The 144179-nt window shown below is 38.5% G+C and overlaps 5 protein-coding genes across 8 annotated transcripts; 2 read left to right on the top strand and 3 right to left on the bottom strand.

Annotated features, from left to right (window-relative positions):
* Window positions 1–33260: 33260 nt before the first annotated feature.
* On the bottom strand, window positions 33261–39729 carry trdc (T-cell receptor delta constant). The gene is made up of 5 exons (XM_067606966.1): window positions 39569–39729; window positions 39251–39396; window positions 35140–35526; window positions 34892–34918; window positions 33261–34208 (listed from the first exon to the last, which is right to left on the bottom strand). Exons 3-5 carry the CDS (start codon window positions 35480–35482, stop codon window positions 34099–34101), a joined length of 480 nt encoding a protein of 159 aa, XP_067463067.1. The 5' UTR covers window positions 35483–35526; window positions 39251–39396; window positions 39569–39729; the 3' UTR covers window positions 33261–34098.
* Window positions 39730–47928: 8199 nt separating this feature from the next.
* smg7 (SMG7 nonsense mediated mRNA decay factor) lies at window positions 47929–72471 on the bottom strand. 3 transcript variants are annotated; one of them, XM_067606961.1, is made up of 23 exons: window positions 72341–72471; window positions 71409–71440; window positions 68032–68149; window positions 67788–67920; window positions 66138–66309; window positions 64701–64772; window positions 64415–64565; window positions 64110–64245; window positions 63860–64022; window positions 61808–61967; window positions 61643–61713; window positions 60405–60465; window positions 60164–60283; window positions 58600–59023; window positions 58275–58416; window positions 57728–58167; window positions 56872–57252; window positions 55342–55491; window positions 53730–53816; window positions 52742–52892; window positions 52485–52655; window positions 51560–51720; window positions 47929–50770 (listed from the first exon to the last, which is right to left on the bottom strand). In XM_067606961.1, the coding sequence occupies exons 1-23, from the start codon at window positions 72364–72366 to the stop codon at window positions 50657–50659; spliced, it is 3636 nt and encodes a 1211-aa protein (XP_067463062.1). In that variant the 5' UTR covers window positions 72367–72471; the 3' UTR covers window positions 47929–50656. The 3 variants fall into 3 exon arrangements, with proteins under 3 accessions (XP_067463062.1, XP_067463063.1, XP_067463064.1); XM_067606962.1 differs by having other exon boundaries at window positions 56872–57249; XM_067606963.1 differs by lacking the exon at window positions 55342–55491.
* A 2695-nt stretch (window positions 72472–75166) lies between these two features.
* Window positions 75167–94751, top strand: nmnat2 (nicotinamide nucleotide adenylyltransferase 2). Its single transcript, XM_067606960.1, has 11 exons — window positions 75167–75399; window positions 81915–82003; window positions 83946–84013; window positions 84167–84245; window positions 86584–86710; window positions 86888–86968; window positions 88411–88455; window positions 88615–88691; window positions 91194–91295; window positions 91398–91465; window positions 92290–94751. The coding sequence occupies exons 1-11, from the start codon at window positions 75315–75317 to the stop codon at window positions 92390–92392; spliced, it is 924 nt and encodes a 307-aa protein (XP_067463061.1). The 5' UTR covers window positions 75167–75314; the 3' UTR covers window positions 92393–94751.
* A 1969-nt stretch (window positions 94752–96720) lies between these two features.
* On the bottom strand, window positions 96721–114963 carry lamc2 (laminin, gamma 2). Its single transcript, XM_067606959.1, has 21 exons — window positions 114710–114963; window positions 109018–109188; window positions 108632–108713; window positions 107843–107964; window positions 107615–107746; window positions 107295–107487; window positions 106720–106832; window positions 106183–106572; window positions 104438–104671; window positions 103555–103691; window positions 103222–103378; window positions 102157–102362; window positions 101104–101183; window positions 100872–101009; window positions 100646–100790; window positions 100398–100547; window positions 100074–100188; window positions 99784–99980; window positions 99080–99238; window positions 98890–98989; window positions 96721–98107 (listed from the first exon to the last, which is right to left on the bottom strand). The coding sequence occupies exons 1-21, from the start codon at window positions 114792–114794 to the stop codon at window positions 97854–97856; spliced, it is 3360 nt and encodes a 1119-aa protein (XP_067463060.1). The 5' UTR covers window positions 114795–114963; the 3' UTR covers window positions 96721–97853.
* Window positions 114964–117659: 2696 nt separating this feature from the next.
* dhx9 (DEAH (Asp-Glu-Ala-His) box helicase 9) lies at window positions 117660–141851 on the top strand. 2 transcript variants are annotated; one of them, XM_067606957.1, is made up of 28 exons: window positions 117660–118018; window positions 119460–119626; window positions 119755–119895; window positions 120626–120752; window positions 121994–122142; window positions 122297–122445; window positions 125016–125062; window positions 126651–126787; window positions 126905–126994; window positions 128009–128170; window positions 129324–129401; window positions 129494–129685; window positions 130781–130922; window positions 132572–132654; window positions 132737–132893; window positions 133584–133681; window positions 133765–133978; window positions 134326–134420; window positions 134973–135046; window positions 135121–135273; window positions 136358–136518; window positions 137238–137349; window positions 137453–137614; window positions 138375–138502; window positions 138604–138833; window positions 139044–139159; window positions 139245–139445; window positions 141163–141851. In XM_067606957.1, exons 2-28 carry the CDS (start codon window positions 119516–119518, stop codon window positions 141485–141487), a joined length of 3834 nt encoding a protein of 1277 aa, XP_067463058.1. In that variant the 5' UTR covers window positions 117660–118018; window positions 119460–119515; the 3' UTR covers window positions 141488–141851. The 2 variants fall into 2 exon arrangements, with proteins under 2 accessions (XP_067463058.1, XP_067463059.1); XM_067606958.1 differs by lacking the exons at window positions 117660–118018; window positions 119460–119626; window positions 119755–119895; ... (1 more) ...; window positions 121994–122142; window positions 122297–122445 and adding an exon at window positions 124810–124920.
* The last annotated feature ends 2328 nt before the right edge of the window (window positions 141852–144179 follow it).

Below are 144179 nucleotides of genomic sequence, written 5' to 3'. Positions count from 1 at the left end.
AATATCTAAGTTTGATATAATTAATAACATTAGAGGAACATCTCATGTAATAAAACTTTTACCTGAACAATTACAAAATAGGACAAAAATAAATGTATGTTGTAAATATAAACTTAAATAAAAGGTAAATTCTGAACACTGTAAAGTTTGTTTTTAAAGATACTATATATAAATAACATTTATGATCTATATCAGAACTTACTGGGTTCAATGGTTAATCTGGTTCCACTTCCAAAGATGATTTTAAATCCACTTCCAGCATTCACACAACATGAAGCATCATAAACACAAACTGAACCAAACTACATTTAAAAAACACATTTTTATATTTGAGACTTTTGCCTCAACATTTAAATTTCAGTCACAAACAAAATGTAGATTTTGATATTTACTGTAGAATTACTGGACAAACTATTTTACCAATGATGCTATTGATTAATACGTTAATGCTTTGGCATATTGATTATGATCATGTTTAATATGACTGAGACAGTATTTTTACTATTTAGTTATAAACCTTCTTCAAATCTTTAATTAATTCCAAAACTACAGATTTTTTTGTTTCTTTCATAGCTTTTCCACCTGACAACAGTGTTATACTATATTATATATATTATATACTGGATTAGTTTCAAATGAATCAGCAGCTGTTTGCTCATCAATGAGTTCAGATGTCTACATGTTTTATATTTTTTTATCTGCTATTCTGCTTTTGTAAGTGTTCATGTTAAACAAATGAAATATAAATGTTGCTTTTGTGTATGATAAATATCAGAACTTACTGGGTTCAATGGTTAATCTAGTTCCACTTCCAAAGATGATCTTATATTGATTCCCAGTATTCACACAACATGAAGCATCATAACACAAACTCAGCAGTGATGAACTGAACCAAACTACATTTAAGAAACTGACAAACTAATTTTAAACAGAAACATCCAGATTTAAAGATTTAAAAGAGGAGTTCCTGTCATTTAATCATAATTTTTACATTTTAGACTTTTCCCTGTTTGATCACATTCACGTCATTATTTTTGTTCTAAATCAATTCACAATATAATTATATATAATAGATCAAAATGTAAGTTATGATATTTACTTTACAGTATAAATTATATAGGGACCATGTTAGTGATGGTGCTTTCGATTAAAACATTTATGATTCTTATTAGCACGGCTACTTAACAGTTGATGTATTTATGATTTTAAAATTCATATAATTGCTTTTAAAGATGCTCCAAATTAATAATGTTAATGATCTATTTTAGTACTCACTGGTTTCAATGGTTAATCTGGTTCCACTTCCAAAGATGATCTTATATTCACCTCCAGTATTCACACAACATGAAGCATCATAACACAAACTCAGCAGAGACGAACTGAACCAAACTACATTTAAGACAACATAAGTTTTTAAATTGAGACTATTATTATAAAATTTCAGTTATATTTAACAATAACATTTATATTTTGATATTTACTTTGCAGCAGAGATTATATGCAGATTATTTTAGTCATGATGCTGATTAATGTATTAATGATTCAGATTTTGCTGTTAAAGATAAAGTTTATGATCTATATCAGTACTCACTGGGTTCAATGGTTAATCTGGTTCCATTTCCAAAGAAGATCTTAAATCCTCCAGCATTCACACAACATGAAGCATCATAACACAAACTCAGCTCAACTAAATTTAAAACAACTACTGAGAGATTTAGAAATATCTACATGAATTCATGTACGCTTGAAATTATTTAGTTGTTTGAGATAGTAATTGTGAGTAGTCTATACTAAGAGTACGTCTAAAGTAAATGATTAAGTATTCTATACAGGTTTTTCTTTTAGTTACTTAAACTCAAGTGTAAGTATACTGGATAAGCATTAGTTAGTACAGCATACAACACCTGTTCCACTCAGTTTGCATGCTTTTTATAAATAAGGTTGACTAATTAGAATTTACAGTGTATTTCATTATTATAATATTCATGGTTAATGAGATGAAGACAATCTTTCACTCATTTTGTTTAATAAAACCTTCTTTAAATCTTTGAATAACAACAAAACTGCAGGTTTTATGAGCCTGAAGATTTCACTTAAATTTCCATCACTGCAGGCAGGTGTTATAACTGACTACAATTGACTATTTAATAGTTTTTAATCTTCTAGTCTGGGTTTGTATGTACTTCTGTAAAAACGTATATATGCTTTTGTATATGATCTATATCATTACTTACTGGGATCAATGGTTAATCTGATTCCACTTCCAAAGATGAGCTTAACTTGATTCCCAGTATACACACAACATGGATCTCCATTACACAAACTCAGCAGTGTCGATCTGAACCAAATTCTATTTAGAAAAACACGTAGTGAAGAATCACATTTACCCTTAAATATAATCACGCAATCACCATTTCAGCATTTGAGACTTTTTCCTGAATAATTAAATTTCAGTCATAAACTAAATGCTGAACCATAGAGATACTGAACAAACTAAACTTAAAACTGTTCGTCTGAATCATTTCTATCATCATCAGCAGTTGACAGTACTTTCAACTATTTTTATGGTTTTGTAGCTAAAACACAGGTAAAGTTTCATTTTAAAGATACTAAATAATATTTATGATCTATATCAGTACTTACTGGGTTCAATGTTTAATCTGGTTCCACTTCCAAAGAAGATCTTATATTGATTCCCAGAAGTCACACAATACGAAGCATCATAACACAAACTGAACCAAACTCCGTTCAGAAAAACGAGTCATTAATGTTTTACATTTTAGACTTTGGTTTCTATTTTCATTTAAAACACTGGCACATAATAAATCATATATCAAAAATAATATGTCAATTCTAATATCTACTGTTTTGTGTTTAACACAAGTGTTGCTCAATTATTTTCCACTCTGAGTTGATTTTATAAGTCCGCAACTAAATACATCACGACTACAACTTTCTTTTATATTAACTGTTCTGGTTTTTATGTATAACGCAGGTAAAGTTTGCTTTTAAAGATACTCCATATTAATAATGTTTATGATCTATATCAGTACTTACTGGGATCAATGGTTAATCTCGTTCCACTTCCAAAGATTAACTTAAATCCATCATTCACACAACATGAAGCATCATAACACAAACTCAGCAGAGACGAACTGAACCAAACTTTCAAAAGACACAAAATAATTCTCTATTTGATTTAAAGATAAATGTACATTATCAACATGAATTATATGTAAATGTAAATTTTGACAATTGCTGCACAGTACTAACTAAATAAACTGTTTTAGTTAAATACATTGATCATTCTGATTAGTTGGATACTTTTTCTTGATGTATTTAATATGATCAGGTTAGTCTTTCAACTATTTACACTCATAAAAAAACTTGAACTCTTTGCTTTAGCTGGATGGTGCTGCATTCCTGGTTTTATACAAACGTTGTTGTTGTTGTTGTGTCATACTTTATTATTTTCTACTTTGTGTTGATTTTTATGAACCTGAAGAGTTGAATGAATGTTGAATCTTTTCTAGTCTGGTTTTATATGTATAACAGAGGTAAAGTTTGCTTTTAAAGATGTTCCATAATAATAATAATAATGTTAATGATCTATATTAGTACTTACTGGGTTCAATGGTTAATCTGGTTCCACTTCCAAAGATGAGCTTATCTGCAGCTCCAGTATTCACACAACATGAATCATCATAACACAAACTCAGCTGAACTGAACCAAACTACATTTAGAAAAACTGTAGTAGTGAAATATTAACCTTCCAATTAAGTATCCAGATTTAATTTAAAAGATTAGTTCCTTTCATAATAATTCGAGATTTCTACACGAACGATTACATTCCAGTCACAAAAATAAGCAGCTGTTACATTATAGAAATACTGTGTATTATAATTAAAGTGTAAATGTTGATATTTACAGTACAATAGAGATACTGAACAAACTATTTCAGTGATGATTATTATTATTATGGTTTTGTAAAATACCATAAAGTTTGTTTTTAAAGATGCTACGTATAAATAATGTTTACGATCTGTTTCAGTATTCTGGTTTTATATGTTTAACAAAGTTTGCTCTTAAAGATACTAAATAATATTTATGATCTATATCAGTACTTACTGGGTTCAATGATTAATCTGGTTCCACTTCCAAAGGTGATCTTACTCCCAGTATTCACACAACATGAAGCATCATAACACAAACTGTTTACACTCCAGGTACATAAATAAGACACTGATTTGATGAAAAATAAATGTACATTATAATTACACTGATATTTACTGTACAAAATGGACTCTGAATAAACAGTTTTAGGGTTGATTAATAAATTAATGAATGTGAAATAAAATGTAATTATTATAATCATGACAATCTTTCAGCAATTTATCATAAAAAAATCTTTTATATCTTTGTTTTAGCTGGATTCTGATTCTGATTCTTCAGTTCGTTACCGATAATCACAACAAGTGTCATATTGAATTATTTTCTATTTTGTGTTTATTTTATGAGCCTAAAGAATCTAATGAGCAGCTGTTCACTTATCTATCAGTCCAGCTAACTACAGTTTTCTATATATTTTTACATATTTTTTTAAGTATATATATGTATTCTAATTTTGCATATATTTATGTCAAACACTGTACTGTTGTTTTTTACATTATATATATCAGGACTTACTGGCATCAATGGTTAACCTGGTTCCACTTCCAAAGATGATCTTATATGAACTTCCAGTATTCACACAACATGAAGCATCGTAACAAAAACTGAACCAAACTTCATTTATAAAAACATCATTTTTACATTTGAGACTTTTGCCTGAATGATTATATTTATATTCGTATTTACAGTGGAGATACTAAACAAACTGTTTTAGCAAAGATGTGATTGATTATTATATTTGATGCTTTTACTGATACATGCTAAGTCAACGTACTGATTATGATTATTTTCAATATAACTGAGACAAGCTTTTAACCATTTAGTGCCATAAAACCTTTAAATAATCTTTAAATAATCCCAAAACTGCAGCAACATCCAACTAAAGCAAACACTTTTCTTTTGCCTGAATAATTTTCGTCGAACTGAACCAAACTACATTTAAGAAAACATAATTTTTTAATTTGAGACTATTGTTATAAAATTTCAGTCATATTTAACAATAACATTTATATTTTGATATATTTAATTTGCAGCACAGATTATATGCAGATTGTTTTATTGCTTTTGATGCTGATTAATGTATTAATGATTCAGATTATTGCTGTGAAATATAAAGTTTATGATCTATATTTGTACTCACTGGTTTCAATGTTTAATCTGGTTCCACTTCCAAAGAAGATCTTATTTCCTCCACCTCCAGTATTCACACAACATGAAGTATCATAACACAAACTCAGCAGAGACGAACTGAACCAAACTACATTTAGAAAAACTGACAAACTAATTTTAATCACAAACGTTCAGATTTAAAGATTCAAAAGAGGAGTTCCTGTCATTTAATTATAATTTTTTACATTTTAGACTTTTCCCTGTTTGATCACATTCACGTCATTATTTTTGTTCTAAATCAATTCACAATATAATTATATATAATAAATAAAAAGTTATATTTACTTTACAGTATAAATTATATATGGACCATTTTAGTGATGGTGCTTTTGATTAATACGTTTATGATTCTTATTAGTGCAGCTACTTAACAGTTGATGTATTTATGATTTTATGATTTATATGATTAACACAGGTACAGTTTGCTTTTATAGATGTTCCATAATAATAATAATAATGTTAATGATCTATATTAGTACTCACTGGGTTCAATGGTTAATCTTGTTCCACTTCCAAAGAAGATCTTATTTCCTCCAGTATTCACACAACATGAATCATCATAACACAAACTCAGCAGAGACAAACTGAACCAAACTATATTTAGAAAAACTGTAGTAGTGAAATATTAACCTTCCAATTAAGTATCCAGATTTAATTTAAAAGATTAGTTCCTTTCATTATAATTTGAGATTTCTACACGAACGATTACATTCCAGTCACAAAAATAAGCAGCTGTTACATTATAGAAATACTGTGTATTATAATTAAAGTCTAAATGTTGATATTTACAGTACAATAGAGATACTGAACAAACTATTTCAGTGATTATTATTATCATTATTATTATGGTTTTGTAAAATACCATAAAGTTTGCTTTTAAAGATGCTCCGTATAAATAATGTTTATGATCTGTTTCAGTATTCTGGTTTTATATGTTTAACAAAAGTAAAGTTTGCTCTTAAAGATACTAAATAATATTTATGATCTATATCAGTACTCACTGGGTTCAATGATTAATCTGGTTCCACTTCCAAAGATGAACTTATTCCCAGTATTCACACAACATGAAGCATCATAACACAAACTGTTTACACTCCAGGTACATAAATAAGACACTGATTTGATGAAAAATAAATGTACATTATAATTACACTGATATTTACTGTACAAAATGGACTCTGAATAAACAGTTTTAGGGTTGATTAATAAATTAATGAATGTGAAATAAAATGTGATTATTATAATCATGACAATCTTTCAGCAATTTATCATAAAAAATCTTTTATATTTTTGTTTTAGCTGGATTCTGATTCTGATTCTTCAATTTTCTTCATTACCGATAATCACAACGAGTGTTATATTGAATTATTTTCTATTTTGTGTTTATTTTATGAGCCTAAAGAGTCTAATCAGTCCAGCTAACTACAGTTTTCTATATGTTTTTACATATTGTATATATATATATATGTATTCTAATTTTGCATATATTTATGTCAAACACTAAAGTTGTATTTTACAGTATATATATCAGGACTTACTGGGATCAATGGTTAACCTGGTTCCACTTCCAAAGATGATCTTAGATAAACTTCCAGTATTCACACAACATGAAGCATCGTAACAAAAACTGAACCAAACTTCATTTATAAAAATTTTTACATTTGAGACTTTTGCCTAAATAATTATATTTATATTCGTATTTACAGTGGAGATACTGAACAAACTGTTTTAGCAAAGATGTGATTGATTATTATATTTGATGCTTTTACTGATACATGCTAAGTCAACGTACTGATTATGATTATTTTCAATATAACTGAGACAACCTTTTAACCATTTAGTGCCATAAAACCTTTAAATAATCTTTAAATAATCCCAAAACTGCAGCAACTAAAGCAAAAACTTTTCTTTTTGTCTGAATAATTTTCATCAGCAGCAGCTGTTAATGTTTTTATCTATTTTCCTGTTTTTTATGTATAACACAAGTAAAGTTTGCTTTTAAAGATGCTCCATATTAATAATGTTTATGATCTTTATCAGGACTTACTGGGTTCAATGGTTAATCTGGTTCCACTTCCAAAAATGAGTTTAGTTGCAGCTCCAGTATTCACACAACATGAAGCATCATTACACAAACTCAGCAAAGACAAATTGAACCAAACTACATTTAGAAAACTGACAAACTAATTTTAAATATAAACATCCAGATTTAAAGATTTAAAAGAGGAGTTTCTGTCATTTAATCACAGTTTTTTTACATTTTAGACTTTTGCCTGTTTGATCACATTCACGTCATTATTTTTGTTTTAAATCAACTCACAATATAATTATATATAATAAATAAAATGTAAGTTATGATATTTACTTTACAGTATAAATTATATAGGGACCATGTTAGTGATTAAAACATTGATGATTCTTATTAGCGCGGCTACTTAACAGTTGACGTATTTATGATTTTATGATTTATATGATTAACACAGTTAAAGATTGATATCAGTACTCACTGGGTTCAATGGTTAATCTGGTTCCACTTCCAAAGAAGAGCTTATTACTTGCACCTCCAGCATTCACACAACATGAAGCATCATAACATAAACTCAGTGGAGACGAACTGAACCAAACTACATTAAGAAAAACTTCTTTTCTACATTTGAGACTTTTGTTATTAAATTTCAGTCATATTAAACAATAATGTTTATATATTTATATATTTAATTTGCAGCAGAGATTATATGCAGATTATTTTAGTGCTTTAGATGCTGATTAATGTATTAATGATTCAGATTATTGCTGTTCAATATGAAGTTTATCATCTATATTTGTACTCACTGGTTTCAATGGTTAATCTGGTTCCACTTCCAAAGACGAGCTTAGTTCCACCTCCAGTATTCACACAACATGAAGCATCATAACACAAACTGAACCAAACTACATTTAGAAAAACTTTAGAATAAGCTGCAATTTTAATCAAAATAAACGTTAGTTTTAAAGGAAGGTTTTAAGTGATGATGCTTTTTATAATTAGTCTTAATTGATGCATTTATTCTTGTGATTATGATTATGTTCTGGCTTTTTGTAGCTGTTGAACAGTTGAATGATCTGATGTTTTCTTCTGTAAATGAAGCTTTAATTCAGTCCGTCTGTCTGTCTGCTGCTTAAAGTTAAACAGTTTCACCACAGAATGAAATTAGTTCGACTTACTGGCAGTAACGAGCAGTTTGGTGCCACTTCTAAAGATAATTTTGTTTACACCAGAGCCGTATGTCACACAGCCTGAAGCCTCAGCACACAAACCTCACTGACTCTACTGAAAACTGCAGCAGCTAAAGCAAAAACTTTTCTTTTTGTCTGAATAATTTTCATCAGCAGCAGCTGTTAATGTTTTTATCTATTTTCCTGTTTTTTATGTATAACACAAGTAAAGTTTGCTTTTAAAGATGCTCCATATTAATAATGTTTATGATCTTTATCAGGACTTACTGGGTTCAATGGTTAATCTGGTTCCACTTCCAAAGATGATCTTATTATATGCACCTCCAGTATTCACACAACATGAAGCATCATTACACAAACTCAGCAGAGACAAACTGAACCAAACTACATTTAAGAAAAACTTCTTTTCTACATTTGAGACTTTTGTTATAAAACTAACTGTTATAAAATTTCAGTCATATTTAACATTAACATTTATGTTTTGATATGAAAGTACTCACTGGTTTCAATGGTTAATCTGGTTCCACTTGCAAAGATGATCTTATATCCTCCACTTCCATCATTCACACAACATGAAGCATCATAACACAAACTCAGCAGAGATGAATTGAACCAAACTACATTTAAAAAACTGACAAACTAATTTTAAACATAAACATCCATATTTAAAGATTTAAAAGAGGAGTTCCTGCCATTTAATCACAGTTTTTTTACATTTTAGACTTTTGCCTGTTTGATCACATTCATGTCATTATTTTTGTTCTAAATCAACTCACAATATAATTATATATAATAAATAAAATGTAAGTTATGATATTTACTTTACAGTATAAATTATATAGGGATCATGTTAGTGATTAAAACATTGATGATTCTTATTAGCGCGGCTACTTAACAGTTGACGTATTTATGATTTTATGATTTATATGATTAACACAGTTAAAGATTGATATCAGTACTCACTGGGTTCAATGGTTAATCTGGTTCCACTTCCAAAGAAGAGCTTATTACTTGCACCTCCAGTATTCACACAACATGAAGCATCATAACATAAACTCAGCAGAGACGAACTGAACCAAACTACATTAAGAAAAACTTCTTTTCTACATTTGAGACTTTTGTTATTAAATTTCAGTCATATTAAACAATAATGTTTATATATTTATATATTTAATTTGCAGCAGAGATTATATGCAGATTATTTTAGTGCTTTAGATGCTGATTAATGTATTAATGATTCAGATTATTGCTGTTCAATATGAAGTTTATGATCTATATTTGTACTCACTGGTTTCAATGGTTAATCTGGTTCCACTTCCAAAGACGAGCTTAATTCCACCTCCAGTATTCACACAACATGAAGCATCATAACACAAACTGAACCAAACTACATTTAGAAAAACTTTAGAATAAGCTGCAATTTTAATGAAAAATAAACGTTAGTTTTAAAGGAAGGTTTTAAGCGATGATGCTTTTTATAATTAGTCTTAATTGATGCATTTATTCTTGTGATTATGATTATGTTCTGGCTTTTTGTAGCTGTTGAACAGTTGAATGATCTGATGTTTTCTTCTGTAAATGAAGCTTTAATTCAGTCCGTCTGTCTGTCTGCTGCTTAAAGTTAAACAGTTTCACAACAGAATGAAATTAGTTCGACTTACTGGCAGTAACGAGCAGTTTGGTGCCACTTCCAAAGATAATTTTGTTTACACCAGAGCCGTATGTCACACAGCCTGAAGCCTCAGCACACAAACCTCACTGACTCTACTGAAAACTGCAACAGCTAAAACTAAATGTTCTACTTATTTTCTGACTTTAAGAGTCTGAAGAGTCAAATGAATCATTTTCATCACTGTCAACAGCATTCACTCATCAGTTAATACTCTCACTGACGACTTTTTACATCAGAAAAGATAAAATAGAAGATGAGACTTACTGGACTGAACCACTAACAGAGAACCAGAACCAAAGATGAGTTTCTCTCGTCCACCAACATTCACACAACACGAGAGCACCCAACAAAAACACTCAGCTTCACTCAGGCGTCAAACTACAGGACAACAAACTCAACCCGCTGCAAGCCAAACATGAAAAATGACCAAAAGTCAGAAGGTCAAAGGTCAGAGGTGACCGTAAGATGGAAGAAATATTACTGAGATGATCAAAGGTTGGAGAAATCAGAGGAAAAGATATAAAGAGACTCAAAAAAACGTATCTGGCTTTGCTCAGTTTGATTAAAATAGGATTAAATAAACCTGATTAATTAAACCTGTCAGGGCAGATCTGTCTGACTAAAGGTTTTTTACAATTTTACATTTGATAAACCTGAAATTCAACATTTCACATGTGAAATATTCACACAGACGCATGTTAATTTCAGATACTTCACATGTTATTAATACACACATGTACATATCTGATTTCTAGACATTTCAGGCGTGTTTTTTGTAAACTTGTCTGATGTTTGAGGCTCGTTAATATATAAATATAACATGAAATATTACAATAAGTATACTTTATTACATGAGCTCCTATATCAGCAGCCTCACAGTTTGTTTTAAAACTATATTTGGTGTCCAGCTGCTTTGTTAATATGATCAAAACTCACAGTGATGCTGTAAAATAATTCATCAGTTACTCACTGCTGCTAATAATCAGTTTGGTTCCTTCTCCAAAGAAAATCTTCCATCCGCCAGATGAAGTCACACAGTGTTTCTGTCCTCACGCAGAATCATCAGCTCAACCACACTGAGCTCAAAAATCTGCTCAAATTAAGTTTTTATTTCATTTTAACACGTTTTCTCTCAGCTTCCACATGAACGTTACTGTTTCTGATCCACTGACCTGCTTTTCAATCGTTGCTCTTTGTAAAGTTTTCTTAACTTTCTGTCACAACTGCTGGATTTCTGTTTTCATATTTGTTGTAATAATGTATTAACTGCTGGTATTTTATCAATTTTATATCATCTTATAAAACAGATCATCTGTTTTATTCCTTTTCTTAAAACTTTCTTCATATTTGATGTGTTTTATTTTGAATTAATTAATTTACAAGATAATTTTAATCTGGCTGAAACTTTCTTGCTTCAATAAAAGTTGTGTTTACAATATTCTGTATTATTTCAACATATTACTGAAGCAGTGGACTGATTGTACAGATATTTAAAGATCCTGTGTGATCTTAACAACCTATAACAAACTTACTGATCAAAAGTCAGTTTTTCTACTTTGAACACTCTGAAGACTGAGCTCAAAATCACTCGCTGTTTCTCTTTGGATGACTATACTATGATTAAATTTAAGAAATATTGATTAAAAAATGTGCTGAATTGATAGTAACAAATAGTTTCGATAACACAATGTGTTTGAAAATAAGTCAAACATTTTTTTTATGGTTTTGAACTTACTGGACTCGACGGTCAGTTTGCTTCCGGAGCCAAACAGGATTTTTTCGTAGCCTCCAGTTTTCACACAGTGTCGAGTCTCATCACATAAACCTCAAACTGCTCAAACTACAACAGCAGCCTCAACATCTCAACCAACTGCAGCAGGGTTTTAGTCAAAAACAAGAAGCCAGAAACTTAAAATCATCAACAATCTGACAAGAAAGTCGACTATAAATAATATTATTACAGTAATATTTTCTGACCCAAAGAAGAGAAACATGTCGGAGGGTTTAACCAGCTGAATTAAATCTTTTCTGTTCGTTTATGTCTTTAGATAAAAGTTCACAGAAAAGATGGAAACTGTCAATCTGCAACCAAAAACTTTCTTCACAATGATTTGGATGAGCCGGCACCCTCAGTATCACTGATCAGCTGTTTATTTATGTCTGAATTATTGATCAGTAGCCACAAAAATGAACCATTTGACTGAAAAGAGACAGAAAAGGCTTCTGAATGAGTCAACCAATCAGAACAATAAAACACAGTTATGTAGATTTAGAGTTGATTTTAACGTGAGACAAAGACAACTGGAGCTTTTGTGTTTCGGTAAAAAAACACATTTGTGAAGCTCGGAGTGTTTTTAATTTGATTGATAGGATGATAAAAGATGATAAGCAGACTTACGGGAGTCCACAGTCAGTTTAGTTCCAGCTCCAAACAGGATTTTATCGACACCAGATCCCTTCACACAGCAACACGACACGTGACAAAAACACAGAAACTCAACTGCAACACAACTCAGTCATTCACCCGTCAGACTGAAGTCATCAAATCATTAAAGAAACAATTAAAACACTAACGAGCAGCTCGATCCGACTAGTTAAACACGACTAACTTCTGTTCCTGAACATCACCGAGAAACCAAAGATCAGAATCCAATAATTCTTCTTTCTGGAGGCCTGAAACTGATCATTACTGACTTTAACGTCCTCTGCTACACATCTTGTCAATTAATCAATCAATCTCTTAGACTCTATAGACACCAATAATCTTGTATAAATGTATTTTTTGTTTTTTTCTGGAGGAATCAGACAGAAATCTCTTACTTGACTGGACAGTCAGTTGAGTTCCTCGAACAAACACCATCTTCTGTCCTGTTCCAGTGTTCACACAGCAGCAAACGCTTCAACAAAAACCCTCAAACTCCAAACTGCCACAAATACCGAAGATACAATAAAACTACAGAAACTGTCTTTACTTAAAAACAGTTAAAACGTCTTCCTTTGATTGGGAGTTTGTCTCTTATTTAAAAACTTTTAAGTGTGAATAATGTGCACAATAAAAGGGATATTCAGGGTTTGATGTGTAAAAGTTAAACTTATGTGATTCACATGTTTTAAATATTTAACGAGAACAAAACCTATGGAAGAAATGACTGATGATAATCATTAGTTAATTAGATATTCATGGTAAACTAAAATGATTAGATACAGAATTAATGAAAGTATTTCTTTATTTTTAAGCCATGTGACCGGATCATTTTTGTGCATTAATTTCAGTTTGTAGGATAGTTTTACTGTGATGAAACTTTTATTTATTTATTGTTATTTCTATTTTTTTTTTCCTGGCAGAAATCAACTTCCATACAATCGTATTGTTCTCTTTTTTTAAAAAGATCTTAAATTTGTCAGATCTTTACATGATTTCAGTCAACAGTCACCACCAATAACCCAAACTGTAACCTTTGACCTTTTTTTCTGTTCACAGTGTGACACAAAACCTGCTGAGATTAGATTTAAACACATTTCAGACCCTAAAAACTCTCAATTCTCCACCTTAAGTCTCTTCATAGAAATTATATAATATTTCCACTGAGTGAAATATAGAAATATGCGACATGACTGCTACATCTGCATTTGGTCTCTTTAGAAACTTTCTCCACTAGAGTCACCAGCAGCTGATTTCTGTAGTTTAATCCATAAAAACTACTTTTAAATTTTCATGTAACAAACAGTTAATGGAGAACTTTACATTTTTTTTCCCCCCTGAACTGTAAAAATATGAGTTTGGCTGTTTGTTTCAAACATAAGATAAACTTTCATGGTTTAAAAACGTAGTCCCTATTCAATAATAATATATATTTTTATGTTTCTCACCTGAGTCGACTATCAGCCGAGTTCCTCTCCCAAATATCATCTTCCCAACACCGCTCTGTGTCACACTGTGACTGACAGCTGACTGAAAACCTCCAGTCAAAGAGCTTCTGACTTCTAACTACAAACACTTTGAAATAAGTCGATTATTGTTTTTATTAAATTGAACAGATTGAAATATTCTCGCTGTGCTGGAGGATTATTTCACTTGTTAAAGGCTCAGTTATAGACAAACGTTATTTGATAAAGTAGATATTTTTTGCAGTGTTGGTTATTGTTAAACTTTTCTCCTTCTTCAAAAAAGTATTAAAAAGCTTTTCCTTCATACCTGAGTCGACTATCAGCCGAGTTCCTCTCCCAAATATCATCTTCCCAACACCGCCCTGCTTCACACTGTGACTGACAGCTGGCTGAAAACCTCCAGGCAGCTTTATTCAACTTTAAACTCGTCAGTTTAAATCAAGACTGAACAAACTAAACTTTAAGTCATTTAATCTGATTTGACTTTCTGTACAAAGTCAGTTGCAGCTGTGTTGCTCCACATGTTTAAACTGCAAGATGTTGATTTGTTTCAGCACAAACAGAGAAAACGAGTCTCAGCTCCGTCAAGTTTTTATGGTAATTTAGAGTTTTTAGGTCTTTTGATGTCAATGAAACTCAAATAATTTAACTGTTAAACTTGCTGCAGTAACTTTTAAAGCTGCATCAAATTAGATCAGTTTAGACAAAAATAACAGACTGAAGATATTTCAGTTTTTCCCTGAATTGATCAGCTTCTGTTTCCTGAATAAAAACAGTTTCATCAGGACGACTTTAAGATCATTTAGACAAAATAAGTTGAGATGTTTTATTTGTTTTACTGTTGAGTGTAAAAGCTTCTGCTGCCAGTTACACTTAAGTTAATGAAGCCTGATCTTTCTGTTGTTCTGCTGACAGTTTTTATTCGCTCAGTTTTCAGAAACACGAGACGAATATTAGATGAAAATCAGATGAGTTTTAATGGTTTTTGAGCTCTAGGAGAAGATTTGAGGTGACAGATTAATGGTCAGACGGCTGCAGTTTAAATAAAGTGATTAAAGTCGGTGAAGAGTTTTAGATGTTTGAGAGGAAACTTACGGCTCTGGACAATCAGCCTGCTGCCGGATCCAAACACCAGTTTACCGTAACCACCGCTCCCAGTATTCACACCGTGAGACACGACGTGACTAAAACTGCAGCTGCTTCCACATCTGCTGCTCAAACAGCTGAAAACTGCTTCTTATTTAAGCTCAGATTCAGGTTTTTCATGCAGCACAATTTAAAATTTGTACTAAAGCTGTTTTAAGTTTGATTTATTTTTCACAATCTGCTTTTTATGTCACATAAAAGTTTTCTTTGACTACAAAATTCAGCATTTTATAAGTTATTTTTGTCCATTATTGAGTCATATGTCTTTTTTTTTCTTTTTAAAGTAAATAAACAAATGAATGTTTCCAATATAAATCAACTCTATCTGTATTATAATGAAATGGTCTGACATTCAAAGATACTGACACTCAGTATTCAGTTGATTTCTGTTGGAAACAGGTTAAAATATGTAAACTGCAGTAAGAAGAAGACATTTAATCTCTTTAACAAGTAAAAAATTACTTTTACTAAGATACAAACAAGCCAGTGAAGATATTACTGCATCAGTGTTGGAGACAGTTTTAGACAGTTGTTTATGCATGTTGTGAATTATTCATAAAAATACAAGAATCATTTGTCATATTGAGAAGAGAGTTCGTCTCATACATATAAAGTGATTTCAGTGTTAAACTTACGGCTCTGGACGATCAGCCTGCTGCCTGATCCAAACACCAGTTTACCCAGTCCGCTCCCAGTATTCACACCATGAGACACAACATGACTAAAACTGCAGTTCAGCTGCTTCCACACAGCACAATTTAAAATCTCTACTAAAACTGTTTTATGTTTGTTTGTGTTCTCTCCACTTTTGATTATTTTTCATAAATCTGCCTTTTTATGTCACATATCTAAAGTCAAGTTATTTCTGTACATTATTCAGTTGATTTCTAATAGAAACAGGTTGAAATATGTAAACTGCAGTAAAAACAAGACATTCAGCGTCTTTGAATGTAAAAAACTTAAGATACAAACAAACCAGTGAAGATATTTCTTCTTAGTTTTTTTTTAAGCTTTAACATCACGTTGAGTTATTGATAATGTATTTGCAGTGACTCTATGAGAAAAGAGTTTGTCTCATACATATAAAATAATTTCAGTGTTAAACTTACGGCTCTGGACGATCAGCCTGCTGCCTGATCCAAACACCAGTTTACCAGTACTCCCAGTATTCACACCATGAGACACAACGTGACAAAAACTGCAGTTCAGCTGCTTCCACATCTGCTGCTCAAACAACTAAAAACTGCTTTTTATTTCCCACACAGCACAATTTAAAATCTCTATTAAAACTGTTTTATGTTTGTTTGTTTTTTTCTCCACTTTTGATTTTTTGGGAATTTGCTTTTTAAAAATCAATTTCTGTACATTATTGAGTCCTATAAGTTTTTTTTTTTTAAACAAGTAAAAAACTAATCAGTCTTTAACATATTTCCAAGATAATTAATCTTAGATTAAAGTGTCATTTATCTGACACTCATTTCTAGAAACATTATTCAGTTGATTTCTAATAGAAAAAGGTTGAAATATGTAAACTGCAGTAAAAACAAGACATTCAGGCTCTTTGAACGTAAAAAAACTTAAGATACAAACAAACCTGTGAAGATATTTCTTCTAATTTTTTTTTTTTTGATTTCGACATCACATTGAGTTTTTCATAATGTTTTGTGACTCTAAGAGAAGAGAGTTTATCTCATACAGACTCCTGACACGTCAGATTAAAGAAATTTAGTGTTAAACTTACGGCTCTGGACGATCAGCCTGCTGCCTGATCCAAACACCAGTTTACCAGCGATCCCAGTATTCACACCATGAGACACAACGTGACTAAAACTGCAGTTCAGCTGCTTCCACATCTGCTGCTCAAACAACTAAAAACTGCTTTTTATCTCCCACACAGCACAATTTAAAATCTCTACTAAAACTGTTTTATGTTTGTTTGTTTTCTCTCCACTTTTGATCATTTTTCAGAAATCTGCTTTTTTTATATCACATATCTAAAATCAAGTTATTTCTGTACATTATTCAGTTGATTTATAATAGAAACAGGTTGAAATATGTAAACTACAGTAAAAACATTTAAGGCTCTTTAAACATGAAAAACTTAAGATACAACCAAACTTGAGTTATTCTTGATGTTTTTGCAGTGACTCTATGAGAAGAGAGTTCGTCTCATACATATAAATTGATTTCAGTGTTAAACTTACGGCTCTGGACGATCAGCCTGCTGCCTGATCCAAACACCAGTTTACCAGCAGCACTCCCAGTATTCACACCATGAGACACAACGTGACAAAAACTGCAGTTCAGCTGCTTCCACATCTGCTGCTCAAACAACTAAAAACTATCTCAACTTCATCTTTCCAGCACAACTTCTCACTAAACCTGATGAAAGTTTGCATGAAGTAAATATTAAATATTTTTACGTCACAAGAAAAATTATAAAGTCAAGTGTTTTGAACTGAATCACATCATTTAACTGGTTTCGGTGTTAAACTTACGGCTCTGGACGATCAACCTGCTGCCGGATCCAAACACCAGTTTACCGTAAGATCCAGTATTCACACCATGAGACACAACATGACAAAAACCTCCTGACATCAACACTATCTGACCACCACGATGCTTTTTTTCTGATGAAGTTGTTCTAAATGCTGGTTTTGTCATCTTCAGAGCATCTTTCTTCTTCTCCATGAAGCTTCAGAAACTCAACTTAACTAGAATATAAATTACACAGAAAGCTGCAGCCGACGTTAAAATAAGAAAACAGACCTCACTGTCTCTAATTTTCAACAACAATTAAGTATCTTTAAAGGCAGTTTGAGGAGAGAATCTATAAACTACTGTACAGCTTCTAACTGTAATAATATTCACCACAAAGAAACATCTTAATTCTAATTTTACTTTTTGACATAAATGTGTTCAGCTATAAATTTCTTCTATTATTGAGTGGACAAAAAGTCCCTAGGAGATTGTTTTTGCATTGTTGGTTTAAAAATGTTGTTTAACATGATTCCTTCTTAAAACATTTTAAAATCTTTTCTATCTTACCTGAATCAACAATCAGCTGAGTCCCTTTTCCAAAAATCAATTTCTCTGTGCTTCCTCTCACACTGTGACAGACAGCTGACTAAAAACCTCAAAGAGTCTTAAACTGACAAACTTTATTGGTATATTATCTCCCTTTAATGAGTGTTTTTATATTATTATTATTATTATTATTTCAAAGCAGTAATAAAATCTCCCAGTATAACTTAATATAAACCAAACTGCTTCAAGTAATTTCTAGAATCAATCATCATTTTCTGTTTTTACAAAACTGTTGAAAGTTTCTTCCTCCTTCTACAAAATGTATATTTTAAAAATCTTACCTGCGTCAACAATCAGCTGAGTTCCTCTCCCAAAAATCAGTTTCTCTGAGTTTGTTCTCACACTGTGACACACAGCTGAATAAAAACCTCCAACAGCCTCAAACTGAGTTTCTTATCCAGTGTTTCACAAACCAGGATTCACTTTAAAACTAGATTAACTCGTCATAAATCACAGTTTCATTCTGCTGCACTAAAGTTTAAAACTTAAAGCGTCTTTTAGATCTTTTACTCGTCGGTTTAATTTTCAGAAAAGGCTGAATTTCATAAAATGAGACCAGTTTTACGCCTTCATTGTGATTCTTAAAACATTTAAACCTGGATCAAATAATCTGGATTTAAGAAATTTAGACCTCAAGTTTGTTTATGTATTTATTCAATAATAAAACTTCACTAATTTCATTCTAACTCGACCTGCACACTTCAAATCATGTCTCTCATTTCAACATTAATCTTAGATAAAACACATAATCCTCGATTTGTTCATCACAGAGCTGAAGATACTTTAAGATCAACAGAGATTTTGACTCTGTTTACATTAAACCTGATGTTGCGTCGACTAAATATCTGATATTCTGCTCTTAATCAAAGTTTATATACATAAAAACTGAGTCTAAACTGGACTTACTGGTTTGTACAGTCAGTTTAGTTCCACTGCCAAACAAAATCCTGTAGCCGCTCTGACCAGTCACACTGAGATACACAGCTCAACAAAAACCAGCAACCATACTGGGAGCAATTTAACTAAAAACACTGAGTGAAATATGTCATATTAAAGCTTTATCTTTACTTGTTTGTTAATGTGACAAAGCAGCAAACTGAATGTTAGATTCACAATAAAAAACAGGAGACAGAAATGATCCTGTTTGTTGTCACATCAGCTCAGTTTACAGGTTTTAAAATATAATCTGCTTTTAACATTTAGTTTATTTATTCACCGACCTGTAGACACTATGAGCTTCATGCCGTCACCGAAGATCAGTTTGTTTGCACCTCCATACGCACCTCAACACACACTCATACACAAACCTCAGATCAGTTACATGCATAATATCAATAACAAGTTAAAAGTGTTCCCTTTTGCAGATGATGCTGTGTTGTGTCCATTTATGTCGGGACAATTAATTCATTAATTAAATGTTAGGAAAGACAAAAGTTATGACTTTTTAATGAAAAACTTGTAGCATTCTCAAAGTTATGAGAATCACAGTCAAAAATGAGACACTAAATTTAAATTATGACTAAGAATATCACATTTTTTACGTAAGATTTATATTTAAAATAAAATTTGACTTTGCATGAGGGTTTTGACTCATCTTGTCAACAACATTTTGATGTTTAATATCTTCTGGTTTATTATGTGCATCTTTATTTACATCATTCCTAACATGTCACAGTTTTTTGTCTTTTCTTGGCGTTAATGGCGCTTCCATACATTTCCTATGATCGTTTTAATCTTTCTGTGGCCTATTTTGCTATTCTTAATTTGGATTTTGTTCCTTTCATTTCTTTTAACTTTTTATTCTTTCATTGTATTTATGTTAACGTTGGCATTTGAGATTTTTCAGCTCATGTTTCACGGATGTTTGTGAGTTTTGCAGTTTCACACTAACTTCTCTCTCTGCTGCTGTTGGTTTTGAAACAGTTTAAAGCAGTTTGATCCTTTTGTCTTTTAGTTTTTGACTTCTACAGAGATGAATTCATAAATACAAAATAACTGCTGTTCAGTCTGCATGAATCAAAATCTACAAAACTGTAATAAACTCAAATAAAATGACTAATGTAGGAAGTCTATTAAGACATCATGAATAATAATAATCTTACCAGTTTCAACAGTCAGTTTGGTTCCACCGCCGAAATAAAGTTTGGTTCCTGCCTGATTCTTCACACAGTAACTCACACTGTGACAAATACTGCTGCTCTCGTTTTTATCTCTTTTTCATTCATTTTTAATTTCACAGGTGTCTCTAAATTTATACTTTATCCACTTTTATGTTGTTTATCGATCTGTTTCTGTACACAACAGACAGTTTAGATGTCAGATGTCAAATTATATATAAAAGTCATACCGTGTTTTCTCTGATACTCTTGTTTTTTTTACAGTTTAAACCAGTTTGATCCTGTTTACTGTTTGTTTTTAGCTTTTAAATTCATCATTACTCATCAACATTTTATCACATTTTTTCCTGTTCGGTCTGCGTGTGTCCATGTCAGTATTTCATCAATCGAACGCTACAAAAATGGATTAAACTCAAATAAAATGACTGATAAAAGAAACCATTTTAAAGTGTGAAATCATGAAAAATAATAATCTTACCAGCTTCAACAGTCAGTTTGGTTCCACTGCCGAAATACATTCTGGTTACTCCCTGATTATTCACACTGTAACTCACACTGTGACAAATACTGCTGCTCTCACTCTGATGATCTTTTTTGTTCTTTTTTATCTCAGCTGTGACTTTTCTAAGGTTTATTGTTGCAGTGATGTTGTGTCTCAATTTATATTTTGATCCATATTAATGTTGTGTTTATTCGTCTGTATTTTTGCACATAGACTAACAGTACTTAGTTTAGATGTCATACTGTGTTCTCTCTGATACTGTTTTTACAGTTTAAACCAGTTTCATCCTGTTCCTTGTTTGTTTTTAACTTTTAAATTCATCATTACTCATCAACATTTTTATTCTATTTTATGTTTTTCCTGCTCAGTCTGCAGTCTGCGTGTGTCAAGATCAGTTTGCATCAATCAGACTCTATTAAATGGATTAAACTCAAATAAAAATGACTAGTAAAAGAAGCTCTATTAAAGCGTGAAACCATGAAAAATAATAATCTTACCAGATTCAACAGTCAGTTTGGTTCCACTGCCGAAATACACTTTTCTTCCCTGATTATTCACACTGTAACTCACACTGTGACAAATACTGCTGCTCTCACTGCGATGCAAGAAATCCTGCTTATGTCTTTGCTGTGATTCTTTACATTTATTTTTATGTTCGTCTTCTCTCAACATTTTTCTTTTGCATCTTTATTTGAATTTAAAAATTCACGTAACACGCTGTGAGATTTTTCTGATAAACTCATAAATACAGATTAACTGCTGTTCAGTCTGCATGCGTCCAGGTCAGTTTGTATCATTCAAACTCTATAAATAATGAAGTTTTATATCAACACATTTCAAATATGAAATCATAAAAAATAATAATCTTACCAGTTTCAACAGTCAGTTTGGTTCCACTGCCAAAATACATTCTCCCTGTCTGAGTATTCACACTGTAACTCACACTGTGACAAATACTGCTGTATGTCATGTTGTCTCTCTGTTTATATTTTATCCACTTTTATGTTGTGTTTGTTCATTAATCTATATTTTAATAGAAATGTTTTTGGTAATATTTGACATTGAGCTGTGTATTTGTGCAGCTGATGTTTTATTTTTTATTTTTTTTATAAGAGTTTTTCACTGGTTTCTCTTTGTTGCTTTTTGTTTTTTTTTACAGTTTAAACCAGTTTGATCCTGTTCCTTGTTTGTTTTTAACTTTCAAATTCATCATTACTCATCAACATTTTTATTCTATTTTATGTTTTTTCCTGCTCAGTCTGCAGTCCGCATGTGTCAATATCAGTTTGCATCAATCAAACTCTATAAAAATGGATTAAACTCAAATATAATAGCCAATAAAACAACTATATTGACACACTTTAAAGTATAAAACCTTGAAAAATAATAATCTTACCAGATTCAACAGTCAGTTTGGTTCCACTGCCGAAATACATTTTTCCTCCCTGATTATTCACACTGTAACTCACACTGTGACAAATACTGCTGCTCTCACTCTGATGATCATTTTTAATGTCAAATATCAGTTTTTATATTTATTTTTACTGTAATGCCTTAATTAATATGTGTATACACTTTTATTCATGTATTAATTAACCTGTCTTTTATTATAGACTGATTTAATACACATGTTTCCAGGTTAAATTCTCTCTGCTTTTAGCCTGCATGTGTCCGGGTCAGTTTAATATCATTCAAACTATAAAAAATGTAATAAACTGATATTAAATTATGAATGCAACAAGTTCTATCGACACATTTTAAAGTATAAAACCATGAAAAATAATAATCTTACCAGATTCAACAGTCAGTTTGGTTCCACTGCCGAAATACATTTTTCCTCCCTGATTATTCACACTGTAACTCACACTGTGACAAATACTGCTGCTCTCACTCTGATGATCATTTTTATCTCTGCTGTAACTTTATATATTTATTTTACAGTCATGTTGTCTAGATTTATGTTTTTATTCTCTGTTATATTGTTTATTCACAGATCTGCATTTTAATATAAAGGTGTTGATTGTGTATTTGTGCAGCTGTGTACAGATGTTTCTGAGTTTGATCTTCTTTCTGCAGCTGTTGGTTTTTATACATTTTAATCCAGTTTGATCCTGTTTACATTCATTGTTACTTTGAGGATTTGTATGTTTTTCCTGCTCAGTCTGCAGTCTGCATGTTTTCAGATCAGTTTGCATCAATCAAACTCTATAAAAATGGATTAAACTCAAATAAAATGGCCAATAAAACAACTCTATCGACACACTTTAAAGTATAAAACCATGAAAAATAATAATCTTACCAGATTCAACAGTCAGTTTGGTTCCACTGCCGAAATACATTTTGTTCAGTCCCTGATTATTCACACAGTAACTCACACTGTGACAAATACTGCTGCTCTCACTCTGATGATCATTTGTATTCTTTTTTATCTCAGCTATGACTTTTCTAAGGTTTATTATTACAGTAATGTTGTTTCTCAATTTATATTTTGATCCATATTAATGTTGTGTTTATTCGTCTGTATTTTTGCACATAGAAAGCAGTATTTAGTTTAGATGTCATACTGTGTTCTCTCTGATACTGTTTTTACAGTTTAAACCAGTTTGATCCTGTTCCTTGTTTGTTTTTAACTTTTAAATTCATCATTACTCATCAACATTTTTATTCTATTTTATGTTTTTCCTGCTCAGTCTGCAGTCTGCATGTGTCAAGATCAGTTTGCATCAATCAAACTCTATAAAAATGGATTAAACTCAAATAAAAATGACAAATAAAAGAAGGTCTATTAAGACATGAAACCATGAAAAATAATAATCTTACCAGATTCAACAGTCAGTTTGGTTCCACTGCCGAAATACATTTTTTCTCCCTGATTATTCACACTGTAACTCACACTGTGACAAATACTGCTGCTCTCACTCCGATGATCTTTTTTAATGTCAAATATCAGTTTTTATAATTATTTTTACTGTAATGCCTTAATTAATATGTTTTTACACTTTTATTCATGTATTAATTAACCTGTCTATTATTATAGACTGATTTAATACACATGTTTCCAGGTTAAATTCTCTCTGCTTTTAGCCTGCATGTGTCCGGGTCAGTTTAGTATCATTCAAACTCTAAAAAATGTAATAATGTAAAAATGTATTAAATTATGAATGCAACAAGTTCTATCGACACATTTTAAAGTATAAAACCATGAAAAATAATAATCTTACCAGATTCAACAGTCAGTTTGGTTCCACTGCCAAAATACATTCTGGTTCCTCCCTGATTATTCACACTGTAACTCACACTGTGACAAATACTGCTGCTCTCACTCTGATGATCTTTTTTATTCTTTTTTATCTCAGTTGTGACTTTTCTAAGGTTTATTATTACAGTGGTGTTGTTTCTCAATTTATATTTTGATCTATACTAATGTTGTGTTTATTCGTCTGTATTTTTGCACATAGAAAACAGTATTTAGTTTAGATGGCAAATTCTATACAGTCATACTGTGTTCTCTCTGATACTGTTTTTACAGTTTAAACCAGTTTGATTCTGTTCCTTGTTTGTTTTTAACTTGTTTTTAAATTCATCATTACAACATTTTTATTCTATTTCATTTTCCTGTTCAGTTTTAATGTGTCCAGGTTAGTTTAATATAAATTAAACTCTATAAAAATGGATTAAACTCAAACAAAATGACTAATGAAGGAAATTTATCAAAACATTTTTATGATATAAATTCATCTTACCGGCTTCAACAGTCAGTTTGGTTCCACTGCCGAAATAAAGTTTGTATCCTGTCTGAGTATTCACACAGTAACTCACACTGTGACAAATACTGCTGTATGTCATGTTGTCTCTCTGTTTATATTTTATCCACTTTTATGTTGTGTTTGTTCATTAATCTGTATATTAATAGAAATGTTTATGGTAATATTTGACACTCAGCTGTGTATTTGTGCAGTTGATGTTTTATAAATGTTTCAGAGTTTCTCACTGGTTTCTCTTTGCTGCTGTTTGTTTTTTTACAGTTTAAACCAGTTTGATCCTGTTCCTTGTTTGTTTTTAACTTTTAAATTCATCATTACTCATCAACATTTTTATTCTATTTTATGTTTTTCCTGCTCAGTCTGCAGTCTGCGTGTGTCAAGATCCGTTTGCATCAATCAAACTCTATAAAAATGGATTAAACTCAAATAAAAATGACAAATAAAAGAAGCTCTATTAAGACATTTTAAAGCGTGAAACCATGAAAAATAATAATCTTACCAGTTTCAACAGTCAGTTTGGTTCCACTGCCGAAATACATTTTTCTTCCCTGATTATTCACACTGTAACTCACACTGTGACAAATACTGCTGCTCTCACTCTGATGATCTTTTTTGTTCTTTTTTATCTCAGTTGTGACTTTTCTAAGGTTTATTGTTGCAGTGATGTTGTTTCTCAATCTATATTTTGATCCATATTAATGTTGTGTTTATTCGTCTGTATTTTTGCACATAGAAAACAGTATTTAGTTTAGATGTCATACTGTGTTCTCTCTGATACTGTTTTTACAGTTTGAACCAGTTTCATCCTGTTCCTTGTTTGTTTTTAACTTTTAAATTCATCATTACTCATCAACATTTTCCTGCTCAGTCTGCAGTCTGCGTGTGTCAAGATCAGTTTGCATCAATCAAACTCTATAAAAATGGATTAAACTCAGATAAAAATGACAAATAAAAGAAGGTCTATTAAGACATGAAACCATGAAAAATAATAATCTTACCAGATTCAACAGTCAGTTTGGTTCCACTGCCGAAATACATTCTGTTTCCTCCCTGATTCTTCACACTGTAACTCACATTGTGACAAATACTGCTGCTCTCACTCCGATGCAAGAAATCCTGATTATCCACTAAACTTCTCTCTTTTTAATATCCACTGTGACTTTTATCCTTTTATTTTACTCTCGTTTTTTGACTCAATCTCAATTTTGATTCAGGTTTTCCTTGTTTGTTCACTGATCTGTATTCGTTTTTTCAGGTGTTTTGTGATGGTTGTTTGAAACAGCTTCACATTCATAAATACCATTAATCATTATTACATCTTTACATAGAAACTAGCTTTCATCATCTAGCAAAAGCTAATAATTTAAATTAGATTTTCCATCTCAATTTTTAATAGAAGATGCAGTTTCCTCAGCAGAAAACATTTTCGCTCAAGTTTCATGCAGTTTGCTAAAAATCAAATACCAAAAAAAGTTATTTTTTAATCTTTGTTTTATGAGTTTAGACAGAAACTCACCAGCAGCTCTTCACACTGACTTCAGAGAATCCTTAGTGTCCGTTTCAGGTTTCAGTCCCTTCAAAATCCATCAGAACGAGTCCACAGAGACAGCCGTCCAGTCCAAAAAACTCTGAGAAATACATCTGCTTTCCTTAACTTTGGAAGAAACAACCAGCAAATCCTTTGGTCCTCATATCCCACAATACAATTCAGGCTGGTCACTTGTGTGTAGTGTCACAACTCAAGCTCCTCCTACTTTGGAGGGGCATGGCCTGAAAGCTAGCGAGAAACAGAAACGAGGGGTGCGTTCAGACGGTGTTCATAAACTGCAAAATATTCCACCAACTTGTTGTTACAGTCATTTACACACATAATGACACAGAAATAGATGTTATACAGAGATTAACCTGCGTTAACACCAACAGACGTCCATCATGTGTTGATGTGATTTATGGAGACTTCCTGCTGTAGCACGGTTAACACGCTGTCCACATCTCTGAACTGTTCACCGATTCAAATAAGTCTGGTGTTCAAGCTTTGTAGATGAGATTAAGAATGGGGTCATCTTAAATCAATGTATTATTTTTGATGAACGTGACAAACATTAACTGCTCCTAACAACCTCTACCACAGCTTCTGTGTCCACTTAAAATTATGTCAACGGGACGATATGTCAGTCACTGCTGATTGGTTCATGCAAAATAACCCTTCTCCAACATGAAGAAAAACTAAATGGTATTTCAGTCTGACTATCAGGCTATAAAACAGTATCATCTGCATAAAGGCAGATTTGAGAATAACACATGAAGGAGAGAATATCAAGAGAGCCTCAAATCGAACCCTGTGGAACACTGTTATGGTGTCAGACTGCTTTAGATGCCTGTCAGATCATTACAACATCGCCTGAAGCTCACGTTCTGATGATGGAATTGCATTCAACAGTTTTTTGTAACTTTTAGCGACAGACGATCACGCCATGTGACTGGTCAGGAGTGTGGAGGTGTGAAAGTAGGTGTGGTTTAAACTTCTCTCTCAAGCTCTCTTTTTCCATTCTTTACACTTCTGTCACTTTTCATGTGAAGAACTGAGTGAAACATCATGAATGTCTTTGGGGAGAGATGCCAATTTATACGATTAATTTCCTCTCCCTGCTCCTCCTTTATGACAGCATGCTTCCAGTGTAAACTGGACTTTAGTAACCTCCAAAATAAGTACTCTGTTAATGTTAAGGGACCTTGTTGTCATGGCTACAACAATAATAACCATGTGGTTAAGGTTAGGTTATGATAACAGTCAAGGTTTAATAAAAACAATGTTGATTGCAGGAATTGAACAGTGATCTCTTGAGTTAAAGTCTGATGTTTTGTTGACGATCTCCTCTCTTAGTGGACTTTGTTGCTGTATATTTACGTCACCTGATTTCCTCCTTTGCTCACATCTTCATTACTACAGCGGCTAGAGGGCGCTGTCACTGCATCGTAAACAGATGTTGTTTCGGGGCATCTAAAGAAACAACCGATTGTGTTGTTTTTCTTGGTAGGACAGTCTCTCCCTCGAAGACTTTCATGGTGTTGCAGTCGGTTGTTCACACGAAGAAGTTACAGAAGTTTTTGTGTGAAGAAGTTCAAGCCCCGCCTACTTTCACACCTCCATGCACCCGACCAATCACAGTGTAAAGTAGGCATAGTTGACAGATTGTCTGTTTTAAAAAGTTACAAAAATTGTAGGATGCAGCCTCCATAATTCCATCTGACTTCAGAAGCTGTCAGTCAGTTTGTCACAGAGTGTTTCTCCCGTGTCACAGTCGAGCAGTAGTACTGTAATCTCTCCTGGATCTCTGCTGCTGGTGCTGATCTGGTTCATGACTCCTCTTCAGCTTCTGCTCCTATGAGATAAAAACTCCTCCAGGAGTAAAATTATAGTTTCTGTAACCGGCAGGAAGGAAAGAGCAGAACTGATGTGACCTGGTTCTGAAACAAACCCCACCTGTGGCCTAAAAATCAGCCTGAGAGGAAACATCAGCTCTCTGTGTGTGCTTTTATTTTCCAACTCTTCATTCATTTGACAGACTCAGTTTGTTCAGATCTATGCAGATGATACTGATGTGTATTTAATAGAAATATTTCAGCCAGTCGTTGCGTTAGTTTCATTCTTCAGCTGGTTTAAAAACTCAATAAAAGGCTCAGTCTGGTGTTATTCTATATTTTCATTATTGTCAACAAACCAACAACATGAAAGTCCATCTCTGAATTCTTCCTTTCCTTCTCTGTCTGTGGCTCTCAGCTCTGAGCTCATTGGTTCCTACTGAAGACTTAAAACAGCTCACAAATATGTAGTTTTGTATCTAAAAAAGTAACAAGAGGAAATTAGAGCTGCGATGATAAAGTCATTCAACAAAAAACTAATCATCAGTTATTCTCTGGTTCCAGCTTCTCAAATGAGATGATGATGATGCTTTTCTCAGTTTTATATAATTGTAAACTGAATATCTTTGGGGGTTTTGGACTGTTGGTCAGACAAAGCATCTGAAGATGTTATCTTGTAATCTTGCAGCCCTGTAGGAAATAGTGCGTTGACGGATGAATCCTCTAGTGAGTATTTCTGGTAGAAGGACAGTGTGTGTGGGACTGAGTCAAAATAAACTACAGTGTGTATGTTCATGGTGAAGGAACATGTCACCCAGTGCAGCGGTGTGGTTGACTGGCATGTTTTTAATGGTTTTTAACAACAATGGAGGCCAGAGACAGAGGACCAGAACCAAGAGACATGATCACTTATTTCAGCCTCTTTACACCTGCTCCCACCTTTAGACTTGGTTTAAAGATCTCACTGATTACATTTAAGGCTCTTCATTCATCTCCCTGATATATTTCTATAACAAGTAGTTTGACATCCTCGAGTAGAGGATCAAGAGGTCTTTTCTCTGTTCCAGGGGCCTGAAAGAAAACTGGAGGAGACAGATTCTTCACAGTCAGGGCCCCGAGGAGGAAATCCGCTTGGCTGAGTCGGTGACTTCTTTTAAATCTGTTTTGAAAACACACTTTTATCAGAAAAGTCTTTCCTGACTTTATCTTCTCTGAACTGTTTTTGATTTCTGTTTTTATTTCTTCTAAATGTTCTCGATTTCATTTTTGCATATGTGAAGCACTGTGTAATGTGGGGTTTGAAAAGTGCTCTATAAATAAAGATTATTATTATTATAAAACAATACTTGTTAGTAGATCGATGCGTTGTTAGTTTTCATCCACACGTAATGAAATATATAGAAGATCACCAGATTTGTACTTTTATCAATGTAGCCAATTAAAAAATGGTTTAAAACTATTTTTGCCTGCTAGAAACGTGAATCAGACGCAGTTTGTTCAGTTGGTTGAGGGTCGGTGGTAGCCCCAGATTGTGTAGCAGGTTTTGTCATCACATCAAAGCTCAGAATCAGTTTTCTGGAAAATGAGTCTCTGACAATCTTTAAAAGATCACTGAGGATTTATTTTTCAGAAAAACAGACACTTAGCTTCAAAGTAGTTTTAATCCATGAGAGGCACAAACTGGAGCTAGCATATTAGCATTTCTTTACCCTTCAATTAAAGTCCATCTTCGTCTTGTGCTTTGGGAAACGCTGATCAACATTTTCACCATTTTCTGACATTTTATGGACCAAACAACTTATCGATTAATCGAGAAAATAATCAACAGATTAATCGATAATGAAAATAATCATTAGTTGCAGCCCTGCAGCGAAGGAGGAGATATGTTGTGTCCAGCAGGAAAACTTCAGAAATCAATAATATTCAAAGATTCACAGACTCTGATTTTTAGATAAAGGAGGAGATGATGGTTTAAGGATTTTAATGAGGTAATTTAACTTTTTTGTGGCAAAAGATACAAATTATTGTCAAAAGCAGATTATTTTTATACATCTCAACACATGTCTGGAAGGGATCTTTGAAGAACAGCATCCATGGACTGACTGGCCAGATGGTTTCATCAGAATTGTGAATAAAAAAGATTTTGACAGTGTGGGAAAGCAGAAGTGACAGAGCAGACTGCAGCAGGAAGAAGCAGCAGGAAATCTTAGCAACCCCATCTACAGAGAAGACTAAACTCAGAGCTGGATCTATTGATGAGACACCAAAACAATAACTGGTCACTTTTTCTTTTGTTTTATAAATTTACAACACTGGAAACATAAAAAAAATACCTTTACAGAATTCAATGAGACATTTACAACCTCTCTAGCAAGTTATTTAGTTTATTATTATTAGGTCAAAATTTTTCAAATCCTTTTTTTTCATATTTTCTTGATTGTAACGCAGCAATCAGCCTCATTATGTTTGTCTGTCTAGGACACAGACAAACATATCTAGAAATGTCATGACACACAAACACAAAATGTTTGTAGATCTTGTAACTGTTGATGTGAAAACACTTACAGAGTGATCATCTGATGTAACAGAGGCCTTCAGTTTAGATTCAGACTGACTCGCTCTCTCCTCCACCAGGTGGCAGCAGGTGAACCTCTGAGATGAAGCCTGAACTCAGAGCAGTTTTCATCTTTAGAAGCCGGAAGAAGTATTCAGATCCCTTACTACAGAAAAAGTACATAAGTATTATGAGCTTGATGTAGTTAAAGTATTGCAGTAAAAGTACATAAGTATTATGAGCTTGATGTAGTTAAAGTATTGCAGTAAAAGTATATAAGTATTATGAGCTTGATGTAGTTAAAGTATTGCAGTAAAAGTACATAAGTATTATGAGCTTGATGTAGTTAAAGTATTGCAGTAAAAGTAGTGGTTTGGTCCCTCTGACTGATATATTATTATATATGACATCATTAGATTATTAATAGTGAAGCATCAGTGTTAGAGCAGCATGTTACTGTTGTAGCTGCTGGAGGTGGAGCTAGTTTACACTACTTTATATACAGTTAGCTAGTTTAGTCCAGTGGTTCCCAACCTAGGGGTCGGACCCCTCCAAAGGGTCAGCAGATAAATCTGAGGGGTGGTGAGATGATTAATGGGAGAGGAAAGAAGAAAAAACAAAGTTCTGATACACAAATCTGTTTTCAGTTTTTTGGACTTTTTCTCTAATCTTTGATTTTTGCTGAAATATTGGATCATTTGAACATTTATTGAAATGAAAGCATGTGAGAAGTTTAGAGGGAAAAATCACTATTTGGTGGAGCTGTTAACAACTCATAGACATGTGAAATGTGACCCCGACTACACACTGCTTTTTGTAAGACGTCAAAAGCCAAAAAGGTTGGAAACCACTGGTTTCATCTTTAACAATGTGTTGTATTTTAAAAGCTTGTTATATTATCCATTGTGTCAAATCTTCATCTGAAAAGTAACTAAAGCTGTCAAATAAATGTAGTGGAGTAGAAAGTACAATATTTCCCTCTGAAATGTAGAAAGTAGCATCACATGGAAATACTCAAGTAAAGTACAAGTACCTCAACATTGTACTTAAGTCCAGTACTTACCAAACATCAAATAACTATTTTAGAGACTATTTTCCATATTTTAAAGATCTTGGCTGCAGATGCTGACAGCACATTTCTGGCATGTTTTGTTTTTCCTGCTTTATGATATAAATGTTGAAATATGACAGAAGTTCATCTGTTTCGTCACTGAAGAGAGATTTTCTCTCTTAATTATGACACTAAAACAGAATAATTGTCTCTGTTAAACATGTTTAGTCAGATAAAAACATGATGAAGTGTGATAATTTACAAATAGACGTGTGATTTTTGTACTTTATGACTTCACATGTGCTTTTTTTTTGTGAGAGCAGATTCATGAATATCAATAGATTCATCATAGAATGTGATTAAGTCTCATCAGGTAATAAGTGTTTTATATTTTCATTGTATTTAGTCTTATTTTTGTACATCATTTCAACTGCATTTTTATTTCTCATTGACCTCATTAGTTTTTGTGAGTTATGTGAAGTAGCTGCTGTGAAACTGTTCCTGTTAATTAATAAACACTTTCTATCCGTCTTGATATACAGATATATAGAATATGAAACAGTCATGTACAGATCCGTATCTCAGTGGAACAGTCTGACGTCCTTTTTATCTCAACAATCTACCAAACAAACAAAAACAGGTTTCAGAGACGGAGGTTACTGCTGACAACAAACCTTTTTAATGAGTATTTGTATGATTTTGCTGTAATTTTACTGTTAAATGCAGTGATGTTTATTGTTTGCTGTATGTGAACATCAGTTGATGAAATATGACGTAGTTTGTTCTGCAGCTTTATTGCAGCAGATGTGTGTAAATCTAAATGTAAAATGTTCTCATAACAAACCAGAGCTGAGCTTTTCTGTTCAGTTCTCTGGAACAACTGGACTTTATATTTATGATTTAATGAACCTTTTATAAATAATCTATTCTTTCATGTATTTTCTCATGTTAATGTTGAACTCAGCCTGCCTGTCTGTCTGTCTGTGTGAAACTATGGAGCTGAACATCAAAGCGTTAATTATAATTCCTGCGTCATAAACGAACACCGAGAAGTAGAAACAAGCTGTGAACAAACAGAGAGTCGGTTTCTGCTGTCGATGTGAAACCGAGCCGTCTGATCTTTATCTGCAGCTTTCGGGTTTGACTGTTGTGATGGTTTCAGGTTTCTGTTGAAATGTGGTTTTCAACTGATGAAACTGCTGCACAGGAAGTCAACAGACTGACAGACATCAGCAGACGGAGACTGTCAGCTAGAAAACTACATGTTATGTACAAAGTTTAAATACGGACTCATATAAAAGCAAATCACATCCAGCAAAGAAAGAAAAAAAAACGGATCCATTGTCTCATAATTATGACTGAGCACCTTATAATCTCAACAGCTGAAATGAGATTTAGTAATTATGAGATATGGAAGTCATAATTACAGGAGCCCTTTGTGCTTCTGTAGATTAATAAATGTATTAAACCTAATTGTTTCTGCATATTTGAGTATTATTTAAGTCTTTCAAGTCCAGTAATAAACCTCCTCATACAGAGTCAATTATACAAACGACTGATATAATCACAATCAGCTTTATTTGTACAGCTATTTTTAAAGCAAAGTTACAGAAGGCATCACATGCCAGAATAATGAAATAACAAATAATATGAATATCACTAAAAAAAAAAAAGAGGTTTGATCAGTAAAGATGTGATGAATTAAAAAGAGACAAAGCGCAGAAAACTACTGACTAATGAAATAAAACTTCACAGAAATGAGTTTTTAGTATAAAGTTAAAGAAAGTCGCTTCATAAGAAAATATAAAGAGATTAAACTCAGCAGATCATCTCAGATAGACTTTTTAAAAATGACTTCAGTAACATTAAAATGAGATTTATGATAATGTTGTGTATTTACTTCAATTAAACAGGTTTTATTTACAGGTTTGTGAAGAACGAGGTGAAGGCAGCTTTGGTTTCCACGGTGACTTTATGTTTTAGTATTTGTTGCAGTTTTTGAATCTGGAACATATTTTTCTTAATGTTTTCAGTTTTGTATGTTTCCTCGTATTTGTTGCATTTCTGAATTTAAAACTAATTTTTCCAGCATCAAGAGAAGTGAACTGAACAAAATGCTAAAAGTTTGATACATTTTTTCAATGTTTGTGGCTCTTGTATGTATTTTGTCCTTAGAGGCCACCGTAGGTCAATTCTGTCAGAATGTAAAAAAATAAAATATTGGATGACAGATGAATAACTGTGTTTAGAACCATAAACATGATACTGAGAACAATCAATCAATCAATCAATCAGTCTTATTGGATCCTGATTTCACTGCTTCAGCTGATCTGTTCCTCCCAAACATGGCGGTACGACGAGTCGTCTGGCGGAGACGAAGCTGAGCTGAACTTGCTGTTAGAACATCATGGCTCTGATGGTGAGGAGGGTGCTGAAGGCCAGAGTCTTGGTGAAGATCACTCGGACTCCGTTCATCACCAGCAGGAAGAAGTTCAGCCTGGCTTTTTCTGTCCAAGAGAGAAAAGAAAACACGACGAGTTCAGACCGAATCATTAAACTGTTGGAACAGTTTAGCCTGATGTAGTTAAAGTATTGCAGTAAAAGTACATAAGTATTATGAGCTTGATGTAGTTAAAGTATTGCAGTAAAAGTACATAAGTATTATGAGCTTGATGTAGTTAAAGTATTGCAGTAAAAGTAGTGGTTTGGTCCCTCTGACTGATATATTATTATATATGACATCATTAGATTATTAATAGTGAAGCATCAGTGTTAGAGCAGCACGTACTGTTGTAGCTGCTGGAGGTGGAGCTAGTTTACACTACTTTATATACAGTTAGCTAGTTTAGTCCAGTGGTTCCCAACCTAGGGGTGGGGCCCCTCCAAAGGGTCAGCAGATAAATCTGAGGGGTGGTGAGATGATTAATGGGAGAGGAAAGAAGAAAAAACAAAGTTCTGATACACAAATCTGTTTTCAGTTTTTTGGACTTTTTCTCTAATCTTTGATTTTTGCTGAAATATTGGATCATTTGAACATTTATTGAAATGAAAGCATGTGAGAAGTTTAGAGGGAAAAATCACTATTTGGTGGAGCTGTCAACAACTCATAGACATGTGAAGTTTGGAACAGTGTGGAACAGTTTGGAACAGTTTTGTGCAGCAGGGTGTTCAGATGTGTTTGGTGACTCACCTGGATGAACGTCCTTGCAGAGATCCACTGGTTGGTGAAAACAGAAAACATCAGTTAGTCAGACACACAAACATCATAATTATTATTAATAAATATTAATAATAATAAACATTTATGAGTTCTGTAAACATCTGATCAAAGAATAAATAACGAGCATGCAGACGTTCGGCAGCTGACACAATCACAGTTTCAATATTCTGACACTCTTCCTGATGAAGATGATTATTGTGATGAAGATGATTTCGTACGGTTGTAATTGTTGGTGGACTGGTGGTAGGTGGGGGACGTGTCATTGTTGCTGGATGAGCTTTTGTCGGCGGGTGAGCTTTTGTCGGCGGGTGAGCTTTTGTTGCTGGATGAGCCGATGGTGCTGGTCTTGCCGTTCATCTCACAGGAGAGAAGCGTCTTGTTGGTGAATCCAGCGAAGAAGTAGCCTTTCTGGTTTTTGGACACGACGGCCTTGCTGGTGTCCAGCTTGTCTGCCGGCCCGTTCTTCACATTCAGGATCATTTCAGCTGTCTTCGGATAGAAGCCAGTAGCCAGGCAGACGTCCGGCGGCAGCGGCGACGACCCCCACCCGCCCTCCGGCATCAGAGGGTTCAGGGCAAACAGATTCGGCGGGACTGGCGATTCATCTGCAGAGGAACAAAGACAAATGTCAATTTTACAGTCAATTTTTCAGCTTTACAAACATGTAGATGCTTTGAAACTATAAACATCAGAGAGAAACGAAGATAAAGTTCAGAAATATGATCATAGAATATCTGAGAACTGTCCAAAATGTGAAAAAAAAAAAAATGATTACGGTGTCATGGCTGAAAGCTCAGCCCCCCCCCCCCCCCCCCCCCCCCCCCCCCCCCCGCAGTGACACCGTGGAGAGAGAAGATAAAGGATGTCTATTATATGGAAAATATAACAACAAAGTTACAACTAAAGACAGACGTGTTCTTGACAAAATGTTCAACTATTATTTCTTTTCTTTCCCCATTCCTCTTCTTATTTAAACGTGAGCAAGTTTTACTTCAAGTTTTACTTCAAGTTTTACTTTTTTTTTTTTTTTGCTGTATATATACGTATGTATGTGTTTGTAACTTTTTTTTGTTTTGCTTTGTTTTTTAAAATTTGTTTATTTATCTATTTAATTTTATTTGCTTTTTATTATTATTATTATTATTATTATTAATTTTATTTACTTATGCTCTGATAATGGCTGTATGGATGATGGATACATGATGGAAGGTCAAACATCATGAACGGACCCTTAACATTGCTTCATTTACACCTGTATTTATGTAAATACTTGAAAGCTGATTGTATCGTATGACTGCACTTGAGAAAAGGAAATAAAATAAGTTAAAAAAAATAAATAAAAACTCATGCATTGATCCATTCTGTCTGTTGTCAAAGTAAAGAAGAAAACAAACACAGATTATCAGAGATGTTTATTCTCTAGTTTCATTTAGACTTTATTACTACACATCATACGTCTCATAAATACTGTGATAAAAAGTACAATCATTTTAATCCAGTTTTTATATTTCAGGATCTAATGAAGGAAACAGTGAAGTATCCGAGCGAGGAGTTGGATTTTTCTTTTTGTTCACCGACTGTATTTAAGAAACTGGTCATTAAAAGTACTCTTGATTAAATGTTTTCTCATGTGGGGAGAAATCTCAGACTTTAAACTGAAGGATAATAACGAGGCCAGAACCTACAAATATAATCTACAGTAATCAAAGCTTTAGTTTGAAATGTATTTTCATCGTTACGTTAAGTTAACAACATATTAAGATAATGAAGTTGCTGTATTTCTGCAGAACTTCGATGCTGTATGAAACTTATTGTGATAAAAGTTAGTTTAATATTTATCGTGCTGATTATTGTTGTTATGAATATTTATCAGATAAAGAGCTTCATCAACTTTGATTTAAAACTTATTAAACTCATTTAAAAAAATGTAATTTATAAAATATTTGAACTGCATTCAGTAAATTCATTTCACTACTCTGACATTTAAGAAGTTGGAACGTTTTCTTCTTTCTTTGTCTTTGATGTGAATATTCTTTAACTATTCAGGCTTTTGATTTGTTATATATTGATAAATAAAAACTTATCAAACTTATTTCTGTTGTTTGTTTTGAATAGTTCTCTCATGTTGTTTGATTTTCACTTTCAGCTGCAATTAAGTTCCATAACAGTAAAGTTTATTATTATTATTTTTACTATTATTCGTAGTAATAGTCGTAGTACCAGTATGTACGTATTAATATATATATATATATATATACATATACTGGTTCATCTCTTTCTCAGCACACAGAAACCAGATTTTTAAACTGATTCAAGACTTTTATTTGACTGAATTTCAAACCACTTGAGTTCTTGAATTTGTAAAACATCATTTCACATATTTCAGGACTTTTCCAGGACTTTTCCAGGACTTTTCCAGGACTTCATTTACATGACTTTAAATTGCATTTCTTGTGACTTTATCATGATTTAATAAGATTAAGTTTAGTTTCTCAGCAGACAAAAAAGCATCAAGAAATAGAAACATTTCATAAAACTAAACTTAATACCTGAAGCTTTTTTTTATTTAAAAGCACTTAAATTGTAAATTTGAAAACATTACATCTACATCTGGTCTTCAATGAATTACTTTACATTTCAATGTTTTTAGGTTTTCTGTCTTTTAAGTTATTTTTCATTTTGATAAAAGCACATTTAGTTCTGTTTCTTGTAACATCATCATTTAATAAGATTATTAGAAGAAAACTGACGTTAACATCATGAATTTAAAAACTGAATTTTAGGTTTTCACTTGAGTGCCTTTTAACTCTCCACCTGTAATCTTGTTCTTGTACAAGTTAACATAATCATCATTCAACAATAATATCATTTCTAATTACTATTAATGTCAGTCTGGTTTGAATTTTCTTGGCAGAGAATCATCAACGACGCTTCAAACTGAATCAACTGAAGTCTCTTAACTCAGAAAACTGATTTTAGACTTTTTCAAGACTTTCAGACACGCTGGAAGAAAATATTATATATATATATATATCTAATATTTTGCTTCTGTTTTGGTTTCAATAAATAAATAAAATGAGTTTAAGACATTTAGTAGCTTCAGGTTTTCACGGAGTATCAAGGCCAAACTGACTTCAAGAATAAAATCATAATATTTTGAGAAAAAGTTGGAACTTTATGAGAATTATTATGAGAAAAATGGAATAACTTATCAGAGGAGCAGTTTGAGGAATGTGGAACATCTCGAGCAGGTTTATTGTAGGTTTCACAAATAACAAAATACTTCATGTTTTTCGCTCATTAGCATCGTATTATTATTATTATTATTAGTATCAGGACTTTGAAAGGATTTTATCGATTCCAAAGAAAGAAGCAGGTGAACTTGGAAGAAATGGACTCGACTGCGAGGTTGCCGGCGGTTACGTTTGATATTACGACTTTTTATTTGTAGAATTACGACTTCGTTCTTGTGATATTACGACTTTTATTTCTTGTCGAGTTAAGACTTTAATCTCAAAATCTTAAAAAATGATTTCTCTCAGTGTGTCTCTAACACTCCGTCATAAATACATTCAACATAATCATTATTCAACAATATTATAATTTATAATTACTATTAATGTCAGTTTGGTTTTAATTTCTCAGCAGAAGAACATAAAGAAATCACAACGGTTCTAGATTTAAGACATAAAACATTTTAGTTAAAACCGCTTAAGTCTCTTCAGCCAGAAACTAATTTTAACTGCTTCTGTTCACTCTGCATTTAAACTTTAATGTCTTTTCGCCTAATTCTTCTTCACATAAATGACTTCTCAGCTGTTTTTCATGCAGAAGTTAACATTTTAATGATCTAATATCAGTATTTCTCAGCACCTTTTCAGTCCTTAAACTGTAGAAAACATTCATTCAGGACTTTCAGGAGGAGATTTTAACAGATTTTAACAGATTTTAACAGGTTTTCAGGTTTTCTTTTTCATATCAAACCTTTTGAGCTGCATTTCTGGTACGACTAATCTAGTTATCATTATTATTTCTCATTATTAGCAATATTACAGCACGCTAACAAACTCAGTTTAAGACCTAAAAGTTGCAGTTAACTGTATTCTGGTTTGGTTTTCTGGACTATTTCAGGCTTTAAGACAACATTACTGGAAACTTTGTGCTGCTGAGCTCCTCTGTGGATTTGAGTCTGCAGCTCCGTTTCACAGCAGCTGAACTGATCCATCAAATTTAACCCTTAAACATTAAAAACAGATTTCCAAAACTAAACAGACCCTGTAAAGTCACTAATTCTCAGGATGTTAGGAGGGAGAAAGCATGTTTTCTTACCTTTAGGATTGACGGTGAGTGTGATATTCTTCCCAAAGAGTAAAGCATCACAGTGTTACATCCCCATACAAAAACCTCTGAGCTGTCAATCACTCCAAAAGCAGCTCAAAGTTTTATAAATCGGCTTCACATCAACACACAGCGAGCTGTGAACACAGCGGAATAAACACAGAGAGTTTGAGTTGTGTGTTGTACTGCTAAACATCAGAATAAAGAACATTTCAGCGACACATGCAGCAGCGCAGCAGAGACGCAGAGTTCACTAAACTGAAGATATTTGAGTGTTTTCAGGTAGAAAAGCTGCAGCTGACAACTCACCTGAAACACTGAGTCTGTCGTCGGTCTGTGTGTTGATTCTGGATCTTTTTCTGACTCTAAACAGACTGAGGAGAGCAGGCTGGAGGTTTTTGTTCAGCTCTGTGTGGATGTTCAGTCACTGTGTAGTCCACCCCAACACAGTGAAATACACTCGTACAAAAACCTCTGACAGCTGCAGGAGGCTGTCTCATCACACTGCTGCCGCCTCAACAAAAACAAGACACAAAAATGTTCTCATTATAACAAAATCCTTTTCATTACATTTACTCAACTACTGTACTGTACAGTTTTGAGATACTTTATCATATTTTTATCCAATTTTATCTCCATTAAACATCCTTAGTCAGATGAAAATATGTTTGTATCATATATATATATATATATATATATATATATATATATATCAATTATGGTTTGTATCATAATAAAGAAAGATGAACTACTGTCACCAAGAAAAACATCCACTCTAATTAAAACAACTTTTCTTACTTTCATCTCATTATATAAAGAAACTTAATCAGTATCTCATGAAAAAGAGAAATGTTTGTCGTTACAACAACATGTACATCCTTGTTATAGCAAGAAAATGAATCATTTTTGCACAATATAAAAGTATCTTATTAAAACAAAAAGTATTTGTTATGACGATATTTCAGTGTACGTACAACTTATTACTTTTTTCAACATACCAACTTATAAAAACAAGAAACTTTTCTTATCAAAACATTTGCTGCATCCAGAAATGTCCTTGTTACGAAATCAGCAAATCTTATTAAAACACAAAACATTTGTTGTCATAACAAAATTAAAGAGTCTACAGCCATGCTAGCAGCTCTGTGATACTGTACTTATACACAGCGATGCTATCATCAACATGCTAACATGTACACAATGGCAATGCTAATATGCTAATGCTAAACAGGTATGTTTACTATCTTAGTTTAGTGTGTTAACATTTGCTAATAAGCAAACATCTATGAGATGCATTAACGGAGGGGTTCACAATGTGTGTTAAACCATCAGTCAGGTGTCCATAGTAACAGTGAAAGAGGTTTTCCTCGCTGTAATCATTCCTCCTGTTCATACTGGATATTAAAAGATCCTTCAAATGTGCTTTCAATGGAAGTAATGGAGGCCAAAATCCACAGTGTGTCCACACAGTCATTTAAAAGTTGATGTGAAGCTTCTATTCAGCTTCAGCAGTCTGAGTTAGTCATATCAAGTGGATATCTGACACATTTACAGTCTTTTTAGCATCAAATTCCCTCTTTGTGTTTCCTCGGACAGTGTTTCCCTGTTGAGCTGCAGGTGGAAGTATAGTAACAAAAAGCGGAACTTTGGCACTAAAAAGACTGTAACGTTGAAAGATATCTACTTGATTTGACTCATATGGACGCTGAAGCTTCATATTAGCTTCAGATCAACTTTTAAATACATTTTTGCACAGAAGGAGGACTGTGGATTTTGTCCTCCATCACTTCCATTGTAAGGTCATTATGAAGGGATCTTCTAATGGTCAGTATGAACAGGAGGAATGATTACAGCAAGGAAAACAGGTTTTACTTTTCATTTGGGCTCCTGACTGTTGTTTTAAGACACATTTGAAAAATTGTCAACTTGTCCTTTAAGAGAAGAGCAGTGACATATAGAATAGTATCATCTGCATAAAAATGTACATCACAATTTAGGGTGACAGAGATGATATTATTTATGCATATGGTGAATAAAATAGAGCCAAGTATAGACCCTTGTGGGACACTAAGAGCACTTGACTTGGGCTGTTGGAAACTACTGCCTCACCTCCACCTGAGAGTCATCAAACCGTTTAATGGACTGTTCATCTAGTCCTAACAAGGATCATTTTTCTAGTAAAATATTATAATCAACAGAATCACATTTCACAGCAATCCATCCAACAATTATTGAGATATTTCAATACAAAACAAATACATCAACCTCATGGTGGCACTAGAGAGGAAATCAGACAATCAGTAAAGTCTTCCTCTGAAACATGACTGTACAAATTGTCGAGCCCATCTATCAAGTAGATGTTGAGATATTAAATTGAAAAAGTGAAAACTTTGATCTGCTGGTGCTGCTAGAGAAAAAGTCAAACCTTTCTTGGTATATCACTTTATCTAGGCTACGGCTATTTCAAATCCATCAACATCCTGTGCCACCACCGCCCAACCGAGTGCTTAGAAGCGTTGATGTCGATCTTCTAGTTTCAACACCTCATCAGTGAATGTATATTGGACAATAAGCAGATAAACATCTATGGACAGGTATGTCAGTGTACATATCGACTGAAGTTTTCAGCAACAGGAATGACCCCCTCCCCAGTCCCCACCTGCCTGAACACCAAACAAACTTACAATAAAATAAAATAAATAAATAAAATCAAAATCATTAGATTTTTTTTTTTAATTTATATGTAAGAATTAGAAATTCCTCTTCATTAGTGACACCGGTGGTCGTTAAGTGAGTTGCAGTCAGCATCCTGTTGCTTGCGCAGGTGCTCGCATTAGCAGTGCTAACATTAGCGAGCTAAAACCACAATATCACAATATATTTCACATGCTTTGCAGTGATGTTAGCTTACCTGTTCAATAGGAAGAAAGCCAGCTCGTGGTTGGACATTAGCGGACGGATTTCTAAGCTAACGTTAGCTAGTGTTGTACCCTGCTGGCGCTGTAGCACTTGGGAGTACACATAAACATCACATCCTTTGGATTTACCTGGAAAAACCGTCCTCCTTTACACAGGCCCCTTTCACACATGCAGTCTATCCCTGAAGCGTTGAGGAACATTTCCTGCATGGGATCATGTGTGAATGGGAGCAGGGATCAATATTCTGGGAAATCTGTACTGCCAATTTCCCACCTCAAGACCTTGTGACATTTCAGGGAAAATGCCAGTACGGCTGCGTCATAAATGGAAGCAGTAACATTGCAGGGACAAGCACGTAAAAGGTTACGTCCGTCTGACAAAAGACACCCATGTAGAGCAAACGAACCAATCACAAGACTCTGCTGATGACGTAATTGAATCTGCAACATGTTTACGGTTGCCTTGCCAATGCTTTCGTGGGTGATTTGTCTCACAAGCTTGTTGAACATTAAATACTTTATAAGAACATTGGTACCGGACTAAACAGCTTCTCTCCATGGATGTATAAAGAGAACTGGATACAGCGTTGGAGGCGGGGCCCTGTTCATTCCTATAAAAGGTGCTCAGTGGCGCATAAAGCAAAAAAAACAAAATCGACTTCCAGGTATGAAAGTACCCGGATCTTCCACATTGTGCAGCGCATAGAGTATGCGCACTAGTGACTTTCGCTGGCCGAGTCGGCTACTTCCGGTTTAGCCCAACAGCTAACTTGAATGGGGATAAAACAATTCAATCATGTGGCTCTTCTAGACTTTTGAAATGTGATCGGACCGAACGGATTTAATTCTGATAGTGAGACAAGTCATTTCATGGGGGTTGTGACGCTCAAAAAAATGTATCCGCTGATTTACAGACGTCTCTTTCACAATGTAAGTCTATGGGAAAAAGTCTTTTTGGGCCAGTGTGCATCACGTGACGTTGTAATTACAAGGTTTGGCCGCTATGTCAAATTTGCTTTAAAGTCCGGCGCTCTTCCTGTATCCAGTTCTCTTTATACATCCATGCTTCTCTCCCGCCATGTTCCTGAAAATAATAAGAAACGTAGCGTACACATACATCAAGCCTTTCCCCGTCTTCTTCTTCTTCTGTTGAGTTTTGTGGCAGTTGGCATTCATAAGTGTTTCATTACTGCCATCTGCTGGACTGTCCCTTGCCCAATCTATTCTGGCATTACCATGCATGTGCGAAAAGGCGCAAGACGGAAATGTTCCTGAATGTAGCATTTACCAGAAACTATGTGTGAAAGAGGTTTTAGAAATCAGTCCACAGGTTGTTATAGCAACCAAGAAAGTCGGGGATGGTCTCATTTTATTATTTCTCCACATTTGGTAACTAGAGGAGATGAGCACCCGCTTGAGGTAGGCCGCCTCACTGTGCAGTCTTTAAGGGGACGAGTGGTCCTTCACTCCTTCAAGGTTTTGTCATGTTTTGAGTTTTTATGTTTTCTATCCTTGCTGTTTCTTACTGAGAGGGCAAACTTTTATGTGTTTCTTTATGGTTTTTGTTTTGTGTGTATTGCACGGTTGAATTTTGTTGTTGTTGTTGTTGTTGTTGTACCCTGACATGGAGTACAGTATGTGCTTCTGTATGCCGTAGGGCGGGAGTTGCTGCTGGACATGCTACTATGTCTCTGTGACCCAGGACTCTCAGTTACAAGAGAAGACTTTGTACTGACAATAACTGCTTTACATGGTTTGGTATTTGTACATTTGGGAACGCTGGTCTATGAATTTGTGAATGATTTGTGGGACCAAATTGGGTCGGCTTTGCTTTACAACACCTTTGAAGTGGAAAAATATTCTCATGTCTCAGCAGCAGTAAATTTGGGAATCCTCAAAACCTGCTGAACTTTGTCCTTGATCCATGGTCCTCTCTATGTGGTTAGAATCCCCCAGATTAACTGTCTTCTACTTTATTTGACATAGAAACGTTTCACAGGTCTATATTAAGATAAAAGGCCAAAACAAAAGCATCTGGTGCATTTAACACATGTATTTATTTTTCTTTTCAAAGGATACTTTGATGACGATGTATCTGTACGTTTAATATAAAACTGGAGCCAGGAGATGTTAGCTTAGCTTAGCATAAAGACTGGAGAATCCACTCACCAGCACCTCTTAAGCTCACTATTTAACACGTTAAATCTCATTTATTTAATCAAACAAAGAATGAAGTGTAAAAACGTCACATTTTGGTTTTTCGAGGTTTCTTTACAAACTTTTTCTTTGAAACTTTTGGAGTTTTGTCATGTTGCAGTTGGTGGATTGTGTTTCGTTTAGACAGAGCCATGCTAGCTGTTTCCCCCTCTTTCCAGTCTTTATGCTAAGCTAGGCTAACTGACAGCTGGCTCCAGTTTTATAGTCAACATACAGACATGAGAGAGGCATCAATCTAACGCTCTGCAAGAAAGAAAATAAGTGTATTTCCCAAAATATTGCACTATTCCTTTAACCCTGAAAAAGGTCTAAAATTTCTATGAAAAGGGCAAAACTCCGCACAGACGATTAGGAAGTTAATTTGGAAAACTGGAGAACTTAATCTGTGATATGAACGTTTTCTTTAGGTCCAAAACCAGGAAATTTGTCCATTTAGAACTGGAAAAGTATCTAAATCTCTGGTTTTGTTCTGAAGGAAAAACGTCTTAAATAAACCTGTGAAGCTGTTGTTCTTTGAGTTCATTCCTGTGAGGCTGGGAGCCCCAAACCTGACTCAGCTCGTCTCTACGATGAGTATTTAGCCGTGGAAAAGGTCTCAGGAGGTTTTTGTCAAGGCATCAGACTCACTGCAATCACTGTGGTCCCGTATATAGACACAGTGAAAAACAGTCGTACAAAAACTGTTGAACTGTTTCTCTATGGGAGACGCACAGCAGCAACTGAATGTGGCTTGAGGTTTGTTCCTAATCAACCCCTGTGGCTTCTTTGAAGGAGGCGGTTGCTTATCTGATGGGATTCAACAAGTCTTTTTAAAAAAAAAACAAAAAAACAAAAAAAAAATAGAGGCTGTGACGTATTGAGAGAAGATCAGAGGAAAGCAGAAATAAATAGACTCCAAAGGTGACGTCAGAGGTTTTACTGCCATGTTGCCCTGAAAACGTAAAGGATGAATTTGCTACATTAATTTGCAGCTGTTTTTAATATAAGAGTTGAGCTTAGAAATGAAAAAAAAGGCATTTTTGTTCCTAAACTGGCAATAATTGAAATAAATCCCTGATTCTGTCACAGGTTTGCAAACTTTAATACAATAAAGGGTAACATGTACAACATATCACTTACTGTTATTACTTGTTTTGTCTCGTAAATGTTGTAAATGTAAATGTGGTGCTGCTGAACAGAGCTCTGCCGGTGTGAGAAATTCAAGTTTTTGTTGTTTTCTTTTCCACGTTTTAAGTCACGCAGATTTTCTTCCATTCTGATGAGTTTGTATCGTCAATATTCTACTTGTAACACATTTTCTGAGTAAAAGATCAGCTCCAGACCCCTCAGATCCAACCCTGTCTGCTAGAAAATGACGTTCATATACGACTAAACTACAACAGCAAAAAACATTTTGTTAGAAACGCTGCTGAATCATATTTTCTTGCAACATAATGAGAAAATGTTCATTAACAGATTTGGCAAGTTGCAAAAATGTTGATACTGAATGTGTGAGTGAAACGTTCAGAGACGACGTAGCTGGTTGTGTTTTTTCCCACCAAAACATCTGATCTCGCAGTAAAATATCAGCCGGTAGAAACGACGGTGATATGAAAGTGTTTGTGGTTTGTGTTCAGACTCTGGAAGCACTTTGTTAAGGTCAGAGACTTGAAGCTCAACATGTTGATGAACATTTAAGCCACAGCAGCATCTTTCATTAGCCTGAACACAAACAGGACTCAGGAGTCAGAGTCCTGCATCTTATACGCCTTTCTGTTCAATCTCAGGTGAGTTTTCCTCTCGCGACCACGTCCAGAGATGTTGGCTACAGCTCCATGGGCCTTAAACTAAACTCTTTGGAGATAATGTAAAAGAAAACTGAATAACAGGTTCATCATTTGATGTATTTCTTCAATATATCATACATGTTTCAGACAGTGTTTAAGTTCAGTTTAGTGTTAGTTTGTGTGTGCTGTGTCTATTCTAAACTTAGTTCTTTGCTGTGTAAGATGAGGCAGTTGTGTGTTTAACAGTTAAGTTTATTCTGTTATACCTTTACCTGAGCCAGTGATGAGATAAACTGTAGTTATGTAGATGTTTATGTGTAAAACTGATCAGCTTTAGAGGATAGTGTGGTTTGTCCTTAATTTAATATAGTAGTAATGTTATTTTGTGATGCTACTTGGTGCTTATGTACTGTCATATATGGTCGTGAAGAAAGACTGTTCCTAGGTTAGCTGAACTTTTGACTTATGTTTCTATCTGAGGGTTGCTGACTTGTAAGGTTAGTAAACAGATGTCTTAAATTCTGTACGAGCAGTATTTAAGGGACTGGTTAACCTTTCAGACAAAGAAAAGATAGCTAGGTGGTATGTATCTTTGTCTCCAGAACTATGATGCATTATACTTCTGATTGTATTATTTGATTACACTATTTCATAACCTGACAATGCTCTCTTTGTGTGTTTATTGAGTGATCAGCAATTTCCCATTACAATGGTCTTGTAACCTTTATGTCGACCATGCTTGGCTATTACTGATGTCTTCAGACCTTCTCTAGATTTCCTTCTGTTTTCCATGTTCAGTGTGATGCACCCAGTGGCACATAACAGCAGAGTGAGTAATTATCTCCTTTAAACTGGCTGCATGAGTGATTATAAGATTGAAAACACCTTTGATACTAATTAAACACAATAATCTGCTTTAAAGTATCACTACAAATCAATTATTTCTCACAATTTGTAAAGGGTACCAATCATTTTGTCCAGATTATTTTATGTCTTTGTAGAATAAACATGAATTCAATGATGATAAAACATTGTTTATTTTAAACACTGTTCAGGGCAAACGGTGCATTATTTTAATAAAACATCAAACGTATGTAGCTTCATCATGTAGCAGGTCAACGGTCCAAAGTGTGACAACTTTTTTTTTTTTTTTAATTTGATTTGATTTATTGAACAGGACAATGTGCAGCATTAAGCATAAATGATGCACTGCACCAGAGTTAGCTTTAAGCTAATTTGCATCTGTAGTCCATCATAATCAACATAAACAACAACACAACAACAAACAGTACAAAGCAAAAAACAAAAACAAAACAAAAAACGTATTATTTCCTCCCATCAACTAGTTGAATCTGAAAAAGGAAACTGACCGAAGTGACCACAGGAAAAGTTTTACTTCTTTCATTTTATTGTAAGTTTTGCCTTTAAGTTAATTTTTGGGGAGTTTCAGTTTATTTTTATTAACTTTTAATGTGTTTTGTTTTGTTTGATTCTTGGAAGATTTTCTTCGATCATTATGACACAAATGTAATCTCATAGTTTCCTACAAATAAACTGACCTGATGCATCATGTGACAGTCGTGGATCTGGTCTTTGATGTAGTTTTGGTTTGGTTTGTCCAGGTGTTCATCTCTGACACACTGGATAGTTTTCACTGGGACTATTTTCTCTGTAGAAACTAGTCCCAGTGTGTTCTGTGGAGTAACTGGGACTGTTCTGATCTGAATTATTATACCAGCAAACAAAGAAAGAACAACTGGACACAGTGTCAAGGGAGAACATAGTTAACGTTTATTGAAAGGCTGATTCCACCACTTCTGAAAGTCTACAGAGAGACAGAAACACAAAAAAAGCCTCAGAAGTCAAAGCTCAGATCTGAACCATCAGAAGCTCTCAGATCCACCAAAAAGAGATCTGACCAAAACGAGGACTCGCCGCCCTGAAAACCTCCCAAACTTCTCACAGAGTGGAATGTCATCGACAGATCCGAGTCCATTTAGTTCTTACTCAAAAAAAAAAAAAAAACAAAAAAAAAAAGGCAACCAGAACCAGTCCAGCTCAGATCCACGAGTTTCTCTCCTCGACGCTTCTGGCCAAATTCGTCCTCTCACATTCAATAATATTTTATCTTTATTTTTCAAATACATTTTTGTAAATGCAACATGAAAAGCACAATCACACGGAAAATAGACACGTCTCTTTGAAGTCTGCTTTAATAAAACGCCCCCGACGGGAAAATAAAAACAGGCTTTTTTTTTTTTTTTTTAATCCGTTGGAACTAAACGATGAGTGTGATACACGTTCTAGATAGAAAACAGCTTCCTGCTGGTCTACACGGGACAGGGATTTACTTACAGTGCTGCAGTCCAAAGCCTGAACATGAAGGGGGGGGAGGGGAGGGGGGGCGCATCTGAGCATCCTGATTGGTCAGCTGTCACCCGCTGCTTTCTGATTGGCTCTTAAACAACCAGGACTGACAGTATATAAAGGTCCTACAAGAGTGAAACCACAGAAACCTCCACTGACCCAACTCAGCAGAACTCAGCAGCCCGTTTTTTCCACCACAGGAACTTTTTAGGGAACTTTAAATTGAGTTCCTGAACCTAAAAAAAAAAAAGTGTTTTCTCTACAGAGCAGTGCTGTCTGATGGTTCAGGAACTATCGCTGCCTGTCAAACTAAATTCAGGGCAAAAACTAAACCACAAAGTGTGAAAATTGTAGTTTTTTTTTTTTTTTTTTTAACCTAATTGCTTAATTTTTCAGGTTCATCAAATGTTCCTGCACAAATGTGGACTTTTAGTTCCTGAGTTGAGTCCATGTGGCTCCACAGTTCCTGGTTCCTTTCAGGTTGAAAAAAAGGGGAGGGGGGCTTTAGTTACGACCTACGATTCATAAAAACACTGCTGTACAGGGGCGAGCTGCAGTAGTGGTTACTGAAGAAGAGTTAGTGGAAAACATTCAGGCTGAGTCAGCTACCTGTCTGTCTGTCTGTCTGTCTGTCTGTCTGTCTGTCTGTCTGTCTGTCTGTCTGTCTGTCTGTCTGTCTGTCTGTCGTTCACCTGTACAGCAGTCAGTAGTAACGGGACAGCGAGCAGCAGGCACAGCAGAGCCGACGGAGCTGCTTAAAACTAGTAAAAAGGCAGAACATGAACAAAAAGAACAGTTAATGCAGGTTAAGTAAGCGAGCAGGGTTACAGTTTAGCAGTCGTTGTTTTTTTTTTTTTGTTTGTTTTGTTTTTTTTCTTCATTAATCAAAGAAATAACAGGAAGAAGAGGCCAAGAGAGGAAGAGAACCCCCGAAAAATATTCAAGCAGGAAGCTAAAAGACATACCTGTGTTCACCTCAGCGGGCGTGAAGCTAAAACTGCTACGAACAAATCACAAAATACAGGTTTGGTTTTTTTTTTTTTGTTTTGTTTTTTTTGTTAATATCTGCAATCTCTTGAAGCTAACAGTAACACTATCCCTAAGTTTGACGGGGTTGTTTTGTTCTTTGTCCCCCCCTCTCTCCTCTCTCTCCCTCGTCCTTCTGTCTTAGCTGTGATGTGTTTACTGGCATCACGACGGCGTCCCTTCGGGGGGTCCTCGCGCCTCTTCTTCCTCCTCCTTCAAAAAACAGGACGGACGGCCAGCGAGCGAGCCAGCGGCGAGTTTCACGCCTGGCTGCTTCGCAAAGCAGCGTCCAGTCCCGGTTCTCACCACACGACTAAGAGACGAGGCCCGTTTAAAGTCCAACTATGGCAATATATATTTATTTATATATTTATATAGCTGTTTGTTCCTCCTTTCCTTCCTTCATTCAACCAATCAGCTACAGAGAGCCTCCCTCCTCCTCCTCCTCCTCCTCCTCCTCCTCCTCCACAATAATGAAAATGAATGGAGAGATCAAAAAGTCCAGTCTGTTTTTTTGTCCCCCGCTGCTTCACCTGACCTCCTCCCCCCTGAACCCGACCACCACACCGTCCTCGCTCTCTCATGACGCTCCCCTGCTTCAGTCTGCAGCGGCGGAGACGCTAAAAAACGGGCGCTCTTCCCGCACCGAGCAGACGTCCAGCAGGTCGGTTAATTTTATTTTATTTTTTTGTTCCAAACAAAGATGAGAGAGGAGTTGTGTAGATGTGGTGTCTGTCCAAACCGGGGGGGGCAGTAGTGGTGGTGAGAGGGGGGGGTTTGTGTTCCTCAATGTTCAGATTTCCGCGGGTTGAAGGAAACCCGGCGGTGGCGTGGCGCGTGGCACCGCGGATGAAGAGATCCCGCGCCCTCCGATCCAGGAGGGGCGTCACCGCTCCTCGACAGCCGAGGGGGGTGGGGGGGTTGGTGTTTCAGCCTCTTTGGGGGGTCGCATCGCCTCCCCAGCCTCCACCGTTTCTCTCTCTCGCCGGTTTAATTTCCCTTTTTAGTTGGAGCTCGTCTTCGTCAAACTGTTTTTTTCCTCCCGTTTCTCCTGGTGGTGGTTTTGTTGACGTCCGGACACAAAGCGCCGCCTCGCCGGCCGTTCAGTGAGGCGGGTTCATGGCGCCGTGACCTCGCTGCTGCTTCTGCTTTTGCTGCAGGAGGAGCTGCTCCAGCGCCGACGGGCCCGGCTGCATCATGGAGCTCGACCAGATGGACTGCGGAGAGGAGCTAAGTGTTAGCATCATGCTAACCGAAATGAGAGTCTGACAGATACGTCACAACTGATCAATAACTAATTATCAAAAATGTTTTCATGCTATTGATCGTGTAACAAAATTAATATTGGCAGAAAATTAATTGTTAACAATTTTAATAATCAATTAATTCCTTAAACAAAACATTTAACACAACAAAAACATAAGACATCAGTCGCCAATTAATCCATAATGAAAATAATAGTCAGCTGCAGCTCGAACTTCGGTCTCATTTTCATTTATTTGCATTAACTTGCATCTATAATGTTGTCCAAACGTTATTAAAACGTTATTATTGAGCCTGTATCTGCTCCTTCAATTTGGAATGAAAGTATCAAACATAAGCCACAAACTGATGATCAATTTTTGCTTAAAGAAATGTCAAAAACGATCCAACTGATCATTAAAATTGTTGCCAGTCAGATAACAGCCAGCTGATCACCAGCTGTATGATCCATCAGGCTCAGTGAGTCAAAGTTCTCCTGGACGATGATTGGATCAATAAAAAGCTGCAACAATTAGTCGATCAACAGGAAGTTAATCAGCAACCTTTTTGATTATCGATTAATCATTTTGAGTAATTTCTCTCTGATTCTTCTTATATGTGAATATTTTCTGGTTTCTTTTGTCCTTTATGACAGTAAACAAGACGTTCGATGACGTCACTGATCCACATTTTTCACCATTTTCAGACATTTTATGGACTAAACAACTAATCAATTAATCAAGAAACAAGAGAGTAAAAAGGACCTTGAGGCTGTCGAGCAGCACGGTGGAGGACGACTCCTCCATTGGAGACTCCTGATTGGTCCAGGAGCTGCCGGTCGGTCCAGCCTGGTGCCAGCTGGTGTCTGAAGCTGCAGAGGAAGCTGCAGCCGGCAGGTAGTCCAGACCGAAGCCGCTCACGGCTCCTAACAAACAAACAAACAAACAAACAACTACAGGTCAACATCTGGAAGCAAAGCGAGACAAGAACGTACTGACAGTGTGTTTTATATCTGTCTCTGCTGTTGCTGCTTGTTTTCTTATCTATTTGGGATAAAAAAAATTAAAGTAAAAAGTTTTGAAAGTACAGTTCCCATCATGCTTTGGGTGATGCAAGCAGAAGGATAATGTGGGCTATTATATTATCTTTTACTTTATATTTATTTACATTTTTGCACATGTGCACGATGAAAAGTCACGCTGAGGCATCTATTAGCAGTAACTGTTTGCACTGTAACCATGGAAACAGACACAAAGATCAATAAATCAACAAATATTATATATTAAATTTGTATTATATTACTGTTTCTTTTTAACCTGTCAGGTAAAGTGAAATATTTCTCAAAGCTGCAGCTCAAGTTTCCAGTTAAACCAGTAGTCAGGTGTCTGTAATCATTCCTCCTGTTCATACTGGACATTAAAAGATCCTTCAAATGTGTTTTCAATGCATTTAAAAGTCTGTGTGAAGCTTCTATTCAGCTTCATCAGTCTGAGTTAGTCATATCAGTGGATATCTGACACATTTACAGTCTTTGTGTTTCCCTGTTGAGCTGCAGGTGGAAGTATAGTAACAAAAAGAGGAACTTTGGCACTAAAAAGACTGTAACGTTGAAAGATATCTACTTGATTTGACTCATTTGGACGCTGAAGCTTCAGATAAACTTTTAGATGCGTGTTTTTGTTTCCTCACCGGGCTTCTCGGCCTTCCAGCGGTCCACCACCCTGCGGTCGCGGCTGTCCGGAGTACCGATGGGCCCGAAGTTAGAGAAGGGCATGGCTCCGTGGTTGTGTGTGGGGGGGGAGGACGGCAGGCTGCTGGGGTTGGAGGAGTGAGGGGATTGGCTGGCCGGGGTGGAGTGGTCTGCCAATCAGAGCACAGCAGTAATACATCAGACACACGTTTGACCGTTTGAAGCGAGTGTGAGCTGCGGCGAAGGTGAGACGTACCTGAGCTGGCGGGGAGGGAGGGGGACCAGGGAGTCCCCTCGAACAGGGAGTAGAGGGAGGGCTCCTGGTGCATCATGGGAGCGTCGGGCTTGGAGCTGGGCGGCAGGTTCTTGCCATACGCCTGACTGAAGATGCTGTTCTGGTTGTATTCCTGAACACACAAACACAGACGTGAGACGAGGCACTCACATCATGTTTCCCAGGCAACGACACAGACGCACTGACGCTCCCAAACCCAGATGATTATTGATTTCCAAATGAGGGAATATTTGGCGTTATTTTTGGTATTAAAGAAAAGATTCTGTCGGCCCAGTGGAGAAACACTGAGACCAAACGATTCATCTGGAAGATACTCAGCAGGTTAATCAATAAACACAACAGTTTGATGGTAATATTGGACTTGATTCGCTGGATATTCTCATCTAGTTATTGTATCTTTAAACATGTTTTTGATTGTTTCCTGTATATTTCCTCCATCATGTCATTCATTAATAGTTTAATATAAATTAAATAAAACACATCAGTGTCTCTTTCATCCCTGTTCACATCCTGTTCAATATATATATATAATATTTAACTATAAATAACTTGAACAGAGATGTCAGTGAAGTGATGCTGAGATCTGATGTCAATCACTGATCAGCTGTGTGATATTGATCAGATTCACTGATTTAAACCTTTAACTCTTCAGATTTTCTGTTTGAATAAACATATGTTGCGCCCTCTGGTGGATGAACTACGTTACAGCAGACTTCACCTTCATTAAACTGTTTTCATGATATCAGACTGTTTTAAAGGTTCTTTTCATTTTATCACATGCAGGTAAAAAGTATTTAACAGTGCAGATTTTTAATGAAGCAGATGTTTATTCATTTTAAAAGCAGTGATGCTCAGTTTCAGTTTTTAGTGAATTTAAAGGGGCAGAGATCTCAGACGACGAGGCTGTTTTTTTGATGATGATGTTTGTGTGTTTTTAACGGAGTCTGACCTGCATGGGGAAGCCAGATATGGGCAGGAGAGAAGATGATTGGCTGACGACCTCGGGGCCGCCCTCCATCCTGGCCTGGTTCGGCAGCTGCGGAGACGAAGGACAGAAACGGGATGAAGACAAAAACAAGACAGCGGCGGCGGCGGCTGTCTGACATCACACACACGTCTCACCAGACAGATGACGTTCATTATGTAGCAGAGCTGCAGGGACGTTTTAATCATCCGACACACACACACTAAGATATATATACAACCTCTGACCTCAAATCTGATCTATCATCACAAACACAGATCTGCAAAATCATATAAACATGTTTAAATTTAATGAGCTGCAGGTGGAAACTAGCAGCTGAAGTGTCTGAGTTCATATAAACTCTTTGATCAAATCGTTATTAGCTTGAGTTTTATAAAAGATGAACTATACCAGTGGTCCAATTGTCTCTTTTCCCACAGAAACCACTGACAGGATAAATTAATAACATTTATAAGAGTCTGGTTTAGATGATGATCTTTGATTTGTAGCCGTTTGATCCTTTTTATCTGTTATATTCTTGTGTTTCAAGTCTTTTAAAACATGCAGGTTTCTTTTTTTTTGGGGGCGTTTACATTCAGTCAGCGTGAGATTAAAGTAGTTTAACTAACAGAAAGCTACCAACAGCCGAAGCTTCGTGATGCTTTTCTCGTTCTAGAGATGTGAAGTGTGCGGAGCTGCTGCTTCCTCGACTGTTTTTCATTCTGTTTTCTCATTTTAAACATTTCTTTAATTGATCTCAGGACTCTACTGGTTAATGAAACGATGCTACAGGTTTATATTATTTACACTTTGTTTCTGAGAAATCACGTTTTGTCTGTAAATGTGCTTTTGGCGGACGGCTAAGAATTACAACAACACGCATGAGCCTTGGCTGCTGCTGCTGCGAAGAAATTAAAAAGGGATCTGATTTAATCTGCAGATCGTTAGCAGCGCACGTGACTGAATTTTAAGCTCTGTGATTGGTTGTTTTTGTTGCTGAAATGCATCTTGGGAGTCGTAATTAACTTCTACTCTGAAATCTTTATGTTTAAAGTCTTGTAGCTTCATTTAAATTACAGAACCAGATATTTTCTTACAGCAGAGTTTCATGTTGATCCAAACACAAATATCTCTTCACAACTCTATTATTATTATTACTACATGAGAGAAGCTGAATATTACGTTTTCAGACACACGTTTCTCTTTTTGAGTTGTTTTGTAATATGTTGACAGTTGATGTTTGGTTAATAAAGTCGTCTGCTGACACATGATGATCTTTGATATTCTGCACTATAACTTATGGCTGAACGATATGTTGAAATAACTTGATTCATTTGTATTTGTTGTTATTTGTGCTCAACTGTCTTGCACATGAAAAACATGATGTTTAAAATATGCATCTGTTTATATCATCCAGCTGCACTTCAACTAGCATCACTACATGTGAAAGACTGCAGCTCTGTGACGTGAAGAGATGGATGGTGATGAGCAGTGAGGCTTTAGACCAGGATGGGACTGGATGCACGGGGTGGGGGGGTGGGGGGGTGGGGGGGGGGGGGGGGGGGGGGTTGAGGATGTGGAAGACAGGGCTACATACAAATATGTTTGGTCCAGGAGCAGTGCTAAGAGGGCCAGCCAAGGCCTGGAAGAAATCAGGAGGCTTAGTAAAGACCAGCTCCTCCTCCTCCTCAAAATCAGCTAGAGTTTTTAACAGGTCAGGAGGTAGAAGAGGCGAGCTCTTGTTGTCCTAGTGAGAGATGAAGCAAGAAGAAGAAGAAGAAGAAGAAGAGGAAGGAGGAGGGAGAGGGGTAAAAAAAAAAAAAGAAGAAGAAGAAGAGAAAAAGAAAGAAGGCAAGCCGGTAAGACAGAGGAAGAAAGAAGGAAAGTTATGCTGAAAGCTACAAAGAAGCTGAAAGCTGAGTACAGATCAACACAGTAAAGATAAAAACACACAGACACTGCAAACCGAGTCATCGTCTATCGAGTCCTGAACATGAGAGAGAGAAACCAGCAGGCAGGGTCACAGTCCACCTGCTTCAACACATCACTCCTACAATCAGCCTTAAAGGTCAACCATTAGTCCATTAATCAATTAATCTTTTTGAGTCATTTTGTAAGAAAAAAAAAAATTAAATTCTCTGATTCCAGCTTCTTAAATGTGAATAATTTCTGGTTTCTTTGACATATGAAGACATTTTACAGAAAAAAACACAACAACAACAACTAAAAATATAAGGAAATAATCGACTAATTAATCAATAATGAAAATATTGCCTAGTTGCAGCCATATTTAGAAACATTACAGATATGTCTCCACTGTTTAATGTCAGGATCCACATCTATCACAGTAAAATAACTCTGAGCAACATCTTTTAAGATTGCAGCCACAACACAGATGTTTAGCATCTCTGCTAATCAATAACCTGAGAGAAACCCTTGTCTACGACCAAACTAAACCTCCAGAAACCTCCAGAAACCTGCAGGTTATTATAAAGTCCTCAGTGACACTCGATTACTGCAACAATACTTCAAGAAATTAAAGTTTCCCTCCAGAGAACCAACAAGAGAAAAGTTAAGATTTACAATTTAGAATCATGTTTCATTGATTAATTGATTAGTCCATCAACAGGACATTAATCAGGAACTACTTTGATTGATGAACCGTTTCAGTCATTTTTTAAGCAAAAGTGCTGTGAAAACTTTCTGTTTTCAGCTCCTGAAACATGAAGTTGTTTTTCTATATATGACAGTAAATTAAGTATCTTTGGGTTTTGGACTGTTATATTTGTCATTTTTCACTATTTTCTGACATTTTATAGACAAAACAATTAATCAATTAATTGAAAAGATGCAGATTAATGAGAACAACCATCAGCTGCAGCTCTAATGTTTTGGATAAAGTATGTATAAACCCTGCGGCTCAGTAGAAGTCCAGCTGAGTTTTATGTGGTTTTAAAGAAGCTCTGGTCCTCAGACTGACTGTGCTGAACATCTGTAACAGCTGGCACAAACTCTCTACAGAGAAAAGAAAACACTGAGGGGAAAACGGCGAGAAACAGCAGCACAGAGACAGAAAAGCAGCAGGACCGCAGCGCCTCCTCCTCTCTGACTGTCTGAGTTGGCTCACCTCAAACGGGGGTCCGCGGGGCCCGGCGGCGGCGGCGTCCTGCTCCGAACACATACCGCCCGGCCTCTTCATCCTGTCGGCCATCACGGCCAGACCGTCCCCCATCCTGTATGTGGGCTCCCAGTAGAAGTCCTGCATCTTGACGTCGGGGTACTTGATCTTCTTGTCCATGTTGGAGAGCTGCGGCTGAGCGGGCGGCTGCAGCTGGTGCTCGTACAGTTTGAGAGGGTCCTGAGCTGCCATGTAGAAGGCCTGCTGCTGCTGCTGCTGCTGCTGCTGCTGAGGCTGCTTCATCGACATCTGCATGGGGGGCATCTTCTGCAGGGCTGCCTGGGCCTGGTTCCACATCTGAGTCGGCTGGTCCTGGACCTGCATGTACTGCTGAGACCACGAAGAACACACAGAGGCAAACATCAGTCACTGGACTGGACCCCTTCTGTCGGGATCTGATCTCAGTGTTTCTCCTGAACAAGCGCACCTTCTCCACTTCCTGTCATCCACCACCAGTATGTTTCACACAACCACGGCGCTGGTTTGGCTAATAAACCTGAAGTTGTCTGTATGTAGCTGAACTGTTCAGCTTAGTTTGGAACATTTATTAAAATTAAAGCTGCAAGCAAAATAAACTTTATTCAGATTATTTAGTTATTATTTAGTTGTTATTATTGTTATTATTATTTAGAGTTCATAGATTTTGGGAATTATCTGTATTTCTGTTTTGCTCAGCAGGTTTGTTTTCCATAAATCTATCATTAATATCATCATATCGAACACATTTAATATGTGATTAATGTGGACGCAGCTTCATGTGGACGTGTTCGGAGGGTGCTGCGGCTGTACGGACTGCAGAGCTCACCTGCTGCAGCCCCGGGTGGTGAGGTGGACTCTTGCCCATCCCGACCTGCTGGACCGGCTTGGTGGGCGACTGCTGCTGCTGCTGGCTCATCACCTGCACCTGCAGCTGCACCGACTGCTGCAAGGCCTGCTGGGAGGGCGTCTGGGCCTGGGGCTGCTGACCCTGAGAGGGCCCCTGATTCATGGGCCCCGGCCCCTGCCCCGGCCCCTGGCCCGAGGACCCCGGCCCCTGACCCGGACCCGGACCCGAGGGCCTCTGCTGACTGTAGGGAATGTGGGACTGCTTCCCGGCCTGGACCTGGGTGCCGGCCTGGGTGTGGACGGCCGGCTGGAGGAAAGGTCCGGGGACGGACACTCCGGTGGAGAAGGTGAAGCCCGGGTTCACCTGGAGCCCCGGGAACGCCACCTGGGGAGGGATCACGTAGGCCGAGGGAGGGAAACCTGCAGAGGAAGAAACTTGCATCAGTGTTTAATGTCTGAACACAACAAGGCAAACAGGAAGTTCAATAAAACAGTAATAAAGTATAGAAGTGTGTGTGTGTGTGTACCAGGTCTGCTGGGCAGGGGTGGGAACGCTCCAGGATGATGAATGGGGATAAACTGGGAGGAGCAGGTGGTTTGAGTTTGAGTGACGGGAGTCTTCTTCGCCTCAGACACCGGAGTCTTCCTCAGCTCCACCTGCGCTTTCACCTGAAGAAGAACGAACCTCGTCACACGACTCGTTCAAATATATTCACATTTATATTCTTAATTGAGAATATTTACTGGTGTCTTTAGTCTCTGTGACAGTAAACTAATCAATTAATCCAGAAAATAATTGACAGATTAAGCTAAAATGATTAGTCTTAAATATATCATACGAGGGGCTCTGACCTGTTTTCCAGCATCAGAAGTTTTCTCGTGGCCGCTTTTCTTCAGCTCACTCTTCCTCTTCCCGTCTCTCTTCAGCTCTCCTTTCCCGGCGGCCCCGTTGCCTTTGGTGAAGTCCCGGCGCTCCTTACCACCGTCCTTCTGGTGATGGTTGCGCGTCGGCTCGCGGCTCTGCTCTCGGGGTTTGATGTTCTCCTTGAAGGTGACGACGGGCCGGTCGCTACCGTCCGGCCACGAGCTCTGCGTCTTCCCCGCCGACAGCACCGACTTCAGCCCCGTGTTTCCGCCGTCGATGGGCGTCTGCTCGCCGTTGGACGACTCCTGGAGCACCGGCGCCTCCTTCTCCTGCGGCTCCTCGATGGCCTGCTCTGGAATATCAGTGATGAAGATGAGGAGGCCGTCCTCGCTCACGTGGCACTGGATCAGCCTGTAGACAGAAGACATAGTGATAAAGCTGCCAGACCAGTGAAAATATAAGGGGCCAGTAAAACTGATCTACTGGTCAAGTGGGGAAAAAATGCTACGCTGGACTCTGCAAGCTGCAACGATTAGTAAATCAGTTGATCGACAGAAAAGTAATTGCTAACTACTTTGATAACCAATTAATCATTTTGAGTCATTTTGTAAGAAAAAATACAAAAGTTCTGCGATTCCAGCGTCTGAAATGTGTTTATTTTCTGGTTTCCTTAGTTTCTATGACAGTAAACTGAAGATCTTTGATTTGTGAACAAAACAAGACATCTGAAGACGTCGTCTCGGGCTTTGAGAAACATTAATCAACATCTTTCAGTATTTTCTGACATTTTATGGACCAAACGACTAATTGATTATTCAGGGTTTTTAATACGGTGATTATGAAGTTTATTGCTTATTTCTCCCTTCCTGCAGTGAAACACTGCAGAAAAGAAAAATCAATAAAAAAACCTTTGGGAATCACTTCTTTACAGTAAAAACATCTTGCTGCCTCCAGCTGCTTTAAACCTCCAAGTTTAAAAAGCCATAAATACAGCTGCTAATGTTCTCTGTTCACTCACAGGACTATTTCTTCAGTAGAAAACTGACCCCAGTGGATCTGCAGGGCTGCGACTAACAATTATTTTCATTGTAGATTAATTTGTCAGTTACTTTATCATGAAAAAATTAGTCATTCAGTCTGTTAAGGTCAGAAGTTGTTGCTTTGTTTCCCAAAGCTGCAACCTGAAATGTCTCGTTTTGTCTCGACCAAAAGTTCACAACCCAAAGAAACTCAAACCAGAAATATTCACATTTAAGAACAATTAATCGATTCACAGAAAATTCATCAGCATCTATTTTGTTAATCGTCTAATCTTTGCAGCTCTAATTATCAGAGTAACAGAGATAATCTGTCAGCCTCTCTCCTCCTCCTGGTTTTAGGTTGGAGGCAGGAACAGAAAAATAAAACCAAACCTGTCTAACTGAAGAAGCTTTAAGCTACAGTAACAGTTTCCAAACCAAAGTGACAACGAGCCTCGAATCACTTCAGTAACTGACAAATAATGATGCATCTGTCAGTGATTTACCCATCAGCCGGCAGACTGACACTCACCCCGGCTGGTTGTCGGCCACCCACTTCCCCAGACTGATGAGCCTCTGGTGGCGGGTGTGGACCGGCAGGCCGTCCCTGTCCACCAGGATGCCCTGATGACCTTTAGTGAAGTCCAGAGACCTGAGACAGCAACAGGTGTCATTATAGAAACATCCTGACTGATTCATGGTCCTACTACTGAATGAACGAAGGAATGAATGAATGAATGAATGAATGAATGAATGCAGGAAGGAGTCGGTACCTCAGAGCAGGCCGGAGAGCCAGAAAGCCCTGGAGCTCAAACTCCTCTGGCAGGGGTGTCACTGAAGAGAAAACAAACACACCTTCACCATCAACACTCTCCCATCACTAATACAGTCTGGGGATGAACGATAGTATCGGCACGTCATCGGTATCGGCTGATAAAAGCTCTAAAATGAAATATCGGCATCAGCCATTTCTGACAATTATGAGAGGCCAATTTGTTGCCTTCTCCTCCGCCGCCTGACTGCGCCTCCCTCCACGGACTGTTTCCCCCTGACGGTCCCGGTGCCTACTCCACAGGCTGCGCTCCACTCAGCCGCCCGTCAGACCCACTGCCACTTTAACCTGAATACCAAACCGGGGCTCGATGCTCCGGTTGGATCCACATGCAGAACCGGGGCTAACGTTAGCTGGGAGGCTAGCTGGCTGTGCTTCCCTCCGGCCATGCTGTGGCTAACGCTCTGCTAGCCTCTCAGCTAATGTTAGCCCTGACACTCTACCATGTGGATCCAACCGGAGCACCGAGCCCCGGTTTGTTATTCCGGTTAAAGTGGGAAGAAGCAGCTGATCTGACGGGCAGCTGAGTGAAGTGGAGTCTGCGGAGGAAACACCGGGATCGTCAGGGTGAAACAGTCTATGTTCGGCTGCACAGATATGAAACACCTTCGCTGACAGGATGTACCACTCTGTTTGGAAAAAAAAATCTTTTTGGTTTATAACGGCGGTTGGCAACCAGCGTATTAGGTGCATTACCGCCACCTTCTGCTCCGGACTGTGGACCAGAGATTAAATCCTACACATTAATCCTGTCTGTCTAATAAACTCAATGAAAACTCTACTGCTGCTCCCACTTGGCAAGTTCATTAAAGTTTTAATGCTGAGCTCCTGAACTCCAGTCTTCCTCAGTTCTTCCTTCATATATTGTCTTTCTTGATCATACTTAGTTCAATCTATGCTTGCATGTATAATAGTCTCCTCAGCCAGCTGGTAAAAATATGTGCATATATCGGCAATCGGCCACAATGAGCTGGAGATATCAGCATATCGGATATCAGCAAAAAATCCAATATCGTGCATCATTAATACAGTCAACTAAACCTGAGAGCCGCTTCATACACAAACACATTAACTTCAGTAAAAACTCATTTTGAGTGAAAAATGACAATAATTGTCGAGTGAACTGAGGAGGAGCTCGTATTGATCAGTTGATGTTGGCCGTAAGTTCATCAGTCCTACCTGAGGAACAGGACACGTCGTCCTCTTTGGGCTGGAAACTGTTGAGGATGGAGACCAGCCAGGGCCAGATGCTGAACGACAGGAAGAGGAAGAGGAGTTAAAGTTCAGGTTCAGAGCTGATCCAACAGTCTTCAACTACAACGGTGGAAATGACGGTGGACTTACTACTGCCTCTTGTCCACGGCGGCCTCGTGGAAGACGCTGGGTCTCAGTTTGAGCCAGTCCAGAGACACTTTGATGGCCGGCAGAGGACACTCGCCCATGATCTCCTCCCCGCGGTTCTTGTTGAACAGAGCTCGGCTGCACATCACACCCAGGAAGGACACTGAGGGGAGAGGAAGTCACGTCAGACGCCATGTTGGCCCTCAACACGGCGGGAAACACATCTGTCCTGTCATACATGTCAGTTTATTTTACCTCCTCTCTTTAAATGTATTTTAATATTCAACTGTTGTTTAAATTGTCTGATTGTCCCTCTGAGTATGAAGTTGCTGTATAAATAATATTTATAGGTAATATAATCAATAGACTTGTTGGAGATGAACTGCTGCAGCAGGAAGTCACAGAAACATTAACATCCTGTTGGATCTGATTTAATAAAATGTAGCATCCATTAATCAATGAATCAAAATTGTTGCCAATGAGATAACAGAGCCTATTGATCACCAACATCAGGCTCATTGAGGTTCTGATAATCAATAATGAAAATAATCATTAGTAGCAGCCCTAATAAAGTGTTATCAGATCAATCTATTCAAGCTTCCACTCAGAAACAAAGTATTTCTGTTTTAATGATGTTGTTTTATGATCGAGTCACTTGTTAAATTCCATCTAGACAATCAGTGATAATCATGAATCCCAACGATCGATTAATTATTTGGTCTATAAAACGTCAGAAAATAGTGAACAAACATAAAACATCCTAACAGCCGGAGGTGAAATTACTGGTTTTGTCCACTAACAGTCCAGAATCCAAAGATACTCAGTTTATTATCACATTAAACAGATAAAAGAATCTGACACTTGAAACGTCTGATCTTGAATCGGATCGACGATTCGATTCATTGACTGATTATTGCAGCTCCGACTTATATTCTAAATTCTTCTACATAGAAACGTAACGACTGATCAGCTGCTGTCAGACGCGTTCACCTCACACTCATCCTCAGATAAACAAACTCAAATCATCGATCAATAGTCAGAATACACAAGAGGAGTCTGTAGATATTTAGACCATCAGAGCTTCTAAATGTTCCACTTATGATCAAAACATTCATATTGTTTCATTCTTATAAGAATTAAACAACGTTAGTGATGTCGGGATGCAACTAACAGAATCAATTTGTCTATAAAATGTCAGAAAACAGTGAAAACTATCTGTTAAAGTTTCTTAAAGGCCAAAGAGACGTCATCAAATGTCTTGTTTTATCTGATCAACAGTCAAAAACGACACAGAAAAGCTTTAAATATTCACATCTGAGGAGCTGCAACCAGTAAATGACTGTCAGTTGATCAACTAATCAGTTAACTGTTGCCGTAGTAACATAATGTTCATATATTTGATTTATCAGTATAATCTGTAAGCTGCTGAAAGGACTCGGCTGCTCTGACAAACATCTTGTGTCAAAATAATTCAACAAAATCTCCAAACAATCAAAATAAATTCACTTCAAAAACAAAACTACAGAACAATATGTTCACTTCAGGATTTCTCTTCTGTGCTCACTTGTTTCAGTTTCAGGTCTGAGTTGTTGGAGTCGACTGACCCCGCCCCCCCCCATGAGTAACTGGCCAATGGGAACGCAGCTCTGTAACGAGAGCTTTGTGGTTTTTTTGGTTTGATTCTTGGGAGATTTTTTTTAAATTATTATGACAGAAATGTACTAAACTAAAAACGGAGACATCTGCAGACGTCTCCTCAGACTCTGGGAAACTTTGATGGTTATTTTTTCACTAAACGATGAATCAAAATAACCTTCATTCACTTCTTCATGTTGTCTGTCTGCAGACGGCCTGAGAAGTGACTGTATTGATTCATTGATTTATTTATTGAATGGGACAGTTTGAAACATTAAAGATCTGTAGCATCTGTAGTCCCCGACGAAAAGCAAAAAAAGAGTTTGTGTTGGAAGTATGAGGTGACAGTAGAACCAGTTGAACCAGTAGAACCAGTAGAACCAGTGTGAGTAGAAGCATGAGTGTGACTCTGGTTCTTACTGAAGAGGCCGAGCAGCTGGAACCAGCTGATCTGCTGCTCGCTGCTGTAACTCTGCTCGCTGCCGTCAGCCGTCAGGTCTCTGAGGTGATGAAGCTCAAACAGGTTGATGACGGTGATGTGGACCAGCTGCTGAGAGCTGAAGGCTTTCTGCAGGATCAGCCTCTGCACACACACACAGGAGCCGGGTCATCAAACGAGGATTTTAAAATGCTTTTACCTCTCAGAGTGAAGGTTGTTTTTGTGTTTTACCTGAAACTGCTCCTCCAGCTTCTCCCTCAGACCGTCCAGCTTGTCCAGACTCTTGCTCAGGTAGACGTGACCGTGAAACTTGATGAAGGCCTTGATGAAGTCTGACACGCTCCACTTGGTTTTCACCTCGTCACGGCTGCACAAACACAAGAAGGAGAATTTATTTCACACAAATGAAACTTTCCCTTTAATTTAAACTCTAAAGAAACATTCGGGAGACATTTTCTGATTCGCTGATTCTCAGTGAGATGATAAACAAGTAAATTAAACCAGTGTGATTATCACAGTGTGTGAGGTTGCGTTACCTCTCAAGAGCTTTGGACAGGGCTTTCTGCAGGTTGGTGGAGGCTGCAGGGAAGGGGAACTTGACTGCGATGCTGCGGCAGTAGTAGAAGATGGTGGTGAGGTGGTCTCCTTTAGAGGACGCCAGGATGGCCAGCTGGTTATACGGCTGACCTGCAGGAGACACAGACCACCATCAGACCACATCAACCAGACACACTACAAACAAAATCAGCCTCAAAGAACAGCTGTTCAGATTTGATTTGCAACCAGTATACGTTTGACAAAGACCAGCGTGTCAAGACTCACCGTTTGATGGGACCAGCTGAGCGGCGTGTCGGTAGTACGACTCCGCCTGGCTGGTCTGGTTACGATAACGTGCTGAAAGACAAAAAAAACGATCAGATGAGAACCAGAAACTCGGACGATCTTTGATGGGAAATGTAGTATTAGAAAGGAAGGAAGAAACAGCACGACGACGTGTTCCTGGATCGACATCGCCATCGACCAATCACAGCCCTCTGACATCATCAGTGTGCTCCTGTGCTTCTCTCATAATGTCTTTGTGACCTCAGAGACAGTTGTGCCTCTTCAGAGGTGAGCTGAGTTTTCCTAATTGAATTTATTAATTTATTAATACTCAGAAAACTGAACAAAAACGTTCACTAACGATACATTTGTTGCCCTGAATGATCCAGTTTTTACATCATTAATTATCGCCGTGATATATTTTTCTTCATCGTCGTTGGTTTTAAGAATATGGAATATATTCATTATAAAATATAATTTATATTTGTCAGCATGGCCTCTATGAAAAGAGCAAAAATTAGTTTCTCTTATGAATAAGTCTGGTTTAACAGAGCTAGTTCACATCATAAAACTACAATGTTCCTGTTCATTTCATTGATTAATTATTCTGACCAAAGCAAAATTAAGGCTCTTTTATCATCTTCATCCTTTATTGTTAGTGAACAATAATCAAGCTTCACTTGCAGCAGCTCAGACGGCTACAAATATTAAATATTAAACACGTGCAGTTTAGGATTTTGTTCAGTTTTCTGAGTATTAATAAATTAATAAATTCAATTAGGAAAACTCAGCTCACCTCTGAAGAGGCACAACTGTCTCTGGGGGTAGGGATGGGTGTGATTAATCGATAATCGATAATTGATCGTTCAGAATGTTTTCGATCACGTGGAATTAAATCGGTTTAAAGTTCGTATCAAAGTACTTTATGTATGTGTGTGTCTTGAAGTTGAAATGGATTTCACTACGTGCTGCAACCAGCCGAGGGCGCAATTTAAATTCAAGAGGGGAAAACAAATACTCAGTCGCCGTTGGGTTGCCATAGAAACTAGACGAAAGTAAACATAAAGAGAGCAAGGCGACCATTTCAAGCTAAAAAACAACGAAGCTCATTGTAAACATTGCAATGCCTGCCACACAACGACGACCCCAATGATCGACACCCGACACTGGTTAATGAATCCTCCTCTTCCTCCTCTTCCTCCTCTCAGCCTACCATCAGCTGCCTTTATGAGCTGTTTAACAGTTTAACCATCTTGTATAAGAGGACTGCTGCTGCTCTATAATCTCTTCTTGGAATAAAGATTTGGGGGCCACAAAGAAATTTTGAGAGAAGCACAAGAGTAGCACACTGATGATGTCAGAGGGCTGTGATTGGTTAATCGGTAAATCACATTGTGCAGATTCCTTCCTCTGCTGGTCTGTTAGTTTTTTACTCACCGATGTCTCCGAGGTGGACGAGGCAGTGCTGGCAGATGTAGGAGCAGGAGCTGGGCTGCGGCGTGACGATGGCGCTGGTGTTGCTCTGTTTATTGCTGATGATGCCAAGCTGAGACGACTTGACGCGACACGGCAGGTCCACGTTGAACACGGTGCACAGCTCCTGCAGTAACTGAGACCACACAGCAGCAGCAGCAACGTTACATTAGCCTGATCGCTGTGATGTGTGTGTGTGTGTGTGTGTGTGTGTGTGTGTCGCCTGTTGAAGTCATAATATAGATGTAATACGGTTAATGTGATTTTCTCTGAGCTTTTGTCAGACTAATCGATATATAATGATTCAGTCCTACTGGTTTACAGACGTTAACAGTGATGCAGTTTAAATGTTGGACTCTTCTTCAGGTGTTTCTCTCTCAGAGCTCTCTGGATAAAATGAGACACATGAAAACAGTTGTTTTTAAAAAGTCAGACTGAACACAGACGTCCTGTGAAGGAAACAGTAAACCAGAGCTTCATCGTCAGACTCTGCTCCCTCTTCATCAAAAACACCCACTTACACCTCCAGCATTCATGGTTCTCATAAAGTGAAAGTTTTCGGCGGATCTGCTCTGCGTCAGTCTGTTGACACTATTTACACAAATCAAAGATGAATCATGTCACCAAACTCACATGTAAGAATCTGTTTCACAAATATTTAGTTTCTGCTCGTTGCTTCGACTTCCTTTGATCACTGATTCATTCAGATAAATTCATCATGGTGCACTAATAGCTTCCTGATGTCCTGCAGATAAAAACAACTGCAAACTGCCAACATTCAACATGTGCAGCTTGACAAGACAGAAAAAAAACATGTTTTATTTCTCTTTGGTCCTGTTTACACCTGGTATTAACATGTGATCCTTTTTCAAAGACTCGTTGGTTATTAACTAGACTGAGTTATGCAGCGATCTCTCTGCAGCGTGCATTTACACACGAGACACAGCAGCATAACTTCATTGTTTAAATGTCCGACAGCGTCGGTCAGGATCTGATGTTCATTAATGTTCTTCTACACGTCCAAAGCAGCGTCCGTGACAGGACAGAGGAAACTATCTAACAACGTTTAGCTTCTGAAATATGTTTTTAGACAGACAAGCCAAAAATTAATGGTTTAATTTCTATTCTAACTGTTGGTTTGAAGAGTGAAACCGGTTAGAGGGAAACGGGAGGTGGATTACGTTTTTAATTCACATGAAAAACTAAATAATTTGTTTATCTTGTTTATCAAACCAGTTGAACAGTTTTGGACGGAGGATCTTGTGTCTAGTCTGTCAGAAAATAGAGGACGTCAGCTGAGTAGGCGTCCTTCAATGTGGTCCAGATCACCTCCGAATGTGGTCTGAGTGATCGGATCTCAATCCGTCCTCAATGTGTCTTTGGTGCGTTCACACCTGTATTTAGAGCTGCTGTCCACTAGTGATCGGATCACCTGAGCTGGATGTTACTACCAGCTGTAAACTGTTCAGTCAGCAGCTGCTGACAGGAAACTTTCACTTTCAATATATTTCTATGTTTCTTTTGGTACTAAACTAAACTGGACAATCAGAGAGACAGTGTTTTTTTTTAAACAGGATCACACCCGGGTGGTGCTGAGGACCGCCTGAGTCTCACCTGCGTGTAGAAGCCGCTGGCCGCCTCCAGGAAGAGCGACAGGTTGGCCTGCACCTCGCTGCGGTTGGGGTTGGCTCGGTTCTTGGCCTGGCTCTGCAGCGTGGTGATCTGGTTCTTAAACGCATGATTCCACCTGAAGGTAGACACAAAAGGAAAAAAATAAAAAAATAAGTGATTTGAGCTCCGGCAGGCCTGGATGATGTGTGTGTCATGTGATGATGATGATGATGATGACGCAGCTTACAGGTCCTGCTCCACCTTCTTGTCCAGAGCGTACTCCAGGTCTGTGACCAGCATCTTCTGGTAGAGATCCTGCAGGGCCTGCCGAGACGTCCACACCTCTGCCGCCCCCAGCTTCGAATCTGCACGACAGAGCGGGAACAGTCTGATAAACAACTGCTGGTGGGAAGCAGATCGTTATGATCCCTGAGGATGAAGACTGGAGCTCAGTCTGGTCCGATCAGATTCACCGTCTCGTTTACTGATCGATTCAGTTGCAACAATTAGTCATTTAATTATTTTGAGTCGATTTGTAAGAGGAAACGTCCAGATTCTCTGCTTCCAGCTTCTGATAGGTGATTATTTTCTGGTTTGTAAGACAGTAAACTGAATATCTTTGAGTTGTGGACAAAACGAGACGTTTGTTTCACCATTTTCTGACATTTTATAGACCAAACAACTAATAGTTAATGATAACTCCACATTTAAAGTTCTTGTTGTGACCAGAGATGTGCAGAGAGCTCAGTATTTGTATCTGTATTTGTTGAGGCAGCAGAATTATTTGTATTCAAATAAAAGTGTAAAGAGGTTTAAAAATCCTGTGTTTGTTTTTATTACGCTTTTAATTTTAGAAAATTAAAGTGTTACAATAAGTGTTCATGAAGCGTGTGTCAGTAGTTCAGCTTTATCTCTGGGGAACACCTCCCAACTCCAGGAGTGACGTCCAAATTAGGAAACGTGCATCATGTAGCAGCTGGATGTGACTCCCCTCACTGAGACCTGCTGACAGACGTCACAGCGGAGCAGAGGAGAGACACTGAGATAGTGATGTAACCGACCTGCGCGCTGGTATTTGACAAATAATTTCTAAAAGATTTGTATGAAACAAATATTCGTATCAAACATCACTATTTGTGCTTTGCTGAATAACGTCTTTGTGTTCAGACACACCTCTAGTTGTGACATTTAAAAAAAAAGTAAAATATCTACAAAAAAGGTTTCAATATTGACACTCAGATATCGACCTGACACTAATATCTACAGATTTCAAACAACTTAATTTATTTCAGTCTTTAAAGTTAACAAATAGATGAAAAAGCTTTAAACAACTTCAGTAAATGTGACAAACAGCAACGACTCTCAAATAACAAACAGCTGTAATTTAGGATTATTTTAATGATCAGCTGTATTTCATTGTTTTTTTAAATTAATCATTCACTCTATAAAATGTAAAAAAAATAACGACAAATCACATCATGACTGATCGATCGATCTTTTTTCTTTGTTGCACAGCTTTGACTGCAGGGAATTATAAAGAGCATTTTAACCATTTACTGACCTTTTACAGACAAACAGCAGATTAATCGCTAATGAAATTAGCTGTGTTTAGAGTAAAATAACTAGTTAGGAATCACATTGATGCATTTGTCACATTATATATTCACATGTTTACTGTGATATAAAAATGAAAGACTCTGCGATAGAGACACGTTTCTGTACTGCTCACTTTCATTTTACACAACCGAGGTATTAAAGGGATAACAATCAGTATAAAAATCATCTCAGTTATGATACATATCGTCATATTGTGCAGTTAGATCTGATTCTGATTGTTCTGCAGTAATTTGCTGTGACTGGAAGAACAAATTTAAGGAGCAGCAAACGTGTTCGACCGTGTTCAGAGACATAAAGAGTGAAATCAAAGACGCTGCCGTGTTGTCGTGTTCGGAGCCGTTCAGTCAGTGTCAGATGTGTCAGATAGTCCGACCACAAACATCAAAGTAAAAACCACCGAGTGCTGCAGGCTCAACGTAGTTTTCTCTACTAGCAGACGGTCTGGCAGGAAGCCAACCGCACTGAGAAACTGCTGCTGGTGCTGTGAGGAAAAGACTCACGCTGGACGCTACAAACATATAAAGTCAGCTGTCAATCAACCGGTCTGGTCACTAAACATCCAGGCCTGTCACTATTCTATGATAACATCACATAGACGACTGAGGTTTCAGACCAAAACCAACATGTTTTATGGCATCTTATGTTGAGATTGTGGTTCAAAACTATTCAGATGAATCGCCGCACAAGACAAGAAAACTTCAGCAGCAAGAAAATACCAAATTTAACGAATCAGTTATGATTTAGATGAGTTAGAACTAACGATTATTTTCATTATCGGTTGTTTGGTCCATAAAATGTCAGAAAATGTGAAGGTGAAAGATGTTGATCAGTGTTTCCTAAAGTCCAAGATGACGTCCTCAACTCAAAGATCTTCAGTTTACTGTCATAGAGACTAAAGAAACAGGAAAATATTCACATTTAACAAGCTGGAATCAGAGAAGTCAGATGAATGTGTTCACAGTTTCAGCTGGCTGACTGTGAACACGGTCCTTAAGTCAAGACACAGTATTTGCCTGCATGTGAATAACAAAGCAGTCTGGTGTGATGCAGAGTAGAGATACCCACTCACATCCTTTACTGCAGTACAAGTACCAACACAGCAATGTGAAAATACTCCATCATGAGTAAAAGTCCTGCATGAAAAATCCTACTACAGTAAAAGTACATAAGTATTATGAGCTTTATGTAGTTAAAGTATTGCAGTAAAAGTACATAAGTATTATGAGCTTGATGTAGTTAAAGTATTGCAGTAAAAGTAGTGGTTTGGTCCCTCTGACTGATATATTATTATATATGACATCATTAGATTATTAATAGTGAAGCATCAGTGTTAGAGCAGCATGTTACTGTTGTAGCTGCTGGAGGTGGAGCTAGTTTACAATACTTTATATACAGTTAGCTAGTTTAGCCCAGTGGTTCTCAACCTAGGGGTCGGGCCCCTCCAAAGGGTCAGCAGATAAATCTGAGGGGTGGTGAGATGATTAATGGGAGAGGAAAGAAGAAAAAACAAAGTTCTGATACTCAAATCTGTTTTCAGTTTTTGGACTTTTTCTCTAATCTTTGATTTTTGCTGAAATATTGGATCATTTGAACATTTATTGAAATGAAAGCATGTGAGAAGTTTAGAGGGAAAAATCACTATTTGGTGGAGCTGTTAACAACTCATAGACATGTGAAATGTGACCCCGACTACACACTGCTTTTTGTAAGACGTCAAAAGACAAAAAGGTTGGAAACCACTGGTTTCATCTTTAACAATGTGTTGTATTTTAAAAGCTTGTTATATTATCCATTGTGTCAAATCTTCATCTGAAAAGTAACTAAAGCTGTCAAATAAATGTAGTGGAGTAGAAAGTACAATATTTCCCTCTGAAATGTAGAAAGTAGCATCACATGGAAATACTCAAGTAAAGTACAAGTACCTCAACACTTTACTTAAATACAGAACTTGAGTAAATGTACTTAGTTACTTTCCACACAGGTGAACGTGTGATGGTGCAAACCTACCTGTCATGTCAGCCTTCAGGGCCTCTGCCTGTCTGCTCGGATGTAAACAGAGGAGAAGAGGTTAGACAGGACACACACACACACACACACACACAAACACAACCTGACACTGACACACACATCACCTGACTGCATACATGTAAATACCACGGTAACATGCAGCACTTCCTCATTGTTGTCAATCCACAGATCACTGAGTGCAGCGGAGCTAACAGCTAGTCTGCTTTCACTCCACCCGCCGAGGCTTCATTTAAACATGAAACAGCTGATATCAGATGTCTGTTAGGGGGGGGCAGCGGGCTCAGACTAATCCCTGGATCCAAAAATGCGACGATAAACGTACAAACAACAAACCTTCAGTACATGTAGCTCACATTAAGCTCTGACCGCCCGCTGCTAATTAACGCATGTAAACACACAGCTAAACACACAGTTAAACACACAGCTAGGCACCCTTTAACCGGCAGTTATGCCTGACAGAAGCAGGTGTGAATGAAGCTGAAGCATCTTTAATGTGTAACAGCATCAGTTGTCTGATGCTACTCTGACATACGCAGCAACACGCTAACATTAGCTAGCTAAAGCTAACTAGCAACAACACACCGAGTAACGCGTCTCTGTGGCGGGTAAACGCACATTTAGCCTTAAATTTAGCCCCGCAGCGGACAGTTAACATTACATTTATCTATAATCAATCTATAATAACAGCAGCGTGTATCCAACGCTATACATATCTGTCTGGATGTGTGTAACATGGCGACAGGCAGCAACATCGATTGTTTGTTGATATATGATGCTAACATGTAGCTCCCCAGCCTGTTAGCTTCAGCGTTAGCAACCGAACGAAACTCTTCACCTGTCGGTTAAACTGTGAGTTTCTGAGCTCACCTGTCTCACAGGTGAGCGGACAGAGAGCCCCGCGGTGAGCTTACCGGAGGTACTGAGCGCAGAGGTTCATCCTGCCGGATCTCCAGTCTTTCAGACAACGACTGGTCCCGAGGCTAACGCTCCTCCCGCCGCCATGTTGTTCCTGTCTGACCCGCACAGGGCCGCTGAGGAGGGGGGCGGGTTTCGGGGGAGGAGGGGGGGGGGGCGTTTCCGCCAGAAAACTACAGGGTGTTATATGAATACAGTATAGTGTTATACAACACATATAATATTTTATTACAAAACTAAAAATACGAATAATAATAAAAACAAATAATATGTTGAGTCAAAATAATGACAGAGCTACAGATATCACTTACTTACAGAGACCCTAAAGTCCTCAAAAGTGATTATTTTTTATTTATTATATCGTGTGAACATGTTATTATATTATATAAACATGTTATTATATTGTGTAAACATGTTATTATATTGTGTGAATATGTTATAACATTATATAAACATGTTATTATGTTGTGTAAACATCTTATTATGTTGTCTAAACATGTTATTATATCGTGTGAACGTGTGAACATGTTATTACATTATGTAAACATGTGATTATATTGTGTGAACATGTTATTATATTGTGTAAAAATGTTATTATATTGTTTCCCATCAGTATATGAGCTTATTTTAATCCTAATTGTCTAAAAATGACTCTGATATGTGAACATATGTTCTGTGTTGCACTTTGTTCTCCACACAAGATGAACAGCAGCAGCTTCATTTATGGTGGATTGAAATAAAAACCTGGCATCGACACATCGTCTCTGTTTGTGTTTGTGAAGAATAAATATGTTCTGGTGGAAAAGGCTGAAGGTGGAATTAAAACAGTGTTTGAATTCACACATTAAAATGTCATTTCTGGTCGGTTTATTAGGAAATTATGAAACATGATGTCAAAGTTTTGATGTAAAAAGTGAGAGTCAAAACTTTCATCAGGGGGACAAATATATTGACTGGAGGGCCAGATTTGGCCCACGGACCGCTGTTTGCCTACCATAGTTTTATAGGTTATGTGTAGTTTATTCCTTTTCATGTAATGTATAATTACTGTGTTCAATAATATCAAAAACACAGAAAAAACAATATAACTTTAAGAGAAAGAGAGTTATGAGTGACATGAATGCAGCATGTTTGAAATATCTGTTTATACTGTCTGAAGTTATTATTTAGTTATTACATCAATAAACATTTTTTTTTGTCTCTGTGGTGACTCCTACGGGTGTCAGCCAGAGAAAATCACCTGTGTCTGTTTGTATTTGACTAATCATTCATTTCACATGTTGCTGACATCACTCTGGTTGCTGGTTAAACTTGATTCATTTATCTCTATATTTTCTGCTCTGTTCGATTAATGTTGAGCGTTTGTTATTAATTCTGCACCAACAGAAACAGTTGTGATGTTTTCTGCAGCCAGAGGACACTGTGGAGCATTTTCACAGTAAACTGACTCATGTGGAAAGAACAGAAAAAGATTCTAACAACAGAAATGAAAGTGAAGAGAAAACACAAACAGATCAATAAATCAAATTCATTAAAAATACACAGAATGAGATGTTGTCTAGTGGTGCAAAGTAACTAAGTACATTTACTCAAGTTCTGTATTTAAGTACAGTTTTGAGGTACTTGTACTTTACTTGAGTATTTCATGTGATGCTACTTTCTACATTTCAGAGGGAAATATTGTACTTTCTACTCCACTACATTTATTTGACAGCTTTAGTTACTTTTCAGATGAAGATTTGACACAATGGATAATATAACAAGCTTTTAAAATACAACACATTGTTAAAGATGAAACCAGTGGTTTCCAACCTTTTTGTCTTTTGACGTCTTACAAAAAGCAGTGTGTAGTCGGGGTCACATTTCACATGTCTATGAGTTGTTAACAGCTCCACCAAATAGTGATTTTTCCCTCTAAACTTCTCACATGCTTTCATTTCAATAAATGTTCAAATGATCCAATATTTCAGCAAAAATCAAAGATTAGAGAAAAAGTCCAAAAACTGAAAACAGATTTGTGTATCAGAACTTTGTTTTTTCTTCTTTCCTCTCCCATTAATCATCTCACCACCCCTCACATTTATCTGCTGACCCTTTGGAGGGGCCCGACCCCTAGGTTGGGAACCACTGGACTAAACTAGCTAACTGTATATAAAGTAGTGTAAACTAGCTCCACCTCCAGCAGCTACAACAGTGATGTTCAAATGATCTGATTGATTGATGGATTCTCGCGTGAATCCAGCTGCCTCGCAAAGAAAACATTTCATGAGGAAATATTGTACTTTTATAGGTTCTAATCAGATCAATATTTACAATTTACAATTAGGGCTGCAATTATTATTTCCATTATCAATTAATCTGTAGATTATTTTCTCAACTGATCGTTTAGTTGTCCATAAAATGTCAGAAAACGTCAATCAGTGTTTCCTAAAGTCCAATCTGACGTCCTCAAATGTCTCAACTCAAAGATATTCAGTTTACTGTCATAGAAACTCAAGAAACCAGAAAATATTCACATTTTTAGAAGCTGGAAACAGAGAATTTGGATATTTTTGGAGTATTTTTATAGGGTACTGTGATATTTCTACTTTCACCTCAGTAAAATATCTCAGTACTTCTTCCACCACTGTAGAAACCACTGAGTAATATTTTATTATCTTGAAATGTTTTATAATGCTGTCAGGCCCTGAGTGATTATTGGATGAAATCAGGGCATTAAAGCAGTATTGCTGCGTGGCTGCTCTCAGCAGTAATATTCCACTGTCTGCTGTGTCAGTGTCTCTTTAACACTCTGACGTGGCTTCCTCCAGCATCCTGCCGCAGACACATCAGCCTCGCCTCTCTCTCTCTCTGTCACACACTCTCTCTCTCTATCTCACTGTCTCTGCGAACAAACCGACCACCCGGGAAGCACAGAACCACACAGGACCGGCACCGGACCGGACCGGGGACAGAAGACAGACAGAAACCATGACAGAAAACACCAAAACCCACGTCATCCTGCTGTCCTGCGGCAGCTTCAACCCCATCACCAAGGGACACATCCATATGTTTGGTGAGCGTTTGGCTTTTGGTTGGGATGGGGATGGGGATGGAGGTGGGGGTGGGGGTGGGGGTGGGGGGTGGAGGCCTGTGTTTGTTTATAAGATAAGAATCAGCAGAAACCTCCCATTAATAACAATAATAATAATAACCAGAATCTGGATCATAAGTAAAAAACTGTAAAATGACTGAGGTTTGTTGTGTCGCTGTCCAGCAAGGTGGTGCTGAAATGAGCGACGCTTTCAGCAGTAATTCCAGATAACACAAACAAAACCAGAGGACAGTCATTGTGATATTACGTTATAACCCGGTTAACCGCCGTCTGAACCCGTTTTAAGAGACAAAACACGCAAATGTTCCGTGTTAAACGTGCGCAGGCCTCGCGCGGCGTGTGGCGCAGCCTAGAATTGAAACCTCCCACACGGATCCTCCGGGGATCCTTTATTTACAGACAGGAACATGATGCAAAACAAACCGACTGACAGAAACCCTGAGTGTCCCGGTCCCCGCAGCTCCCGGCAGGTAGTCCCTGCTCACCTGCGTCTCCTGCGTCACAAACAAGAAGGTAATAATTAGAGAAAGTGACGCTGCGGTTATAAACGCAGCAGATGAATTATTCAGAGAGAGAAATGAAGATTTCTGTTGCTGCTGATGGCCATGACATGCAGTTTACAGGGTTAATTAATTGATCTACCCATTCATAATGATGCAATTAAGGTATTTCTTAATGTGTTAATGTTAATTAATGGAAACGAATTTTAATTTAAAAATCTATTAAACCAAACAGTCTTTATCTGTGCTGTGCAGCAGAGTAACAGGATAAAACCAGCATATAAATATAAAACATGTCAAATAAATAGAAACAGAACAGTTAGAATATTAATATATGAATAATGTAAACTCATGAGAGTGAAGTTGAGAGAGACAGTTTTTGTATCGGTTAGTTTTAGCCAATGAGACTCAAATAGTATTAATAGATAGATAGATAGATAGATAGATAGATAGATAGATAGATAGATAGATAGATAGATTACATAGGCTTAAAGTCAATATAGTAAAATAAATACAGAATAAAATAGAATAAGTTAATAAAATGTATGAAAGTGAAATACAAATAAAAAAGTGTCCTAACTGGCGGCACGTCAGATGTGAAAATTGCTGAGCAATGATGAGATGTTCAAAAGATTGTATTCAACATGAGGATTATAACAAGCTAATATGAGGTTTAATCCATCAAAATTAGTCAAGTAACGTGGACATCTCATCCAAAGTTGCAGCCTTTTTAATCCTCGAAATTTCTATAATGTTCTTGCTCAACGTAATGTCTTAGTGACAGTAAAAGTACCAATACAGCAATGTAGAAATACTATGAGTAAAAGTCCTGCATGAAAAATCCTACTACAGTAAAAGTACATAAGTATTATGCGCTTGATGTAGTTAAAGTATTGCAGTAAAAGTACATAAGTATTATGAGCTTGATGTAGTTAAAGTATTGCAGTAAAAGTACATAAGTATTATGAGCTTGATGTAGTTAAAGTATTGCAGTAAAAGTAGTGGTTTGGTCCCTCTGACTCATATATTATATATATGACATCATTAGATTATTAATAGTGAAGCATCAGTGTTAGAGCAGCATGTTACTGTTGTAGCTGCTGGAGGTGGAGCTAGTTTACATTACTTTATATACAGTTAGCTAGTTTAGTCCAGTGGTTCCCAACCTAGGGGTCGGGCCCCTCCAAAGGGTCAGCAGATAAATGTGAGGGGTGGTGAGATGATTAATGGGAGAGGAAAGAAGAAAAAACAAAGTTCTGATACACAAATCTGTTTTCAGTTTTTGGACTTTTTCTCTAATCTTTGATTTTTGCTGAAATATTGGATCATTTGAACATTTATTGAAATGAAAGCATGTGAGAAGTTTAGAGGGAAAAATCACTATTTGGTGGAGCTGTTAACAACTCATAGACATGTGAAATGTGACCCCGACTACACACTGCTTTTTGTAAGACGTCAAAAGACAAAAAGGTTGGAAACCACTGGTTTCATCTTTAACAATGTGTTGTATTTTAAAAGCTTGTTATATTATCCATTGTGTCAAATCTTCATCTGAAAAGTAACTAAAGCTGTCAAATAAATGTAGTGGAGTAGAAAGTACAATATTTCCCTCTGAAATGTAGAAAGTAGCATCACATGAAATACTCAAGTAAAGTACAATTACCTTAAAACTGTACTTAAATACAGTACTTGAGTAAATGTACTTTGTTACTTTCCACCACTGTTGTAAGATCATAAACTCATCAGGAAAAACTCCTGTTTGATTCAAACAGCAGATCTGCTGTGAGCCTGTTGGACAGTTTAGAGGCTGTGATGCATCAAACTGTAAGATGTTCCTGTTATTTTGTCCACCCACTGTAGAAAAAGAACACGTTTCCAAACATGTTCTGGGCTGTGTTTCATGTTTGATGTGTTGATGCAGCACAGCAGCCATGTTCCCATTGTGACCTATTTTCACCACCAGCTCATCTACAGTATCTGTTTATCTCTCTTCCTCCACCTTCCTCTCTATCAATCAGTCAAATCAGGAGTTAGAAACAGAAAGCCACAAAAACACCAAACATGTTTGGAGAAAAAGCTTTTTTAAGTAAATCTTTGTTAAAGGACGAGTTCGCAGTTTTTCATGTCTGTCTTAAATCAACAGTCAGGAGCCCAAATGAACAGTGAAAGTCCCTCTTTTTGTTACTATACTTCCACCTGCAGCTCAACAGGGAAACACTGTCCGAAGAAACACAAAGAGGGAATTTGATGCTAAAAAGACCCAAGTCAAGTGCTCTTAGTGTCCCACAAGGGTCTATACTTGGCTCTACTTCATTCACCATATGCATTAATAATATCATCTCTGTCACCCTAAATTGTAATGTACATTTTTATGCAGATGACACTATTCTATATGTCACTGCTCTTCTCTTAAAGGACAAGTTGACAATTTTTCAAATGTGTCTTAAAACAACATTCAGGAGCCCAAATGAAAAGTAAAACCTGTTTTCCTTGCTGTAATCATTCCTCCTGTTCATACTGACCATTAGAAGATCCCTTCATAATGACCTTACAATGGAAGTGATGGAGGACAAAATCCACAGTCCTCCCTCTGTGCAAAAATGTATTTAAAAGTTTATCTGAAGCTAATATGAAGCTTCAGTGTCTAAATGAGTCAAATCAAGTAGATATCTTTCAACGTTACAGTCTTTTTAGTGCCAAAGTCCCTCTTTTTGTTACTATACTTCCACCTGCAGCTCAACAGGGAAACACTGTCCAAGGAAACACAAAGAGGGAATTTGATGCTAAAAAGACTGTAAATGTGTCAGATATCCACTTGATATGACTAACTCAGACTGATGAAGCTGAATAGAAGCTTCACACAGACTTTTAAATGACTGTGTGGACACACTGTGGATTTTGGCCTCTATCACTTCCATTGAAAGCACATTTGAAGGATCTTTTAATATCCAGTATGAACAGGAGGAATGATTACAGCGAGGAAAACCTCTTTCACTGTCACTATGGACACCTGACTGCTGGGTTAAGATTTGAAAATTGTGAACTCATCCATAAATGGCACTTAAATGATATCAAGCATGAAATGAATCATTACTTCTTTCTTGTACGTCAGAGTTTATGTGAACATGCACAACAACTCTTCAGCTTTCTCAGACGTGTTCAGACACAGTTTTTCTTCAGATTCCCAAATATCTCAGCAACAGAGTGAACGCTCTGCCAGGAAGTCAAACAAAAACTCATCAATTACATTCCTGCTGAAAGAGCTGGTTAGCGTCACTGTTGCCATGGTGACAAACTGTTCAATAGTCTTCCTTGTAAAAAAAAAAAAAAAGAAAGAAAAAATTTCCTCAGGAATGAAGACGGCGCCTGCAGAGTTTTAACAGTCGGAAAACTAAAAGTCCTTGTTTTGCTGCATTTGGGGGGTTTTACCAGACACCCAATCACAACTTTAACCTGTTAATCACCACTGATCCAGGTTGTCAGCCAGCACAAACTCATGACACACAGAACTTCTAAAACTCAGTAGACAGTAAATGTGCCAAACGTTGTGTGAGCGTTCCTCTGGAGGCCCAGCGTTCATGTCACATGATGTTTTGACCCGTTAGACTGCAGTGGCGTCAGGCTGTGATCTCTCTGACAGGCGACATCACTCTAACACTGATCTAACGTACCTCTAATTTGCCTTTCAGTCCTCCTCTCACCCGAGCAAAGACCTTATATCCACTAGGGGTGTGCCCGAATACAAATACGTTATTCGGCAAAGCACAAATAGCGGGATTTTTTTTACAAATATTTGTTTCATACAAATATTTTAAAAATTATTTGTTTTCGGGAAGAAAAAAAACATGTTAACTACCAACGTGCAAGTCGGTTACATCACCATCTCAGTGTCTCTCCTCTGCTCCACTGTTACGTCTATCAGCAGGTCTCAACGAGGGGAGTCACATCCACCTGCTACATGACGCACATTTCCTAATTTGGACATCACTCCCGGAGTTGGGGGTGTTCCCCAGAGATAAAGCTGAGCTACTGACACGAATGAAGCACTCCCAAGGGAACACTCCATGAACATTTATTGTAACACTTTAATTTTCTAAAATTAAAAGCGTAATAAAAACAAAAACAGAAACAAATACAAATACTGGGCCCTCTGCACATCCCTAATATCCACACTGTATCTGCTCAGACTGACCCACGCTGGCTGGCTCACCAGTCCAACCTCCATCACAGTTCATCTGGTTCCACTAGTCTTACCAGTAGCTACTAATTATATTTGACATTTCGTTGATATGATTCACCTTCAAACTGTCTTTGAAACCTACTTTTGTTCAAGCAGAAAGTAGAAACTCAGCAGTTTAACCTCATTAAGTCTGCCACCGGTCGTCCCTCTCTCCATTTCCTGTGAGTTTGTCATATTCAGGACAAATAATTTTGAGTCTCCAGATGTTCTTTTTGGAAATCTGTCTGGACGTTTTCCTGACAAAAAGTGTCAGATGTGTCTGTGTGTTTCACTCTTTAGTTAACAGCTTCACATGCAGTACTGTCCTCCACCTTTACAGACGGACTCACAGCCACTTATTTACACTTTTATTCTAGGCAGACAAAATGCTTAAATTTTTACTGACTTCAAAGACCTTCTGCTACATTTACTCACAGTGGTTCAGGAGCTACAGACATTTTTATTTTGGTACTAAATTTGAGTTTTTACTCTAAAATAGTGTTGTGGTGGAAGAGGTTAATCAGCCCTTATATCTGTTCACTGTTTATCTGGTTTAACTTGTCTTACAACCAGCCACTAAATTACAAACCCTTTGCATGCAAGAATAATCTCTTAGCAAAGAAAAGAACATGGTTTCAGTATGAAGTTGTGTCTGAGTGTAAGAGTGCAGTCAGGCTACAGGGTTTAGCTTTATTAACAACACTCCAATATACTTTAAAATAACATATCAGACTTTGTCCGGGACAGAGCGATGAAGTCCTGGACTTATTCCCATCGTTGTTTCCGGTATTTTCACAGCTGAACACCATTCAGCAAGAAGGGGACAGAAGTTCACTGTCTGACATGAAGTATCACAACACGAACACCAGATACAGGCGACTGAATCCCAACAACCAACAATCAGAATGTTTTTAGGAAGTTCTCAACACAAAAGGCAACACAGACAAACATAATATCACATCATAGATTCATTGTGGGAAGAAGATAAAGTGAGAATGCTGGATTATTTACACAATATTATCATATGTGTATTAGTAACATGATATCGTCATTACCGGTATATCACGACACCCCTATTTGACATAAACAAAACAAGAACTCTGTCCAGCAGCTGTTATTTAATCTTTGACTTAAAGCTGAAAGGATTTGATTCGTCCTTTAAGAACAGGAGTCCAGATGAACATTAAAGCTGTTTTTCTTGCTGTAATCATTCCTCCTGTTCATACTGACCATTAGAAGATCCCTTCATAATGACCTTACAATGGAAGTGATGGAGAACAAAATCCACAGTCCTCCTTCTGTGTAAAAATGTGTTTAAAAGTTTATCTGAAGCTAATATGAAGCTTCAGCGTCCAAATGAGTCAAATCAAGTAGATATCTTTCAACGTTACAGTCTTTTTAGTGCCAAAGTTCCTCTTTTTGTTACTATACTTCCACCTGCAGCTCAACAGGGAAACACTGCCCGAGGAAACACAAAGAGGGAATTTAATGCTAAAAAGACTGTTGATATGACTAACTCAGACTGATGAAGCTGAATAGAAGCTTCACACAGACTTTTAAATGACTGTGTGGACACACTGTGGATTTTGGCCTCCATCACTTCCATTGAAAGCACATTTGAAGGATCTTTTAATATCCAGTATGAACAGGAGGAATGATTACAGACACCTGACTGCTGGTTTAACACACTGGAAAAATTGTGAACTCGTCCTTTAAAGGGGAAACTGAATTTTATTTGTTTGTTTGTTTGTTTGCAGAAAAAGCCAGAGAATATCTGCATAAAACAGGGCGTTTCATTGTGATCGGAGGAATCATCTCACCGGTCCACGACTCCTATGGGAAACCTGTGAGTAGTGACGGAAGCTCCTCAAGTCACAACATAGTTTTTCATGTCACACTGTTCAACTTTTCAGCAACAAACACACAAAGACATTGTCTTCACATATTTATCTGTCTACATTTACAGGCTGAACTGAGGGGCTGCATAAATGACCAGTAGAAGATAAATAAGAAGTTTTTAACTGTAAATCATGCAAAGATATTCCAGTAGAGCCCCAGAATATGAATATACACCAGGAAATGGTTCTTAAAGCTGCATTCATTGATCTTTTGGCCACTTGAGGGCAACAGAACACAACAATCACACCTCATACAGTTGTCGTGTTGAATGCATTAAAACAGCTGCTTCCTTCCAGCAGAGCAACATGATCATCACATTGATTTTCCCTGGAAAAAAAAAAGAAAAGAACTGCTGTTGCAATGAACACTGAAGGCTTGGACCCGAATCTACTCATAGAATAATAAAATGGCTGCTCATAGTGCTGCGTTTAAACCTGCAGTGTGGAACTTTTATATACAAATAAATGTCTGTTACATCCGAGCCAAACAAGTTCAAACAATACTGATTAAGCACATTTCACAGTATACAGAGTGTTGGCTCTTTTGGCCGTCTATAACTCCTCTAGACTTTCCAAATATTATCAGACCGAATGGATGAAATTCTGATAATGGAACAAGTCATTTCGTTGGGGTTGTGTGACGCACAAAACAATTTACCCACTTTTTTACAGCCGCAACAGCAGGTTACAGCCAGTATGTACTGCATGAGAGTGTGTTGCATGTCTGTGTCAGGCAATCACAGCCGAGCCTTTACTCTCACTGCCAGAAGGGGGAGACAAAAGTCCCGCACTCAAGTTTTAATCAGAGAAACCATTAAAACCTGCACCTGTAACACTCCTTCATGACCTGCAGGTGGCAGCTAATCCTGTTTTTGCCTGTAGATGGCAACAGATGTTGACTCCTGCAGCCCCTTCAAAAATGAAGAAATAGCTTCCAATAAATCTAAAGGATGTGTTATTTATTGAGGACTTTATAAAATGTCGTTCTGTTCCTTTACACAGAAGGAAAACCTGTGTTTCATATGTTGAACACCATCACTAACCATAGATAATCATCTCTACCAGCTGCAGCTCTCTGCTGCTGCTGCTGCTGCTGCTGCTGTTGTTTTCCTCTCTGCTTCCAGCTGGAATTAATGAAGGTCTTGTCCTACTTTCGCTCTGCCTCTATAGGAAACACACAACATGAATAATAGATGCAGCAGACATACAGTTGCAGCCACATCAGGATCTTTGCTGTTCATTTCTGATGGGATGTTTTTCACCTGCATGCAGCTCCACGATGCAGCGAATGGTTTATTCATGGAGATTACTCACTTCCATTATTATGTTGTTCAAATGACCTCAGACCTGCAGACAGATGACTCACCGACCTGTCAGTCATCACGGAATAATACAGATTTCCCTTCCTGTTTACATACTGCTTTCCAGAGGTGGAAGAAGTACTCAGATCCTTTACTGCAGTTAAAGTACCAATATGGCAATGTGAAAATACTCCATTACAAGTAAAAGCACTGCATGAAAAATCCTCCTACAGTAAAAGTACATCAGTATTATGAGCTTGATGTAGTTAAAGTATTGCAGTAAAAGTAGTGGTTTGGTCCCTCTGACTGGTATATTATTATATATGACATCATTAGATTAGAGCAGCATGTTAACAAACAAACGTTGTGCACATATTTGCAAATAAAAAAATAAACACTGAACATTCATAAAAGATGTTAGTTTGGTCTCTGGAGACTCTGAGATCTCTGACTTACTGGTTCTGATCACACAGTCAGATGTCGTCATTGTTTATCTTTGCACTGATGGGTTAACTCTGTGTGTGTGTGTGTGTGTGTGTGTGTGTGTGTGTGTGTGTGTGTGTGTGTGTGTGTGTGTGTGTGTGTGCAGGGTCTGGTGCCCAGCAATCATCGTCTCACCATGTGTCAGCTGGCCGTCCAGTCCTCTGATTGGATCAGGTGAGATCACATCAGAATTTCAGAAACAGCAGGTTAATAAACTCAAATCTCCAGAATTGACCACATACACGCCACATTAGAAGATTTTTTATGTTATTATAAGAAAATGATAAAACAACTGATATGGTGTTTTGTGTGTTGGGTTGGGTGCAGGGTGGACCCCTGGGAGTGTTACCAGGACACCTGGCAGACCACCTGCAGCGTGCTGGAGCATCACCGTGACCTCATGAAGGTGAGATTTTGTTCTGAGGAGGTGTAGGGGGACGAGAGCCAGGTCACTGTGACCTGTACCAATGCCAAACATGTCAGCCCACCAAACAGGAGACATCTGGAAATATTGGGAAAGGGGAAGAGTACGACACACACACACACACACACACATAGTGCAGAGACGCCCATTCACAGTAAAATAGTAAAATTGAGAAATATCTCATTCTTCTTTAGAATTTGAGGGTGCCAAGGAGTCTGGTAAACAGGATGAAACTTAACTTGACACGCAATACAAATACAACACACACACATAGCCTGTCTTCGGTATAAAAGGCATGTCACGCTCTGTAAAGTGGGAAGATATCTCTGACTACGTTATCAGTAGGGCCGCTGTGAATAAAGAGATTCTCCATCTGGCACCTGTGTCTCGACCAGCTGATTCCTCTTTTATACGCCTCTTTCTGCCACAACATAATAGGAGGAGAGTTTTTCTGACTGTATGGAGTTTTAGTGTCTGAACTGAAGGTGAAATAATTTGTTGTAGGAGTCATTTTCAGTTATATTTGTGGTATCGCATACCAAACAGCACTTAAAGATGACAGCGTTTGTCCCGGTGTGGACAGACGGTGTCGCCTCTTCAATGACATTAGTGGGAAAAACAAGGCAGAACCTACAACTCATCATGTCAGGGGAAGCTCCAGGTTACAGGTTGTTGGGTTCCCAGAATAGAACGTCAGCAGGCTCAGCAGGGGATGAACTCCTCCATCAGGGAGTCATCCTCACCTCCTTCATCACCGTCTGTTGCGCTGCTGCAGCTGCAGGGACAAGAGCAGACTGCAGCGATTGGCTGCAACCTGCCGTCCCTCCAAGACCCCGAGGCCAGCAGGAAAGATCTAATTGATTGATTGATTAATAGTTTCAGTCATTTTGAATATTTTCATAGTGAATATTTTCTTTAGTCTCTATGACAGTTAACTGAATATCTTTGTGTTGCGGACAAAACAAGATATTTGAAGACGTCATCTTGGGTTTTGAGAAACTCTGATCCACATTTTCCACCATTTTCTGACATTTTATGGTTCAAACAACTGATCAATTAATTGGTAATGAAAATAATTGTTAGTTGGGGCCCTACCGACCTCATCAACACTGACATCGACTGCACATTATATTAATGTGAAAATATTATCATCAACACACCTGTGAACCCATCACATCCAACATGGTGCGTTACATCAACACAAGGCTTTGTATTATTATTATTATTATTATTATTATTATCATTATTTTTACTTTTTTATTGTAAAGGTTTAGGTAATGTTTTATTTTACAGGTCCCTTAATTTTATACTGATTTCCTGGAAATATTCTGAGTAATTTACAGGTATTTTACACTTAATTTTGAGGACATTTTACAGAGAGGGAGGTGCGATTTGCCACAAATTATAGGAAAAAAGGGAAAAAAGTGCTAAGTTGGTTTATTTGGTAAGTGTCCACTCATTACATTTGGGTTTGCCATATTTCTTAATAAATAAGACTCTTGACAGTTCCTTAACTGACAGTAAACACTCAGTTTTCAGTCTGTAGTTTTGTGTGTCAGACTAAATATTAGTATTTTAGATTCTTAAAAACTCTACAATGAGCTAATTTCTACTTTACTACCAACTTACATAACCATTTCAAAGAAATTAAGAACTTCTGGAAACATTATGGGTGATTAAGAACTGAATCCAGAAGTAAAGTTGTACCAAAATGTCCTGAAAAAATTAACCTTGACAAACCTTCAAATTACATAAAACATTTCCAGGAATATAAAATGAAGGGACCTGTAAAATAAAGTGTTACCTAATGTTATTTATATTATTTATGACCTCCTTGTGTTTTCTTTTACCTTCTATTTCTGATTGTTATGCAACACAACACTGAGGTTCATTCCTCATATGTGCAAACCTTCATGGCAATAAACCTGTTTCTGATTCTGGTTCCTGGAGTAGAGAAGAAGCTTTAGCACAGCGTCGTGGACCAGCAGACATCTCACAGGACAAGCAGGACGTTTCTAGAGACTTTTCCATCAGTGACAGAAGCTTTTTACAAACATTTGAGCCCAATTTAACTCCACTAATAGTTTAACTGTGGAAAAAATGACCATATTCCCACCTCTGCCTGTTATTAACAGTTTGTCACATCTGTTGAGTCCATTAAAATGTTGCAGGTGGCATCACTGTCGGCTGTAATAAGTGTTTTATAATATACGTACAGTATTTATATGAGTGTGCTTTCTACTGTACGTCATATATCCAAAAAAAAAAGTTGTAGTTTTTAAAGAACAAGTGCTGATCGATAGATTTATTTTTTTCTCAGAGAGTCACCGGCTGTATCCTGTCCAACGTCAACACGCCGTCAACAACTCCTGTGGTTGGTCAGCCACAGAACCAGACTCCACCCATCTACCAGAACCACAACAACATGAATCACAAGCCCACAGCCAGTGAGTCACAGTCTGCTTCCTCCTCATCCATCCGTCACTCCTCATCATGCAGGAGCACTGTGTGATGATCTGTATCCTCTGGAAGCTGATGATGATGATAATGATGATGATGATGATGATGATGATGATGATGATGATGATGGAGATGACATGTTCTTTCTTTCTCTCTCTGCTCAGTCAAACTGTGGGGGAAGTTCAGTGAGAGTTTGGGAAGGATCTGCTGCGTCCGTCCGCATGTCGAACGCTTCACCTTCGTAGGTCAGTAAAGACTCTACAAGGTTTATTTAGGATCTCACCCATAATTCAGTTTGTTGGATGACATTACAGCAAAAAGTAGAACTGATGTCATCAAGCAGAAGCACAGAGCTGTAAACAAAGAGTAGCAGCAGGGGCTCTGAATGGTTAGACAGCTTTACTTTGAGTTTATTAATTCATCATTTAAATATCATGACTCAATTAATTTATAATAACTTTTTTTTTAAATTAGGGACCAAGCCCAAAAGGCAGAGGGCGAGGACCCCATTGTTTTTCGTGCGTTTCTCTCTGTCTTTCTTTCTTTCTTTCTTTATTATTACGCCATTTAAAACCTAAATATGATCCCCTAAACATGCTCAAAAACTCACCAAATTTGGCACGCACATCAGGTCTGGTGAAAAATTTGATAAAATGTAAAAATTAATCCCTAAAGTGCCAAAATGTGCTCTCTAGCGCCACCTATGTAACTAAAATGGCCGCCACAGCCCGTAGGAATGTCATAGAGACATCAAACAAAACTCCGAACAAACGCTATCTCCTCCGAGGGCGTTAATAGTATCGGCTTCAAACTTTAATACATGGCTAATGACACTGTGCTGAAAAAAAGCTGTGAAAAACTTTGTAATAACTTGAACGGTTTGGATTTTATAAGCCCTGAAAGTTGCAGTGCCACAACACCCTTACAATATAAACCAATGGGGAGGCAATCTATGGCCATGAACTTTGTGTCAAACAGAGGCTTCTGACATCTAAACTATAAGTCTGACCACTTTCAAACCTGTATCAATGGATTCGCAATGAAATTTCTTACTAAAATATGATTTTTAATGTAAGATTTGGCCAAAGTCATGGGATTTATGAGGAGATTTCACAAGAAGCGTACTCTAAAATCCTCCTCTCCAACTGCTCCTGGTGATGTCACTCCCTCAGTGCTGTGAAACATTCTGCAATACACACTCATTATAAAATCACAGGAGGAGCAAGAAAAGACTTTAAAACTCACACTCTAATATCTCAAAAACAATAAAAGATAGAAAACACATGTAAATTTGTAGGTCAAAGTCTCGTGACTCATTTAAAGTTCAAATGAAGTTTGTATCTAAAACTATGTGGAAGCAGTAAATGTTCAAAAAGGTGTGGGTTCACTCACACTCTCCATTCAAATATATGAGTATTTTTCTGTGTCCAGCTGCAGTTACTTATTGTCTCTACACACCTGACAGTACACATGTCAATCAAACTTTCAAAATAAAAGCACACCACACTTGTAAGAAATATCCCTAATTTTTAAAAAGCAAAATGATCTGTGTGCGAGGTCCTGACCAACGCCGCTTGCAGCTTTAATTAGTAAATGATTATAATTGTAAAACTATTCTTGTGGCACACTCATGACTCCATATGTTCACTGCATGCATCTTATTGTGTATTTTCTGTGATTCTGCTAGATGAAAACGCCAACCTGGGGACCGCGGTGAGATACGAGGAGATCGGTGAGTCATGCCGACAGTATCTGAAACTGAGCAGATCCTGTGTTGTGTCCTCTGGTTTCCTTCCTGCTGTGTCTGAACTCCTTCTAGTTTGTTTGTTTCCAGTAAACATGATGTTTACTGAGGTGTGTCTCTTTCCTCCTGCCTGTTTGTCGTCTGTAGAGTTGCGCATCTTGCTCCTGTGTGGCAGTGATCTCCTGGAGTCCTTCTGCATCCCTGGCCTGTGGAAGGACAGTGATGTAAGCACACTGTAGCCCCGCCCCCCCACCACCCTTTAGCCCCGCCTCCTAGATATTTCCACTGAAGTCTATCGTAATGATCGACGGTCATTTCGATGTTGTCAAAGGAAACATCTGCAACAGGACAGCATTAACACCCCTAACACGCAGCGTTACTCTTCTGTCACACTGCTAACAACCAACAATAACCGTCCTACCGTGTGTTTGTTAGAATGTTTCAACAAAAATTCCCAAATAAAAATAATAATTCAAGAGCAGTTTTAGCTGATGGGATCACTTCACAGGAGAGTTACACCTGCAAAATGTTGCTGAATTAGAGACAACTGATTAATAACAACAGTTTACCAATATCAACCTTGCAGATCAAAACATCCCTTGTAGTTCCAGATTGGCTGAAAGTGGTGGAAGAAGTATTCAGATCCTTTACTGAAGTAAAAGTACCAATACATCAGTGTAATAATACTGCACAACAAGTAAAAGTCCTGCATGAAAACCCTACTGTAGTAAAAGTACATAAGTATTATGAGCTTGATGTAGTTAAAGTATTGCAGTAAAAGTACATAAGTATTATGAGCTTGATGTAGTTAAAGTATTGCAGTAAAAGTACATAAGTATTATGAGCTTGATGTAGTTAAAGTATTGCAGTAAAAGTACATAAGTATTATGAGCTTGATGTAGTTAAAGTATTGCAGTAAAAGTAGTGGTTTGGTCCCTCTGACTGATATATTATTATATATGACATCATTAGATTATTAATAGTGAAGCATCAGTGTTAGAGCAGCATGTTACTGTTGTAGCTGCTGGAGGTGGAGCTAGTTTACACTACTTTATATACAGTTAGCTAGTTTAGTCCAGTGGTTCCCAACCTAGGGGTCTGGCCCCTCTAAAGGGTCAGCAGATAAATCTGAGGGGTGGTGAGATGATTAATGGGAGAGGAAAGAAGAAAAAACAAAGTTCTGATACACAAATCTGTTTTCAGTTTTTGGACTTTTTCTCTAATCTTTGATCTCTAATCTTTTGCTGAAATATTGGATCATTTGAACATTTATTGAAATGAAAGCATGTGAGAAGTTTAGAGGGAAAAATCACTATTTGGTGGAGCTGTTAACAACTCATAGACATGTGAAATGTGACCCCGACTACACACTGCTTTTTGTAAGACGTCAAAAGCCAAAAAGGTTGGAAACCACTGGTTTCATCTTTAACAATGTGTTGTATTTTAAAAGCTTGTTATATTATCCATTGTGTCAAATCTTCATCTGAAAAGTAACTAAAGCTGTCAAATAAATGTAGTGGAGTAGAAAGTACAATATTTCCCTCTGAGATGTAGAAAGTAGCATCACATGGAAATACTCAAGTTAAGTACAAGTACCTCAAACTGTACTTAAATACAGTACTTGAGTAAATGTACTTAGTTACTTTGCACCACTAGACAACATCTCATTCTGTATAACATTTACTATAACTTGAGTAAATGTACTTCCACCACTGTGAGAACTGATGTTCCTGAAAAGTTGATGTAAACTGTGTCGACCATAAATGTGTTCAGACTGAATGCAATAACAAAAATAACTGGAGTTTCTGAGATCGGTCAGTATTTACGTTTATAGAACTGCTTCACGTTCAGTCTGAACACACTTTAAGGTGAAGTGATGAACATGGAGAGTTCAGTCATTTCTGCAGGTTTCAGTGATTAATGAAATGGTTTAGAAACTTCATAAACTTCATATTCATGTCACTGACTTTACAAAAGAGTAAACGGACAATTTACTCGACAATTTTTGGGCATTTTTGCAGATTCAGTTTTACAGTCAAATTCAACTCAAATTAAGAGTGTAGTGTGATCTGTTCAATGTTGATGTATTTCATGTGAAATCAGGGAGCCCCTTAAGTCCCTAAAAGATGATATTGATCTATGATTTTTCTAAAAATAGATTTAAAAAATAGATGTTTTTATCTTGTGGGCGCAAGATAAAAAAAGTATTATCTTTCGGGACTTTGGGGGTCACTACAAAAAAACAAAAACGTGTCAGTTAAAAAACGTTGAAATGTTCGCAGAAAGCACCAAACAAATGTACTTCTACCCAGCAAGCAAACAGAAACTTAACCATCATAAATGCTGATGTGACCTTTAAAGTGGAACAAAGTTCATCTTGAGCTTCTGTACTGTGACGTATTTCACAGTAAAACTTACAGTTACAACAACGATTTAAATCAAATCCTTTGCATTTGATTGGTCCACTAAATACAAAGCACAATACAGAAGTGTAGAGATAATAATAATGATGATAATAATAATAATACATTTGAAAACATGTCACAGGAAGAGGAATGACAGGAGTTTTGATGTAAAAATACTGAAATATTTTTTTGACATGTTTATGGGATATAACCTGAGATAAATGAACAATTAGCACAGAGACACGTGATTAGAACTGAATATTTTTTTATTTCACTGTGTCTTTAAAGCCGCGGCTGAAGGTTCTGTTTCTGTGGTTTCAGATGCAGGTGATCGTGGGAGATTTTGGGATCGTGGTGGTTCCTCGTGACGGCACCGACACAGAGAGGATCATGAATCACTCGTCCATCCTCCGCAAGTACAAGGTCAGAGCAGAATATCACTGTTCTCCTGGTTCAACACACTCTGACCTCACATTTTACAGTGAATGTAATGATCCCGTGTTTGTTCGCTGTTCTTGGTTTCAGGACAACATTGTTGTGGTGAAAGACGATATGCATCACCCCATGTCCATCGTCAGCTCCACTAAGAGCAGGTGTGGATTTCACTTAGCCCAGTTTATACGTCTCATTATCACCATTTTTACATTGGATGGCAGATGGATATCAGTTTCATCTCTGTGCGTTGGTCCAGGACCTGGTTAGCCTAGCTTAGCACAAAGCCTGGGATCAAGGGTAAACTGCTATGGGATTCAATTTGTGTCATAATAACTGAACAAAATCTCCCAAGAATCAAACAAAACAAACAAAAATTTAATTGAAAGTGAGTAAAAATAAAAATGACTTCAAAGGCAAAACTTACAATAAAAGGAGTGAAATATTTCATTACAGTATTTTCACTTTTCTTTCACTGATCAGGATTTCTCTTTTGTGGTCACTTTTTTCAGTTTTAGTCCTGAATTTTTCAGTTTCAACCAGTTGTTGGGGGGAAATAATATAAGTCATACCATTTGTTACACTTCAGACCATTTAGTTGCCCCCCCCCCCCTACAGTAATTGGCCAATGGGAACACAGCCTATATGAGAGCTTTAAATCCGAACCGAAAAATTCAGCAGCAAAACCGAAAAAAAAGTGACTGCAAAAGAGAAATCCTGATCCTGACTTAAAATTGAGCATGAAATCTTCCTGTTCAGTCTTGTAGACTCAAAGATGGAGTTCGGCTAGCAGTTTCCCTCCGTTTCCAGTCTTTTCAGTCTTTGTGCTAAGCTAGGCTAAACACGTCCTGGACATATCTCTGAACCTGATGCACAGACACGACACTGATATCCATCTGCTCATGAAATCAAGAGTGTACAACATTAAATGTACAATATAAAATGTAAAACTGAGTTCATGTTCAACCCCCCCCCCCCCCTCCAGACTGGCCCTGCAGCACGGCGACGGCCATGTCGTGGACTACCTGAGTCAGCCAGTCATCGACTACATTCTGCAGAGTCAGCTGTACATCAACGCCTCAGGATAGAGCCAACAACCAAACGGCATGAGAACAGGAAGAGTGGGGAGGGGGAGGAGGGGGGGGGGGGGGGGAACTACAACCACCATCATCTATATGAATATACACACCTCCCCCCTCAAACTAAAACTTCCTTGTCTGTCTTCTGTGTCAAACATATACTCTTCTTTGAGCTGTCGCTTTCCCAACAGGAGCATAAGGCTGCATTCACACCAAATCCGGCAGCGCGGTACTTCCCTGCAGGGTTGTGCGGAGGTGCAGGCGTGTTACTACCATTTGTGTGACATCACGTTGTGACCCGGGCCCATTCCCTCCATTTCCTCCACTCAAACAATGGACACAAACCAAAGGAAGCTTCTTGCTATCTTCACAGTTGCTCGGTCAACAGTGGAATGCTACAATGCTACATGCTAACCAAGGTTCTTCTTCTTCCTGCGGGCGTCTTCAGTTTGATCGCCAGCTTACGTGGTTGGCCACCGCAGCATGACGTCAGGTCGCATTACAGAAAAAGTTGTTTCCAGTTCAACTTCTTCCCAGACAGCCGCTGTGTTTTTTTTGCTGAGCCCTATATGGTCCCAACGCCCACAGCATAACGCACCGCCTCCATTCAAATGAATGGGAGGACTGGCATTTTTCTCCATATTGCCGAATTTAATGTGAATGCAGCCTTAGTGTTCCTCCTTCTGTCTGTGTCATGTGACTTTACCATCAGGGAAGAGGGCAGGGGCGGGAGGGGGATGGATTTTGGGATGACGATGTACGGAGGTAATCCCAAAGGGCTGCAGAGGTGTCATCGATGTGTTTTTCCACTGCAGTGTTTCCTCACTGGGTTTGAGTTGTGGTTGGGTTTGTTATCTGTCTTTATTAAAGTCTCGGGAAGCATGACACACAGCCGGGCATGCTCAGTGTACCGATGGCAGATGGCTGCACCGGAAAAAAAACTTTTGTATCAGAGTGGCGCCAAGCTAAGAGATGACAGGATCACTGAGCTTCATGCAAGAACCACAAACAGATTTGTTTGAGAGATTTAAGAGAATTTGTTTCATCATTAGAGTTGTGAAGTAGGAGGAGATATTACAGGCGATCCTGGTTCTGGAAGTTAAAATCCCTTCATTTTCTTCTATGTAAATGCACAACTATGAAAAAAAAAGTGTTAAATTGGTTTAATTAGTAAGTTCTCATAACATTTGGGTTCAGACATAGTCGTTAATTTGCAAAAAATCTGAATAAATTAGACTCGTTTCATTTGCATTTAAGGATGTTTCTTATAGTGTTTTTAGGTAAGAATCTAATATGCTAATGCTAATGCTAATGCTAATATGCCGTTTGACACACAAAACTACAGACTGAAAACTGAGTAATTTTCTGTCTGTTAAAGAATTGTTGAAAGTCTAATTTATTAAGATTTTTTTTTGCAAATGAACGATATATGTATGAACCCAAATATAAGTTTTAATCTTACAAAATAAACCAACTTAACACTGTTTTTCGGTTTTTGTATCAAATTGCAGCATCCTTTCTGGAAAATGTCCCCAAAAAAAATCACTAAATACGTACAAATTACTCAGAAAATTCCAGGAAAATTGAGCATTACGCAGGTGTTAAACATCGACAAGGGTAAAAGGACAGTGGACTAGTGGCAGACGCTACCCTAAAGAAAGGTTTTAGAGTCAAAAAAAAAAAGTTCTTGCACGAGGCTCATTGTTTTCTGTGACTTTTGAAGTGAACCTCACCTGTAGATTGCGTCGCTGTGGCTGAGCTCGCTCAGCTTCCGTCCAACTGTTGCTCAAAGCTAAAATTGTACATAAGAACACATCAGTTGTAGTTTTAGTCAACAGTTTAACCTCTATTTTAAATCAGAGCTCAGTGTATCTAAACTGCAGGTAACCATAGCAACAGTAATGATGCTTCAGGCTCTGTTAGCAGTTAGCTGACCGGTGAAACCAACATGACTATAAAAACACACTTTAAAACACGGTTCAGGTGTCTGTTGTTGTTTTCTGATATCAGGATGTGATTAGTTGTGTTGTTAAAATGATTGAATCAGATTTTAGGGCATTTAGGATCCTGAAAATCATTTGACATATTGATGACGATGATGATGATGATGATGATGATGATGATGATGATGATGGGAACTTTTCCAAAAAAAAAACAAAAAAAAACAAAGCAGCAGCAGTGTTGTGGAGTGTGAAGGTTGTTTTATTTCCTCTTCATTTGCTCCTGTTAGCTCTTCTTAGACTGCATGCTTAGACAGTTTGGTTCTGGCATGAATGTTTATCACTTCGTAGAATATGATCTGTTGTGAACGTGTTTGCAAAAAAAAAAAAAACTGAAAAAAGAAAGAAAGAACACACAAAAAGTAAAATATATATAAATATAATAATTTAACAGTGGGGGTCATCACCCCACGTCTCTCCATTTTCTATTAATGAAGATCAAGGCCTCATCGATGTAAACATTGTGTACATTTGTTTGCAATGATTTGTACATTTAGTCATGTTTCGTGTGTGTGTGTGTGTGTGTGTGTGTGTGTGTGTGTGTGTGTGTGTGTGAGAGAGAGAGAGAGAGAGAGAGCGAGAGAGATTTTCGGTCCCTTTGAATTGTATCATGTAGCTGAAGATGAAAAACATGTTTTCTGTATTGATTCGCCTTCTGTTGCTCTGACTTCTTTTGATTGTAAACTGTGATGCACTCTTAACAATGATGTGTCATTTTTAATGTGTGTGTGTGTGTGTGTGTTGACATTTTAGGATGCAATTCACGCTTAAACAACATTTACACAACTGAAGACTGAAAAAGAAAAAGGGGACATAAAGAGAAAGTCTTTGACCGACATTATTGATCTAAAATAACTGAAAAGTTTGATTTTCTGAAGCGATTAACATCCTTCTGCTGCCAAAATAAAACGTAACTGTCTTGAACAGAATAATCTCGTAATGGAAATCTGGAGCTGTCCTTCAGAGTATTAGAGAGAGTATTATTAGTAGTTCAAGTACCAGGAAACCCTTGGAGCAAAAAAGACTTAATCGCTTAAGGACACATTGGGTACAATTCAAAGTGAGGTACTGAGGTACAGCATCCATCCCCCCCGTCCACATACAAGGACTAGCAGACGACCTCAGTATAAGATCGTGTACTTCAACATCGCGGTTCTCATGGCAACGAGGAGAGGTCGGCCTGACCCGAGACGAGACAGCTGGACTGGCAAATCTTAAGTCAAGGTCCTCTAATTAGCCTTTTCTGGAGCTTTCAACCTCATCCCATGGTCATCATTAACCCTTACACAGTGGTGGATAGTAACTAAGTAAACGACTGGACTTAAGTACAATGTTGAGGTACTTGTACTTTACTTGAGTATTTCCATGTGATGCTACTTTCTACATTTCAGAGGGAAATATTGTTCTTTCTACTCCACTACATTTATTTGACAGCTTTAGTTACTTTTCAGATGAAGATTTGACACAATGGATAATATAACAAGCTTTTAAAATACAACACATTGTTAAAGATGAAACCAGTGGTTTCCAACCTTTTTGTCTTTTGACGTCTTACAAAAAGCAGTGTGTAGTCGGGGTCACATTTCACATGTCTATGAGTTGTTAACAGCTCCACCAAATAGTGATTTTTCCCTCTAAACTTCTCACATGCTTTCATTTCAATAAATGTTCAAATGATCCAATATTTCAGCAAAAATCAAAGATTAGAGAAAAAGTCCAAAAACTGAAAACAGATTTGTGTATCAGAACTTTGTTTTTTCTTCTTTCCTCTCCCATTAATCATCTCACCACCCCTCAGATTTATCTGCTGACCCTTTGGAGGGGCCCGACCCCTAGGTTGGGAACCACTGGACTAAACTAGCTAACTGTATATAAAGTAGTGTAAACTAGCTCCACCTCCAGCAGCTACAACAGTAACATGCTGCTCTAACACTGATGCTTCACTATTAATAATCTAATGATGTCATATATAATAATATATCAGTCAGAGGGACCAAACCACTACTTTTACTGCAATACTTTAACTACATCAAGCTCATAATACTTATGTACTTTTACTGCAATACTTTAACTACATCAAGCTCATAATACTTATGTACTTTTACTGCAATACTTTAACTACATCAAGCTCATAATACTTATGTACTTTTACTGCAATACTTTAACTACATCAAGCTCATAATACTTATGTACTTTTACTGTAGGAGGATTTTTCATGCAGGACTTTTACTCATAAGGGAGTATTTTTACATTGCTGTAATGGTACTTTTACTGCAGTAAAGGATCTGAGTACTTCTTCATCACTGATGAGAAACAAATAAAGACAAATAAAAGATGTTAATGAGAAAAGTGCAGCAGGTTTTATTTAATGGCAGCGTAGATTCATTCTGTATAAATATTTCTGCCAGTCAACAAGTAAAAACAGAATTTAAAACATGGTAAAAGCAAATACTGTATGTACAGTTATAAATAGAACAGTATAATAACGACTCACACACATCTTCACAACAACAAAGAATAGTTTCATAAACACACAAGACATCCAGTTAAAAGTTAGATATAGGTTTGAAATAAAGTAGCGTGTTTGTACACCAAACAGCCAGCAGGAGGCAGTGTTTTGTTATTTTAAATATCATCAGTAAATGTGTGCAACAATTCAACATCAGATTATTAAAACATTAGCAGGTCAAACTGTCTGTTGCAACTGAATCTCAGTGAGATTTTGTTTGATTGGCTTCGACATTTCTTTCAAACACCAAACCTGGTAAATCCACTGCTCCACCAGTGAAAACCATGTAACGTCCAACACAAGAAACTTAAAAAAGTAAATTTAATTTGACAAGATTCAGATTTATTTAAAAAATGAAAACGTTAATGTGGTTTAGGCACTTTTCTTGAAGATAAGTGGAAGTACGAGGACTTATAATAATGAAAGACAATGTTGAGTTGCATTATGGGAAATGTAGGCTGCAGTGTTTTTTCTAGAGACTAAAAGTCACTAAAAAGTTAACTAAAGCTTAAACTTCTTCGTTCCTTAAACACGTTTTCTACCAGACGGCGACACTTCTGAACATCGACAACAAACAAAAATGTGATTTTTTCCTCAGTTAAAGACTGAATAAATAATCATATATCATTCTACATATTTATCTTTATAATAATATTAGAGCTGCAGCGATAAATTGATTAATTGGTTAGTTGAGTGATCGATATATTTTATGGACCAAACAACTAATCGATTAATTGACTGATTAATTAATAATGAAGATAAACATTAATTGCAGCCCTAAATAATATAATATTATCATCATCATCATTAATGTCTACAGACCCGTCACTCAAAAACTCACTGTCCTTCTCATTGACTCGCTAAAATCAAACAGTTTTTGCACCAGGTGTGTTTTTTATGGCAGCAGGTGGATCCAGGTGTTGGTGTGATGGACCCGGACTCTGCGTCACGCTTGCGGCTCTCAGGCCTCCTCGATGGGCGGGCTGTTGTAGCAGCCTTTGGGGATGGCCCTCAGGATGTCCTCCAGGTTAGTGATGTCTCCCAGGATGGTGTCGATGTCCGCGTTGATGCCGAGCAGCCGGCGTCGCTGGGCGGCCTCCTGGTCCTCCATGTCTCTCAGCCGAGGCCTCAGCTGGCCCTCCACGTCCCTCTGAGCGTTGGCCAGAGAGTCCTCCAGCTGCTTCAGATGCGACTCGTCCACAACGCCGGGTTTGTCTGCACAGAAGAAGAAGAAGACATGTGAGAAGAGTCCTGTAAATATCATCTTAGCAAATTTAGTGAAACCATCTAATGAAGACAAAATAAACCTTCAACAGCTGTATGTGTGTATTTAGACATCTTTCTATAACTGAAGTGGGCTACTTAAAGGGCCAGTCCAACCAAATTACAAAAAGCTTATTTCTCTCTATGTATCTGTCCGGGTTTCAGTATGTTTGTATGTATGTTTACAGCAGTAGTTACGGAGCAACATTATCATTCATGTGGAGTCATGTTTCTGTCCACCTGGTGAATGTAAGTCCAATATTCACTCTCTTTTAGCTCTGTTTTTACTCTCTACCAACTCCTGAGGGAAATATCTGGCTCTTTAGCTGCTAAATGCTCCACTATGTTCACCAGCTAGTCTACAGCTAACTGTGTCTGTTTGCCGTTTGGTGCTGAGCAGGTAGTGTACAGCGGCTTTTTACAGTTTTTTACTCTGAAAACGAAACTATGAGACGCTGAGAGTGAACCAAAACAGTAAAGTTGCGGCCGGACAGATAAACAATGAGCTGAAACTCACTATAAAGCTCCGTAAAGTCGAGAGGAGCTGCAGAGTCACTGATAATTCTCTGTAGGTTCATCACTACGAGCCACGACCAACACAGTGTACTGTAATAATTATACTGCATCACTATATTGAGATGATCCTTCTTTCAGGGAGTTAAACATTTGATTGAACCCAGTGATTGATGATATCTCTGAGGTTCCTGATCAACAGTATGAAGATCTGTACTCACTCATGTTAGCCAGCATGCTGCTGATGTCTCGTAGTGTTTTTCCCACAGCGTCTTTGGCGTCTCTGGCGTTGTTGAAAGCTGCAGCCGCTCCGACAGCAGCCTGCAGAGGAAACATTCACATCACTTCATGTTTCTGCACCAGTTTGTGAAGCTGTGACCATTGTGTGAATGTGCGTTTGTGTTCTCTTACCTCCTGAGCGTCAGCCTCCTGCCCCCTGGCGTTGTCCAGCTCAAAAGCCAGATCTCTAGCTGTAGTGGCCGCGTCCCCCCTCAGACCTGTTGCATCCTGGTTCAGTTTGGTGGCTTCATTCGCGAGACCAGCGTGGGACGGCAAAGACCCGAATGTTCCCTGAAGAGCGAAGACAAGAACACCCAATCAGCACGGAGCAGAGGAATTTAAAAATCTTTATTGAGTCCATCAGACTTCTTTAGAGTTAATAGAAGATGTATTTTTCTCTTTTGATGCAGCTAAGCTAGCAGTTCCCCACTCTTTCCGGTCTTTGTGCTAAGCTAGCAGTTCCCCACTCTTTCCAGTCTTTGTGCTAAGCTAGCAGCTCCCCACTCTTTCCGGTCTTTGTGTTAAGCTAGCAGCTCCCCATTCTTTCCAGTCTTTGTGCTAAGCTAGCAGCTCCCCATTCTTTCCGGTCTTTATGCTAAGCTAGCAGCTCCCCACTCTTTCCAGTCTTTGTGCTAAGCTAGCAGTTCCCCACTCTTTCCGGTCTTTGTGCTAAGCTAGCAGTTCCCCACTCTTTCCGGTCTTTGTGCTAAGCTAGCAGTTCCCCACTCTTTCCGGTCTTTGTGCTAAGCTAGCAGTTCCCCACTCTTTCCGGTCTTTGTGCTAAGCTAGGCTAACCACATGCCGTGTTGTAAAAGTGCAGCTGATGATTTTTTTACCTCCAGACTGTTGACCAGGTTCTCCAGCAGGTTGATTGTTCCCAGTGCGTTGTTGTAGTCATCAGACACATCTCCCAAGACGGACAGCGTCTCTGCGTTGTTGTTGACGGCCTGCTGGATGGTGGCGTTGATGGCAGGAAGACGCTCGATGGCGGCATCAGCCAGAGACCTGCTGCCGTCAATCTGCTGGTCGAATCCTGAGAAGAAAGAGGAAGAGAAACAGTCTACCGCTGCACTTCTGATAAAAAACAGTCAGATCAGTCCCTCGGTTAGTCTGCGTTTCTATGTACCTTTCAGGGTGTTGAGGGCGTCTTCCAGCTCGCCCATGTTGTTAGTGATGCGTTGCAGAGCGCCCTCGGTGTCGACCTTGGCGACATCGACTCTGTCCCGCAGCTTGTCGAACTCCTGTAGAGAGAAATCACACAGATATCAACTGGATGTTACAACACACCAGGTTGTTTTAAGACAGGCTTGAAAAATTGTGAACCCGTCCAACACACAGACTTCCATCAGTTGCCTGATGTGACATGACTGACGCTCTTTGGTATAAAACAGTTCTGCTCTGTTTTAATAACGTTTTGATCGATCTGTGAGCTAAAAGAATCCTTCAGTACCTGCTGGGCGGATTTGCCTTTAGCCAGCAGGTTCTCAGTGGCGGCCTTGTCTCGCTGCACACTGTCCTGCAGCGCCTCGTATCCCAGGATGCTCCCATCCACTGCCTCCTTCAGACCATCCAACCTGGTCACCATGGCGTCCAACTCCTCCTGAGCATGATGGGAACACAGACGGTCGTAATCGTGCACAATAAGATTTTATTAATTCATGAGTGTTTCTACAGCTGAACTGCAAACAGCAGCGTTACCTTCAGGGGTGACGGGACGTCTCGCTCCATGTTGGCGATGTCTTTCAGCATGCCGTCAGCCATTTTGCTCTCGTCTCTGGCCTCGCCGCTAAGACGGGTCGCCCGGTTCTCCAAGCCCTTCGCCTGAGCCGAGATCTGGTCGTACCTGAACACACACAGGAAGCTTTAGTTTGGAGTATCATCACAGATTTAGAAGAAGACCTCGGACTCGCCAGAAGAGACTCACGTGGTTTTCAGATCTCCAATCAGCTCTTTGACTTTGTTCTCTTTGTTCATGAGCGTTCGGACCAGAGACAAACTCCTCTCTGAGTCGCTCAGAGCCTCGTTGGCGCTTCGCTCCACCGCATCCGCCTTCGTCTGATGTCTGTAGAGATACGAATAAGTGTCGGTGAAGACGTAAACATGCAACATCTTATCAACTGATCCATAACACCATGAAATCAATATAATGAACTCACTTATCGGCAAGGCTCATCGCTGTCTGCACCAACGAAGAGAGGAAGTTTGAACCCAGCGGAGCATCTCCGAGAGGAAACTCCTGACAGGAAGGAAGAGAGAAAATAAAAAAACATCATCATCATCATCATCATCACAATCAGAGAAATCTACACCTGCTGTTTTACTGTTCTGGCGGTTTAATGTGTTTTAGCTCATTAACTACAGTTCACGCCATTAGTTTCAGCTCATTTCTATGAAAATCAACTGAATGTCAATGTTCAACTTTATGAAAGACAGGAAAATTTTTGTGCTAAGCTAGCAGTTCCCCACTCTTTCCAGTCTTTGTGCTAAGCTAGCAGTTCCCCACTCTTTCCAGTCTTTGTGCTAAGCTAGCAGTTCCCCACTCTTTCCAGTCTTTGTGCTAAGCTAGCAGTTCCCCACTCTTTCCAGTCTTTGTGCTAAGCTAGCAGTTCCCCACTTTTTCCAGTCTTTGTGCTAAGCTAGCAGTTCCCAACTCTTTCCAGTCTTTGTGCTAAGCTAGCGGTTCCCCACTCTTTCCAGTCAGGAAAACTCTGAAACCTGGTCCCGCCAAACCTTTCTGTCATCACGACGGGGGGTTAATTGTGTTAATTGAGCAGCAGTGCCACACAATGCAAAATCCCCCTAAAATATTTGTCCAATTACGGTAAAGACCAAGCTCAGAAAAACTGAGAAATTTGAAGAAGCATAAAGAATATCTGAGACATGCAAAGAAAATCTGAGGTAATACTGTCACACTGAAGCTGTGATTTCTGGATGCAAATCACATTTCTTTGCATCACATATTTTAGCTCTTTTTTATAATAATTTTGTGTTAAAGTTGTTATTTGATGGTTTTCAGTCCCACATTTTTTTGGGTCTTTATTAAATAAGGGTCTGAATGACTGAAATCTTGAAAACCAAAAATCTAAAAGGTATAATTTGGAATATAGTTTTAATGGAAACACATGAAAAAGTTGCAGTATGCCCCTTTATAAACCTGATCGTTATGTTTTACATCCATCTATCCGCCTGCTGTGTGAGTGCGAGCTTACAGCTGATTGCAGCTTGGTCTTCGCCTCCTCCAGTTTCCGTCTCATCTCCTCCGTCAGCGTCTGGACCGTCTCCACCTTCGTCTTGTACGTCTGCTGTTGTTGTTTGATGTCGTCCGCGGCGACGGCCATGTTCTGGATGTCCTGCCCGACGGTCAGCTGACTCCGGCTGATGGACGACAGCTGAGCCTTCAGATCCTCCTCCATTTCTATTGGACGCAGAAGGTGTGACATCATCAGTTTAAAATGAATCGCTTCTTTCATCACATGATATGTGTTAACTGGATATTCAGTGTTGTATACGGAAGGTTTACAATGCCAAATAAAAACAAATTAAAGAAGTGAAACATGTTATATGTATTTTCTTTTGATTTTTTCATGTCATAATTACATTAAAAGAACATTTTTAATAAATGACAATTATTTGTGTTTTTGTCTGGGGTTTGGTTAATTTTTGCAGACTTTCTCTGCATTCATTTTTGTCTCCATTCACCTTTTCAACTGTTCTTACCTCATATGTACGGTATCTTTTCTTTCAGTACAAACTCAGCTAAAAGTTTAACTTTTCATTCTGTCAATTTAACAAGCTACCAGGAGCTCAAATTACAAGAAAAATGACACATTTGCAAATAAAAATGTGAAAATTTTTAATGATAATCACACAAAATGTTGTTAAAAAACAGGTTGTAAGGTTGTAAAAAACAAATACAGCAGAAAAACTGTTATTATCTATTTATTGTCTATTAACATGTAAAGTGATTTTATCACAACTAGTTTATGTGCGTTTTTAAATGAAAGTATACTGTATGTATGCCTGTTAATCACTGAAAATATAATAATTCACAAGGCTTTGCAGAGAAAAAAAGTTGTATGGTCTACAGAATAGATAAAGATGAAGGTAAAGAAAAGATAAATTAGCGTCCATTTAACATGTATTTTTAATTTATGACTCAGTAAATGCATACATCCATATAGCAATGTTTCACTTTATTTCTATGTTTTCATGTTTGACATGCCAAATCTTCCATAACTGAGACGGCTGCTGGTGTAAATAAAGTATTGTGTTACCTGTGAGCTGCTCGGTGCTGTCCTGCATGTCGTTCACCAGCTCATCCATGGCTCTCAGAGTCGCCTCCATCTCGGCGCTGTTGGTCGGTTTCAAACCTCCGTCCATCTCTGAGAACAGTCTCTGTAACTCCTTCAGTTTGGCAGCGTAGGCCTCCATCTGAAACACAGAGCGCAAGAAACTAATTTAGAACAATCGACTTGTTTCCAACCGGTCTGATCGTCTGACTGCTGCAGCTGAAATGTGACCCCGACTACACGCCGCTTTTTGTAAGACGTCAAAAGCCAAAAAGGTTGGAAACCAGTAAATATATTTAGTTAGTTTTTCAGACATACCTTTACTTTGATGGGGCTGAAACAGGCGGGACAGTTGGACCGTTCACACCTTGAACCCTCGAAGCCCGGTCTGCACTGACAGCGACCTGAATCATCACACTGTCGCGACTCAGATCCGACGACGTCGCAGTCACACGCTGATCCACAAACAGAGGAAACATTCACATTTATAACAGGATCCAGTTTATCACTTTATTGTCTGATCTTCAGTGTAAACGCAAAGGCAAAAGATACCAAGTGTAGTAAATATTAATGTCCACTGTAAAGTTTGAATTTAACCAAGTTTATCTAAAATATTGTACATGTTTTTTTTGTCCTTTACATCATTAACGAAACAGCAAAACTGTTCCTGTAAAATGAGCATTAAAATCTGATGATGTGAAATTTAAGCGTAAATAAATTGTGAATTATATAAGAAATCTGCAACTAACAATTCTGTTCAATATTATTCTATTGATTTTTTTATTATTATTTTTCATAAAATATATAAATTGTCCAAAAATAATAACTGCTGATTTTCAATTCCCAAATTCTAAAGTGATGTGTTGAAACTCAAAATAATAATAATAATAATAATAATAATAATAATAATAATAATAATAATAATAATAATAATTTACAGCTCTACATCTGCTGCTGACCTGAACAATTTCATATTATTTTATTTATCATTTTCATGTAATTTATCTGTTTTTTACTGTATAATATAGATATAAAATAAAGTAATTATTACAACATAAAGCAGAATATCCTCACAGTGTAGAATCAGATTCACAGTTTTGCTTAATAAACCCTTAAATTAATTGATTATTACTGATTATCAACTATCTGAATACTCGATCAGCCTTTCAGCAGCGTTTATGTCGTCATGTCGTTTTCTTACGTTTGCAGGCGTCGGTCGGTCGTCTGTGGTAGAAACCAGGCCGACACGTCTCGCAGCTCCGTCCCCGCGTGTTGTTCACACACTTCAGACATTCGCCGCTGTTGCGATCGCAGCTTCCCGCCACGCTGACATCGATGTGTCTGTTGCACTGACAGGGTCTGCAGGGCCGCCGCACGCTGTCGCCCCTCCCGGGGTCGCCGTAAAACCCCTCCTCACAGACGTCACAGCGAGAGCCTGAAGAGAGAGTCAGAGATCAGTTTTAAGAACGTTTTCATATCAATAATGTTTGGAGGAATATTGAATCATATAACTGGATGATAACTGGTTGTGATGTCAGCTAAATACTTGTTATTTGAACGATATTTATTAATATTTTTCACACGTAGTTTTCTTGCATCGCATAAAATGAACAATGAGACGTCACTTCACATAATCAGCTGTTTACAAAGTGGAGACAAAACTGTTTAATACAAAAGAAGAAGAAGAAGATGTACAAGAAGAATTTTGAATTTACAATTTACAGTAATTTAATTTACAGCTTTTGTGCTAAAATTCCTGGAAATTTTCTGAGTAGTTTGCTGGTATTTAACAGAGAGGATGGTGCAATTTAGTACAAATTATAAGAAACAACAAAGTTGGTTTAGTTGTTTTTTTTTTTTTAATTAACAGAAAATACTTAAATACTACTTATTTTCAGTATAATTTATTAAGAAATGTACTAATTATTAATCTAAAAAATAGCCAAATAGCTCATAATGAGCAAGTGCTCACCAATTTAACCAGCTTTTTCAGGTTTTTTTTTATAATTTGCAATTTGTACAAATACTCTAAAAATGATCTGTTAAATACCTGCAAATTACTCAAAAAAAAATCAAAGAAATTAGTATAAAATGAGGGAACCTGTGAAGTAAAGCGTTAAAGGATTTGGGTGCATGAACCTCGTTTGTTCATCGTGGGTTGCATTCAGGTTTATATGAAAGCTTTTATCTCATTGGTTGTGTAAAAGAAAACTGAATAACAGGTTCATCATTTGATGTATTTCTTCAATATATCATACATGTTTCAGACAGTGTTTAAGTTCAGTTTAGTGTTACTTTGTGTGTACCATGTCTATTCTAAACTTAGTTCTTTGCTGTGTAAGATGAGGCAGTTGTGTGTTTAACAGTTAAGTTTATTCTGTTATACCCTTACCTGAGCCAGTGATGAGATAAACTGTAGTTATGTAGATGTTTATGTGTAAAACTGATAAGCTTTAGAGGATAGTGTGGTTTGTCCTTAATTTAATATAGTAGTAATGTTATTTTGTGATGCTACTTGGTGCTTATGTACTGTCATATATGGTCGTGAAGAAAGTCTGTTCCTAGGTTAGCTGAACTTTTGACTTATGTTTCTATCTGAGGGTTGCTGACCTGTAAGGTTAGTAAACAGATGTCATAAATCCTGTACGAGCAGTATTTAAGGGACTGGTTTACCTTTCAGACAAAGAAAAGATAGCTAGGTGGTATGTATCTTTGTCTCCAGAACTATGATGCATTATACTTCTGATTGTATTATTTGATTACACTATTTCATAACCTGACAATGCTCTCTTTGTGTGTTTATTGAGTCATCAGCAATTTCCCATTACAGTTGCATTGTGCAGGTCTCCAGAGATTAATGACCACGGACGACGAGACACGCTGGAAAAATGTGCTGAACAAGGCAGGAAAGATATAAAGAATGATCGTATTGTTGTGTGGACCTACCGGTGGTTCCGGGGGGGCAGAGGTCACAGCGGGGCGACAGTGATCCGGCGGGCAGCGAGCAGGACACTCCCTCCGGACAGGGACACTTCACACAGGCTTGAGGCAGCGGGTCTCTGTAAAACCCCTCCGAGCAGCTCCGATCGCCCGGCGTCTCGTCAGCAGAGTAACAGTCTCCGGTCTGCGGGTCGCAGCTGCCTCCTCTGCAGTTGCAGGGCTCGCAGGAGCTGAAGGCTCCGTCGGCGGGGGTCGTACGTCTGAAACCCGCGGCGCATCGCTCGCAGGACTCACCCTCGTATCCCCGAGGACAGGTGCAGGTCTGCACCCAGCCGGCAGGGACGCCGGACCCCCGCCGAGCCGACTCCAGCTTCACGTTGTCGAGGTAACCGCGTCCTGGAGAGACACAACAGTTCAGCTACTGAGCACAAAACAACAAGATCATCCTGCAAGCACTCACATGCTTTCATTTCAATAAATGTTCAAATGATCCAATATTCCAACAGATTTGTGTATCAGAACTTTGTTTTTTTTTAAGCTCACCGTTTTCTCCGAACGTGGCTCGTATCTTGATGGCGGTGATGTCCTGGAGGAGCGTCTGAAACTGGAAGGAGGAGAGCTGAGGCCTCCATCTGCTGCCGGGCCGCTCGTCCAGTCTGTTCATCAGACACAAGACAAGAGTTCATAACACTGGTAACGCTGGTATCGGACCAGTAACCAGTTGATTCCTCAGATAATCAGCTGGAGCCGACCTGATTCTAATCAGAAAACTCCTCTTTTTGGTTCTTGTTAACTGTAAGTTTCCCACATCATCGTAAATGTAAAAACAAATAAATAACTTTATGAAATATGGCTTCAATACCAAACGCTCAGATTAGTGATTATTATTGTTATTCAAGGATTCTGCTGCCTGAACATTTAAAGATGTCTCACCAATCATAAGACACAATTTTCAAATATCACAACATTTGATATGACCTCCAGGACTGTCTTTTAAAAGATATATAACATGCTGCCATCTATAGTACCATCAATACGCCTTCAGTTGCTTTGAGTGCTGAGACCCCAGAAGGTCAGAAGGTTAGTTTCTACTGAGATGAAACCCAGGATGTCCTGACCTGAAGCTGTAGGTGATCTTCTGTCCACAGGGGACGATGGAGCGCAGGTCACCCAGCGAGGCGGAGACCCGCAGGCCGCCGGCTCCTTCCAGAATCACATCGTTGGTGGACGGGTGTCGAACGCCGCGGTCCAGACGCAACGAGAAGATGAACTTCTGACCGTAACTTAGCAACTGGTTCCCGAGGTAAGGAGCTGGAGGAGAGGAGGAAAAAAAAACATCTGGTCAGGAGGAGGACAGGAAGAAGAGAGGGAGAGAAGAAGAAGAAGGAGGGAAATGTGTGGGGGAGATGAGAGTTTGAGAGGCGGGGTTTGTTCTCACCTGGTGCGTACAGGTAAACCGGCAGGCTGTTTTTGGAGATCACCTCCAGGTCCTGGTGTTTTGGTGACCAGCGAAAGTGGACATCGTGGGGGGTGACGCCGTGCGCCGTCGCCGCCCGCCAACCATCGGGACCTGAAAAACACACAACACAACAGTCTGTCAGCTGATCTGTGGAAAACCAGAACCCTCAGTTACTGTTACCGTGGAGAGGAGAGGTCAAAGGTTTACCGTCGGCGAAGGTGGTGGTGATGTTGTAGGCGGAGTAACCGGACTGTGCAGAACACCGGCTGCTGTGACCGTAACAGAAACACGGTGGACTCTGACTCCCAGCATCCTCTCTGGGCTGACGTCTGGAAAACACAGCAACAGCGACAGGAAGTTAGTACAGAAACTGACAAAACAACGCAGAAGAAGAATCTTTCTGTGAACTAGAAACGGCAACATTTATTTAAACATTTTTAAACAGCTTAACTGTCCTAAAATCATGTTTATTGAGCTGCAGAGACATTTAGGTTCCATCTTGGGCTTTGATCCATATATTTTTCACAGATTAATCTTCATTCTAACGAATATAATAATCAGTTGCAGACCTGGACCCTGGTCTACCTGCTTGCAAGTCTAGTTTTAGTTTTCAAATGTGACTTAGTTCAAGCAGCACAAATTTCAGCACTGAGAGAAGATTTGGTTGAAACAGAAGCACTGGAAACTGAATCAAATTTAAACACTAAAAGACGGTGTTCAACTTAAAACCGAGTTCACACAATGCTGACTAAGCCTTTCACCGCCGGCTCAGTCTCTCTGTATTTCACAGAACACCTGAGCTTTTAAATCTGATGTCTGTGGCGACTTTGAAGGAGCCGATGTGTTAATTAAAGTAAAAGTACTGAAATGAATTGAAGTAGCAGATAGACGTTAAGCGGTAAAATTTTTGATTTGAAGTGAACTATTTAAAGAGATACTGATATAAATGTGAGATTATTTTAAGGAATCTGAGTATCTGAGGAGTTTTTTCTTCACCTTTGCCGGTTACATTTGTCTCCGGTGACTCCTTCCTTACAGCTGCAGCGCCCCCTGCTGTCACACGTAGCGCTGACAGAACCTGCAGGGAAAAAGCAACAAGATGAGATGAACATGTTTCTCTACAGTGTGTCTTAAAAAAAAAAAGCTTACAAGGCGGCAACGTCCGGGGCTGAAAAAAATGAAGCCAAAAAACTGCAGTTCCTTGAACGACCACTTGAGGCTCCAAAAGCGGGTCAATCCCCATAGACCCCCATGTTAAAACGCCCAACTTTACAGCAGAAATAAACATGTTTACAGCCTGGTACAAACAACGGTTTTGGTCAGAAACCAACGGGTGACGCCACGGTAACTACATCCATATTTTTACGCAGTCTGTTTCTTACCTGTTGTGTTGCAGTTGCAGGGCGTGCAGCTCACTTCTCCTGTCTGCTGGTAAAATCCGTCCTTGCAGCGCTCGCATTCGCGGCCTTCAGAGTTTCCCTGACAGTTGACGCATTGCAGACCGCTGTCGCCCCACATGCAGTACCGAGCTCTGCCATTGCATTTGCATTGTGCTGCAGGAGAAGAAATAAAACATTATTAATATCGTTTATTGTTCAGTGCAGCAGAAACTCTGCGCTCTCTCTTCTGGTTGATGATGTTTTGGACTTTTTCTTTTATGGTTTGTTTTAATAAGGTGCCATTTATGTTGTTTTTAGGATTAAATATTTTACATGATTGCATTAGAAATGTTATATATTATTTTATAATCACATTTCTGTTTGTGACATAATTTGTGTCTTATCTGTCTTATGTTGTTTATCTGTAACTGGAATTATTTATTCAAACACTGAGTGTCCTCCTTTGTTGTTTTTTTTTTAATTTTTTTTCATTTTGCAATTGTTGAGCACTTTACAAATATCTGTTATAGTTATATTTTCATGGTTTTAGCAATTAGCTATTATTGGTCATTTATTAAAATTGACAATAAACCACATAATCCAAAAGATATCAGGTGCTACTTGGACATAACTGAGTATAGACAGTTAAATACTGATAGTGCCTCCTACAGGCGGAAGTGTTCATCACAGCCACAATATTAAAGTGCAGGACAGAACAAACATCCCTATGATTTAACTATTCTTGGTTTTACAAACCCTGCTGCTAAGATATAAAGTTTGTCCACAAGGTGGCGCTAGAGGAAAGGTCAAGGGGTCATTAAAATCTGTAGGAACCTGAATATCCACAGGTGTTGATCAGACTGATTTATTGGTTCCCTGGAAAAAATACCTCGCTGAGCTTTAACATGACCGACCAGAGCATTAGAGATGTTTACAGAGCGTGAAGCTCCTCCCGTGGTCTGTGGTTTGTTCATAAATCCTGGAGAGAGCTGCGCCTCCCAGACCGAAGCCCTGCAGACAAATCACCTCACTCCGCAGAGCCCCACCCAAAACCAGCCAACGCCTCATCTGAGGAAACGACACCGCTCAGATCATCACGCTGTCAAACACCAACAGATCTGGTAAGACTTTTTCCGGCAGTGAGCCTCCCACTGCTTCAAAGCTTCATTTCAAACTCTGAGAGTTTCAACAGGCTGCTGCTTGTTACCACTGTTAGCAAAGAGAGGACGTTTTAAACACAGCTGATACAGTCCCATACACAGTGCTTAGTGGTGAGCTCATGTAATGATACCTCTGGAAGAACGAGAGTTAAAGGAAACAGAACGAGGAGTTAGTTACATATTAATGTTCAAATGATCCAATATTTCAGCAAAAATCAAAGATTAGAGAAAAAGAACTTTGTTTTTTCTTCTTTCCTCTCCCATTAATCATCTCACCACCCCTCAGATTTATCTGCTGACCCTTTGGAGGGGCCCCGACCCCTAGGTTGGGAACCACTGGACTAAACTAGCTAACTGTATATAAAGTAGTGTAAACTAGCTCCACCTCCAGCAGCTACAACAGTAACATGCTGCTCTAACACTGATGCTTCACTATTAATAATCTAATGATGTCATATATAATAATATATCAGTCAGAGGGACCAAACCACTACTTTTACTGCAATACTTTAACTACATCAAGCTCATAATACTTATGTACTTTTACTGCAATACTTTAACTACATCAAGCTCATAATACTTATGTACTTTTACTGCAATACTTTAACTACATCAAGCTCATAATACTTATGTACTTTTACTGCAATACTTTAACTACATCAAGCTCATAATACTTATGTACTTTTACTGCAATACTTTAACTACATCAAGCTCATAATACTTATGTACTTTTACTGCAAAACTTTAATTACATCAAGCTCATAATACTTATGTACTTTTACTGCAATACTTTAACTACATCAAGCTCATAATACTTATGTACTTTTACTGCAATACTTTAACTACATCAAGCTCATAATACTTATGTACTTTTACTGCAATACTTTAACTACATCAAGCTCATAATACTTATGTACTTTTACTGTGGTAGGATTTTTCATGCAGGAAGTATCTCTACACTGATGAATATATACACTATGTAAATAATAAATACTTCTTTATCACTGTTATTGGAACAGTGACTGTGGTTTATTTCTCCATCCAGACTCATGTCAGCAGTCGGAGGGAGGGTTGAGGTGAGTTTAAGGGTGCGTCTGTTTGTTCGTCTGCCTCTGATTCAGGGATTCATGTATCGACAGCAGACTCTAACAGCTCGGTTCAGAGATAATCAGCGAGGGATACGATGACTCACTCTGTGATAGGAGCTAATGTTCACCTGAGCGCCGCCGGCAGCGACGAGGTCAGCTATTATTGCTTTTTAAGAACAGTTTCCGACCTGTGTGTGTGTCTGCGGGGGACTCCTCCATAAACACACAGTACATAACTGTACAAACAATAAGACTCAGGAGGAGGCGGGAAACATGAACCCTGGAGGAACAACAGTCACACCTAGAAACAGTTGCTCCTACGTCACGGCCTTCCTGTTATCTATGATCAAAGTTGAAGACATTAACAGGATTTCAATCTAACAAACACTAAAAACAGTCAATCTGAGAGTTAGTTTCCTTGGAAACAAAAAAAAAAAAAAGAAAAATCTTTTTCACAGGTTTTTAACCTTTTTACCACTTTCTGTTTCTATTTCTATCTTTTTAACACATAACTACATATCAGTACTGAGATCATTGGAGTTAAACCAACATGCTTTTCTTCTTATCTCTGACTGTTGCAGCATGTTTTTATCTTATTTATCTTTTATGCTGAGTTTTATACAATTTATGTGGCTGAACACACCAGAGCTGCAATCACAAGTCGACTATTTTGATAATAACATCATTGTTTTGGTCATTTTTTAAAGATTTAAACATTTTTATACTCTATTTTACTGTCATCATGGCATTTCATACATGTTGTACAGCCCGTGTGATGATGACAGTACATATTCTTTTTGTGGGTGTGTCACCCGGTGATACATCATACAATAAATTATACAATACATTAAAATAATAAATAAATAAATAAATAATGACAATTTTACAGTACTGACTTTGATTATACGATGAATTATTTGTTTGAGAATCTACTTGAAGTTTTCCATAAATCCAGAGTTTATTTTTCTATCAGAATTTCAAAAATCATGATAATTTTTTGGGTTTTTTTGTCCTGTGTGATAATAAACTGAAGACGTTAAGACATAAACTATACTTAAGTAGTTAAGTACAGTATTGAGTAAATGTACTTAGTCACTTTCCACCACTGCTCACAAGTAAGAGTTAACTGTGTATCTGAGGAATTATGAAACAAAAGTGAACAGTTCAGTGAGTTATGACGGTGGTTAATTGAAGCTTCTTATCACTGACTCGTAAATATCCCGTTTTTCTTCGGTGTCAGTGTGTCAGGCTGAACTCTTCTCAACATATCATTAAAAGCAGAATAAAGTGGAGCTGCTGCTTCTAACTTCCCTCCCCGAGGCGAAGGCAGCTCCCAGCTCAGGCCTCACCCACATGTCAGAGGGGAGGCTGCTGCCTCACCCGTCACGGAGCCGCCCTGCAGCAGCTGCTCTCATCATTCACGCCAAGAAAATACAAACTAATGAGGAACAATAAAAAATAATAATAATAATGAGATACTGAAGGTGTTTCCTTCAGGTGACTCTGTTTATTTTCATTATCAATTAATCTGACCAACAGTTTCTCAATTAAACGACTTTATTGTTTAGTTTGTTTTATCTGACCAACATGTTTCAGTGACGATCAGACACGACACAAGAAAACAGCACGTTTAATATCGACGTCGTCTTCTTGTTACACATCTGACCAATGAGAAGAGAGAACGTTCTCGCCTGACTCTGAAGTGACGCGTTTTTGGTTTCGACAAGTTTACTGAACTCATCGACGGATTCAGAACGGCACAAATCAAAAGTTTGACTAAATATCTCGAAAATTTTGAGTTCGTATCTCATAACTTTGATTTAAAAATCATCATTTTGAAATTTGAATCTAAATTGTTTAACATAAAAAGACACAACGTTGATTATTTTTCATTGTTGTATTATTATTTCATCTGTTTTTTTTATTATATTGGCAGAAATGAGCTTCTGTACAAAAGTAGTTAAATTGATGAGCTGTTTGCATTTAGGTCGTATAATTAATAAAATTATCATTTTTAATCATGATCAGTGTTTTTAGATGCTGCATAATTGATATAAATCATGTAAACTGAACATTAAGAGACATTATTGTTATCATGTTTATATTAGATTTATTATAGTGTGTATATTAGGGTTTTTTTCTATTTCTTGATTTATACTAACTATAAATATATTATTATTTGTAATTACACTGTGTATTATCTTGTTCTTAAACACTTTCATTCATGCACTCTGGTGTAGAGTAACAACATGTACTGTTTATATATTTAAAACCTTTATTAACTTTATTTATATCTTATCATTAACGCTACACGCCCCTCCAGCTGATAGTTAATAGAGTTTCAATAAAGTTTTATCTCATCTTATCTGAGCGATGACATCATTAATAAGCAGACACGTCTTAATCAGATATTAAGTCTCTACGAGTTGATTTTCACAACATATGAAATCATTTTCTTAAAAACAGCTGAAACAGATGGAAAATCATTTTAAAAATCTTTAAACGTAATTCTTTTAAAAATGGTTAGTAATAATAAAAAATAAATAAAAACATCAGAGTGGCCCTTTAACATCAGTCAAAGCTTGTTGCTCTCGTTTTAGGTTCTTTCGTTAGAACATTATTGTGTAAAATAACAATTTACGCAACATGTGCATTCATCTGTATGAAGATATTATATTAATAACTGTAAAGTTTCTATAATACTTAGAAATGTACGACTCTGAACATGAAAACAGGGTAATTTAATGAATTACTTTAATAACTCAAGTGTCTCGCTTCCTTTAAAGCTCTGACAGAACCTCTTCATTAATCCTGTGAAGGTCAATTAAGGAGCATTAATAATATTCAGAGCCTGACTTTAGTTTATTATAAGATACAGTTCAGTTTTACCCCTTAACGTACCGCGTGTACTCCTCTTTAATCATATTAGAAGATGTTTACGGAGGAGATTCAGGTGTATAATTAAGGGATTTTGCTCCATTGTGAGATCTGAGACAGTGAAAACAGACCCAAACCCTAAAATATTCATTTAAATGAAAGAAAAACAGACACAAAAGCACAAAATCAGCTATTCACAGAAACAGTATCTGTGTATTTTGTTACCAGATAAATAAATAAATCAAATCTGTTTCTAGTTTTTTAGACTTTCTCTCTAATCTTTGATTCTTGGTGAAACATCGGTTTCATCTTTAACAATGTGTTGTATTTTAAAAGCTTGTTATATTATCCATTGTGTCAAATCTTCATCTGAAAAGTAACTAAAGCTGTCAAATAAATGTAGTGGAGTAGAAAGTACGATATTTTCCTCTGAAATAAAGAAGCATCACATTGAAATACTCAAGTACAAATACCTGAACTTCACAGTAATCTGAGATACATTTGTGAGCAGATGTTCAAAGATGCTGAATGTGAGATAAAAACAAGAGAAAATGTAAATTAGACACCTACGGTGATAAAAATAAGTCGCCTGGACGGCACAAGCAGCAACCAAAACCCCGAAGAGTGAAATCCAGCTGCTGCTGCTGATGTTCATGTCGTGTTGTTGAATCCTAAAATCAGATAAATGTCAAACCTCCTCAAAAGCTGCGACAAAAATACTCATCCAGCTCCTCGAACCATCGGCTTTTAACTCCTCTCCTGCTGCAGGTCTGAACATGCTGCACATACTGGCACACACTTACTCACATGTGATTCACACAGAGCGCGCACACACACACACACACACACTCAGAGGATATGACGGCTGCAGTGTGTGTTTGTGTGTTGGGACAGTCTGGGGCGTTGTTCTGGACGTTTACTGGGACTCTTCCACCGTATTTACATTTTTATGACACAAAGAACGTTTCACAAGACTGAAATTTAAAAAAAAAAAAAAAATCATATTTCTGAGAGCCGCTTTGTTCCAGAAATGGAAGAAATGACACTTCAGCATCTGGTTTTAGAAATGTCTGAGAGCTGCTGAGTGTTAAACAGGCTGAATCATGAGTTTTATCAAACATTATAGAGTGCTATAGAGCATTATTCATCTTTATCTGGTGGTATAAAGACTGCTGAAGTGCTCTCAGCCAAAAGCAGCTGAGTAAAAGTGATGAAACGGATTTTTTTTAATCCACCAATAAACACGTCAAAGAACAAAGTGCAACTGTTGCATCTGTTTAAAACAAACAGAGAATAATCCAGGTAGCAGTAACTTATAATAAAAGTCATTATTAATATCTATAAAATATGATCAATCGTATTAACATATCATACTATTCTCTTATTAGTATCACTAGTATTTATAAAACAAATCCTCTAAGATGAGATGTGTTAATCATTGACACTCACAGGTGTATCTTTGGACTTTGGACAGAACCAGGCTAGCAGTTTCCATCCGTTTCCAGTCTTTATGCTAAGCTAAGCTAAGCTAAGCTAACCACGCACCGCCTCCAGACAGCAGACTGAACGTCTCAGTGTCAGAAACAAACAGAAAGGTGAACTATTCTTTCCTACCTGGCAAAACTATCGCAACTCAAGGTCCACTTTCACACTTGTTCTAGAGCTTTCAACCATGTCACATGGTCCTCAATAGCAGATTGATTTTGCCCAGTTATTATGGAAGTGTAACTGCTGAAGGACTTCATGCAACAATAAGAGACTGTTGAAGAATTCCTTTCACACCTGGCAAAATAATCTCAACTCAAGGTCCACTTTCTCCTTTGTTCTGGGGCTTTTGACCGTATCCCATGGTCTTCATCAGCAGATTAGGTTCACTCGGTTGTCACAGATGAGATTGTTTGGTCGACTTCAGCTCAATATTCTGGAGCTGCAATGATTAGTTGATAAACAGACGATCAATCAGCCTGGATAATTATTATAATGTGATAATTGATTAATCATTGAAGTAACTAAGCCAAACAATCTCTTGTTTAAGGTTCTCAAACGTGTAAATATGCTGCTTTTCTGTGTCTTAATATGGTAGTTCATTGAATATTTTGGGGTTTGATGATGTCACTTTGAGCTCTATATGAAACTTTGATTTTTAACTGTTTAACAGGTTTTAAACGCACATACACAACGATTGTTAGTAGATTAGTTCAGTGTTGGTTTGGGTCTAAACGTGACGTTTGATTATGGAATCTACTCGAGCTGTTAATTAACTGTATTTGGAAAATACCGAACGACCAAACACCTGAATACTCAGATGATGTGTAAATCACAGCCCCGCAGGTCTGATGTTTTTTTCTTCCTGCTGTGGATTGTTTCCATTTGTAAACCATAACCTGAGGCTGCAGGTATGACAGAGCAGCCAGACACACCCTGAACCTCAGACACACAATCACTCACACTTACTCACACACACACACACACACCATGATCCATCACACACACCCAGCCAGTACCTGGATACACTCACAAACACTTTCCCCACTGCTGACCTGCTGAAATACACCGCTGCAGGCCTAGACACACACACACACACACACACACACACACACACACAGCCACGCCCCAGCTGTTCGTGTTAGCTTTTTCAACACCACACCTTGAACACACACACCTTATCAACACTTAAGCCACACGCTGCGTTACTCAGCACTGAGTTTACTTTATAGCTTTACAACTGACAATCAGTGAAACATCTCAACTATTTTTGTGGATTACTGTGATTTTTTTTTTTCTTCAACAATTCATGTTCCTCAGTGGCAGCGATGGAGGAAGTACTCAGATCCTTTACTGCAGTAAAAGTACCAACACAGCGAAGTAAAAATACTCATCAGTGTAACTACTTTATATACAGTTAGCTAGTTTAGTCCAGTGGTTCCCAACCTAGGGGTCGGGGCCCCTCCAAAGGGTCAGCAGATAAATCTGAGGGGTGGTGAGATGATTAATGGGAGAGGAAAGAAGAAAAAACAAAGTTCTGATACACAAATCTGTTTTCAGTTTTTGGACTTTTTCTCTAATCTTTGATTTTTGCTGAAATATTGGATCATTTGAACATTTATTGAAATGAAAGCATGTGAGAAGTTTAGAGGGAAAAATCACTATTTGGTGGAGCTGTTAACAACTCATAGACATGTGAAATGTGACCCCGACTACACACTGCTTTTTGTAAGACGTCAAAAGCCAAAAAGGTTGGAAACCACTGGTTTCATCTTTAACAATGTGTTGTATTTTAAAAGCCTGTTATATTATCAATTCTGTCAAATCTTCATCTGAAAAGTAACTAAAGCTGTCAAATAAATGTAGTGGAGTAGAAAGTACAATATTTCCCTCTGAAATGTAGAAAGTAGCATCACATGGAAATACTCAAGTAAAGTACAAGTACCTCAAACTGTACTAAATGCAGTACTTGAATAAATGTGCTTAGTTAATTTCCAGCACTGGCAAAATATTACTGAAAACAGGCAACGACCCAAACAAGAAGGCTCGTTCATCCTCCGGTCCAGCTGACGGCGCTGCAGCAACAATAAACCGGGTCTCTAACCGGCAGTGAACCCGGTAACAGCAGCAGCGAACTACGCGACGGCAAATTATTTTTCCTAGGACGGCGAAGTTGTGACCCGCCCTACTCTTCCTCTGATTGGCTACTACTCGTTGCCTTCGTTGGTTGGATTGGTTAGAATTAGGGTAAGAATATCAGGGTAAGCCAATCAGAGGCAGAGTAGGGCGGGTCATGTCTTCGCCATCCTAGGAATTTGCAGGAAAATATTTTGGCACACGGGTCATGCTCCGCTGCTGAAGTCTGGAGCAACTTTTTGCTTAACTGGTCTGATTGTGAGTAATAAAATTACTGTTTATAATTATTACTAGTTAATTAAATTATATCTTTGGGTTACAGGTTGTCCTAATGCATCTCAAAAGTCGGCAGAGCCGGTAATTCAAACCTAGCTTACAAACGGCTAACGTTATTTTAGCTGCAAACGTCCCGTTAATTCTTCCGTAAAAAGTGAAAAAAAAACAATTTAAGTTTAAACCGTCACTCCCGAGCTCCTGACGTCAATTATAGCTTATTTTGACCATTTTAAAAATGTCTTTTGAGAAATAGTGTTTCAGTTTGGTCGTGAGGAAGCAAAAACCAGACTCTGCAATTTAAACGGTTTTCAGCATCTGCAACGATACAGAAGTCTCTACATATACACAAGGTTCACTGCTAAATTAACCCCCTGCTTTATGCTCTGTCTGTCTGCATTTCTGTCCCGAATCCGAGAGAAAGTTTATATTGATTAATAAAAGCAATATATAGCTTATATATATGTATATATAAGCAGTCGGGTTTGTTTTCTTGTTCAACAAACCAGATTTTTCTCTGATTTCTGGCTGGAGTTTGGTTTGAAAATTATATTATTTCAGTTTGTCAGTCTTTGCTGTAAATTACGATGTTCGTTCAAAGTATTTTTTGTAATAATTGTTCACTAAGCTTCCATCATCAGACACATTTCAATATTGGTATGTTGTTGTTTTGTTCACTTTTGCTTTAAACTCGCAGTGACAGTAAATATTTAACCGGATGTGAGTCCTGTTGTTACTGTTGCGGCTGTAAAACGGTGAATTAAAATCAGAATTTGATCCATTCGGTCTGATAACATTTTGAAAGAAGATAAAAATATTTTATCTCTCAAGTTTTCCCATCTTCTGTATGTAACTGATTAGCCAGGAAGTATAGCCAATGCTAAGAAAGGAAAGATAGATACTTGTCCTTTATTGATCCCCCAAAAGGAAAACTACAACAGTCACCACATGCAGATACATATGACAAGAGGCAAAAAAAATTAAAACAAAGACAATCAAAGGCAGGATAAAACAGTGTGAGAGAGAGCACGGGACACATGGATGAGTAAACGCCACGGAGCGAATGAAGAGTACAAAAGACTTAATATCCAGCAGCAATAAATAATCACAAAGGCCTCTTCATACTCCCGCATGTCATTAAAAAGCTTCACCGCAGCGTCAGATTCAGCACAAAGGAGCTTCTCAGTGGTTCTGATGAACATGTGAGGATGAGCAACCGGCACTTAAAGAACCGTTCAATCCACTGAAGAGATTATTGACGGGGTGTTGTTCTTATTTTTAGAACAGTCCTCAACTCTGTTCTTGATAGAGAACAATGATGGAGCTGCTGCAGTGTCAACATACAGCATCTGTTAGGCCCCTAAAATGAGATGTGGCATTGATTTAGTTAATTAACTAACAAGAATCACTTCTGGACATTTTTCAGTGTAAAGGGTCTCCAGAGGAGGAATCTCCCCCCCACCCCCCCACCGTCTGTCCACCATGGCGGACATCAAGAACTTTCTTTACGCCTGGTGTGGAAAAAAGAAGCTGACTCCCAACTACGACATCCGAGCCGCAGGCAACAAAAACCGACAGAAGTTTATGTGTGAGGTGAGTAAATGTGGTTTCTACAAGAAGCTCAGAGGGTCTCTCAGGTTGTCGTGTGTTATCTAATGTTTGCTGCTGATTGTTTCTGGTCTCAGCATTGTTTTCTAACCCTGACTTCTGCTCCGCTGCAGGTCCGTGTTGATACCTACAACTACATCGGAATGGGAAACTCCACCAACAAGAAGGACGCTCAGACCAACGCTGCCCGGGACTTTGTCAACTACCTGGTCCGTCTCGGGGAGATGAGCGCAGCAGAGGTCCCAGCAGTCGGGGTCAGCACATCGGTTTTACTTTTCTTTAAAAGTCGGGAGACTCAGCAGCCGCACATATCTGTTCTCTATTTCTCTGTTTACAGCTGCATTGTTGCTAACTTCGGTGCTAACCCCTTCACTTTTCCAGCAGTTGGAGAAACAACAGACTTTTCTTGGTCTTGACAAGCTGCAGCATTTATTAACTGACACACTGTGTCTGTTCTGTACATTTACTGCCAGACTGACAACTTCCTGTGAACCTTTTCCTCTGCTCTGTTCACATTCACCACCACCTTTCTACCACTACGCACACATATTACGTACTGCCCTATTCCTTAAAAGCAGCTACGCTACCAAGAGTTTCCCAGGCGCTGCACAGAGGATCCCAGACAGTATTGATTTCTGAATGAATGGGTATTTGGCTTTATATTTTGGCATTGAAATTGTTTTTCTTTTTACAATTATAGAGGAAAACACTGACTTCTTCCACCACAGAAAGATGTTCAGTTTACTGTCATGTATGATGACGAAAAGCAGCAAAGCTGAAACCAGCAAATTTAGGGATTTGTGCTTAGAAATGAATAAAATGATTAATCAAGTATGAAAAAGGTTGCGAGTTAATTGTCTGTCAATCGACTAATGACCTTCCCAACAGCTCAGCTACAACCCTGATGCTGCAATAACAAGCTATGTTTTGGCTTATTGATTGATTGAAGTCTACACAGACTGAACCTGAGTCTTCATCCACCAGGTGGGTTTTCCAGGAGGTGATCTACCTGACGGAGGAGGAAGACAAGATGGAGGAGGAAACAGCAGCTTTGGAAACCTCCCTCCCAGCGGTCCTCTGCCACCTCACCTTGTAGTGAAAACTGAGAAAGGTAACATCATCATCATCATCATCATGTCTGAGCCAGTTGACCAATCAGCTCAGCTGTCTGGTGCTCGTTAGACTACATCAGGACCTGATCTGGTACTGTGACGCAGGGGGCTGCAGTGTTGTTTGAGGTACCGGTGAGACAATGAAATATGATCCAGGAAATCAGATTAATGCATTTAAACATTTATCAGAGGCCAACACACAACGCAGAGTTTGTAAATCTCACATGAAGGATTTTACAAGTCTGGAAAGTTGAAAAATCCAGGTTACATTCCTGATGTCTGATTGGCCCAAAGATATTCAGTTTACTGTCACAGAGGACTGAAGAAACTAGAAAATATTCACATTTAAGAAGCTGGAATCAGAGAATTTTACCTTTTTTCCCCCTAAAAGTGATTAAAAACAATCAGTCGATTATCAAAATAGTTGCTGATTAATTATTAGGGCTGTGACGGGACAGAGTTCACAGTGAACTCACATTTCTCCGTTTAGCGTCTTCAGGTTATGCTAACCTATTGTTGCTAACTTTGGAGCTAACCTCCTTCACTTTTCCAGCATTTGGGGAAACAACAGACGTGATTTTTTTAGCATTTATTAACTGACACACTGTAGTCTGTGCTGTACATTTACCGCCAGACTGACAACTTACCGCTAAGCTTTTCCACTGCTCCGCTCGCATCCACCGTCACTTTCCCGCCGCTCTTTCCCGCTCGCTACGCAAACATACTAAGCGCTGCCCTATTCCTAAACGGAGTTACGCTCGCTACCGATATTTAGCGTTATTTTTGGCATTAAAAAAATATCTTTTGGCCTGGCGGGGGTTCATTGACATTATTACAGGAGAAACGCTGATTCAGTAAACGTTGAGTAAACGTTGAGTCCAGTTAGACCCAACAGGCTCCATCAGGTTGGGCGAGTTCAAAGTTGTGAAAACAACGGGGGTGTTTTGAATACACCCCCGTTGTTTTCACAGGTAATTTGTTAGTCTGTTCCCCCCGCCGCAGGAAATAATGGATTAATCCTGGGAAGCTGTTGATGTCGCACTTTTCTCCTTATGAAAATAACACAGAGATTATTCGACCAATGAGAATTTAGTCGACCAACTAATCGACCAGCCCTGTTAATTATCTGTCGATTGACTAATTACTGCAGATCTAGTTTATATTGTTTTAAAGACTTAAAGAACACAGTTCTAGTTATGTATCACAATAAACCAATAAAGATTCATGTCTGTGTTGTTAGAGGATGGCAGCTATGGGCCGGTTGCAGGATCGCCTGGGATGGGTTACTCAGGAGGAGGAGGAGGAGGAGGACCAGGAGGAGGTCAGTGGGAACGAGGGGCCAACCTGAAGGAGTACTACGCCAAGAGAGACGAGCAGGAAGCTCAGGCGGTACGACACTTCACTTCACTTCATTTCACTTCACTTCTCACAAAAACACAGCTCTGAATAAGAAAAGAAAAGAATCTGTTCAAACCGTTTCTGTGTTTTAAACTAAACATCAGTGAATCTATCGGTTCTGGTTCTGATACTTTCCTCCCTGTAGACTCTGGAGTCGGAGGAGGTGGACCTGAACGCTAATCTGCACGGTAACTGGACGCTGGAGAACGCCAAAGCCCGTCTGAACCAGTTCTTCCAGAAGGAGAAAACCAGCGCTGAGTATAAATACAGCCAAGTGGGACCGGACCACAACAGGTCTGGATCAAGAGACCTGAAGGCTTCTAGACCAGCAGCTAATCACCCAAATCCACCCTGACCAGTTCCAGCGTGTTAGAAACATTTTACACAGCAGACCTGTGACCTGTGTCGGCTCAGCTGTGATTATTAAGGATTATAACTGTTATTTACATGTAGTTATTGATTATTTAGTCTATGACGTGTGTTTTGCGTTGAAGCTGCTCTCACACTGAGGACGCCGGCTTTTACTTTCTGTATTTTACACCCGTAAACAACATTTACCGTGTGGTCAGGTTGGATTTGGTGTTGAGTTTACTGCTGGTCTTCAGCCACAGATCCTTTATGTTCAGCTTTATATTCAGACCTTCTCTGTTTCTGGAAAAACACAGGAAGAGAATAAATGAAAATAAATCCAGTGGTTTCTACATGTCTGCGCACATGTAGTCCAAGTTATCGTATTATATTATCTAAAATATAAAAGGTTTTTACCTGCAGAAACAGATTTGGCATTATATATATAACTGTTAAACCTTTTCTCAATTTCAGTCTCGAGACAAAAAACGAGTTTATAGACGAGTTAAAACGAGTCGAGCTCCTCGTGTAGCAGAAGTGGCTCTTTAAGTTCTTTTAAAAAGGAAAAATGCAACAGTTTTTATTCATATGTTGTAATTTTTTCTTTTGCTCCATTGAGTTGATGACTGATGAAGTGTTATATGTCATTAAATCTAAGAGGACGGTGAAGATGCAGGTTTTAAAACGGTTGAATTAAAGTAGAGACGCACACCGGCTGCGTCCCGACATCGATGTGTTCCAACCCTCCAGAGAAGCAGCCGGTGTGTGTGTGTGTGTGCGTGTGTGTGTGTGTGTGTGTGTGTGTCGCTCGGTGTTCAGATGTTCCTGTATGTTTTTCTGCCGGACTGCTGTAAACCCAGAGACCTCCGGCGTGTGTCGGATACACCAGAGAGATCTCACTGTTTACTGACTGATTCTAACAAAGCAGATGTGAGAGCAGAGCAGAGGTCAGGTCAGGTCAGACGCACCAGCTGGATCCCGGTTCAAAGGTCACGCTTGAGATTCAACAGCATCAATAAATTGAAGGCACAAAGAACATTATTTAATAATATTAATTCATATTTTACCCTAAAAGTTTTCCTTGAATTTGAAATGAAGATACAAAATGTGCAAATAAGTATTTTTAGTTGTTTCAGTTACATGTTTTAACAAATATCTCCACAGATGGTTGTATTAATGATGAGATTATTAAAGCTGATCACAACATCCAGTGTAGCATCACAGCTGTATAAAGAGAGGATATTATAATTAATAATATTAACATGAAGGAATTAAGTCTATTCAATAACAAAACACAGCTGAATTTAGTCTACAATATATCCTCAGCCCCCTCAACATCCTCAGCATCCTCAGCTCCCTAAAACTGCAAGTTACATTTCAATGAACATAAATCAATTGATTTACAGCCAAATAAGTTACTGCAGATGAAATATTTTCAAGAACAACAAAGTTGCAGTAATAGTATAATTGTAGTTGAAATATAGTCAGCGATGCGTGATGTCTAACTGAGTGGACAGATGATTAATCATCATATTCTCCCAACATAAAATCAATACTTGGAAATTTTAACAATCATATTACTCCTTAGTTGGTCTATGGTGAGTAATTAGTGTTACAAAGGCCGGCCAGTGGATGGCAGCGTATGGGACGACACACTAGAGTCCACTGTGTTGGCTGATGTGCAACTATACCATTAAAACCCCATGCATATATAAGAAAACAGTGCACTGTAGTGACCACTATGCATGAAAGGGTTAATAATATTAATATATAATGGTTCAGTTGTTCTGACAAACCTTTAAGATAAAAATGAAAAACAGTTTTAAAGATTCATTAATATTCTGCATCTGTTGGGAATCATTCATGAAATATTTATATATAAACAGATTTAATTTTAACTTGTTGTGTTCGAACAAACATTAACAGCTTTTGTCTAATTCATCAAATTGATCTTTTCCCACAATATTAATACATATAAACTAAAAATATGAAAGTATAAAAGGAGAATTTCAACACTTTTTAATCTTAATTTTTTTCCTACTATAATTACAAAAATATCCCAATAATTCTCTTGATAAGAGATGATTGACAGATGTTATGCTGAAGAAATCTCTTTAAATAAATAACCGATATTTAGCTGGTGCAGCGGGCAGGTGGTGAAGTTGGGAACGCCGCGGTGACGCCAGAACTCACAACCACACTGAAGGAAGACATGGGACAGCGTTTAGGCGCACTAAAGCTGTCCCATGGGTGCAGCTCAGGCCTCACAGAGGAGTCTGGTTGTGATTTCTGGTGTCACTGTTCCCACCGCAGGCAACGAGCAGCCCCGGGGAGAAACCGGACTCTTACACCGTTGATTGGTGTTATTTAATCCCAAGTCTGGCAGAAAAACATACAGGCGCGGCAGTGAGAGCACCGCAGGTGAGTCCATCGCTTCACTCCTTCACTATGACTCTCAGGTTTGACTCTCTGGAAGTAGAAACGAGTGAAGCTGTGATGTGTGTTTGTGTCTGCAGGAGCTTCATAGCAGAGATGCAGCTGTTTGTCAAGCAGCTCGGCAGAAGTAAGAGAAATATTTCTTTCTAAATTCTCTTTTTTATATATTTTTTTTTAATCAATTTTTAGGTTTAACAAACACAAACACACATTTTAACATTAACAGAAAGATACAGAAACATCCCAGCAACACACTGCAATATATAGATAAATGAAAAGATATATACATAATGTGAACAGGATTATGACAAGAATTAAATAAATACTACTACTAAAAACATACTGATGTTATGACTCAGATCAGGAGTCAGATATCTGATCTCTGATGTCCACATGAGATGCTCAAAAAGATTTTCTGAAACATGATTTAACAGATGAAACGATGTGAACTGTTTAGCAGTAACATCTGGGATCACACAGTGAACCTTCTTCCTAAATTTCTGGATGTGATCACATGACAACAGGTGGATAAACGTGTCTTTATGAGTTTAGAGCTGTCGGGGAACTTTAAAGCTATAATATGTAATTATTCCACATTAAAATGTGTAAAAACAACTAGACCTATGTTATATATGTTGTTGAGTTGTGTTCTTACATTATCCCAAATGTTTCCAACAATGTTCAAACTCAGAGAAATCTGTAATTTAATCAAAGTAACGGACCGTTTCATTTGGTCGCCTGTCGATGGCGTCATACCTCCTCTACCAAAGAGTAAACACGCACCAGATGCATACGGCGGCGCTGTGTTTGTCCGCTACAATGGCGTCTACCAAAGAGTAACTTACACACATACAAGATAATACATCGGCGTTGTGGTTGTTCCACACAAACTGTTAAAAATGGACTTTTATTCAGTTTTAAGACACATTTTCATGATAAATTTAGGTGGTTTTTAACTATATCTTTTAGCCGGAAGAAGGATTTTAGTCATTGGACGTCTGGATCTTAAGTTATCAGAGAAATAAACTGGACAAACGTTAGCAGCAGCTCGGCTAACAGCCCCTCCAGGAAGTCTGGTGGTCACCAAACATCGTCGGAGAAATATTGATTTTTTTTTTTTAGGTGAAACAGCTTTAATTAGTATTTTAACAATTTTAATCTCCGGGTCTGTTTGTTCTGGAGAGGAGGAGACCTCTGCAGGTAAAAACATCCTGAATGATGAACACTGGAGTAATCCTATCCCGGTGAAGCTGCTTATTTAACAACGAAGACAACGACTCCCATGATCCCTTGCTGCTTCACACCGTCATCACACTCCGTCTGTTGTTATTGTTTTGATTGAGACGCCTAGCGGCTGAAATTACATATTGTGCGTTTAAATGGAGGCAAATAGATGTAAAATCTACATGAACACATTCCTGAACTAAATGTTACCCTCAGATGTTTCTTTCTAAATTCTTAATGTTTTATTTTACAGGAAAGGTGTTTGAGCTCTGTTCATGTTCGAAATATAAAACTAGTAAAACATTTCTGATGAAATATGTTTAAAAGAGGAAGACGTGCAGCTGTTACTTTAATCTAAATGAATCGCTAAAAAGCAAACATGTCGGTAGTTCATTTAAAACAGCACTTCAAGGGAATCTTGCTGTTTTCTATAAGTTGCCAATCGTCACTGACTGACTGGATCCCGTCATGTTGCTCCGTGTTCTCTGCAGGGGTCACAGGTCGAGAGCACGGCTCCAACAAGAAGCTGGCGGCTCAGTCGTGCGCTCTGTCTCTGGTCCGGCAGCTTTACCACCTGGGAGTCATTGAGGCGTACTCCGGAATCACCAAGAAGAAGGAGGGAGAAACTGTACGCCGACACCAAACCCTCACTGTTATATAACACTTACTAACAGATCTGATGCATTAAACAAAGTCGGGTTTAATCAGAAAGTTGAGAATCTTTAACGGGATGTTTTGTGTCCAGCTGGAGGCGTTTGATGTCAACGTGTGTCCAGACCTGCAGCAGAAGCTCTCCACCGTCGTCCAGGAGCTCGGAGTCACCGTCCCCCCACCTGTGAGTCACCTGACCGCTGACCTGACGCTGCTCTATTACAGCTGGAACATACATTATAGCTCCACAGTCTGATCTGTCAGTGTGTAATGTGTTGGTGATGAACCTACAGAGAATCATCAGTGACTCTGCAGCTCCTCTCGGCTTTACGGAGCTTTATAGTGAGTTTCAGCTCGTTGTTTATCTGTCCGGCTGTAACTTTACCGTTCTGGTTCACTCTCAGCGCTCTCATAGCGTCGTTTTCAGAGAAAAAGCTGTAAAAAGCCTGAAAGGAAGGATGTGTGATGATATCGTTCAAAGGAAGAGCTGACGAAGTTCCTATTTTGTAGACGTTTATTAGACGAAGGCCATCGGGTCCATTCCATGTACAAAGATGGTCTGGGCAACGTACCACTGTCGGTGCATAGCTTATATGGGGTTACACATCTGTATCTTATCACATGAATAACATAGGTTTTCCATGGGCACTAGGTCAGTTGGGTCAGTTCCAAACTTGACCATGGATCCATTGTTTGTATTTCTAAGGTCCCCCCGAAGGGCCATACCATATTACCTAAGGTGACATGCAGACTCTGAAATTTTTATGTCACATGTCCAACACCCAAAATCAGTGAAGTACATAGGGTCAGATAAAAATCATACTAACAAAGCCGCTGTACACTACCTGCTCAGCACCAAACAGCAAACAGACACAGTTAGCTGTAGGCTAGCTGCTGAACATAGTGGAGCATTTAGCAGCTAAAGAGCCAGATATTTCCCTCAGGAGATGGTAGAGAGTAAAAACAGAGCTAAAAGAGAGTGAATATTGGACTTACATTCACCAGGTGGACAGAAACACGACTCCACATGAATGATAATGTTGCTCCGTAACTGCTGGATGTGGAAATAAGCAACTGTTTGCTAACATGTTCAGCATATCAACTTAAAAGCTGATGATGTGTCAGAGATGTGTTTACTACATGTCTCTGATATAAACTAGCGGACAAACAGTGACGTGTTTTGTCTCGTCCTGTCCAGCCTGCAGACTCCAGCAGCTCGGTGTCTCTGATTCAGGGGAAGATAGCAACGTTCGAGCCGTCGCAGCGTCAGAGCGGAGCCGGCGTCATCCCCTGGTCGCCTCCTCAGGTCAACTGGAACCCCTGGACCAGCAGCAACATCGACGAGGGACCGCTGGCCTTCGTGAGTCTTTAACTGAAAAACCATCATCTTTACCAGTGAAACATCAGTTTAGGGCTGAAACTAACAATTATTTTCATTATCATTTAATCTGCAGATTATTTCCTCAATTAATCAATCAGTTATTTTGTCTAAGAAATGTTAGAAAATAGTGAAAAATCCTAGATGATATGTTTAGTTTGTTTATTTATAAAGCCAACAATTTACTATTAAACATAGCAAAGAAAAACATGGCTGCAAATTGGTTGCAGTCTGCCTCTTCACCACTAGATGTCAGTAAGTTGCAGTGCCAAATCACCCTTACAATGTAAACCAATGGGGAGGCAATCTATGGGCATGAACTTTGTGTCAAACAGAGGCTTCTGACGTCTAAACTATAAGTCTGACCACTTTCAAACCTGTATCAATGGATTTGCCACAAAATTTACTACCAAAAAATATGATTTTTAATGTGAGATTTGGCCAAAGTCATGGGATTTATGAGGATATTTCATAAGAAGCGTACTCTAAAATCCTCCTCTCCAGCTGCTCCTGGTGATGTCACTCCCTCAGTGCTGTGAAACATTCCGCAATACACACTCATTATAAAATCACAGGAGGAGCAAGAAAAGACTTTAAAACTCACACTCTAATATCTCAAAAACAATAAAAGATAGAAAACACATGTAAATTCAAGATTTGTAGGTCAAAGTCTCGTGACTCATTTAAAGTTCAAATGAAGTTTGTATCTAAAACTATGTGGAAGCAGTAAATGTTCAAAAAGGTGTGGGTTCACTCACACTCTCCATTTCAATCAAACTTTGACCAGGTCATGTGGGTTAAAAGTCTTTACTTTTCTAAAAATAGACTTGATGAAAATTAGGAAAATAATTTGTTTTACACACAAACTCATCAAGAGTTTTCAATTTACTAATTGAAATTCAAGTGAATGAGCCCAAAACTTGCATGATTCTGATGACACAGACATGTCTCACCCTGCAGAAAATTCTCATCCTGTCAATCAAACTTTCAAAATAAAAGCACACCACACTTGTAAGAAATATCCCTCATTTTTAAAAAGCAAAATGATCTGACGGGCCAGAGTGCGAGGTCCCGACCAACGCTGCTTGCAGCTTTAATATTTATATTAATATTGATATTTTATTCCTCCCTCCAGTGCACTCCGGAGCAGATCAGCGGCGACCTGCATGATGAGCTGATGTACCAGCTGGATCACGACGACAACCTGCAGAAGGTCAGTCTGGTTTCTCCTCTGCTGCTTTACTTTAGAAGCGAACCGGCCAGATATCAGCAGGCAGAAAAACAGAAACGTTTGTTGTCGTTCAGATGCTGTCGGACCGCGACCAGCTGCCCGTCAAACAGTTCGAGGAGGAGATCATGGCGGCGGTCGACAAAAACCCCGTGGTGATCATCAGAGGAGCGACGGGCTGCGGGAAAACCACTCAGGTGCCGCAGTACATCCTGGACCGCTTCATCAAGGGGGGCCGAGCGTCCGACTGCAACATCGTGGTTACCCAGGTAACGCTCAGCATCCGACTCTGAGGTTCCAGTTTATACAGTAGAGAAGAGTCAAGAAGTGCAGGTTAAAATACATGACGAGAACTCAACTTCAATCTGATTTTAAAGCCTTTTATTATATATATATATAATAATTAATCTTCTTCAATAGAAAATGTCAAAATGTTTTCTGCTTCCAGCTTCTCAAATGTGACGGTTTCTTTATCGTAATTACTCACTGTGGCCTCTGAGAATTTTTTGAGCCATTTTTTGATAGTTTTTTAGTATTTCATTGAACAATTAATGAAGAAAATAATCAGCAGATAATGAAAATAATTATTAGTTGCATTATTTGTTTGATTGGAACAAGATTACATGTTGTCAGGAGAAATTCTCCTCACATTAAATCACATTTATGACAAGATATTAATATAAAATCCTTTATAATGGATTAAAAATATGCAGAAAGATTTAGGAACAAGAATTTAAAACTTTGAAGTTTTTTTTACTATACAGTAACCAAAACCTTTATTACAGATATTACAACCAAATATAATAATTCTCTGTCATTATTTCCTTGCAAATATTTGAAAAACCAAATATTAGATACAACAATATATACAAATAGTTGTCACACAGTGCAGAAAGAGAACATATTTACTCAGTTTTATGCTACATGTCGGGCAATTTAAGTTAAAATCAGGATTAGATGATATATGTAAATATTAGTAATTATGTTTTTTAAGAAGAACAACAAATCATTACAGAGCTCGTCATTATAATAAGTTTATAATTATTAATGTAAATTATACAACAGGAAATAAACCAGGCATCGTTCTCATTATTCAATTTTAATGTTCACATTATCTCTCAGTCTTAGTAATAAAGTCATTCTAAGCCACTTAAAGGTTGCAGGTCACACTTAGGTCTATTAAATCCGTCCTCATGTTTTCAAACTCTTATCTTTGTAGAGCTTTAAAACATTTCAGCGTTCGGAGGTTTGATGGTTGTAAATGATAGAAAGATGAATAACTGTGTTCACATTCGGTCATAATGTCTTTGAAACATGAACAGCTGATTCACTGTGTATTTTCCGGTGGTTTTTCTCTTCTTCAGCCCAGACGGATCAGCGCCGTGTCCGTAGCGGAGCGAGTCGCCCTCGAGAGAGGAGAGGATCTGGGGAAGAGCTGCGGCTACAGTGTCCGTTTTGAGTCCATCCTTCCTCGTCCTCACGGCAGCATCCTCTTCTGCACTGTCGGTACGTAAAAACAAGATGTTACTTCAACACCTGCTTCAACTCAGCGCTGTGTTCAACCTGCACCGTAGAAACAACGACCAGGCTGTCAAAACTCACAGCAACACGTAGTCCTGTAACTTCAGCACTTTGTAAGTTACTCTGTGATTTAAAACGTACGTACAGAGTGCTGAGGACACAGATGGAGCTCGATAAAACCTACAGTAGTTTGATTTAAACTGTTTTAGGAGCCACACAGTTATTGAACCAATCAAAAGGTTCAGCTGGTGGATCGCTGTCACTGCACAACGTAAATAAAACATTTTGTTTGTACTGAACAGAATATTTTAAGTAAGATAAAATTGATAGGGATGCACGATATTATCGGCACGTCATCGGTGTCGGCCATTTCTGCCGATTATGAGAGGCCGATATGTCGCCATCTCCTCCGCCGCCTGACTGTGCTTCCCTTGATGGACTGTTTCTCCCTGACGGTCCCGGTGTTTCTTCTGCTGGCTGCACTTCACTCAGCCGCCCGACAGACCAGCTGCTTCTTCCCACTTCAACCTGAATAACAAACTGGGGCTCGGTGCTCCACATAGAGAGCCAAGGCTAACGTTAGCTGGGAAGCTAGCGAAGGCTAGCTGGCTTTGCTTCCCTCCGGTCATGCTGCGGCTAACGCTCCGCTAGCCTCCCAGCTAACTTTAGCTCCGGCTCTCCATGTGGATCCAACTGGACCACCAGGCCCGGTTTGTTATTCAGGTTAAAGTGGGAAGAAGCAGCGGGTCTGACGGGCGGCTGAGTGAAGTGCAGCCTGCGGAGGAAACACCGGGACCGTCAGGGAGAAACAGTCCATCGAGGAGCTGCGGTGTTCGGCTGCACAGATAGGAAACATCTCGGCTGACAGGATGTACCACTCTGTCTTTTGTTTTTTAAAGGCGGTTAACAACCAGCGTATTAGGTGCATTAGCGCCACCTTCTGCTCCGGAGTGTGGACCAGAGATTAAATCCTACACATTAATCCTCTCTGTCTATTCATTCAGGTTCATTAAAGTTTTAATGCTGAGCTCCTGAACTCCAGTCTTCCTCAGTTCTTCCTTCATATATTGTCTTTCTTGATCATACTTAGTACAATCTATGCTTGCAGGCATAATGGTCTCCTCAGCCAGCTGGAAAAAATATGTGTATATATCGGTATCAGCAATCGGCCACAATGAGTTGGAGATATCTGCATATCAGATATCGGCAAAAAATCCAATATCGTGCATCCCTAACAATTGATGAACGCTACAAATGTTCTTAAATCACTCTTACATGCATCTTAAGAACAGATCTGTTAGTACGAGACTGAAAACAGTCAAATTCTCACAATCTGACGGCTGCTATGACAACAAACTGACCAATCAGAATATGGCATGAAATAATTCAGAGAACACTGGCAGACATGACGTTTCATAAGTTCTGTTTTTGTGTAAAGTTTAGGAGAAAAACAAAAACGCACAAACCATCCGTCAGATAGATATCATTCAGATTTTATTAAACACCTCCTGCACAGTGTGACGAGTGATAAACCGACATGATAGTCAGTCTAAAGGAGCCTTTAGTGTGTACAGAGAGATGTAATCAGCAGGACATGCTCTCAGTGTTGGTGATGACTGAGGTGTGTGTTTCAGGTGTGCTGCTGCGGAAGCTGGAAGCAGGAATCAGAGGCATCAGTCACGTTATCGTTGATGAGATCCACGAGAGAGACATCAACGTGAGTCTCATTTATTATCTCAAAACACACAGATTCAACCAACTTCTGTACGTTTGACCCCGTGTGTGTGTGTGTGTGCTAGACGGACTTCCTCATGGTGGTCCTCAGAGACGTGGTTCAGACCTACCCAGACGTCCGCATCATCCTCATGTCCGCCACCATCGACACCACCATGTTCAGAGAGTATTTCTTCAACTGTCCAATCATCGAGGTGTTCGGACGCACCTTCTCTGTTCAAGGTACCTCCGACCTCGCTGACTGTCTCAAACAGTCACAACATGAGGATCATTCTGCAAAACTTCTTATCAGTTTGAGACTAAACAGGCCATAAAGCTGCATAATCATGTCTGGTTTAAATAGTTGTTTTTGTTAGTTTTGGACTTCTGAGAAGCAGAAGTCAGTTTGCTGATTTAGACTCTCAACTTATTCTGCATTTCATCAGTTTTAAACCGAACATGAGAGAAACTGTATTTATCACTTCAGTTTGTTTAAATAATAATAACATTTTATTTATATAGCATGTTTCATATAAAACATAAAAAGACAGATGCAAGAAATGGGAAATTTGAAAAAGTAACGATTTTACAGAAAAAGACAAATCAAAGAGATTTAAAAATGAATAAAAATAGCAAAAATTAAAATAGTCATTGAAGTTAAAATAAATGTTTCTAGGTAAAAGTAAGAATATTGACTGAATATGTAGAGAACAGACGTTGATGAGTGGTTCTTCATCTTCCACCTCCTTATTTAACAGGTGCATAAATATCCCAGGAATATAAAATATAAAGAGGAAAACATTTGTTAAGAAATTACATTTTATCGCAATTAATTATTATCCAAACAGACAATGAACTGTGAACTGGGACGTCTGTCTTTCCTCTGCGATCGCTGCTGCATCTTTGCACTAAAACAACACGTTGCCGTTGCAGAGTATTTCCTGGAGGATTGTATCCAGATGACCAACTTTGTTCCTCCGCCGATGGACCGCAAGAAGAAAGACAAAGACGAGGAAGGAGGAGACGACGACGTAAGGAACCTCAAACGTCTGCTGTCGTAATGTTTCTGCAGCTGCGGGATTGAAAAATGAGCCGAACTGTTTTGTCTCTGCAGACCAACTGTAACGTGATCTGTGGAGCGGAGTACACGGCGGAGACGAAGCGCTCCATGGCTCAGATCAACGAGAAGGAGATGTCCTTCGAGCTGGTGGAGGCTCTCCTCAAGTACATCGAGACGCTGCAGGTGATCGGCGCCGTGCTGGTCTTCCTGCCCGGCTGGAACCTGATCTACTCCATGCAGAGACACCTGGAGACCAACCCTCACTTCTGTACGTAACGCTTTGAAACGTACAGTACGAGGCTGAGAGAGCTGCTTTATTTTCAACACGTTCTTCCAGATACATTGTGTTTGCTGTAAAAGGATTCATATAATATAACAGAGGAGGGACGTGCTGGTTTATTGGCCATTGATCACATTGGATTTATCAAACTGAACCGTGAACTGTTTACTGCAGAGGTCCAGCTCATTGTCATCACTTGGCTTTTGACTGTTAATTGTCCTGCTGAACCAAACTGAGACAGAGAAGTTACTAAAACACAAGCGTAGCAAGAAAAGTGTGTGTATGCATTTATATATATATATGTCTAAAAAAAAATACATTTTTTTTGTTTCCAGCAAGTAACCGGTACCGGATTCTGCCGCTGCACTCGCAGATCCCCCGAGAGGAGCAGAGGATGGTGTTTGAACCAGTCCCAGATGACGTCAGGAAGGTCAGAGACGCTGCAGGACAGAAATATGTTGTTTGATTGGAATCAGAGGTCTTAACACTCTCGGACAGGGGTTTAGGTTTAGGTTTTATGGCATTTGTGCAACAGCTGTTCATTTTAGATGCAGTAATGTGACGTCATGACAAGATGACACGATTACATACCTCACAATATGATAGTTTGGTGGTTTTTGGAGCAACAAATCTGCTTTGTGTGAGATAGAAGAAGACTACCAGAAGTCAACTCTGCATTGGAAATCCTTCAGAGAGGAAAAGAGAAACTGACACAAATGTCTGTTTTTGAATAAATTAATAAACCAACAAGCATCCTTTCAGTTTTCTATGGATAAAATTCAGTTTCATTCAAGTACAAGAATCTGTTTTTATTCACGTCACAGCAGAGACATGTTGTCTTTTTTTTTTCAGCTATTTCTTGTTGCTTAACAAAGATATGTTTGATATTTGAGAGGTGGCCTTAAAAACTCCATCATCAGTTGGACTGTAGTTATTGTTAAGATGTTGTGTGTCGTGTTTCACCTGCGTCCTGATGTTTCAGGTGATCCTGTCAACCAACATCGCAGAGACGAGCATCACCATCAACGATGTCGTTTACGTCATCGACTCCTGCAAGTAAGTCAGAGTGGCTGAGTGATATGTGAACAGCAGATTAAACAACGGTAAATGACCCGACGGTGTCCCGACAGGCAGAAGGTGAAGCTTTTCACCTCTCACAACAACATGACCAACTACGCCACCGTCTGGGCCTCCAAGACCAACCTGGAGCAGAGGAAAGGTCGAGCCGGCCGAGTCCGACCCGGATTCTGCTTCCACCTCTGCAGCCATGCACGATTCGAGAGGTAAGACACCCTAAAACCCCCCCAAAACCCCCCCAACACCTCCAGAAACCCTCCAGACAGCTCTGGAAACTAGGCTTTGGTGTTATCAAGGTATTACAGTATACCAGGTTATTTAGAAATCCCAAAGGTATGATTTTCAATACCATCAAAAATACAGATGCTCCTCTAGACGATTCCATGTTCACAACATCAGATATTCTTTTTAAATGGATAAAGTACCAGTGTAAAACTGACTTCTACACAGTGTTGCATTATGGGTTGTTTGTAGCCTTAATGTTGCTAGGCTAGTGAGTGTCTTAAAGTCTGTTTATAGTCAGTGTGTTAGAGTCAGTCAGCCCTGAAAGTGTTTGGTTAGTCCTTTCTGAAGGCTCGTGTAACGTGTTTTTCTGCCACGGAGGAAAGGAGTCAAAGCGTCTTCTGACTTCTCTACTGTAGAAACGGAATATGTCAAGCTGCCAAATACCACTGTGACAGATAATAAGCAGCTCAAAAAGACAAACAGGCAGTCGTAAAAATACTAACAGCCAGAGAAAATACTTTCTGACCGCTTCCAAGGATCTGGCAGGAGAGTAAATTCAAAAAGTATTTTTCCCAAAAACAGCTGTTGGAAAAGGAGGGGTCATCTTATAATCAGGGTCGACTTATATTTGGGCCAATACGGTACTTAGGAACCAATTATGGTGATTATTGCACCAGTTTGAATGGCTTCACCAATTTGTGCAGTAAGGCAAAAATTAATACCGCAGCAGCTCTAGTAGACACACAGCACTGTAGGCTAGACAGTGTCATACATGCTACGACGACTTCTGTCACCAGCAGCTCAGCTTTCACATTGTCTACTCAAATACTGTCATATACCACATAACCCAGTGAAATGTCAGGAAGGTATGAAAAATAGAAACCCTCCCAACATCTCCAGAAACCCTCCCGACATCTCCAGAAACCCTCCTGACATCTCCAGAAACCCTCCCGACATCTCCAGAAACCCTCCTGACATCTCCAGAAACCCTCCTGACATCTCCTCTGTTGATCAGATTTTATTGACACGTGTGTGTTTCTTTTTGTTTGTGTCGTATCGCTGCAGGCTGGAGACTCATATGACTCCGGAGATCTTCAGGACGCCGCTGCATGAAGTTGCTCTGAGCATCAAACTGCTGAGACTCGGAGGCATCGGACACTTCCTGTCCAAGGCCATCGAGCCGCCACCGCTGGACGCCGTTATCGAGGCCGAACACACTCTGAAAGGTACAACACATACACACACAGACACACACACACACACACTGTCCTGCTGCCAGGTACTCGTTAGAGCACCACATGTGAATTCATCCGCTGCTGAAAATAGTCCCCAAAAGTTTCCTCCTGTATGTTTGTTAACGACTACAGTGAGCAGCTGTTTTAGGAAATAAGTCTTCAGTAGGAACCAACGAGCTCGGAGCCACAGAGTTTTATTGAGAGACAGAGTGACACGTTGGTTTGAGGCTGCATGAGATTTAATGACAATAAGAAAAATATAGAATAAAACCAGATTTATATTTTAAGAACCTTCAGAACTGAAACAATTAGTTAACAGAAAAATAACCAGCAATTGTTTTGATAATTGTAAAACTGTTGAGGTATTTTTTATGCACAAATGCCACATTTCAGATCAAATTTCATCTTTTCAGTTTTGAGGATCTGCTGCTTTCTTTATCTTATGTGATAATAAACTGAATATCTTGGTGTTTTGCACTGATGGACGGCATTTTTTTTACTATTGTCTAATATTTTATAGACCGAACAATTGATATATTAATCATAAAAATAATGGTCGCTCTACTCTGGTGGAAAATTGTGCTTGAGTTGTGTTTATAATGGTCAGAAATGTTCTAAATGAAGCATGACATCACATCAAACTGTTTACAGCTGCAGTTTAATGTTTAATGTTTAGTGTGTGTGTGTGTGTGTGTGTGTGTGTTGATCAGAGCTGGATGCTCTGGACTCCAACGATGAGCTGACTCCTCTGGGACGGATTCTGGCTCGGCTGCCCATCGAGCCTCGGCTGGGGAAGATGATGATCATGGGCTGCATCTTCCAGTCAGTTCTCCTTCACCTCACTTCACTGCTCTGATGAATCAGCTGACGTCCTGTTTTACTCTGGATGACTTCGGGTTAATCGTATCTCTGTGTCGCCCTCTAGTGTCGGAGATGCGATGTGCACCATCTCGGCTGCCACTTGCTTCCAGGAGCCTTTCATCAGCGAGGGGAAGCGTCTCGGCTTCGTCCACAGAAACTTCGCCGGCAGCCGCTTCTCTGACCACGTGGCCCTGTTGTCCGTCTTCCAGGCGTGGGATGATGTCAGGTCGGTGTCAGAGGGAGTTTCAATAGTTACTGTTCGACTGGGGGTTTAGTAGATTTTAGAGCTTAAATACTGACCATTAGAAGATCCCTTCATAATGCACTTACAATTGAAGTGATGGGGGACAAAAATGTATTCAAAAGTTTATCTGAAGTTAATATGAAGCTTCAAATCAAGTAGATATCTTTCAACGTTAGTCTTTTTAGTGCCAAAGTCCCTCTTTTTGTTACTATACTTCCACCTGCAGCTCAACAGGGAAACACTGTCCGAGGAAACACAAAGAGGGAATTTGATGCTAAAAAGATATTAAATGTGTCAGATATCCACTCGATATGACTAACTCACACTGCTGAAGCTGAATAGAAGCTTCACACAGACTTTAAATGACTGTGTGGACACACTGTGGATTTTATCCTCCATCACTTCCATTGAAAGCACATTTGAAGGATCTTTTAATATCCAGTATGAACAGGAGGAATGATTACAGCGAGGAAAACCTCTTTCACTGTCACTATGGACACCTGACTGCTGGTTTAACACATACTTGAACAATGGTGAACCGTCCTTTTAAGGCTCTGTGATTGGATTGACAGACTGACCAGCGTTTTTCTCTGTAGAGCCACGTTTCCAACGTTTCTGTCACAAGTTTTTTACGTTTACGTTATTCACGTTGGCAGCAGGACTGAAATATTTGAACAGCAGCATGAACCCTCGCCGAGTGGATCGTTTGTTTAACCTCGTGTTGCTCCTCATCTCTGTTCAGGGTTAACGGTGAGGAGGCAGAGAGTCGTTTCTGTGAACACAAACGTCTCAACATGTCAACTCTGAGGATGACCTGGGAGGCCAAAGTCCAGCTGAAGGAGATCCTGGTCAACGCTGGATTCCCTGAAGGTACCTGAACGCACCGCTGATTCACTCTGGACAAAGTAAACATCTTCCTGTTTTTAATAAAGAAATATAAAAACCGATCCTGCTCCTCCGTCCCCCTTCAGAGAGTCTGATGACTCAGATGTTCAACACAGTCGGACCAGACAACAACCTGGACGTGGTGGTTTCCCTGCTGACCTTCGGCTCGTACCCCAACGTCTGCTACCACAAAGAGAAGAGGAAGATCCTGACCACCGAAGGCCGCAACGCCCTCATCCACAAATCCTCCGTCAACTGCCCCTTCAGCAGCCACGACATGACATACCCATCACCGTTCTTCGTCTTCAGCGAGAAGGTAAAAACTCACACCTGAATCACGACAGCCTGTCCGACCCTCTGACAGTTTTTACCTTCAACATTCAGACATTAACGCAGGACAACAAAGTCCAGGTTTAGAGGGAAAAATACTTAAGTACTTGAGTAAATGTACTTAGTTACTTTCCAGCATGTATATTAATGTTGCAAGTCTTTAAAAGGTGTTGAGTGTTTGTTTATTGTGTTTCAGATTCGAACCAGAGCGATCTCAGCTAAAGGGATGACGCTGGTGAGTCCTCTGCAGCTGCTGCTGTTCGCCTGCAAGAAGGTCAACTCTAACGGAGAAATCGTGGAGCTCGACGACTGGTGAGGATCCACACAACATTCCTGTAGATCAATCTCAGATCTCTGCAGACTTTCAGCTCTTAATCGTTTTCATGAATGGTTGCAGGATCAAACTGAGGATTCCCCACGAGCTGGCGGGAGGCATCATGGTTCTGCGGGCCGGTCTGGAGGCTCTGGTGGTGGAGGTGACCAAAGACCCAGAATACATCCAACAGATGGATCAAACCAACCAACACCTGCTCAACCTCATCAGACAAATCTCCAAACCGTCAGCAGCTGGACTCAACATGATGGCCAACAACCAGAGGTGAAGCTTCAGCGTCCAAATGAGTCAAATCAAGTAGATATCTTTCAACGTTACAGTCTTTTTAGTACCAAAGAGGATCTTTTAATATCCAGTATGAACAGGAGGAATGATCACAGCGAGGAAAACCTCTTTCACTGTTCATATGGACACCTGACTGCTGGTTTAAGTCACTGGAAAAATTGTGAACCTGTCCTTTAAGACCCAGCACAATTATATGTCTTTCTCCTGAATCTCTGACTTTTCTCTGTCAGGTTTGTTCGTACGAGTCGGATCTAACAAACTCTCTTAATCTCTTAGTAAATATCTGGTTTCAGCCTGATTTATGTCACCTGTTGATGAACGTTCCTGAGATTTCTTCATCAGCATCATCAACTCCCCTAAATGTCCATATAGAGCAGAGATAATACTAGTCTTAGATTGTCCATTTACAACAGTTTCACCACATCAAAGGTCCAGTCAGGCTGCATTACATGATCTCCAGAACTCCAGTACATGAACAACATTTCTGTTTTAATGTGAGAAGTGACACCTTTGTGTCACCAAGTCTTTTAACTTTGGTGTAAAAAGCGCGACGTCCAAGTGTTCATTAGTGAGTTCTTCACTGCATTCATTCATTGTTGTTTGGTCCATAAAATGTCAGAAAAATGTTGATCAGTGTTTCCCAAAGATGTCCTCCTCAAATGTCTTGTTTTGTCCACAACTCAAAGACACTCAGTTTACTGTCAAAAGAAGAAGAACCAGAAAATATTCACATTACAAAATAACTCAAAATGTTCAATCAATTATCAAAATAACTGCTGATTAATTTAATAGTTGTCAACTAATTGTTTAATCAACCAATCGTTGCAGCTGTAGTTTCTAGTTTTGAACAAAACATTTGCCTTTTTCAACCGGAGGTCAAACATCCGACAACAACGTTTGTAGCGACTAGCTGGCAGCTGACAGGTGGTTTATTTCTATTTATTTAACTAGGAAAAAATCTCTTTTTCAAGAGTGATATGACAATCAGACAGCATAACAAATAACAGTTGCAGACATTAAAAAAACAATTTACAAAGAAAATAAAGAATAAATTACAAAAAATTAAAATATTAAAAATATTATACAACTATTAATTACAAGTCATCAACATCAGGGATCAAACATAGGAAATATGAATCAGTCAGAACATCTGCAGCCTGATGTTCCTGCCTCCAAGTCATTTAGAATCACTTTACTTAAGTAAAAAGGGCGTTAAAGTCTGTTGCTCCTGCTTGGCATCAGTTGGACTGGACCAACATCATACGTCCAGTGAGACCAGCTGAAGATTCAGGTCCAACTGATGCCAAGCAGAAGGAGCAGCAGACTTTAACACCCTTTTTCCCAGTTCAGTCCAGAGACAGATGATGGGAATAAGTCCTGGGAGTGAAGTCTATAATCTCCCAGACTTTACTGAAGCATGAAGATCTGTAGGTAAGAAGGAAGCAGACCAAGAATGGCCTTTATAATAAGAATATGCCAATGGTGAGGGCTCCATGGTAGACAGTATCCAGCATGTGTAGGCATTGTGAAGATGCATACATGTATGTAAGTCTCCTTTTGGCCTCGAAGGGGAAGCAGACTTAGATATAAGATGTGTTGGAACAACTTTTTTTCTAGAAAGTATTTCAATTTAAACCAGAAATTGAATCCGAGTGATTCAGACCTCTTTTTTATGAACTGTCGTGTCTTTGCACAGGATGGGAGACGGTCCTCGACCCCCGAAGATGGGACGCTTTGACGGAGGAGGTGGAGGAGGCTACCAGGGAGGAGGAGGATATCGAGGAGGAGGTTACAGAGGTGGAGGATATGGAGGAGGGGGTGGAGGATACAGGGGAGGAGGAGGTGGAGGGTACAGAGGAGGTGGAGGGTACAGAGGAGGAGGAGGATATAGAGGAGGAGGAGGATACAGAGGTGGAGGTGGATACAGCGGAGGAGGAGGAGGATATGGAGGAGGAGGTTATAGAGGAGGTGGAGGAGGGTACCGAGGAGGAGGAGGAGGAGGGTACCGGGGAGGTTATTAACATGATGACATCATTCACAGTCACTCATTTATCCAAGTTTAACGGCACAAATTGTAGATTTTTTAGTTTTGAGGACTAAAGTTTGTAATCAGGTCAAATATTTACGTGAACCTTCAGCATAAGTTGACAAGTGTAACTCTGGAAAAATCAAAATGGAAATCTAGATGGAAAATCTGGTTCTGTGTTTGCTGTTTTTTCCAGAGAAACATACAAAAGTTCTCCCAACACTTGATTTCTCTTCATGTTCTCTTCTTCTGTACTTGTTACATCATTAGAGATGTGATGTTTCTCCTGTCAGTTTGTTTATTGATTGTAATGATTATTTTATTTGATGTTTTGTCTCCAATAAAACTTTCATATACTACTACGTGCTTTATTCTTCCACTCCACTGCATCTCAGAGGGAAATATTGTACTTTCTACTCCACTACATTTATTTGACAGCTTTAGTTACTTTTCAGATGAAGATTTGACACAATGGATAATATAACAAGCTTTTAAAATACAACACATTGTTAAAGATGAAACCAGTGGTTTCCAACCTTTTTGGCTTTTGACGTCTTACAAAAAGCAGTGTGTAGTCGGGGTCACATGCTTCTTCTCACATGCTTTCATTTCAATAAATGTTCAAATGATCCAATATTTCAGTAAAAATCAAAGATTAGAGAAAAAGTCCAAAAACTGAAAACAGATTTGTGTATCAGAACTTTGTTTTTTCTTCTTTCCTCTCCCATTAATCATCTCATCATGATCCTCACTGACTGGAGCTTTTTGCCAAAATTACCCAATTTTTACAGTTTTATTCAGAGCGTTCTGGTTTATTTAGGTGAACAGTGAGGTACAGGCTCTGCTCGGGGCTCAGGACTCTGCATTTAAATCTGGAGACACTCAGGCTTACAAACATGAGGGAGACTGAGGAGGGCAACATAGATGACAAGCACAGGTATAAACAGCACATGGAGGAGGACAGTTACACAGTCTCAAGTTCCGGCTGTGACAACACTCTTCCAGACACACTCAACCAGTTCTTTACTCACTTCAGCCGTCAGAATACAGAGGTTAACACCTGTCCTGCACTAACAGGGAAGAACCAGACCATCAAACTACATCAACACCAGATCAGATCCACACGGCACAGAGTTGACACCAGCAAAGCAGCTGGACCAGATGGAGTACTACTGACCAACTAGCAGAGGTATAACCTAACATCAACCTCTCGCTAGAGCAAGCTTTAGTCCCCACCTGCCTTAAGTCAGCCACTATTGTCCCAGTGTCCAAGAAGGCAGCAGTGAATTGTCTGACTGACTATCGCCTAAGCCTCATCATTGCCAAGTGTTTTGAGAGTATGATTTTCTCCAACATCAAGGCTGCCATCCCTGCTGATTTTGATCATCAGTTTGCATATCAGACCAATAGATCAACAGATGATGCAGTCATAGCAGCTCTTCACACAGCCCTTACACATCTAGAACAGGAGAACACAAGTAAGGATCCTGTTTGTTGATTGTAGTCTAGCATTCAATACAATAATCAAAACAAACTGGTATAAAAACTGAGTGACCTGGGTTTAGACAGTTCACTGGTGCTCATGGATACTGGACTTTCTAAGCAACAGACCCCAAAATGTCAAGATTGGAAGTCACACCTCCTCAACTCTGATCCTGAACACAGGAGCACCACAGGGGTGTGTACTCAGCCCCCTCCTCTACTTTCTCTTCACACATGACTGTTCCCCCATTCACCCCTCCAACACCATTGTCAAATTTCCAGACGACACCACCACAGTAGGACTGATAACTGGAGGTTCAACACCTGGCTGACTGGTGTTCACATAACCTGGACCTCAACTCCACAAAAACTAAGGAGATGATAATAGACTTCAGAAGATCGAGGCAAATTGGGCACTCTGCCCTCTGCCTATGAGGGGAGGAGGAAGAGAAGGTTTAGAACTTCAAATTCCTGGGAATCACCACAGAGCACATATGGTCTGTAAACATCTCTCACCACGTGAAGAAGGCCTAGCAGAGACTACACTTCCTAAGGAAGTTGGAACAGTCTCACCCCCGACAGCTACTGCTGGTAAACTTTTACCGTGCCACCATCGAGAACCTCCTGAGCTACTGCTGCACAGTGTGGTACACAGCTGTACTTTGGAAGACCGGAGGGATCTGCAACGGGTGTTGAAGGATATCATTGGGACCACATTACCACCTCTAAAGAACACTTACACTGGCAGACTTCAAAAGAAAGCCATCAGTGTCATAAAAGACCCAACCCACCCAGACACTGTCTGTTAACACCCCTCCCCTCTGGAAGAAGTTGCAGGACAATCAAAAGCAGATCAACAACCTCTGTTCACCCCCCACTGCCAAAGACTGAAAAAGACTGACTGCTTTGAGCAATAACCCCCCACCCGCACCCCCACCCCCATCCTCTGACACCTCCACCACAGACTCCAGTTCCACTCCCAGGACAGAACTTGCTTTCTTGATGAGCTAATCGAGTCTATCACCATTGGCTGCCTTCACCTTGCTGCCCAAGCACACTACAGCGTAGCAAATGATGCTGGCCACCACCCAGTGATAAAACATCTGCAACATGGTTCTGCAGACATTGAAAGATCTGAGTCTCCTGTGTAAATACAGACGGCTCTGACCTTTCTTGTACAGAGCCTCTATGTTTTTAGTCCAGTC

The sequence above is a fragment of the Thunnus thynnus genome, chromosome 12 (genome assembly GCF_963924715.1).
Source record: "Thunnus thynnus chromosome 12, fThuThy2.1, whole genome shotgun sequence".
NCBI lineage: Eukaryota > Metazoa > Chordata > Actinopteri > Scombriformes > Scombridae > Thunnus > Thunnus thynnus.
This window is presented reverse-complemented; position numbering and strand designations above follow the sequence as displayed.

What these genes read in the sequence shown, in the direction of transcription:
- trdc (XM_067606966.1), bottom strand. Translation starts at nt 35,482, where the DNA reads ATGCCGGAGGGCGGGTGGGGGTCGTCGCCGCTGCCGCCGGACGTCTGC. An exon ending in GTCCACCAACAATTACAACC is followed by an intron (nt 34,919 to 35,139) that starts GTACGAAATCAT and finishes TTCACCAACCAG; the next exon opens with TGGATCTCTGCAAGGACGTT. An exon ending in CTGCAAGGACGTTCATCCAG is followed by an intron (nt 34,209 to 34,891) that starts GTGAGTCACCAA and finishes TCTCTTGGACAG; the next exon opens with AAAAAGCCAGGCTGAACTTC.
- smg7 (XM_067606961.1), bottom strand. Translation starts at nt 72,366, where the DNA reads ATGAACCTCTGCGCTCAGTACCTCCG. An exon ending in CTCTGCGCTCAGTACCTCCG is followed by an intron (nt 71,441 to 72,340) that starts GTAAGCTCACCG and finishes ACATCCGAGCAG; the next exon opens with ACAGGCAGAGGCCCTGAAGG. An exon ending in CCAGCTGCTCGGCCTCTTCA is followed by an intron (nt 61,968 to 63,859) that starts GTAAGAACCAGA and finishes CTCTCCCCTCAG; the next exon opens with TGTCCTTCCTGGGTGTGATG.
- nmnat2 (XM_067606960.1), top strand. Translation starts at nt 75,315, where the DNA reads ATGACAGAAAACACCAAAACCCACGTCATCCTGCTGTCCTGCGGCAGC. An exon ending in GGTGAGATACGAGGAGATCG is followed by an intron (nt 88,456 to 88,614) that starts GTGAGTCATGCC and finishes TGTCGTCTGTAG; the next exon opens with AGTTGCGCATCTTGCTCCTG. An exon ending in CCATCCTCCGCAAGTACAAG is followed by an intron (nt 91,296 to 91,397) that starts GTCAGAGCAGAA and finishes TCTTGGTTTCAG; the next exon opens with GACAACATTGTTGTGGTGAA.
- lamc2 (XM_067606959.1), bottom strand. Translation starts at nt 114,794, where the DNA reads ATGAACATCAGCAGCAGCAGCTGGATTTCACTCTTCGGGGTTTTGGTT. An exon ending in GACAAATGTAACCGGCAAAG is followed by an intron (nt 107,965 to 108,631) that starts GTGAAGAAAAAA and finishes TGTGTTTTCCAG; the next exon opens with ACGTCAGCCCAGAGAGGATG. An exon ending in ACGTCCCGTCACCCCTGAAG is followed by an intron (nt 100,548 to 100,645) that starts GTAACGCTGCTG and finishes CATCATGCTCAG; the next exon opens with GAGGAGTTGGACGCCATGGT.
- dhx9 (XM_067606957.1), top strand. Translation starts at nt 119,516, where the DNA reads ATGGCGGACATCAAGAACTTTCTTTACGCCTGGTGTGGAAAAAAGAAG. An exon ending in ACGAGCAGGAAGCTCAGGCG is followed by an intron (nt 122,143 to 122,296) that starts GTACGACACTTC and finishes TCCTCCCTGTAG; the next exon opens with ACTCTGGAGTCGGAGGAGGT. An exon ending in CAGGCGTGGGATGATGTCAG is followed by an intron (nt 137,615 to 138,374) that starts GTCGGTGTCAGA and finishes ATCTCTGTTCAG; the next exon opens with GGTTAACGGTGAGGAGGCAG.